Below are 118,008 nucleotides of genomic sequence, written 5' to 3'. Positions count from 1 at the left end.
GTCACCTGCGCGAACATCCATTTCAAACCTTCTTTAATATCAATCTCTAGCCGGCTCAGGTTCTTGACCCGAGCCTATAAATTGATGCTGTGCTGCAAGATAATTGTTTTCTTTGGAAATTCTATGAGCTTTTATTTTATGCATTTAAAGACAGGTTCCAGCGGCTTCGTCGTTGCCAGAGGGGTTCAAGGCAGTTACAAGAACCCCTGCTCTCAATTAGCAAGTCTTAAGCACTGTACTAGGTACAGCTCAATTTGTCTCTTCCGCCTTAAATACCCCAAATCCAAAATTTTCTTTCATACACACACATATATATATATATATATATATATATATATGTTTAACCTTTATAACCCCAAGTTTTCCTTCCCTTTCACAGCCAAAAGGGGGGGAAGGGAAAGAAAAACCCATCCCCGCTGCCAGATCTGATGGTTTTTTCAAATCCTCTTTTCACTTATTTGTATTTGATGATCATCCCCCCCCCTCAGTCCTTCTGAACACTCACCTGTATCAGTTTTCTGCATGTCTCTGGGATTTTTTCCTTTTTTTTAGGTTTTTTTGTAAGGCAAACGGGGTTAAGTGGCTTGCCGAAGGCCACACAGCTAGGTAATCATTAAGTGTCTGAGACCGGATTTGAACCCAGGTACTCCTGACTCCAGGGCTGGTGCTTTATCCACTACGCCACCTAGCCGCCCCCTGGGATTTTTTTTAAAATTTCCCTAACAACTCCCAAGTCTTTGTCATTATATAATGTCCTGTCCTCAGTTCTCAGTAAAGACCCCAAAGACAGGCAAAGGTGCTCCAGGGCCCTCTACCCCTTGTCATGTCCCATTCCTTCAAAAGATTCAAATGAACCATTTTAAGGGGCTTTTGTACTATGCAAAGCCCTTTCTGCTCTCCCAAGGCAACCTTTTTCTTCCCTTTCTTTACCCAGAATGTATTCCTTCACCTTTTGTCTCTGGGCTCCATCAAAGCTTAGTTCAAACACACCTACAGGATCTTTCCTCAACTCCCCAACTGTTACCACCTCCCTCTCTGACCCCAAATTACTCTTTGTCATTCCCCTTACCCAACAAAAACTAAGTTCCTTGAAGAGATTTCCTTTTTGTCTTCGAATCACTAGAGGTATGTGGCATCCAGAGATGGCCTCAAAAATGTTAGTCCCATTTCTCACTGGTTCATGCTTGGTGGTTCTGGGCAAGTCACCTAAATCTCTATGACTACTCTTATAAGAATATATATATTGCCCCAAAGAGTCTCAGGTCCCATACCAATAAGAACACTCCTGGGACAGGGGTGGGGAACCTTTATTCTGCCAATATTATTTGGATATTTATAACATCATTTGCAGCTTATATGTATGTGATCAAACATTTAAATAATTTACCTAAAGTTCTTAGAAGTACTGTTTTGAATATGGGTCCCAAGTTGCCTTGGTAATATGAACCAGTAAGGCCAGAGGTTCCCAGTTCCTAACCTACAGGGATGGCAAAAATAAGTTTAGATTTTGAATATTAACTATAATTAAAATTCCTTAACTTTTAGGGTCAAAAAAGTAAAGTGCCACGAACAGTTGAACTTCTTAAAGATAAGTTTGAGATCCACCCTCTACTTAGAACTGGCTGAAATTCATGGCAGAGTATAGGTTACTTCTTTTTCTAAAAGATATTATCTAATAGCAAGTCATGAATCTGGAGCTTCTCCAAAGTCAAAAGAGCAAAAACCAAACCTTGCAAGACAAAAATTGGCTGCTTTCAAACTCCAGAGAGGTTTAGACAGTCACCTAGGATATTTGCCTCGAGTCAATTAGATGAGATACTCCCTTCTCCCTCCTTGTCCCCTTGCCCTGGCTGTCCCCACCTCACAGGATTGTTGAAGATCAAACAAAAATGTATCTAAGTTACCAGTATGTATTTCTACTTTACAGTGACTTTTGGGGAAGAGAGGATGGTCAGGTTAGTAAATGAGAATCAAGTAGTTCTGAGGGTAGAGGGACTGGTTCTTTATTTCAAAAGACATTTTGTCAATTTTAAGTATCAAAACACTTGCACTATTGGTTCCTCTTTCTCCAGATTGGTTCCCAAATAGACCACACCAAAGGAGAGTACATTTAAGCCAATAAGCGGCACGATGCAAACAGACCTCACAGAAACCTTGCCCAAAAAAAAAAAAAAAAAAATTAAAAAAGATCAGCACACTGCCAGCCCATGGACAGAGAGCACTCACAGCCAGATGGGGGTAGAAGTGGGGTCGGGGTGGTCCTGGTGCTCCTCATCTGAGAGAAATAAAGCCTCAAAAAAATATATATAAAATTAAAAAAAAAAGTTTTGTACACAAGCTATTCAAGATTTCTCCAGCACTGAGTGATACAAAGCACAATGAGATGGCACTTTTAGAGACAGCAGCTTCAGACCCAGGAATGGGTAATGAGATGAATTTCACTTGGCTAATCAGTGGCAAAATAAACGTTATTTTTTCAAAGAAGGTGAAGTGGGGATAGTAGACACCCTAACATCTGGGGCACATGATCCATTCTGTGAGTGAATGAGGAGAGGGAAAATAATTTGGTCTCAAGAGAGGTCTTGTCTGTGTAATTTGCTTGTTTGCTACTGATGCAAATGTTTTTTTCCCCCCCCCCCAAAAAAAGGGAGGGGAAAAGGAAAAAACACCCCAAGAAAACCTTAAAGCTGAAAAACTGAACGGCACTTTTTTTTTTTTTTTTTGGCAAACTCCTCCTGGAATAACCTTTCAGATTTGGCTGGTGCTTGGTACAGAAAATTGAGGTTTTCCATGATGGAGTCTCATCTTGGCCTATGTTCAGCTCTCAGTAGGCAGGCTAACACATCCTTTCCTTCGTCTACGGAAAAGGGACATTGTTTAGGTAGAAAGATTTACTATCCAAAAGGAAGAAAATAGATTAGATACAGCCTAGAAGCTGGGGAATTATCTGGAATGTCTTATAAATGGTTGCTACGACAACAAAAAAGGTAATTACAAAATGTATACATCATACAACATGCTTTTAAAGACACTATTGCATTGTGCTCATGTTCCCTTAAATGTTGTTCCCAAAAGTACTCAGCCCTTAGTCCATCTGGGATCTCTAGGGGAAGAGCTGTGGAGACAGTTTGGTGAAATTGACATGGGAATTGAGGGTGGGGGTGAGATGGGGAAAGGTGAGCAAGGACCCAGAGAAGAAAGCAGCCTTCAGGTGAAAGATCAGCCCTCAGTTTAAAGGTCAGCTTCAGGCAGGCTGGCCTCCAGCGAAGTCAGAGTCAGTGGAAGGAGCAGCAGACAGGGTGGGGCTGGGGGGGAGGGGGAAGGGGTTTCTACATCTCATTCAGGTCAAGCAGAGTCTGGTCCAGCATCCTTTGTGTGCAGAGGTGCTCCTCTTTGGTGCTTTTCAGTTTATCTGATGGGGGCAAAGGGAAAAAGGTTACAATGGCTAGGAACAAAACTCCAAGTCCATCCACATTTAGAATTTGCTCCCTATAGAGGCAGAGTTACAGAATCTTATAGGCCCAGAAAGCAAGCTGTTGTTGCCTCAAGCTTTGCAGCCCTTTGCCTCCTGAAGCTACAGGTGTTGCTGTACTTCCTGTGGGAGGGAGTTTAGAGTGTTGTCATTTCCTAACCTCACAACCCCCACCAGGTTTAGACTACAGTAATAAATTTTACCCTATTCATCTCTGTGGTTAGCAAATTAAAAGCTTAGGAAAAAGCAGTATGTTCCAACAGAGAGAATACCGAGTATGTCTTTAGATCTCCATTTCCTTATCTGAACTGAACTAGATGGTCTCACTGCCGTACTACGAACCAGGATGAGAATGTATCCAGTATCAAGAATATCAAGTACAGTCCTGCTAAAGAGAAGATTATCAAACCAAAGGTGAAGTTAACTCAGGCTAACTTAACTCTCCAAAACAGAGAGAAGAACAGTGGGTGAGAATCATGGGTTTGTTTCCATAAACGAGGCTCAGCAGGCCAAAAGATCTCTGAACAAAAATGATCAAGACAGCCATGCTCCCCACTGACAAACTTTTCTGAAACTGTCATGCAGGCCTGTCCTATGACTGAGTTAGTTATACTGAAGCATGGTACCATGGGGAAGGAAGAGTGATCTAAGGAACAAGATCAAGAGGGACAAGAAAGACCCAAGCCCACCAGGAAAACCACCCTCCTTCAATTTAAAGTACATATGTCCCATATAAGATCACGACAGCTAAGAGTCATACCAATCTACCCCATTCTTTTCCCCCTGTCTCACTATAAACCAGATCTGGCCCATCCCTAGGTCTATAGATGAAGCATAGCTACACCATACAATCAATTCAGTCCATTTATTGTTATAAACCATCCATGCAAAAGGAACATCCCACAATCAGGGTACAGAGAAAAAGAACAGCTAGTCTTTAAGGGGAGAACAGTTATCAAGGAGATGAATTCTCCTGGATTTTCTGGCCTCCCAAACTTTTAGTTTCATTTGTTCAATGACTACCCCAATCCCTTTTAAATTTATGTAAAAAGGATAAAGGAATGTCTGTATTAATTCTTTAGTATTTTATAAGCTGTGGAAAGGCTAACTAAAAGGGATTTTTTTTTCTTCAAGTATTAGGAGGCAGCTAGATGGCAGTGGATAGGGCAGTGGACCCGAAGTCAAGAAGACCTGAATTCAAATTGATCTCAGATATTTTACTAGCTAATTGCCCTGGTCACTTTATCTGCCGCCTCATTTTCCTCATCTCCAAAATGGGTATAAGATCACCTACCTCCCAGGGGTGTGATAAAGATAAAATCAGATGTTTGTAAAGTGCTTTGCAAATCTTAAAGCGCTATATAAATGCTAGATATTATTATTTTTCAACTGCCCCAATAAACAGTAGTTAGTTTGCTCAGCCAGGGGATAAGAAGGGGGTACTGATCAGCATTTGCTGGGGTCCAGGCCAATGAACTGTAAGCTTGGTTTAAGGGGCATTAGTGAGCCCCTTCTCGTCAGTCACACAGATCATGCAGCGTTAACTTCAGCTCGTTAGAGAGCAGGCGGTTTCGCTCAAGTTGGCTGTAGAGACGCTCTGCAACAGCGACAGAGGAGAGGGGAACAAGAGGAAGAGAAAGGGAAAGAGGAGGAAAGGAGAGAAAAAAGGGAAAGTTAGTAGAGTACTGGAAGTGAAGTGAGTTTTACTACTAGTTGGCATAATACATGCATCAGCGAATCACAATGAATATGGAGAAGGATTTGGACAGAGAACAGTCCAGTCAGCTAGCATTCAAATAGTGGAAAGATGGTCAGGTGAAGGGGCCAGATCAGCAGAAGAGGAAAGTTAAGACTATGGGAAGGTAACTAGACACAACACTGAATCAGGAAAATCCTTCGCTGCAGCATGCCTTGTGTCAAAAGACGGGGGAACACAAGAAGTTGGACAAAATGAGGAAAGACATAGTCCCCTTATAAAGGTTGTGTAGCATTTCTCATGTACCCCTCTGGTGCCTATCTGCTTATAGTTAATTAAGAGAACAGATCATCACTGAACTGTTAACCAAAAACCAAACAGAGATGTCCACCTGTGCAATCAGTTTAAAGTATATGATTAGCTGTAGGTAAAGGGAGTTGGGCAATAAGAAAACCAACCTTTCTCTGCCAGTTTTATACTTCTGAAGTTGCTTTCCTTTAGCTTTTTATAGCAATTCCTCCCCAGATTATCTTCAAAGCTTTAGCTAATTTAACTACAAAGTATCAATTATTCTCCAAGTTTAATGTGCTTTTGAAGACTAAAACTGTCAGTTTTTTAAAGCTGGACTTTTCTTTTCCTTCTTTCCCTCTAAGAAGTGAGGGGATTGGGGCAGCTAGGTGGTGCAGTGGATAAAGCACTGGCCCTGGAGTCAGGAGTACCTGGGTTCAAATCCAGTCTCAGACACTTAATAATTACCTAGCTGTGTTTCTCTGCCAGTTTTATACTTCTGAAGTTGCTTTCCTTTAGCTTTTTATAGCAATTCCTCCCCAGATTATCTTCAAAGCTTTAGCTAATTTAACTACAAACTATCAATTATTCTCCAAGTTTAATGTGCTTTTGAAGACTAAAACTGTCAGTTTTTTAAAGCTGGACTTTTCTTTTCCTTCTTTCCCTCTAAGAAGTGAGGGGATTGGGGCAGCTAGGTGGTGCAGTGGATAAAGCACTGGCCCTGGAGTCAGGAGTACCTGGGTTCAAATCCAGTCTCAGACACTTAATAATTACCTAGCTGTGTTTCTCTGCCAGTTTTATACTTCTGAAGTTGCTTTCCTTTAGCTTTTTATAGCAATTCCTCCCCAGATTATCTTCAAAGCTTTAGCTAATTTAACTACAAAGTATCAATTATTCTCCAAGTTTAATGTGCTTTTGAAGACTAAAACTGTCAGTTTTTTAAAGCTGGACTTTTCTTTTCCTTCTTTCCCTCTAAGAAGTGAGGGGATTGGGGCAGCTAGGTGGTGCAGTGGATAAAGCACTGGCCCTGGAGTCAGAAGTACCTGGGTTCAAATCCGGTCTCAGACACTTAATAATTACCTAGCTGTGTGGCCTTGGGCAAGCCACTTAACCCCATTTGCCTTGCAAAAAAAAAAAAAAGAAAAAAGAAAAAAAAGTGAGGGGATCCTAGAAGCATAAAGATGGATTTAAATAATGGCCACCTCATTCTCTGGGTCCAAAGTAATTGATGAACCTATACCTCTTATAATCCCCAAAATAGATTAAATTTTCTCTCTGGTCCATAGTAGGAATCAACAAGACTATAGTCCACATTCTTATATTCAGCCTCTGGTCATACTATCATTCAGCATATATTTACAAAACTAATGTTCTTCCTACAAGGCCTTATACATGCTAAAGTTTGCGCCATTAGTTAGCAGACTAAGGAATATTTTCTTTCACCTATTATCCTTACTTTCTTTAAATCCAAGGGGAATACAGTTTATGACAAAGGGTACAGAGAAAAGGAAAAAAAGGGAACAGAAAATCCTAAAAGTTGTCCCTGAACATTTCTGTCTTTTTAAAAAGGAGTTCTCAGGGCAGCTAGGTGGCGCAGTGGATAAAGCACCAGCCTTGGAGTCAGGAGTACCTGGGTTCAAATCCAGTCTCAGACACTTAATAATTAGCTAGCTGTGTGGCCTTGGGCAAGCCACTTAACCCCATTTGCCTTGCAAAAACGTTAAAAAAAAAAAAAAAAAAGAATGCTCTTTTAGGATGGGATTTAAGGGGGCTGACTGGTATATTCTATGCACTGGAGGCCACATAAAAACTTTAAAAGCCTCCAAATAATGTCAACAATTCTATAGTTTCCTGTCTGGTTGACTTCAGAAAGAAGGCAGTCTATACTTGTAGATCTTTAACCATACTATTCCATTTTATACTATTCCATTCAGTTTTCCCCAAGTTCTTCAGAGATATCATAGAATTATAGGTCTATGTAGTCAGGAAATTCTCAGGCTCCTAGGGCTCAAATTCTAACTGCACCCTACAGAACTTTCATTCCTATGTTAGGGAGGTTTCTGAGGTCCCCATAATACTATCCTCACAAATGAAGAAATAACAGTACGGAATTACACTTATGAAGAATAAGAACTGTAAAAGACTAATGGAGATGAGTAGGGCCAAAGGAAATGTCAGATCAAACCTTAAATTGGTTCTATAGAATGGCTGAGGTCCAAAGTTACACAGGAAGGGGTATTCCGACCTAGGGCTCCAGGCTCAAAAAAGGGTCAGAGATTTTAGAGCTGTAAAAGACCATGATAGTCTTATCTGTTTAACCTCTTAAATGAAACCACAGATCCAGTGAGGTTGATTTATTCACTAATGGAGCCTGTAACTGAACCCAAATTAGTTATTTGACTTTACTTGGATTATTTTTTCCTACTGAGCTACCCTGACAAATATAAATTGCTTCAGTTCTCATCAGAATGATGTCAGCTCTTTTCCTCATGTTTTGAGATCAGATACTAGTTCACTAGTTAAAAGATACAGAGTAGTGAGTAGTATGTGTCTTAGTAACTCTTCTAAGGAAGGCAAGATATAAACAGTACATATCTGGCCCAATGTTCTTTTCCTAGCCCGTCTATTTTGGATCAGTCCATTCACTAGGATATTCTTTAAAAATTTCTTTTATTTAAGGCAATAAGGTTAAATGATTTGCCCAAGGTCACAGAGCAAGGTAATTATTGAGTCCAGATTTTTGAATTCAGGTCCTCCTGACTCCAAGCCAGTGCCTATCCACTGCACTACCTAGCTGCCCTGCCCCTCACTAGGATACTCTTGGACTGCCATGGGCCTAATAGGCTGACTTTCCTTTTACAACACAGAGAAAAGAGACAGGGAGCTACTTCAGTCTTTTATGACCAGTGAGTAAATATTAATTGAACTACTCTCTCTGAGCTCCCCTCTCTAAAAGGAGAGAGTAAAAACTAATTAGTTCCTAAATTTATTATCCTATGATACTAAAAATTCACTTACTGGAGAGAGTGGCTCACAGACTGAAGGTTCACATCCTGGGAATAAGAACCCTTGGGTGGGGCTAAAACCAAGGCTGCCTAGAGGTAGATCTGCCCTACTCCCTACTCTGCTGATGCTGTGGGCTCTGCCATCTGACCTGAAAATCAGGTATGTAAATGACTGAATAATCCACTAAAATAATCTCATCCGTGTTATTCTTTCTCAATTTAAAAAGATTAAAAATATACCTTTTGCCATTAAGAACAAGTAACGGAGGCCTTTCAATTCAGTCAGGTCTCCCTAATTGACTAAGAATGATTTATTCTTGAGACAGTTAAGGACAGGGGGTTTTAAAGGGTAGCTAAAGTTCATCTTCTCAAGTTTTAGATTTACACTGCTAAATTTACCATTCTCTGTGGTTACTTATAACACTGCAAGTGCGGTTGGGGAAGGACTTTTTAGACAACTTATCCTCCATCTATAAATTTCTTATTTCACTAAAGAAATTAAGGCAAAACTCCAGCTTCCTGAACCATTCCCTCTCAAAGAAAATGATTATTTTTTCCCAAAGATTGATTTAACCCTCTCTTACCTCAGTAGCCTATCAATTAGGTTCTATATTATTTATATCTCTCCATTTCTGATGGTTCTGTATTGGGTCTCTTACATCTTAAATACTGACTGTTACCATTTCAAACCCCAAAAGCAATATTTATGATTTTAAAGTTGGAAGGAATATCAGAAGTAATCTAAACAAACCAAGAATCTACTTTAAAACATTTGTACTTAGGGGTAATTCTGTCCTTCAGTTCTATAAAGAGCCCACAATTATTTCTTTCATCCTATTAATCAGCCTATTCCATCCTTGGACAATTTCTAATTATTAGAAAACTTCCTTTTAATGAGAGAAAAAAATGTTGAGACTTTCTACATAATTACATCCTAAGGGGTCAAAAGAACAAATCTTTTTCTTCCATACGGCCCTTGGAATACTTACAAGGCAGTTACCAACCTCTAAACTGTGGTTCCCTTTTCATCATTGCCCACTCAGTTCCTTGTAACTTGCCCTTCCTACCCCAACAACTTACTAAAATTATTCTCTGGACAAATTCAATTGCTTTCCTGAAGTTCTCATTCCACATTTTAACATTAGATTAACAATCTCTCATCTCTTAGATTCTTTTTAGGTTTTTACAAGGCAAATGGGGTTAAGTGGCTTGCCCAAGGCCACACAGCTAATTATTAAATGTTCTGAAGCTAGATTTGAACTCGGGTACTCCTGACTCCAGGACTGGTACTCTATCCACTATGCCACCTAGCCGCCCCATCTCTTAAAATTCTTGATTACTATACTATCCCCACTGTCCTCTGATCCTTTCCACTCTCCTCTCTTACACAAACTACTGTTGTTCCTCCCCCAAATTCTGTTCCCAGGTCTTTAATTCTCTATATTCATGACTTCGTAGTATCAGCTGCACCCTTATGAAGAGGTAGCTCCAGCATCAAATATTCTCTATCTACCACAGCAGTTATTAGTTTTATTACTATTACTACCATTCTTATCACCCAAGCTCAAGTAGCTCATTCTCTATTTCCTTTCCATTCCTACTTCCTATCATCCAAGTTCAGTCCTTTATTACCACTTAACAAAACTTCACTTCATTTCCCTCAGGTTAATCTTAATATACCATCCTCTATATGGAGTCTGGTGGAAAAAAGGGCCAGAGTCAGATCTGGATTGTAGATTCTAGCATGGATACATATAAACTATGTGACTGAGCAAATCAATCTGCATACCTAAATTTATCCATCTATGAAAGTGAAATATTTGTACCATCCTTCTGTTACATGACATTAAGTTGTTTCTTAGCTCAAAAATCTGACTCTCCCCACTTTCTATTAATGTCCAGATGCCTTAACACAGAAAGTAAAACTCCTATCTGTGATACACATGGCCCTGCTATTGTCTTCCTATTATTGACAGTGTCAATCTAGCTTACCATTCCCCAAATGTGCTTTCCTACCTCCATACTTTTTATTTAGCTTTTTACTTATCCCATCCTTCTGTCAAAAACTCCTACCCACCCCACCTTCTTCATGAAATTTGTCTCAACCTTAGTCATTCTTTCCTTCCTCTAAATTCTTATAGCAATTCAGAGCAATCTAGTAGCACTGTTATCTATGACAAGCATGTGAATTTCTTAGCCCTCTTGTCTTGAATTAAAGGGCAGATTAACTTTTGTTTTATTGTTTTCTCCTTACCATGACAGGTGTCCAATAAAACATTTGCTAAATCAGTAAGAGTTCCCTGATTTATTCTTTGAGGGGTGAAGGGCAAAGGAAACATGCCTGAAGATGCCAACTTTATATTAGATCTAGGTTTTCTTTTGGTAAAGAAAAAGCCTGATTGGGGGGGGGGGGGTAGCTAAGTGGTACAGTAATAGAGCACTGGCCTGGAGTCAGGAAAACCTGAGGTTCAAATCTGGCCTCAGACACATAATTACCTAGATGTGTAGCCTTGGGCAAGTCACTTAACCTCACTGCCTTGCCAAAAAACAAACAAACAAACAAACAAAAAAAAACCCAAAGCCTGACTGGATGGTTCTGGGAAAGTGGAGAGGGAAGAGTCATTCCTAAATATAGGATTTTTATTATGGAATTCAAGAGAAACCTAAAGTGTCTAGAGGCTATATCTCCTAAATGAGAAACCACTGAAGACTGAAAAAAGGGGGGGGGGGGGAAGCAAGGTTTTCTATTAGGATAACAGATGCTTGAACTATTATGACTCTTTACTACAAGGGTTGAGAGCTTAGAAAATGCTTGTGTTTTTTTAACTGGAAGTCAAGAATAGGATAGAATGGTCTAGGAGCTTGGAAACAGGAACTGACCTTAAAAAAGGTCTGTTCAACTTATAGGATCCTCTCAGAATCCACTAAAAAACTCTGAACTATTATACCACTCTGGTAGTTAAATGAAACCTCTAAATATCAGGAAAGAATAGACAAGACACAAAAAAGTAGCTTTGATTTTTCACATCATTGAGGAAAGAAAGCCCACCATGCCTGTTCCCCATACCACACCCCTGAAAAGTCAGTTCCTTCCTTTGAACAGCAACATCTTTGTCAAGGACATACATGCTGGGCAGAGTGAAGCATCCAGCAGATTGGAATCATTTTAATTTGGGATGGAAAAAGGGGAAACTGAATACATAATCGCTTTGTGAGCCATCCCAACCAATTCTCTGGACTAGCCAGGCCCACCCAAATGGAATCCAGGAAGAACATAGGACGTTGGGGTTGCTGAGAGAAGAGTGGTTTCCCCAAGCGGAAGGGGCAGATCCGGAACAGAGTAGAAACGATGAGAGCTTATCTGTGAGGAGAAGTAAGAATGAGACCCCAGATGAGAGGGGCTTTCAACAGAAAGAATACACTCAGGAAAGAAAAATAGTAGGGATAAGAAAAGACGAGGCAGAAATTGAAGCCAGACTTTTGGCTTTTTTTTTCAAGTTAGTAGGAAAGAGGGTTAAAGGGGACAAAGAGACTCAAGGATCAGAATCCACAAACAGAAAGAGCCCTAGACAAACTCCCCCTGGTGCTGGTTACTTCCCACTCATTTCAGGTCTCAGTTGAAGTCTTAAAGAGCAACAACTTGGATTCCCCAGATAGCAAAGTACTACAATATGTCCATTGTAGGCTGTAGGGGTAGACTTCTCAAGTCCAAGCAAGTCTTTACAGTTTGGGTTCTAATTTTCTCTATCTGTGAAAACAGAAACATCTCAAGCCTTAGCACTTTGCTCTGTGAGGTCACAAAAAACGAGACAATGTAATGAACACAGCAACAAAAGGTTTGCAGACTATACTAAACCAATTTGTTAGGGATAAGGGAGGGTCCTGAGCTTTCTCATTGTCTTGTTACTGGTCAAAACAGTAACCAGCACCGATTTTATTCTAATACTGAGGACAAGGGTGGAGATATTAGTGTTTCTGAAGACAGACAAAAAAACATCACAGCACACTCTGCACACCCTGTCATCCCAAAGACAAAAGCCCAACCCCACTCTGCTGTCAGATAGTTACATAGAGGTCATGTCATTGAGGGCGTGGTCCAGTTCCTCGCTAATGGCCTTGTACTTCAGTTTCTGGGCATAGAGCTCATCTGGAGGAAATGCACAGACAGGAATTGAAGAAAATCAAGGGACAGAGGTGAGATGTGCCAGGAGTAGAGGGAATGAGAGATCATTGACAAAGAGAAGAAGAAAGGTTGACTATGGAACAGGAAGCACAGTTAGGACCACAGGGGTGGGCCTGAACTGGTGGCCATTCCTCTGATCCCAAGAGGGACAACTTCTACTTAGATTAGGGCTCTTCTTTCCTCTCTCCAACCAAATGTAGAAGTTGGCATTTTAGAATGGTCATTCCTTTGAGGAAATTCTTATATCTGTGATACCCTGGAGATACTATCCCCACCCCATCCACTGAGAAACACTCTCCTGGGAATGAGACAGAACTCAAAATAAAGTACTGTCAGTAATTAAAATGCTGTTCCAAGGTCCACTGTCTTTACTATTCTTCCAGAAGGGAAGCCTGTGCCCATAGGGAAAAAGATTAAGCAATGTTACTTAAAATGCTGCCCAACAGGCACACCCCATTTCACTACCCCAGACATATTTATGCCTCACTCTCCTAATTTTTCAAAAGGGATATTCTACAACCTCACTGTGTCCATGGTGGGAAAGTGCCTCAGAATTCACAAGCACAAGGTCAGAGTAGACTGATCGGTCACTAAGTTATCAAACTAATGACAGAAAGTGCTTAGAAAGCTCTAGTAACTGCTTTCCCTTGGAGTGGAGGACAACCATAGTTTCCCTTTTTGGGGGGTACAGTTGGATAAGGAATTAAAGTCTTGAAAGGTGACCTGGTCATGGAAGCTATTCCACTGCAACACAGGAAGAACCTGGTTTTAAATGCCACCTAAGTGCTAGGGAAATAGAAAAAGGCTGCCTTGGAGAGGAGTTACTGTCAGTTTCCTCAAAAAACTTCAAAGTATAAGATAAAATCTGCTCTTGGGAGAAGATTAAATGGAGAAAGCAAGGTACCTTCTCTGAAATCATAAGACTGTCACTCAGTACCCAAAGAGAATGTACTGAGAAAGGTGGAGAGGCAGACAATTCTCTGTAGTCTTCAGAAATAGAAGGAATCTAGGAAGCAACATCTCTACCTACTTGCCCTTTATTTCCATCCCTTTTGCTTCATACCTTCCAAGTCATCAATTGTCTTTTCCAGCTTGGCTACCGATCTCTCAGCAAACTCAGCACGGGTCTCTGCCTGGGTAAGATATAAAATTGATCAGAACTAGAGATAAGCAAGTATAAAATAAAAAGGGAAATCCCATCTTTTCCCACCTTAGATCCACAACTATGACTACTAGTATTCCTAACTCCTGGGTGACAAGACTCCTACCAATGCAGATGAGGCAACCAAAGTTGACCAGGGTCCTAAGGAATTTCTCCCAGATCACACAACTAAGATGGCTCTTCCTACCTTCTAAGTCAGCATTCTATCCATGATTCTTGAGACCCCAAAGCTAGATTGTCCAGCCTAGTATGGTTACGTATTACTTTACTTCTCTGTTGACAGCTCACCTCCTTCAGCTTATCGGTAAGAATCTTTATCTCCTCCTCATATTTGTCTTCTTTCTGAGAATACTATAAGAGAATTAAAGTAACAATGATTAGATCAAATTATTCTCATTGGCACCAACTCCCCACCTGTCCCAAAGAGCCAATGGAAATTAATGCATTTAATGCCTCTTGAGGGAAGAGGCAGAGGATAGTAGGGACTTTTTAAAATCATCTCATGTCCTAATTATCCACAGGTCTGACGTCCCAGGGTCCTTTCAATTGCAAAACTCAAATTTCTTGATTTTCCTAAACTTAAAAAGCTACCTCATCCCCTACTCAAAAGAAAAGTCAGGGTCAAGACAATTCTTAATACACAATCATTCGAACTGATGTCAAAGAAAAAAAGTTAGTCCTCTGGACCTCTCACTAGACCTCAAATATGATGCTACCTGCAAATCTACTTAGGTCAATGATAACCGCCTGTTTATAAAAATCACAGGTCTGGTCTTTCATACCCCAAAAGCTATTTTAAACTTTAATGCTCAGAAGGCATGAGGATCAATATCAGCCACCATGTCTTGAACAGAGGGGTAGCCAGGATTTAAAAAAAAAAGTTTCTCTTGCTGGATGCACATGGTAGGGCTGGGCTCAGGCCCCAAGCCTGTCCCTTTCATGAACCAGCCCCTACCTTCTCCGCCTGAGCCTCAAGAGATTTGAGGTTGTTGGTGACATTCTTCAGCTCCTCCTCCAGTTCAGAACACTTACTGTGGATGTTTTAAAGAAGGCAGGAGAGGAAAAGGGAAGAAGAAAACAAAGAGGAGAGACACATAGATGTGAATCTATAGGTAGAGTTGAGAAGTCACTGGGGGAGAGAAGTGCCAAGATAACCCTGAACAGCCCCGTTCTTCCCAAGCCTCCCACACTACTAGCAGCATAGGTGGGGAGATTAACCCCTTCTAGGTTGGAAACCCAGTATGCTGAAAGACTGACGTAAGAGAAGAACTCCTAAAACATATGCTTCTGACAGGAATTTTTCCTGAACAGAGCACAGCATTTCCTGGGGTAGAGATGGGAGCTGTTATCCAGCCCAACCATTCCCAGCCCCTCCCACCCCTCCAAGAGAAGATAGGCCCTGTGGAGAGGCAGTAAAGCAGCTAGGAAGAAAGAGGTGAAGGGTGTCAAGTCATTAGGAAAGAGTGGAGCATTCCATGAGAGAGGAGATGAGAAGACTAGTAAAAAAAAACCAGTGGAGGGGAGGCAGCTGCAAAATAAAACAAAACCACATACACGTATGCACGCGCGCACACACATACACACACCCCTTTCTGTGGGTGTAACAGTTAGTACCTTTTCTTCAGCAGCATTCAGACACTTCAGGTTCTGGTCCATCAGTCTGATCTGCTCATCCATCTCCCGGCAACGGCTGTTAGTGTAGTCACAGGGGAAGGAGGGGTGGGAATGGGGGGATGGCACAAGCCAGGTTGTGGGGGAAGGAGAAAGGTCATAAAGAAGCACAGCAAGAATACAAGCAGCAGAGCAAAAGAAAAAAAGGGAAGGAGAAAAAACAAACCACCATGGTCATGACATGCTGTGCCTGGGATGCAGGTGGGGGATGGATGGGAAGCATAAGTATGCCCATGTTAGGGATGATTTTGTTACACAAGGCCCAGAATATACTAAGATGGAGCAATAAACATCTGCCAAATAACAAAGGGAACTTCTGAACCCCATTCCCTCCATATCATCTAGGACATTTTGGGGGAAATAGGGGGGGACACACAAGAATAGAATGGTCACTCTATCTTTACATTAGCCAAAGATACTAGAGCAAAGATTCTAGGTTACATGCTCTCCTTGTCCATTACTCTATAACTTTTAAATAATCAATACAAAAGACATTCCATGACCCAGTCTTCTCTTTGCAGCCCATTCTGTTTCCCAATTAAGTTCCATACTTCTTTTACCCTGAAGGCCTTGTTTAACAAGATTAAGGGAATGCTGAGTTTTTTGCATTAGTGACCATATCAAAGGAAAAGTGACCAATGGTTGTGAGATAAAGGTTTTGGAAGTTAGATACTCACGACTCAGCCAGCTCGGCCCGCTCCTCTGTGCGCTCCAAGTCCCCCTCAATGATGACCAACTTGCGGGCCACCTACATACAAAATATCAGGTCAGGAATCAGTGAAGTAAAACAAGTATTCTTGTCCTTCACCATGTTTCACCTCCCCCTTTCAAAAGAGTTCAGGGGCCAAGCTCTGGACCCACAGCCAGAAGCAGATCTCACCTCCTCATACTTCCTGTCTGCTTCCTCTGCGATGTGCTTAGCCTCTTTTAGCTGAATTTCTTGCAGCTCCATCTTCTCTTCATCCTTCAGGGCCCGATTTTCAATGACCTTCATACCTCTACAAAAAGAACACACAGCAAGTAAGGATATATATGGGGCAAAATGAAGCAAGAACCTTGAAGATGTCACAAGCACATGGCTCAAGGAATTGCTTTTCATTTTATTCCAATTTAATCTACCCTTAGGAAGGTCAAATGTACATTCTTAGAAGTGACAAAGATGAGCTAAGAATTAGCTAGGAGAAAGTAACAACAAAAGCTTATCGTAACCAGGAGGGACTTAACTTGTAGCCGCCATAATAAACATATGTTAACTTTAAGACTTTAGAAATACCAGGGAAGCACTTGTTTGAAGAGTCAAAGTTCAGAAGTCTTTTCTGCATATCTTATAGCTTATCCAAAGAGAAGAAACAGAAAAACTAAAAACTGGCTATTTGGTAAATAATTGTAAACATTTCTTAGATAGGTAAGAATTTAAAGAGATCTATTCAAACCTTTTGGCTACTGTAAGTCACAGAACAGTCCAAACTACCAAACTTACCTCTCACTTTCATCAGCTGCCTTCTCTGCCTCCTCTAGCTTCTGCAGAGCTGTTGCCAGGCGCTCCTGAGCACGGTCCAGCTCCTCCTCAACCAGCTGGATCCGACGGTTCAAGGAAGCCACCTCAGCCTCAGCCTAGGTAGAAAAGAATAGAAAAGGGTAGCAGGGAACACTGAGGAGAAAAGCTAGCAGCTCAAAACTCAACAAATAAGGTAACTACAATAAGGAAACCAGAGTAATTGAGCAAGGCCAAATTCTACCCTGCTGATTAGAGATTTGTATCTGGGACTTGGTACATGCATAAACTCCCTTCACCCCAGTCACACTCTACAGGAACAGGGTTTCAGAAATCAGTTTCTTGCCCAGCAAGTGAGTCCAACCCCTTTTTTGGTCCCAGTTCAAGTTTGTAAACAATAGGTAGAGAAAAATTCAGGCAGAAAACGGGATTCTAGCCTGGTCTGAATCCTGTCTTAGTGTTCCTTAAAGAATTAAGATCTGGTTAAAGCCTAGTAGTTTTATGACATCAGAACACCTATTGGAAACTACCTATTTCCAAGAAGGATAAATCTAGAAAAATTATGATGTGCTTTTCCAAAGTAGCCTAGAATCAGGGCTAAGAGATGTCAGAGGCCCTAAACCACTCCTGAATACTAACTTCACCCCAACCCTTCAATATTTTCCCTCTAAAACCCCTTAAAACAAAGAAATGAAAAAAATCTCTGGCATTCCAGAAATTCTTTAATATCTAAGACAACAGGAAAAACAGAAGAAAAGATCTATATATACATATATGTAGATATATCTATTCACACATTTGCTTCCTTGATGAAAGTATTTTGTTTCTGAGAAACTCCCTCACATTCTCCAACAACTCCCCCACAAAGTCTACCTAGTAATAATTTCACAAGCTTGTCTCAGCCTCAGTGTAATATTATAGAAATATTCAATGTAGAGTTGGTAATAAGTAGGTCCTTCCTATATGCATTTTCTAATATGAATAATAAACCAATCTAATAAGTAGGTCCTTCCTATATGCATTTTCTAATATGAATAATAAACCAATCTACTTCCTAAATTGTCTGCTACTGATGAGTGATGGGCTAAGAAGCCTAAGCCCAGGAAATTTCAAGTCTTCTATCCATATAGTAGAAAAAAAGGACTAGGATAATGGGAAGACCAGAAAGAAATGGAATTCTAAAAATCTTACAAGTCTTGTGACTTTCAAAGCCTCTCTTGGACTGCTCTTTTCCATATCCTTCAACTAGTTATTAAGCAAAACTGGCTGCTACAATAGTATAAGAATTTAATCTATCCAGCACACCACTTAATTCAGATGCTTATCCAAGCACCTTGTAAACATGATCTCCCTACAGCACCCAGCTGGCTATGATTGTGCCTGAATCCAGCTGCCCTGATTTTCCTCCATCTCCACCCCCCCCCCCCCCGTTTTGGGTGGGTGGGGCTGAAAGAATGCTCAGCCAAATACAATCATGCTAAGAATCAGGACCTTTGGCATCCAAAACTCAAACATAGGAGGCCCAGAGGAAATCAGGTGAGGAAGGCTGCAATGCTAATATACTAAGCCAATCAAGCAAGAGGTTTACTTGGGGGGAAGGTGTTAAAGGAATTTTAAATTAATCTAAATATTTAGCATCTGACTACAAACTATATGGTCAGAAATTTGAAGTTTACCCAAATAAATTGGATGAAAATCCATTTTACCTAACCAGATCCTTAAAAAAACAAACCCCAAATTTCCAGCACTGATCCATCCAAGGAAGAAATTACTTCCCAGGAAACATATTTCTTTTGAAGGACCCTGAAAAGCCTAATCTGAATAAAGTACAGGAAGCCAGGTTTATAGTAGAGTTTGTGAAACACTCCCAACATAATTACTGTTTTCTAGATAACAAGAGATTTCAAACCAAGAAGAGAACTAGGTATTGGGGACAGCTGGATAGAGCATCAGACATTTCATTGGATGGAAGGAAGGTTCCTCTTATTCTGCAGGAGAAATCAGACTATGGGGGTGGAGAGAGGTATACAAGTTTCCATGACAACAGGCTAGCTTGGGCGGTTTTTCTCACAAACCAGCATTTACAATAGCATTCTTTGCAAGGCTGAAGAATTGGGGGGGGGGTGGCAAACCAGTGCCCTATACATGGCAAGGGATAGGAAATCTCAATATGTTCTGAAATTGGACTAATGAATCTAGATCTGACCTGTGGTGTAAGATTAGGAGTAACCTGAGGTCAGGACCCAAGAAAGGAGGGAAAGATGAGTGAGTGAGAGAGAGAGAGAGAGAGAGAGAGAGAAAGTGTGTGTGTGTGTGTGTAAGAGAGAGAGAAACACTAACAGAAACAGATGTCTAGACCTATGGTCCAATGCCTCAGGACTTTCCCATTATTTAGCTGAATGTTTCTTCTCTTGGCTTCAATTTCATCAACCATATAAGAGGAAACTGACTAGTCCTAAGGTTCTGGTTTAATGTCCCACCTTTAGGGGCTTCTTTGGCTAATTCTTAGCACAATGCCTGGCATACAGTCGGTGCTTAATAAAAGCCTGTTCCTTTGCCTTCCCCTCCCAAATACAGAGGTGATCTTTTGGACCTGTGACCTCACAGCACCTCCACTAATCCCTTCCCCCAACTAGAAGATTAGCTCAGTTAATTATTCCCCATCCACTAAATATACAACACTTCAAGTGGAGGATCTTGTGGTTTCAATGGCTCTAAGATGCTAACACCAGCCCAAGTCACTGAACTCAACTCTTTTACATCCTTCACTATCACCAACCACCCAAATCAGTTCCATGCACACTAGATTCCACTTAGATCTAAGTCAGCAAACTGCTTTGTCCTAACAACTGATGCCCCCCAAAAAAGGATGATAAGGGAGGAATTAGTTCAAACTTGGAATTGTGCCACTCTGGGTCCTTTTTAGAGAAAAGTCACAAATGTACAAAAGTTAAGAATAATCAAAGAATTATGCAGGAGCCCCAAGGGAGGGGGAGAATTTAGTTCTAGTTCACAGTGTTCACATTTATCTACTAGGGGGAGATATGGTGCCCTTGAGGAATTTAAGTTTCTATTTTAAGGGGGGGGTAGAAGAGAAAGAGAAGGAAAAAGAAGTACTAGGCCCAAGGGTAAACAAAGGTGGAGACAAGGGTAAGGCATTCTGAGCAAAGGGCTTTTTGCCCCTCCCCAAAGCCTATATGTGGGTTTTAAAAGGTCAGACCTATATATGTGCTCACAGGTCCCACAAAGAGTCTTCCATTATAATATAGCCTAGCTCAGTTCCAAGGCTTGGAATTTGAGGTTAAGGTCAGTCTCTGGCATGTGCTGTGGAGCCTTCATTTACTCCAACAGAACTCATCAGAAAGGCACACAATAACAAAACTGAACTTCCCCAAACCCACACAGGGTAGCAGTGGGGTCAAAATGTAAGAGGGGAAAAAAATGTTTTCACATATTATCACCTTGATTCCATTAAGGTGGTGGCACAATGTAAAGTTCAAAATTGAAAGTGATAGTGCCAGGGTTCCTTCATTATGAAAGTTAATCACCAATATATACACCAATGACCCCAGGATTACATCACTAAACTGTTTCCTCATCCCCTCCCTATCTAACTAAAGGCTGTCTCTATGAGTCTAAACAAAATTAGCAACCAAAGTCAAAGGAAAAAAACCTAGAGTCAGCCTACAAAACCATACTCCAGGATGTTCTAGAAAAGGTAATAAAGAAGACCCTGCCCCCATAGGATGGGAAGACAGAGCAAAAAGGTAATTACTGGATTCCCCTGAGCTGCAGAAGGGGAAGACTCTCATTACACAGGGACATTAGCCTACTTCCCCTTTTTGAAGACTTCCTCACTAGTCCTTAGGGCAATAATCGGGTTTGGCAGGCTCCCCTTGATTGAGAAGTATTAATCTACAGCTACTCCCTAAGCACTCAAATCAGCCAGGTTAGTCCTGAAAAGGATGGGGGGAAAGAGCTAATTTAAAGCAGTTCAATTTATTCAGGGACAATAGGAAGAAAATAATATATAGGATGAAAGAACAATGGTACTTACTTTTCACCAGATCAATTCAAGATCTCCTGTAGTGAAAAGGAAGTTCTAAGATAACTCATCAATAGAAGCTCAAACACTGGGTGGGGTTCACCAATTTAAAGCTAGAGTTCTCAAATTAAGGGAGAAAAGGTGGACTATTTCTAATCAAAGGCAATACCATCTTGCCACAGTTCAGGGAATTAAGTTTGTCAAAAACATTACCACTCTTAGTAATATTAGCTATTAAGATATTTGCCAAGTCCTTGGTTTAATTGTTCAGCTCCACCATCACCCCCCTCTCCTCCAATTTAACTCCACCTCCCCAAACCATAAACTCAGAGTGGAGGAATCCATAACCTAGGAATCAGAGAAATAAAAGCTGACCCTGGGGAAGGCACTAATAAAAAAACAGAATTTTGTCTCTAACAATATATCCCATCAAGTACTAAAGCTAATTAAGCCAGTTACTCTCCTCTCAATCCCTCTACCATCTATTATTTATTCTGCATCATTCCAGACTCAAGTATATCTTTTTTCCTCCATCTTCCGGAGCCAGATATCCCTAAATCCATTACATCCCAGCTTATCTGGCTTGCAAATTGTTTTTTGCGTTATCTCTATCACCTGCCTGACTTAACAATAGGCACCATTGAATATTTCAATACATATTTGGTATTCTCGAGGGTTCAAACACTCAAGCAGAAACACCAAAGCAACAAGGATTCCAAAATGAATTAAGCAGACCCACGAGTCATATCTGGTAGTGCCTCAGACCTCAATAACCCGTTTATACCGCCCATGTCAAAAGAATTCCAAAAAAGAAGCTGTAAACCCCTATGAGGCCCCTCTGCACATACATATACATGTATACATGTATACATATATACATATGTATATATTTGCTTATCAGTTCAATGTGAAGGAAATGTTCTTAACAGGTCCGGCTTATAGTCAGAAAAAACAAGCTTCCATCCGGACATCAACAAGAGAAAGGAGGTTGAACCCCTGGTTTCACTCCCGTCTCCCTCTTCTAAGGAGGCAAAGTAGATTTGCCTGGGTAAAGGAAAGCGGTAGGGGGGCGGAGCTGGGGGGAAAGCCGTAGGAGAGAGGATGGGAGGCGCTGCAAGCCCCATCCTCTTGGGGGGCGGCGGGGGTACCGCATTTCCTCTCAACCGAACTGCTGCCTCATTTCCTGAACGGGCGGAGGGAGCGGAAAGGCTGCCAGTGGCCCCGGCTGGGGGCTTTCCTGCCGTCCTTCTCGCAGACACCCCGGGACCCAAGCACGCGGCTTTCAGCCCCGCTCGGCCCTCGCTCTCCAGGGAGACCGCTCCGGGGTTTTGCCTCCCAGCCCCGCACAGGCCCCTCGGGAGGGAGGGAGGGAGGGGGAGGAAAAGCCCCTCCCCCGACCGCGCCCCAGCTCCTCCGGAATGAATGAATGAGCCTGGACCCGGGTGGGGGCGGGGAGAAGCCACACCCCGGCCCCCCAAAGGGCCGTGCAACCCTCGGGGTGCAGCGGGGACCCCGCCCGTCCACTCCCGCCACCCAGCTCGCCGCCTGCCTCGACCCGGTTCTGCCCACTGCCGGTCCCCGCAAGCCGGATGCCAAGCCCGGGCCGGCCAGCCCCTTCGGGTTTTGGCTCTGGGGCTTTTCCAGTCCGGGGCTCCGGATCCCGCCCGCCCCGGCCGGGCCCGTCGGGGTACCTGCTCCCGGGCCCGCTTCTCCCCCTCCACCTCCCGTTGGAGACGCTCGGCCCTCTCCTCGGCGTCATCGGCCTGCTGCTGCAGAACCTGAATCTTGCGCTTCACCGCCTCGATGGTGGTGATTCCAGCCATGGTGCCCGCCCCGTTCCGGCTCCCGCTCCGGCTGCTGCCTCCTCCGCTCGCCGCGGCTGCCGCTTCTCAGCCCCGCTTCCGCCTGCTCCGCCCTGAAATACCGGAACTCGCCCACTCCGTCCGGATGTGACGACAGCCCCGCTCCCCTTCTCCCCTCCCTCCGCCAACCAGGCGGGAAGGCGGCGGGCCGGGAGGGAGACGGGCGGGGGAGCGAGGGGCGGGGCTTGTGCGGGCCCCGAAGACTGACTAGCTGACTGACTGGCCCCTCGGCCCCCCGCCTCCCGCCCTCAGCGGGAGGGGGCCGCTGCCATGGTAACCGGAAGGCGCGGCCGGGTCAGAGCCCCTCGGGCCCGGCGGGCTTCCCACAATGGCCACGCGCACTCCTCGGGAGCCCCCGTGACGCTCCACAAAGCTGCCCGCCTCCCCCGACCCCTCCCTGCCGGGAGCCCCTGGGCCAGAGCTGCCTCCTCCCACCCGCTGAGAGCGCCGCTGGCGTTCCCCGGGCATCCTGCCCCGGGCACCACCTCCGGGCGCACCGATCGGCAAAGGAGGACTTGGCTCCGCCGCCTGTGAGCAGCAGAGACGGCCTCTGCGCCTCCCCCCCAGGAAGATGCGCATCCCCGGGGGACCCTCCCGCTCAGCCGTCCCCCTCAGCAGCACAGCGCCGGAGGGGAGCGGGGAAGGCGGCCGGCCCGCCGCCGCCTCCTCCTGGTCCTGGGAAGCGCAGGGCTGGGAACCCCCCGAGTCCCTTGCCGGCCCGGGACCGTATCCCGCTGCTCTCCCAGGCCAGCCCTGCCCTGCTTCACCTGCTGTGCATTGCCTCCGAGCCGGGAGGTGGCCCGAAGGAATGAAGGACTTGCAGTCTGGACCTAACTAAGCCGGGAAGAGGGTGGTTTCTGTGTTTCAGAAACTCACTGCTTCAAGCATCACATTTTACCAATTTCATTACCGCCTTGGTTTCCGGATGCATCTGTAGACAGATGAAAACAGACCTACGGGTCACCCATGGTAAACTTCTAAAAGACATCATGGCAAAGAAAACTCAGAATTGGGGACGTAAAATGAGCTCCCCCATTTGATGAGAGGTGTGTGATGATTACTTAAGTTTCCTTAGCTATGTCTCTCCTTGCCAGGTTGGTTTAACAAGGACCAACCTTTAGGTCAAAAAAAAAAATCTAGCCTGAACTTCAAAATTAGCCTTTTAGTTTCAAGTCTCTCTTTTGATAGCTACTCCTTCTAAGTTATATCACGTTAAGGTCAAGTATTCTGGGTAAACATCTCAGTTAACTCTTTCCAAGAAAGTCTAGGAAGACCAATTAAATTGCCCTCTCTGTTTTTCCTTTGTCTAACAGTTAGTTTCACTAACAGTCCTAAATTCTTATTCTCTGAAAAGCCCTAAGGTTTTTTATTTGTTTTTTATTTCCTGTTGCTTGTCCTACTAATTTAAAATAGAAACAGAGAAAGCCTAACCCTTGAGGTCGGCAGAAGACATACTGTTTCTTCAAGTACTGAATTCTTAGCATATCATAAGAATGGTTTCTCAGGAAGCTTGTTTTCCCTTCCTTGCAAGTGAAACTATTCCAAAGGACAGTTGGGCAATGCCCAGTCTTCTACGTGGTAACCTGTCTTTTTATATTTCTTCCAAGGCAGAGATGAAGCAACAATGGCCTGAGATTCAGTAGTGATTCGAATTACCGGAAATCCTAATTAGTCCTGGGAATTGTCCATCCTGTATCACCTGCCTCCCTGTCATACAGTATCTTTGGAAGCAAATAATAAGAATTTTATATGAATTATAGTTTAATATCAAATGTTTAAATTTCTTCATGATTTATAGCTAACTTTTTCTTTTTGTTTGTATATTTGATAGTTTTTTGTTGGTTATACTAAATTTGTAATAATTTTAACATCGTTCCAGTCAGCAGGGGGCACTGTTCCTTTTTTTATTTTTTTAACTTTCCCAGGACCAGAAGAAATACCCCCAAAAAAAACGAACCCCTTTCCCTCTTGGAGGAACTAGGGGTGAATTGAGAAGTCCTTGGTACCTCTCTTTAGGATCTCTGCATTCTTCAGACTGGCATTTTTGAACAGAAAATCTCCACTTGATCCTGAGAAACAGGTGAGCTGGCCCTGTAGCTCTTAAAAGTATGATGGATAGAAAGCAAAGGAGTTATGTGCTATTGTTTTCCTGGAGACCAAAAATACATTGGCCTGTTCCAGTATGGGTCCAGAATCTTCCCCAACCTTTCCAAATCTCCCTCCCATTCTTTATTCCCTATAGAACAGTGCTATTAATATTTTGCCCTAAACCATGTTCTCTTCTACTAGTTCTCACTGAAAAACTGTAGCTTCATCTCTGCATACAAAGAACCAGGTCAAGGAAATAGAGGTTTGAAACTGATCTATCCAATCCTTTACTCTTCCTTTGTCAAAGAAGTCCCTGAAAAATCCTGCTTTCTCCAGAAAGTCTTTCTAAGACAACTAAAATCCCTTATTAATTAAACATAAAATTCCTACCACAACTTCTATCTCAGCAGCTCCTTTGTCCTCTAATCAGATGTAATATTTTTATTGATAAATTTTTAAGCAATACTTTGGTCTTTTTCTATTCAATTTTTGTCTGTTCCTTACATAATTGCTCAGAAGACAGTGATTAAGCTTTAAGCTCTTGATTTTTTTTCTTTGTATAGGGTCAAATATACTTCATAAAAAACTAGGTAATGAAGTAGATGGAATGCTGGGCCATCTCCCAGACTTCAAATCTGGCCTCAGATATTATTAATTGTGTGATCCTGGGCTGGTCACTTCACCCTAATTGCCTCAGTTTCCTTATCTCTAAAATGAACTGAAGAAGAAAACAGCAAACTACTCCAATATTTTTGCCAAGAAAACCCCAAATGGGGTTACAAAGAGTCAGACATGACTGAAAATGACTCAATGACAAAAACAAATCATAGGGAGACTTTTCAAGATCCTTTAGTTTAATCCCTTCATTTTACAAATAAGGAAACTCAGGCCTAGAAAAATTAAATGACTTGCCCAAAGTCACATAAGCACCAAAGCTGGGAATGAATTCTCAAGAGCTGTGGTTCTAAGTTCAACAATTGTTCTACCTTACACTCTCTTAATGAAGACTTAATCTCACAACCAACTGTTTCTTCTTAATTTCTCACTTCTCCCCATTACAATAACTCAACATTAGGCCAGTCCCTTCTCTACCTCTTTCTCCTTCCTTGGGTTTCAAGATGCCTGTCCTCTTCCATGCAGCCCAATTTCAGATCTATTTTGCACCCAGCCTATTTCTCTTTCACTTGACCTTTCTGACTTTCATTTTCTTTATCTGAAAAAATGAGTAGGTTGGACTAGATGAGCTGTCAGATCCCTTTTCCAAATCTGTGATCTTTCCTCTCCTGTTTCTCAGTTTTTTATTTCTAAGAATGCTTATTGAAAAGAAGAGGTAGAGGCTAATAAGGTATGTCTGGATTACAATTTAACCATTTTCAATTTGATTACTGAGAGAGGTGTGTGTGTGTGTGTGTGTACATAAAATGGATCAAGTACTAGTCTTAAAACTGGAAGTGCCTGTTCTTCCACTTAATTTCTGTGTCACCTTGAATTAGCAAGGTGACTTTTCTGACTCTTACTTTCTTCCCATGTAAAATAAAGATAATGCTTTCCCTACCTACCACACAGAGTTGTTATAAGTGCCAACAAATAGTATAGAATGGAGTAACATATAACCAGAAGTTATTATTTATATAACCTTTCATGGATTTATATCAGTATAGGGAGGTTTATTTGTGAAGTTATGAGGCTCAGATGAGATTGTATAAAATGCTTTATAAACTTTAAAGAGTTATATAAAATAAGTTCTGATGATGGTAATACCTTATAGGCCAATGGATGGCATTATGTGTGCATATGTAATCTAAAGGGGAAGACAGAAATAATTGATTTCTGGAAATTTTCATAACTTCTCTAAGACTATTAGCTTGAATATCTGTGGTCCACTCAACAAATCTTAGATTACACATATTTTTCTTTTCTCCAAATATACAATTTGTTCCTAATAATCTTGCCACCACACCTGCCATTCCTGACATGAGTCTCAAATCTAGGGTTCTCTGATATATCAGATTTCTTCCAAAAGAGTTATTGCTTTTAATACCTCTTCAGTTATTACCTGAAGAGATTCAGTTTCCTATATTCCCAAGTATGGTAGTAAACCTGCTTTGGTGTTCATTTCTCTCCAGTCCCTAATCCCTTCCTTTCTACACATGATCATCTATAGCAACCAGATAAAAAGTTCCCCAGAATTGTCCAGGGTAGAACAATCTCCAAAGAATCTGTGCCATGGTCAATAGTTTTTAATCTTTCTATAGAGAGGGAAGAAATAGTTGTAGCCTCAGCTCTTAGAGATTGCTCCATGGCCTTGGGTATCTTGGAGTTGGATTTCTCTTGGAGACAAATTTAGTCTTGATTACAGGAAAAAAATTGTCACATTTAGAGCTGATCCATAGTAAAATGAACTTCCTTGAGAGTGGTGACTTCCCTCTTTCAAGTAGAAATATTCTACAGTGTGGATTCTTCCCAGGTATGGGTTAGATTTGATGGTTACTAAGGTCTCTTCCAAATCTTAATTTCTGTAATTATGTGCTGCTTTTTTTTCTGAGTAGGGCTTACATAATGAGTGATTACCATTATTAGCCACCATCTAGACACTTAGCACCACTTAAATGGTAGAATTCTGGGGAACTCTTGATTATACATGAATTGCAATGTCATTACTCCTGGGGCTTTATCTAATTTGTTGCTCAGCTCTAGTGTGCAACTCTCCCATGTTCACAGGATGTTTGTTAATGTAAAAAAAGATGAGAGATTAGAATTAAATATGAAAAGGGGTGGATAATAGGAATTTTTGAGTGAATTATAGTATGTAGGACTGTGTCTTGTATTTTAAAACCAAATAGATGTGATTGAGATTATCCTTTTACAAAGTTATTTCTATCCTTACTCTCATATTATTGCAGAATCACAGAATTTGAAAGTTGGAAGGAACCTCAGTGGCTATCTAGACTAACTCATAAGAAAAAGAATAGGGATAATTCAAAATTGCATATCTCATTAACATTGCAGAACTTGAATAAATTTCTTATCCTGCTTTTCTTACAAAGACCTCAAAAGACTTACCCATCTATTGGTCTCAAAAGACTTACCCATCTGTTTTCTCATTCATTGTTGTGGCAACCTTAGAGAAGGGGATGGAGGAAATCAGGTAGTTTTCATATAATATTAAGAGAGAAAAGATTATAAATTCCATTTTCAAGGGAGAAAACTGAGGTTCAGAGAAATTTAGTATTTTGCTAGATGCCATATAGCAAGATCATTGACATTACACTATATGCAATTTTTGTGTCCTTAATTTCTCCCTTGCTGACCCTAATATATTATTTACCTTGGATATTACCCATGTGTCTTCTGAGGACTGCCCCCTGTGGCATTTCAGTGTCATAAGCACAAATGCTCAAATTGTCCAGAACATAATATGACCTCTTTCTTTGTTCCAGTGTGAAACCCAAGCTGAGTTTGCTTGGTAAGAAGATGACAAATGTCCTATTAATACACTTCTGCATGCCAGACCCTCATCACAAAAGCCAGGAGCTTAGGATATGGAGACAGAAGGAGATGAAATGAATCATGTCAGATGGGCTTGAAGTTCCCTCCCTCCATCCAACTCTACATTTATGGGGTTGGGGGTGGGGGTGGGGAATGACCTCCTGGAAGGCAATAGGATGAACTAATTGAACTGAATGTCCCTGGAGATCAGCATCCTACTTTAGAAGAAAAATAAGATCAAGCAGAGTACAAAGGCAGCCCTAAGGTAGAGATCCAAATAAAGACTCAGAGGTTGGATTTGGGATAAGACACAATCTGTTACCTGCTCTAGAGAAGGGCTAAGAAGATAGGTAAATAGATTAATAGAGGAAATGGAAGTGTCTTGGCCAGGATAACACTGTTAAAAAGAAAATATCTTATGTTTTACCCATATATGAGTTCACATGAATGAAAGGAATTTGTGAGTATCATTGAGATTACAAAGTACTATTTGTAATCAGCTGCCTCACAAGTGTCTTTGTAAGGTACGTTCAGCATATATAGTAGTACATAATGTATGCGTCCTTATCCCATCTACCTAATACTTACGTCTGCTGCCTTCTTTTCTGCTAGTTCCAGCTTCTCTTGGGCATCCTTCAGTGCTTCTGAATATTTGTCCAGTTCATCCTCTGTTCCCTTCAACTTCTTCTGCATAGCTGCCAATTCATCTTCCAACTGTGAGAAACCCCAAGAAAATAATATATACACATTTAAGTCTATTCTTTCCTAGGTTCCTAGAACCTGATTATATTTCTTGTTGAATCTCTGGACGACTAGTGTCAGAGAAACTCCATCAACCACCTCCCAGTTCTCTGTCCTTTTCATATGACCCTGGGAAGCCCAATACTTACCAGTTGGATAACTGAGATTTTTGACTTCAGAGACTTGAGAGCCAAGGATCCCTGAGTATCTAGACAGGTTTTGTGTTAAAGTACTGTTGAGGTCATTGTGCTGAAGGTTAGTCTGCCCCTGCTTCCAGGGTCATATGGACTCTTCAGGAATACAGCTACTATTACTATCATAATTATTAATGGATAAACAGAGACTCAGAAAGTTTCAGTAGTTTGTTCAAAGTCATAGGCAACTAGGACAAACAACTCGGGTATCTTCTTCCCAACCTAAAACTCTTTAACTGGTCAATATTGCTCCTACTAGTACCATGGAAGGAGGCTATTCCCAGAAAGAGGCATTTCTTTTTATGTCACCTTCCTTTCTTATTCATCCTCTTCCTTTAACTCCATGTAGTGGTTAAAAACAAATTCCAGCACATACCTGCTTGCTTCGGTCTTCTGCCTGCTTCTGTTCAGCCTCAGCCTGCTCTGCTCGGTCCAAGGCATTCTCCTTATCCAGCTTCAACATTTGCATCTTTTTCTTTATGGCTTCCATCATTGGGGTTAGTTTGAGCAGATAGGGACTAGAACAAGCACTGAGGGTCTTCTGTCTAGGTGACTAGCTATCCCTAGAACTGAGGTTTTATCTTGAGGGTTCTAGCTCCACCCCTTTATCCCAATATAGCCATGTTCAATCCCCCACCTCCCTAAAATTGACCTCCTATGGGGAGGAACACGCTGATGGACTGACATCACTTAGAGAAATTTGGGAACAGCTGAAGGCTGGTTTTAGACAATAGGAAGTGGGGGAGGGACAGGCTCTTATCAACATGAATTTTTTTTCTCTTTCATTTGGATGACCTTATAAGTATAATAAGATAAAAATGGAATATTCTTGAAGAGGGAGAAAGATGGATTTCAGACACCTAGAAGGTTGCAGTTTTTGAAACTTTATTAGGGTTCTGACTACCTCTCCTCCTATTAACCCTCAATTGATCTAAACTTGGTTTTAGTTACCTCCCACTAACCAAGTTTTACCCTTTTATTTTTGATATCTAGTGAGTTTGAGGAGTAACAAAACAGTCAATGATGATTCCTTCCCATCATTAAGTTATGCTATTTTAGGGGTCCTTAGCTATTAAAGAAATCCAAACTGCATTTTTTTTCCTTCCCCAAACTATATGGATTAAGTAAAAAAGGTACAGGTAAGTAGAAGAATCAGAGTTGGACCTAGGAGGTCATTCTAAAGGAGACAAAATTGGGAGACTGGGGAGGGGAGGTGTAGAGAAACTGAGAGATGTAAGTCCCTATTTTCCACTTGTGGTTTTGAATCTTTAAATAGAATTCCTGTCAGCTTCCAAAGTGCAATGTCCAAGTTTGTAGTCCCCCTGTCTGTCACTTTTTTCCCCCCTTCTCCAACCCATGATCATCATTCTCCCCTCCCTTCCTGGATCAACTCAAGGCCATCCATAGTCATTCTTTCCCTGGAACCTGCTTGTTGACAGGTGGCTGATGACCCCAGAATTCTGGCAACAATGTATACACCAGAAAGGAAGGTGGACAATTTGCAGGGATATCAGAGCTAGTGGTGAAGAAGAGGATGGGTAGCATGTAGCCTGATAATATGATAGGTGAAATTTGGTACAATAATCAGATGTTTCTAGCTTGTCAACACGGAGGGTAAGGGATTTGGGGTTATGTTAGCCATCCCTGGAGCGTCTAGTCATCCAAAGAACAGGCAGATAAAAAAGGTGGGAAGGCAAAAAGCATTTCTATAGCCTATTATGTGCTAGATGCTTTACAAATATAATCTCATTTGAGCCTTACAACACCACCAATTTGTTATTATCCCCATTTTACAGTTGAGGAAATTGAGGTAGAAGTTAAATGATGTGCCTAGAATCATATAGTAAATGCCTAAGGCTGAATTTGAACTCCCTTCCTGTCCAGCACACCACATTGCACCTCTATGATGCCAGCAGATCCAAAAAGAATTCAGGAATAGGGTGTGGAAGTAGAAATGATAGCAATAATAAGTCTGAAAATGAAGAAAATAGGAAAATTCAGGACCAGGAAATAATAGGTTTTGAGGGGGATCTGAATAAGGATTGGAGAAAAGAATGAAAATAGGAGATAAGAAAAATAGGGAAATCAGATCTGAGAGGATGAGGAAAAAGTTTTTTCTAGAATATGGACCAGTTTATAGCAGTACTAAATCTTGAAATTTCAACTTTTACAGCTCTGCCACTATTCCACCCCATCCCAGATCCTATCAGAACTCTTTAGATTATAGCTGTTACTTTTCTAAAGAAGGAGTTGGAGTCACGGAGAAGAAATGGGAGAAAGGGAGAGGTCATAGTGATGCTGAATCACCTAACCGCTGTAAGAATATGTTTGACATTTAGTTGATTCCCAATCAAACAACCTAATATCAAACATATCACACAGAAGTAGGGAGCCTGGGAATAGAGAAAAATGAAAAATTAAGGGCCCTAGCATGGTCAGAGGATGGGTTGTAGATCAGTACCAACTCCTGCCCCTTTTTTCATTTTCCATACCACCCTCCTATTTATTTCCCCTCAGTACTTTCCCCAATCTGTGTTCCAGTCCTCCCAATGCCCTTGACTTTGACAAGATTGGTTAGGAAAAAATGCCTGGACAGGCTCCATGTACTACTACTCCTAGCAAATTAGGCAAGAGATTCTATTACTCTTATATCCAAGAAACGTGATGAATCAAGCAATGTCAACAACTTATCATCCTGGATCTGCTCTTTGGGGATCCCCAGCCCTATGTCCTTAGTAAACTTTGCTTTGCCTCCATAACAGAACACAAGTTCTAATAGATATTTCCTAGTGGAACCTTTCCATTTATAACCTATAAGACAGTTGAGGTCAGCCCCACAAGTACCTGATCAGTTCTATGCTACTGATTTCCACTTGCTTGTCCTCATGCTCTGGGTCTGTAGTATAAACAAATCTTCTAGGCAATGCTTAACTCCTTTCCCCATCTTGCCCTTTTTTTCCATCCCTTTACCTCTCTGTGCCACTCAGACAAGTCACTTTTATCCTATTTATTTTCTAGGTGCCTATAAGAAAAGTGACCCAATCTTTTAAAACTGTCTAGCCTCTAATTCCCCCCTTATCCCACCCCCAAATTGCTGGTGGAGAGCCCCAGGTTGCAGATGACTTACAGCCTCCTTTTCCTGACTCAACCTGGAGGCGATATGAGCAGAACTGAAAAAGCCAGTTGCAGTTGTTGAAAAGGGCTAGGAGCCATGCTTCCCTTCTCCTTTAGGACTTTATTCCTATAGGAAATCCATGAGTCTGGACAGGGTCCCTTTTTTCTCTCAGGATTCATTTCTTGCAAAGATCCATGCTTTTCTTTGGCAGCTCTTCTGTGGAGTCCCTAGTTTACCATTGATCCAGTTGGTTTCAAACAGGAGTTGACTGGGTAGTAGAGGAATAGAATATCATTGAGGCAGAAGGCCGATGCTTTTGGCAGCTGTGACCAAAGCTCAGGATTATAACTAATGGAAATTCTAGGGGTGGGGTGGGGACCTAGGGTTATGGCTTCAGCTTCCAGGCAGACTTGCCCCATATGTCCCTGTTCCCACTAGTATAGACCCCCCCCCCCGCGCCAATAACTCTCCTTGGGTTAGATCGATAGTTTGTCCCTTGTTGGCCTGTCAATTCCTGTCAACCTTGTGATTCATGTCCTCTAGGGAAAAGAATGGATTATGGGCATGCAGATTTCAGTGGAATTCTTATGATTATACCTTTATAACTATTGGTACCATCTTTTTTTGCTCTCTTTACTTACTGAAATTGCCTTTCCCCATATCCCCAAGTGCAGTCTTGTTTATTTATCCACTTTGCCCATACCTTGATACCAAATTGTTGTTTTTGGTGAAACAAGACCATCCTAATTCCATACTCTTGATGTTAACTTAACCTGATTGTGTAGGGGAGATGATCAGAAGCTGGAAGAAAAGGTTGTTTATAGATAGGAGAAAAAAGCTTTAAGAGAACATTTGAGGGAGCCAAGGACTGAACAGCACTGCAGGAAAAGAAGCAGGCCTAGGGATTATTGAGGTAGAAGGGAGCAGGTCTCTGAGGGTAAAGGAATATATAAAAGGTGCTAAGCAGGAGTGGGATGTGACCATGACATGAAATCTCAGCCCAGTTTTCATGTCTACCCCACAAATGATGTAGACCGTCTTTTTGACCCCAGGGATCTCAGCTTCCATGACAATAATATCAGAAGAATTAAAGTGAATGATTCTGCTGATGTAATGGGAGCAGACAGTGAGACTGGGGAGGCAGCTCAGTGGGGAACAGGCCTGTCAATAGCAGAGCCAACCTAGCAATGATAAGCCCCTAGGCAGAGGGAGGCCAAGGTCAGAGATTACAATAAGCAAAGGGTAAAATGTGACTAGGGAAATGAAGTCAAAGAAATAAGGGAAGGATGCCATAACAGGGAGCAGGGGTAGACAGACTACAGATAATAGAAGCAATAGGGGGAGGCAGAAATAGGAGGAGGGGATCTATTATTGGGAGTAGGGATTGACCTTGAATTCTAGTGCATGAAAGGAAGAATGAGTGGGAAGGGAAAGAGCAGACCTAGGGGAGATAGAGAGGTTGGGAGAGGAATAGTAGGCTAGGAAAGTACAGAGAATACAATTAACTGAATTAATAACCAGTTTACTGGCCAGACCCAATGGTTTGATAAGAGTTTGGAGAGTCCTCCAAAAGCATCTCCCTGATATCTCTAACTTGACCTTGTCCTTGTCCTTACTAACATTTTTTTAAATCAATGACTTGGATAAAAGCAGAGATTATATACTTACTAAATTGGCTGATGACATTTATGTCCTCCCACTAAAGCTGGGAGAAGGGATAGCTATCATACTGGATGAGTACAAGAATTTCCCAGGCTAGAGAACTGAGCCACATCTAATAAGATGAAATTGTACTGTGATATCTTGATCTTTGGTTCAGAAAATTGACTTCACAAGTATAAGGTTAGGGTGGGTGGTGTTAGTAGTGAGGAGGAATGGGGGAAGGTATGATTAGACAGCAGTTTGAAAAAGATCAGGGGTTTTAAATGGATTGAAAGCTCAATATGAATCAACAGAGTGATATGCAGCCAAAAAAGCTAATGCTATTTTGGGCTACATCAAGAAGGGCAAAGCTTCCAAGAAAAGAGATGATAATCTTGCTTTAGTCTGCCCTAGTCAAACCACCTCAGGAGTATTGTGTTCAGTCAATAAACATTAAGTACCTTCTGCTGTGTTAGGTACTTTACTAAACTCTGGGGTTACCAAAAAAAATAAAAGCGCAAAGGATAGAACTTGTCCTCAAGGAGTTCACAATCTAACAAATAGGCCTAATTCTCCATATCTGAAAGGACAATGATAAAATGGAGAGCAATCAAGATGGTGAAGAGTCTCTGGTTTGAGCCAAATGAGCATTTGTTGAAACAACTGTAGATGATTAGTTTAGAAAAGATAAGATTCAGGAGAGACTTGAGATAGTTGTCTTTTTTTTTAGATTTTTCAAGGCAATGGGGTTAAGTGACTTGCCCAAAGCCACATGGCTAGGTAATTATTAAGTGTCTGAGGTCGGATTTGAACCCAGGTAATCCTGACTCCAAGGCTCATGCTCTACTGTGCCACCTAGCCACCCCAAGATAGTTGTCTTTAAGTATTTCAAAGGTTGTCTTGGGAAAGAGGGATCAATCTTATTCTTCTTGGTAGAAGATTCTTCTCTACTGTAACCTTCAAAAATTACTTCTCTATCTTTTCCTTCATCTAAAAAAGGAGAGCCCTATAATCTGGAAGACCCCTTCTAGCAATTCACACTAGAAAAAATCTGGGTGGAAAGTTACAGTAGAGCAGAATGGAGGGGGGTACTGGGCAAAGCAAGAAGCAAGGAATACATGAATTTGAGTCAGAGAAAGATATTGAATCAAGAGAACTGGGAACCCATATAATTTGGGGGTATATATATATATATATATATATATGCATGCATTTGTGGTGTATATATGCATATATATGGACATTCCCCCCCTTGTGGTTACACCTTTGTTCCTAGGATATACTGGCTTCAAAAAAATAGCCCCTTCCTCTTATTTATTTTGTGGTATCATGAGTACACCATCAACCAACATTAACCATTAACTACCAGTCATATGGAAGGCACCATGATAGAAAGGGGATACCAAACCAAAAGTGAAACATTCCCTGTCAAAAACAGAATGAATTCTTAGTCTAGAAAACATGTTCCTGTCATCCTGCCACTCAGGCAGGAATTTCACCCAATTGGGGAGTGGGGAGAAAAGGAAGCTCTTGAGAAAATATGGAAAACAAATAAACAGCATATAATAGCTTAGAGGCATTTTAGGGTTCATAGAAAGGCCTATAGACATCTCTTTTTTAATGAATTGTTTCAAACACTATTTTATTTCTGTCAGTTTGGAGCTCATTTCTCTTTTGAAACAATGTGTCCAATGTTAGGTTTCTACACCAGTCTGCAAAAACCTGTTCAATTTGTAACTTACCTTTACTATGTGACCAATTAAATGGAAAGCTAGACGTAGACTCAGAATCACAGAGACTGTGGTTCAGTTATTGTCCCTGACACATAGTGTTTTTTTTAAAAAGTCAGTTCAAAAGGAGTTGTCTACAGTAGATTTCATCATACCTACCTTCAACTGGAATCTAGTTTGATAGAAATGAAACAATATAACAATGTTTCTAAGGAAATATATCTAGAATTTTAAGTTACAAGATATAAAAATAAATTATTTCAATTTGCAGTATTCTCCTCTACGGAGCTCACCCTCAAACACTTATTGAACATCTGTTATGGGGAGGAAGCCATAAGAATTGGTAGAAATTACATCAAAGCACCTATCCATGGCTTACTAAAAGCAGCAGTTCTCAAACTTTGTTCTTAGGACCCCTTTATACTCTTCAAAATATTGAGACTCCCTCCCTAAATAACTTTTATGTGGATTATTTCTATAAATGTTAGAAATTAAAACATATTATGAAAATTATGACCTCCTGGACTCCATGAAAGGGTCTGGGAGACCCAGTGATGTTCCTTGATAATACTATGAGAATCATTGACTTAGACTTAAGAATGTATTTGCCCTGCAATAGGGTGGGCTTCCCTATCTCAAAGTTCAGACTGTTAGTAGCAGATAGCTATTAGCTGGAAGGAGTGGTGGTGACTGGTAGAGCCTGAGGTAGTGGACTCCTACTGTAGGGTACACAAGTGCTTGGTAGAAGCAGGAAATCCTGGGGCAAATGGACAAGATTGTGGTAGTATTAGTAATTCATACTTTCTATAGAGTTTTTAACATTTTAAAAACTTCAACAGTCCTATGAGGAGTTGGTACAAACATCCCCATTTGAAAAGGGAAGACTAAGACTCATATGGTCTGTTAGTCACTCAGTGAGTATTAGATTCAGTCTAAATCCAGCGATCTTTTCACTCTATCTCACGTTCTATCAATAATGGGACTTCAGGAAAAAGTTGGGGACATTGATGAGATATGTCCCAAAGGCAGGGGTAGTAGAGAGTATTCTCATGGTTGACACCCATAGATAAGTGAAGTCTTGACTAGGGTAATCATTGATATATAAGGGAATAGGGGAAAGCATAGGGAGAACAGCTAGAAAAACCTTGAAAATGAGTAGTAGCAATTGAAGAAATGTGTTTAAACAGAAAGGGCTCTGGAAAATAAATTTGATAGTTTGGAGAGGGGGAGAAAAGTCACTGAGTCTGGATGACTAGAAACAGAAATTTTGACACAGATCTGAAGAGTGGGCCCCAAGGGCTGTGTTTAAAGTAGTGGTAGAACCACATTTAAACTATTTACAACCAGAATCATAGTTTGTATCAAATAATTCCTGTCTCCCACCCAGCTTGTAAATCATCAGAATTAGTCCCTGAATTGATCACAAGAGGTCACTCTTGCCTTATCAGCCTTTTAATGCATCATTTTTTTTTTTTTTACCAAAAAATAAAGTTACAGATAAGAAATGGACAATCTGGCCCTAGGCAAATAGCCTGACCCAGACTTTTCCTAAGGAAAAAAATTCTAGGCCTTGGGAAGACCTGGGAGTATTAACTATTAGAGAAAAAGGGGACAGTGTATCTGATGCCTTCAGAGTCTTTCCACATAGAAGGATTTGCCCATCTGATTTAGCTCCTGCTGGTATTGTCGATACTCCTTCTCATACAGCTGACTTAAGGCAGCCTGCCGAACCTGGGAGAGGGAGGGACAGAGGAAAGTGTGGATGTTTGGTTTCTGGCACCCAACTATGACTTCTACTCTTGGCTAGTTTGTTTTTTTTTAATCTACACATAGGGGATAGGAGGCAGCTAAGACAGGGAAGGTAGCATATACTTCACACATACGGACAAGAAGCATAACACATCACTTTCTCATCCTGGGTGAGTCCAATATGACACAGCAGGGGTTAAGGGAAACTAGGGAGAGAGAAATAAAGGCAACCGGAATTACATTGAGTCTAGAAAAGGAAAATGTTCAGAGAATCAACCAATCAACAAACATTTATTAAGAATCTACTATGTGCCAGTCATTGTGCTAGACACAGGAGTCTTTGACTGTTAACACATTTGAATATCGAAACACATAATACAGGTAGGATGCAATTGTTGAATACAAAGCTCTGTTTAGACTGAAAAAGGTTCTGGTGAAATGAGGACATATTAAATGCACCCAGCTGCTAGCAAGCAAAGTGGTTCAGAGTAGAGCCCATGGATAACTGGGAATCCTGGAGGGCAAAGGGAATAACAGTGGGTTTGACCCCCTCACAGTCAGCAGCTGCTTGTTGGCCAGCACCATCTCCTGTTCCATGATGCCTTGCATTCTCAGGATGGCATAGGGGTGCCTCCTCTGGCTCATTGTTGCCTGCCATATGCACCGCACTGCTGTATTTTTCCAACTGTCCCAGGAAAATTCATTTGAATTTGAGTCAGTAAGACTAGGCATCACTGTGACCTAGTATTTGTCTTGTTTCCTAAATACTTAAGCAAGTTCAAGTCTAGATACAATCTACTAATATATCTCTGGAACATGTCTTAAGTTTTTATTTTACTGCTGGGTATAGACTTAGATCTCAATAGAGGTTCCCACTTATTGACCACCCCACTTACATTCAGGCTTTTGTGGGAGACAGAAATAGGACAAAAGGGACAATGTTATTATTGTCTAATGTGGGGGGCTTAAGAGCACAGGTTATTTTTACATTTATGTTATATGAAGCAAAACTAATTCTTGCCTTTCTTTGCACCTTTGGGTTAACTACCTTAAGAGTACTGAGAATGACAACACAAGGAGTCAGTACTGGTGGTTGGAAGTGTTGGGGTGGAGGGCACAGGAAATTACCTCTCAACAGCCTTCTCAAATGCTACTATCCTCTTGTAACTCTGCAAGGAAAATGAGTGGACCTGGTCAGTCCAGTTACCAAAACCCTCACCCTAACACCCTATTTGTTATTTTGGCTTAAGAGGAACTTAGGGGATCTTTTCCCACCATCACCCCAATTAAAACAGGACAAGTTATGACTGGCAATACATCATTCAAAATATTTCAATACAGGTGGAAAACATCACATTTCAGGGGTGGGAAGTGTTTCTTAAAAAAGACCTTTTGGTACTTCCCCATGCTTATACTGGGCAAATCAAATTGGGTAACCCTGGCAAAAGCTCTTTCAATCAAGTGAAATCTCTGCCATACCTCTTCTATCTTTATAACCTTGTCCAGGGATACCGGAGGGTTTGCCGAAGATTTAATAGGTTGTGTAGACATTCTTGACTGTTGTTCTTCCTGTTTTGTCCACTCACTAATCTCAATTACCTTGGTTACTAGGCATGCCTCCAATTATGCCCTAGGCCTAGGTCCTGATTGGTTACCTGACTTGTTGCCTGGGAGACCTGAAAGAGAATCCTAGTTCTTTAGCCTTCCAATAGTGACCCCCCCCCCACTTAACAAGAGCCATAGGCTCAAATCCAGGACTTGTTAGGCTCCAAATGCAGCTCCAGTTATAATTTCAGAGGGAATCAGTCCTATCATGACCTCATAGATATATACACCCCCCCCCCAACCCTCTTCTACTCCAAATAGAGAGGAGCAGAAATCAGTAAAAAAAAATAATATGCTTATTTTTTCGGCTGTTTTATTAAATAACCATTTTATAAAGAAAGACTAGTACAGTGACTTCTTGGGGAGGCAGGGAAAGGGGAATATGGAATTAGTGGCTATATCACATCAGTTCCTCCAAGTCTCATCTTGATTGCAAGGCAGTACACTAAACACAACACAAATTTGAATAGGGTTTGTTTTAAGTATAACACCCTAGCTCCTGTCCACCCTTTTCACACCACGACTTTAATATGTCCATGGGCTAGAGTCCCCATCCAAGTAGGTAAGATATGGTTTCCACTTCCAACATAAGTGCCCCTTCTCCTACCCCCACTAACCTATTTAGAATACATCTGCTTTTGGGACAGGTCAAAAAATAATCATGATCAATAATAAAATGGAAGGAGGAAGTGACACAGACAGAAGAAAAATATGTGGAATCAACTCCATAAAAATGCTTTTGGAGAGGGAGATTCCCGAGGGCCTCATGGAACTTCAAGTTCTACAACAGATAGAGGGATAAGCTAAGGAAGGATTTCCAGGAACACATTTCAAAAAATTCTGAGCATAATAACGATAATACTGCTGTCTCCTGCCCTGGAGAAATCCCTGGGTACTAAGACTGGAATCTCATAGTAGAACCATATTGACTATGGCTATCCCCAAATTCAGTCAGAGAGTGCTCTCTAGGGTGTTGTAGTTATCCTTAAAACTCTTCAGCTCTAGGAAGTGCTTAGCTCTTTTACTCTTCTGGCTGGAGGGCAGATAAGTGACTTGGATAGTTGTTGGGGAGGAAACTTCAGGAGACTGTGTTAGATCCTTAGCTGCTGACTGGTGCTGTCGCTGGGAACTTCCACCTCGAGCTTTGACACTGAAGCATACAAGGAAAGAATAAGTTATGACCAATATAGAAGAGAAAGATCACAGGTAGGGTCTTAATGACTCCCAAAATCAACCAATGATGTATACACACACACACACACACACACACACACACACACACACACCAGTTGCTAAAACTCAACCTGATTTTGAGAAAAAATATTGCTTTTTCTAATATGGCTCTGCCAGATTTTTGTTTCTTATCATATAAAGCTTAGAACCAACCATTCCCTTCCCTTAGATCAGAAGATCTAAGTATTCTGACTTTCTAGGCTTCACACCACATTCTTCTGCCCTCTATTTACTTTATGGTTCACCAGACTCCAGTTGTAGTTCCTCAGTGAAACATCATTTTCCAAGTCTGTGCTGTATTACTGTTTTCACGGTTGGAATGTTCTCCCTTCCTCCCTTCTTCTCTAAGAATCTCAGAATTCTTCAAAACTCAGCTCAAGTACCATCTTCTTTCCATATGAAGCTTTTCTAGATGTCTCCAAACTGCTAGCTCCCTCCTTCCCCAAACTATCTTACTGCTTTGTCTTTTTATTTTTAGGTTTTTGCAAAGCAAATGGGGTTAAGTGGCTTGCCCAAGGCCACACAGCTAGGTAATTATTAAGTGTCTGAGACTGGATTTGTACCCAGGTACTCCTGACTCCAAAGCCAGTGCTTTATCCACTATACCACCTAGCTGTCCCTTGATCTCTCTTTTGTAAAGTAATGTCCTTGAAGGCATTATTCCATTTTTGTCTTTGTATTGTCTTTCTACTGCTTAGCAAAGCCTACATAGTAGGCAATTAAGCTTTATGGACTGAGGGATATCTTTAGGTCATATTCTTAATGATCCCTTCATTTTACAAATAAGATCCAGGAAAAAGTGATTTGTTCAAGATAAGATATAATAATCCCACACACTACTGAATCCAAATCCAGTTCTCTTTCCACTTAATGTGTCTGCAGTAAATATTTACAAAAGTCCCTTCATTAGATAGTTTACAGAAATAGGAGAGAAAACTAGAAACAGTATGCTTAAGAGAATGACTTTTTATAGATTTTGCTGATTTCTACTAGATTTGCTGCTTGATTTCCACCAGATCTTGCTGTTTTATTTTGTGACAGCTCTAAGGGTTCTTTTATATACTTTTTAAAGAACAACTCTTTTCAAAAGATAAAAAAGGGAGAAGGTAGGAGACATACAATGCTTTTCTGTACTTTAAGAAAGAGCCAAAATAAATCTTAAATCAGAAAGGAAACAGAATGTAATCCTCTAGTTAACTCAACATTATGCATACCAATTAAAAATCTGAGAGTTATTTACCATTACCACATTTCTCATTTGAATGTTTGCAAAAGCTTAACATAATGAAATTAAATCTAAGGTGTAGGAGGGAATGAAGATATTCCAAACCCATCAAGAGGGTTAACCAAACTTTGGGCCCTTAATAAATCAAAGCTTAGCAACAATATTTTTGCCTGTTGGGTCTAGTGAGATTGCTACTGCCAGATTAGACATTAAGGCTAGTTGCTACTTATGTTGTTACTACTATACAACTGAAAAGGACACAGCAGTAACAATAAAGGTCCTGGAAGATAGGGAGTTCTGCTGGCCTGGATTTAAACAAAAGTGTGCCAGACTTGGGCAAATTTTTCTTTAGCTTGTAAAATAACTGTTACTCTGAATTAGGAGGAAGGAAGAAAAGAGCAGTTTGGAGCAACAGAAAAACACTGACTGTGGAAATGGAAAAGACCTGAGTCTGAGTTTTAGCTCTATTGCTAAGTACATTTGGTTAAGTTACTTCTCTTCTCTGCCTTCGATTTTCTTATTTGTCAAATGAAGGGGTTAGATCAGATGATTGATAAGGTGCTTTATAGTTCTAAGTTGTATATAAAATGTATTATATAAAAATTTAAGTTGTATATAACAATACAACTCTGGGTTGCCTACCATCCAGGTAATTTGCCTACTTTATTTTCTGGTGAAAAGTCTTACCCTAGTCCAGTACTGTTGAGTCCTCTAATATATATATTAGAAGAAAAAAAAAAAGAGGAACCCACAACAGCCCCACTTTGACTTGTGTTACCCACACTCACGCAGCAGCTAGTTCACTCAGTGCTTCCTGATAGCGTAGATATTCAGTCTGGCCAAAGACCTGAAGAGAAAAAAGATAGTAAGGATCTTTTTAATCTCCAATCTTGACCTTTCCCACTTGAAATAAAAAAATCCTCAAGCAGCAAAAAAGATCAACTGACTTACACCAGTTCCATATCGAGCTGTTTCATAGCCATCTAGCAAGGTATCAATGAGAGCTTTGCGGACACCCTTGAAGGGGGTACTTGTGTTTCGAAGCTCCAGCAGATAGGAGCGGAAATTCTTGCCCATCAGAGAATGAGGATGCCGGCCTTCTGAATGGAATGGTATCTCTGAAGAGGCAAAAACATAATGAAAAATTTTTTTCATAGGCTTCCTGTCAAGGAATGCCCTTCCAATTAATTCTAAGGCATCTTGATCAATCTTTCAAATGAGAGAATTTTGGAGAGGCAACAACTGTTTTGTAAAGGTAGTAAATCATATTATATGAATGGGACAACCTATTCATCAATTACATGGGCCCTTTCTAAATCTATTTCCTGCCATTTAAGATTCTTTAAATGCATGAGTTAGTGTCAGGAAATAAAGAATTCAACTTGGGGCTGGAAATTACTGCTTTGAGATATCTGTTTTTTACTTAGTACCATTCCCCCACCTACTTCTGTGTTATCTACTTCTGAACTCTAATACAACTCTTTCCCCATAAACATTTCTCTTCTCTTTTAGCTTTCCTTCTCTCATTTCTCTTGCATAGGTCCTAGTCTGGGATTGCTCATCCTTAGGTATGCTTGTCCTAGGAACCATGTCCTTCCACTTCTAAAGAAGGCAGTAAGATGATGGGTGAATAGTAGATTAAGAGTCAAGAGACCCAGTTTTACCACTCATGAACTAGCCTATGACCTTTATAATGTCACTTCATATTTCTAAACCCAAGTTTCCTTATCTATAAAATAAGTACTAATTAGATGTTTATTTTTTCTAGCAATAGCATTGTATGAATCCTTAAAGCCATAGAACATACAAGTTAAAAAAGAACTATTAAAGTTAGTATTTATATAGCTCTTTAAGTTTTATTTTTATTTATTTATTTTGCAAGGCAAAGGGGTTAAGTGGCTTGCCCAAGGCCACACAGCTAGGTAATTATTAAGTGTCTGAGGCCAGATTTGAACTCAGGTACTCCTGACTCCAGGGCGGATGCTCTATCCACTGTGCCACCTAGCTGCCCCTAGCTCTTTAAGTTTTGCAGAGTTTTACAAATGTTTCATTTGATCTTCACTACCACTCAAAGAGGTAGATTCTATTATTATTCCTATTTTACAGAAGAAACTAGGGCTGAAAGAAGTTAAGTGATTTGCTCAGGATTACAATTAGTAAGTGTTTGAGGGTGAATTTTAACAGGTTTTCTAACTCTAGCTCCAGTGCTCTATCCACTGGGTCATTGCCTCTGTCCAAATCTGAGCTGAAACAGAAGCAGATCTTTCCTGCCTTTTAAGAATTCCCATCCTCTCTATTAAAAATAAGGGAACCACTAGCAAAATATCTTGAAGGAAAACTCATTTATCAACTCGGTACCCCCAAGAGAAGAAACAGATTCTCTAAATTCAAGGAAGTTCCTAACAGGTATACTGAGTATTTACTTTTATGCATTTTTTTATCCTCATGATCTAAGACCTAAGTTTCTTTTCTACATGAAGAATCAGAATTCCTGACCTTCCCATACCTGAGTAACCCTTACCAGAGGCACGAATGGCATCCAATGCTTTCATTCTGTACAAGTAGTTGTAGCAATCTGTAAGGATAATGTCTTGAGTCAGTAATACCACTTCCACCACCGACACTGCAACAGTTTTAATATTAAGCCTGTTCTCAGATTAGCTTTATAGAAAAATAACAAAAATGATGGTTTCTTAGCATTTTTCACTCTCTCTCTCTCTCAGCTCCCAGAAATAAACTCTGAGCCCTTGGCTTTCCAAATCTGCCCATCCCCAAGGTTCAAAACTCGCCCCATACGTTGATTTCCTGGTGTCTCCAGCTGCAAAAGTCTGGCATCATTCTCTTCAAGAAGCTGGGGTTCATACTTTACATCCTGGACCTTGGATAGTCGGATGTCAATCTCTTCCTTTAGATCCTGCTCTCATGGAGAAGAGAAGAGTTTATCATCTAAGAATAGGTATCCCCTTATGGTTTAGCTTAGTCTCAACCACCCACCAACTAGGAAATTCAGTCACCTTTGGGACATGAATAACTGGGTCAACACCAGGAAGAAAATAAAAATCTTTTGACTACTGGTACCTCGAAGGAAATAGCCAGGAAAAAGTGGGACTAAGATTCTCCAATACAAAGAGATCCAAACTCAACACTGGTATTCAGGCAATGAATCACAAAGGGAAGAATCAGAAGAAACCAACGGGCACAGCAATCAATAAGGGATCGGGATTCCCTACAGTCCCAAGTTCTCTCAACAACATCAAATTGGAGAATGTAGATTAAATAAGATTTAACTCCCGGAGATGGAGGGAGAAAAATCATACCCTTCACCTTAAAGCTACTGATTATAAATTTCGAGAATTTCCAGAATCCCACCTTGGGAGCATTGTGTCCCACAGGGACATGAGGACCTCTTCGAGACTTCATAGCAAAGCGCATGATCTGCCTCTTCACAAAAATGAACAGCAGCACAAATACCTGGTGGAAAAGGGCGAGAGGCGGCTGGAGAGCGCCCCGGGCATCGCCGCCTGCAGCCCCCCACCCCCCCTCGGGCCCTCCCCCTGGAGGGGGCGCCGGCGCGAGGGGAGCAGGGGGTGGGCGCGGATGGGCCCCCCGGGGACGGGGCGGGGGGCGGCTCCTCACCAAGCTCCCATAGGCCATCACCAGCACCACGTTCACCCCGGACAGCCAGTTACTGCTGGACGCCATGGTCTCCCTCCAGCTTCGTTAGCTCGGGCTCCTTAGCAGCAACGGCCCTAGGGCTCCAGGACCGGCCCTGGCCATTTCCCTATGGGGGAAGCCAAAGCCGGGTCCTGTCGGAAAACATGGCGGCCGGGGAGAGCGAGGGACACTGGGACTCGGGGGGGAGGAACCCAGGAAGGGAAGGCAGGGAGGGCGGAAAGAAGCGGGACGAGTTCCTGCGGTCCCCCGGCACGTGACACTGGCGAAGTGGAGGAAGAAGGCGCGTGCGAGGAAGGCGGGCCTCCGGGGCCGGGAGGAAAAGGAGGGCGTGGGAAGGTCACGTGACCGGAGGAGCCCGACCCGCGGATCCGGAGAAGGTGGCTCGTGGCACGACTGCGGGCGCGCGCCTCTCTGCGTGTCACGTGCTGAGGGAGGGAGGAAGGAAGGAGAGTGGGAGGGGAAAGGCGCGAGAGCGAGCGCGAGAGGAAAAAGAGGAGGGGTGGGGAGAGAAGAGGGAGTCTATATCACGTGACAGGGGCGGCGCGGCCCGGGGTGTCAGTGTGGAGGAGACTGAGGTAAAGTTGGGAGCGCGGCGGCAGCGGCGGCGGCGGCGGCGGTAGCGGCAGCGCGGCGGGGCCGGGTATTGTCCGCGGCCCCTTTAAATCCGCGATTCCCCCTTCACCCTTTCTCTGCTCCCGGCGTGGTCCCTTCTCCCGGCAGCGGCCCCCCCCCCTCGCGCGTTGCGGCTTCCCCTCCCCCCTCCGCGCGCCGTTCCCCCCCTCCAGCCGCGCGGGCCCCAGGCTCCCCCACCTCCCCCACCCCCGCCACTCTGGGCCAGCCGCCGGGGTTTTGTTTATGGTCGGGCCTGCGGCCTACTGGGCCGCGCCGGAGCCGGGGCCTAGATTTGGGAGCGTGGCCGGGCGGGGCGCGGGGTGGCCGGGGGGGGCCATGCGGCTCGGGCCTGGGGGGTGGAGAGAGCGCGAGGGAGCGAGCGCGGTCTGGGCCGGGCCTGAGGTAGGGCTCCCCCTTCCTCCCTCTTCATAACCCCGCGCCTGAGGAGAAGGCCGCGGGGGGTGGGGGCAGGCCGCGGCGTTCTCCCCTTCCAGCCCTAGGACCTCCTCGGGGCCTCCCCTCACCCGAGCTAGGATTCGGCCTGGATCTGAGCAAGGAGAGCGGGGGAGCGGTGGGACGAAGTTGCTGGAGCCCCTCGCTTATTTCCCTATGGGCTTTTTAATTTAAGTGCAAAGAATTACCTTTGGGGAGAGGAAGGCGATTGGTCCTGCCGGCTCCCGGTGTATCTCTGGGACTAAACCTTCACTCGTTGGTTCTCCACCCTGTTTTTTTCACCACTCCTTAGCCCCTTTGTCAACTGCTCTAGCTGCTCTCCTCACTTTTATCTGCTCTTCGGGATTTTTGAAGGCATTTTAATTAATACCTTTCATCTCTTTGCTCAATGGAGCTTTGGGTACTTTCAACAATCAAAAGCATGTGGGGGAACTTGACCTCTCTGCTCCAAGCCCCTTGGGTGTGTGTGTATGTATGTATATATATATATATATATATATATATATATATATATTGCACTGGAGCATCGACTGTCTTTATCGCTGTGTTCTCAATTGAGTTCAAGAACTGTTCATTGGTCCATACTATGTGCAAAGCATTACCCCTAATGGGGCACAAATTACAAATTTATCGAGTTCTTTCTCCTTGTGGAGAGTACCCAGTTTGCTGTGTAAGCTGATGCCAGAACCAATTTTCATGAAACAGACTCCTCTTTGGTGGGATGTTGGAAAAAGAAAAAGACCACAGTAACAGGCAATTTTTGTGCCTTAAGATATCCTTGACTATTAACCTCATGATACTAGTGGGGCCATTTCTTCTGCTTGTATCCTGACTTGGGAAATCTGATGTGCTTGTACTGAGACATATTCAGCCCAGAGATTGACTCTCTTTATCATTACAGAATAAAATGTTTGGCATCCTCTAGTTACCCTGTTATTTAGTTTAAGGTGCCTGATTTTAAATGACCCAAGCCTTTTAGTGTGTCTGGGGAGGGGTTCCAAAATTGACAGGAGTTCTATTTTTAATAAGCTGGGTTTTGTGAACTAGTAAAAAGGTTTTAAAAACAAGTTCATGTTTTTAAAGGTATACTAAAAGTATATCTTTTTAAGGAGATAATTTTGTCTTGTCAGAGTGGAATTGGATAGGAGAACACATAGCCAGGTGGTCAACTTACTGAAGCTACTTAAGACTTACAAGTTGACATTAGAAGCAAAAAGATGTATCTGCCAGGCTCTTGTGTGGTCTCTCAATTATTGCACTTAATTTTAGTGCACTCATAGCACTTTTTTTCCTAATTGCATTTTGTATCTCCAATTAGATTGTAAGCTTGAGGGCAGGGACCATAACTCTTTATTTTTGTATATACCCCATGGTACTGGGCACATAGGTTTGCAAATAAATGCTTGTTGATCCTTTGATTTCGGCAAAATATTTTTTTAACCTCTCAATGGTTTTTTAAGTTGTTGGTTTTCCAAAGAAAGTTTGATAGCTCCTTTGAAAACTGTACCTACTATCATTGCTATTCCTTCAAGCTTTAGTAATTAATTTGAGATTTCTCCTATTCACTCCCCATCAGCACATCCTTATATTATACTTTAAGGAAGGTAGTATGTAAGATGGTTCTCTTGTTCCCTGACAACTGTGGATGTGTTTGCCTGCCCACTACTAGAAGGTACCTAGTCTTGTGTTCCAAGTAATTCTTTAGATCAGTTGCTTTGTGCTGACCTAGCTCCCTGTTTTGCAAGTTGTCTAAATCATATTTTACCAAGTATTTGTAAGAGAGATAAGGAAATTCAGTCTGGAGTGATCAAAAGAATGTTTTAAATGATATCTAGATCGGTAGTGTTTTTCCATTAAGTGTTCCAAACAGAATTAAGTCCAGACAATTGTTCAAATAACTGTAGCTATGCAATATAATTGTGTAGCTAGCATATGGTCTCCTAAATCATCCTTTCAAATTGAAATCAAATGTGTGGTGGAAGGAAGTCAACATTTAGAAATTGTAGGTTGAGATGGGAAGTGCCAACTCATTAAATTAGAAACCCCAGACTAGGCAATTTTAAAATATTACCAATATGAACACTTTTATTCCTGACTTGACATTGCTTTATCTCCACTGCTGATTTGGATGCAGTGATGGTTAGTTAAATGATATTTGTATTTTTGTAGATGAAATGTTAAAACTTGACTATGATGCCAGCCTAGAGAGATAGACAACTATGTAGCATATAGCTTGTACTCCCTTCACATATTTGTATGTTTTTTTGTTGTTGTTAAAATTGGTATCTGACTCTCCCTTAAAATGTTCCCTTAAAGACTTCTTTTTTTTGGAAATGGAAGAAAAAATGAAACTTTTAATGACGTTGTAATAAACAAAGATGTATGTAACCATAGTGTCACAAATTTGTAAAGAACTTGTCCCAAATAAATTGTTTTATTAGCAATTCAAAGAGAAGTATCTTTCTGTGGATTATCCAAGAGGTGAAATATCAGAACCTCCTTAACAAATTCAGCATTCCATTTGTGGCCATAATTGTATCAATTATAGGAGTCCAGAATTGACTAATGTAAATTTCCATTAGCCAAAAATTAAATGGGTCAGACTTTTCCAAACTTATTAGAAAAGTGAGCACCTTTGTAAGTTAGTAGTCAAAATACCCTGCTCTCCTTTTGCCTACCACTGACAAAAGAAAGGTTCTGTTTTTGTTTTTTAAACTAAAAACAGCAGCTGAGGTTGCATTATAAATTGAATACATGAGTAGTACTCCAGTTGTATTTCTTGTTAAGAGTAGTTAGAATTAAAGCTATGTTCAGGTTAGGGTGAATTTTTCATATGCTATTCTTTAATTCCTATCAATGCAGTTATGATTTTACAGTGCTTCCCTTTAAAAGTAAGTCATTGTGTTGGGTACTTTGGGATTGACTAATTCTGCAATTCTGGGATATTCTACTTCAGAAGAGATGTGGAAGATAACAATGGCAGTAGTGACCCTTAAGAGTTTGGGGTTTGTTGACCAGTTTAGGTGGAGAAGCAGCTGCAAAGACAAGGAACAAGGATTGTTGCAGGGGGAGTTGGGATTTCAGGCAAAGTCATTGGAGTTAATGTGTTCTTTTTGGAAGGTTCTAGTTTTAAAAAAACAAAACAAAACACAAAAACCTCCATGTCATATGTGCAGATAAAAAATTAAATGGGGTGGGAGTATTAGAGAGAAAGCCTGGATTTCAGAGATTGAGGTTATGTATTTCTTTAGGTAGGAGTACTTTGAACTGATTTTCTTACTGAGTGTGGGTTAGTGATCCCCTTCACAGAAGACCTGTAGTATAAAGACACTGTTTGAAGGGGTTTTGAGCCCTAGGGAGATTTTTTTTTTGGTGCCTTTAAGTTGTTTTTTTTTTTAAATTAGCAGGTTGCATAGGCTACAGAAAGCCCCACTTGCCAAGGACTATTAAAACAGGAATGAGCTGGTAATTTCTTGTACTTTTTACATGGCTGCCCATCATCAAACAAATAATAAATAAAATGCATTTTGTTATACAAAATGGGTTAAAAGCCATGATCTCTTAAGAAGCTTATCAATCTAAATCTAATGTTTCCCTAAAGGCAGATACCTTCTTTTGTTTGCTGTGTCTAGAGAAGAATGATAAAAAGTTTTGTTTCTTTTAAAGGTAATGAAGAGAGTGGTGAATATATTTTGACCACATTTGATTTCTAATAAAAAACATTTTTAAATCTTTCAGCATTCTACCTTGTAAATACTGTTATTTGTATATACTGTAAATGATGACATCAGTGGGCACTAACCGAGCCCGGGGAAACTGGGAGCAGACACAGACACAGAACCAGACACAGCACAAGCAGAGGCCACAGGTAAAGAAATCTGAGGGAAAATAGAGTATGGGCAACCCAAATAGCTGGTAAAGCTTTATATCCAACACAGCTTCCTTCTGTTTTCTTTCTGTATTCTGTTTTTCAAGATTAGAACTTAGTTTTCTTAATCTCCTGAGCTTAGCTTTTTTTTAAATATCATGTACTGTTACAAAGAGCTGCCTTTTTTTTTTTGATGTTAAATGTTGCTGTGTAAGACCTTGAGAAAAAGAATTATATGACTTTTTTCTTTGAGACCCTCTATGGCTCCAGTTGGGTGATAGCACTTTTCCTTTTCTGGGTTTCTGATATAGTATCTTTCTAATTTTTTAAATTTTACACTGTGTTCCCACTTTTAGTCCATATGGGTCTGGCTATTTCCTTACTTTTGGATCTGATCTCTTCTTTTCCCTTTTCCCTTTTGTCTTCTTTCTTTGGGGCCTTTGGAAGGTTTATTTGGTTTTCCCTTCACTTAGGAAATTGACCTTCCCTGATCCCCCCATTCCCCAAATCATCTAGTATGATAGATACCCTTGAACATTGTTCCCTTATAAGTTTAAAAAGGACAATTAACTATCTGGGAACCAAATTTTATAGGTTCTTTTGAATGTTGGTTTAGAGAACATATGTTTTCAACAGCCAATTTGGAATTATTCCTATAAGTAAATAATTTATATTTGATTATTAAGTTTTATTTGATTATTTGGTTGAGGGGAGACTTTGCCCAGGGTTTACTTTTTCTTTTTCACCCCTATCTTCAATGTTCTTTCTAGCAAATGAAATCTGGTGCCCATTGAATTTGTTATCAGGCAAGTTATAATTATCCCACACCTTATATTCCTGTCCTGCTCGTTCAGTAGGAGGAGCTTTCTATCCTCAGGTCAAAACTGATGTTTTAAAGATATTTCCAGCCTTAGAAGCTAAAAGGCAACCTTGGAAATTTGATGGACATTTTTCTACTAGAATTGTGACCAAGCTACTTTATGGGCTAGTATTTTAGAAACTTTTGCTTGTAAGGAGAAAACTCTGCTAAACATGAACATCTTCCTTTTTGGGGGGGGGTAATGAAATGACTGATTATTATAAAAACTATTAATGGCAACTTTAAGTCTTTTATTCAGTGTTCATTGTACTTCTTCAGTGTCAGAACAGAAGGATCATTAGAACTCAGGAAACTTGGTCTTGAATGCTAAATTTTAATTCTGCTGTTTTTAATGTCTTTGAGCAAGCCAGTTAACATTTCTGAACCACAGTTTGTGTATATATATACACACACACACACACACACACACACACACATAAAATGGGGATAATAATACCTGCCCTTATCTACCTCAGAGGCTTGTTATGAGAATCAAATGAAATAACATGAAATGTGTATTTTAAAGTGTCTTGAAAACTGTAAAGCATTGTTAGATGTGACGTAGTGTTAGAGCCCTTGGTTCCTTATCATTTGTAAGGTGAAAAGAAATCTAGGGAAAAGATTTGAAATTATTTTGCACAAGCTTTCCTCACTGCTTCTCACTGCACTCTCCTGACCATACTTTTCTGATTTCCATTTTAATTCATAGGCTACTGCAGAACAGATTAGACTTGCACAGATGATTTCGGACCACAATGATGCTGACTTTGAGGAGAAGGTGAAGCAAGTGAGTATGCCAATTTATTGTGCTTTTCTATTGGGGGGGGCGATGATTTGGGAATATCAGTATCAAGTAACATATATGCCCCCTGTATTACTTGAGATGCTGACTCTTCCAGGGACATTGGAAGGATTATGTCATTTACACCTGTTTATAACCTGAAATGTGACTGGTCTAGGCCAAAAGAAAATTTTTCTTTTTTTCTCTGGGCAGGTATATTGTTTGAAAGGTCTGACCTTTAACTTCCAATTAATTGTTGAATAAATGCTGATGAATTTTCCATATCAACTTCAAACTATTGTGGCATCTCTTAAATATTTGCATGTACAGAGATATATGATACATTTAAAAGGAGCAGTAGGTGGCACATTGGCTAGCACACCAGATCTGAAATCTGGAAGATCTCAGTTCACACATGTGATCTCATTCTTAATTAGTTGGTCCTGGACAGATCACTTAACCTATTTCTGCCTTAATTTACCCATCCCTGAATGTATATCTTTGAGCAAACCAATTAACGTTTCTGAGCCAGTTTACTTATTGATAAAATGGGGATGATAATAATAATACCTGCTCTATTTGCCTCAGAGGGTTGTTATGAGGATCAAAGAGATTACATGAAATGTGTATGTTAAAGTGTTAGTACTAAAATACTTCCAGAATTGTTGTGATATATTTGTGAAGTGTTTTGCAACCTTAAAGTGCCATATAAATGCTAGCTATGATGATGAAGATTTAGAGGGCTCTTTCATATGCTGAATCTTTTGGTAATGAATTTTCATTGAGGATTTGTTTTCCATTTGTCACTGAGTTGGCTTTGAGTTATAGATAAATTTCTATCTAAACCCTAAACAGATAGCCAACCTTGGATTGTTGATGTATGCTTTTGGATACAGAACCTCAAAATGTCAGTTTGCCTTTCAAGGTGCTTACTTTCTCTTTGTTCCATCTCTTCTACCTTGATTCCTTCCTTTCTCCTGCCCTGCAATTTTCTTTCTGTGAGAGATGCAAACTGGCTCTTGGTGATTATAGGCTTTCTCTTTGCAGCTGATTGATATCACAGGCAAGAACCAGGATGAATGTGTGATTGCTTTGCATGACTGCAATGGAGATGTCAATAGAGCCATCAATGTGCTGCTGGAGGGGAACCCAGATACGGTAGGGTTGCTTTGCTTATAATATTGTAGTATGGGGCACCATTGGGAGATTATGATCCTTATGATCCCCATAACATTAAACAGGGTTTTATATTTTCAATAAAGCATTACCCTTTTGGATAGTAGGGAAGTTTCTTGGAAGTTTGTTTGCAGCAGATTACAGCCTTATTAAAAGGTGCCAAAAAGATTAATAGTTTGGGTTGGGGGAGGGGGAGAGGCATGCCTTTTATTTTAACCAGTTAGCCCTCCTATAAGGAGATAACATTGGTTGATAAATAGATAAAATGTGTCTCTTCTACTTAGCTTAATATAAATTGTAATTCATTCTAGGTAAGTGACTATTTTCAAGGCTGTATTTGAAATGTAAGAGATGGCATTTGATACTCTTAGTTATTAATTATGAGATTGGATTGGTCATTTTCATTGTTGAAGAGTCAAAGTCACAATCTGTATCCCATTCTTAACTCAGTACATTCCCATCAATGTAGACTGAGGATCATACAGTACTATTTCATCTTTTGTACCTATTTCCAATGAAGAAAGATGGACAGTAAGTGACATTATCTTGGTGCTGAGGAAAGGAGGGCTATTTAGCATGGGATGGGAAGCTCTCTTAAATTTTTCTTGAGCAAAAGACTTATGAGAACAGCAATTTCCAGTGCAGATACTCCCTCTCCCCACTCAGACTTCCCCCCCCCATTCAAAGTATTTGTGAAAGATGATTAATTTTGAAGAAATCTGAATTTCAAGGCTGTGAACTTAAGAGATTCTTCTGAAGATAAGGTTCTTTGACTTGAGAATACCAGACATGGATTAATTTTAACCCAAACCATCTTTTTCACATATCTGTCTTAGCACTTCTAACCTTCCATAATCCTGCAAGGGAAGACTGAAGCTAGGGAATTATGCTATAGATTCATCAGTCCTTGATGAAATCAGTGAGGAAACAAGATAACTTTACAGTGATTTTTGAATTTTGGATGGTTTGTTAAGATTCAAACTGCTCAAAAGTGATATTGAGAAAGTTGTAGCAACCCTCTATTTTGGTAGGCATCAGCACCCATAACACTGCCATCAAGTAAAGAGGGTGGTCTTCTCCCCCCCCCCCCCCCCCAGGTTTTAGGATTAGCAGAAAATTCAATGGTCGTTGGCTGTTTTGTTTTATTTGAATCTGATTTCCAGTGTTCTAAAGATTGTTGTAATAATGAGGCTATTTAACCATGAACAATTACTGATGCATTGAAGTTACCCTGAATTACTTTCTTGTTGTAATATACTGTCCTGAGAGGTAACTTTGACTGGAAGATGAAATGACACTTAAAAACTATGGATGAACATTTGTTCTTAAAAGGCCACTTTTTTTTTTAAGTCTTGCTGGGGATCAGGGCCATTGTTGTCTGGCTCAATGGCATTAACAGGGGTGCTATCCTTCTGATTATCTTGATTTATAAATGAACTTTTGTCTTCCCAGCTTTTTTAACATGATTGTCTCTAATTGAATTTAAATATGTAGTACTGCTTTGTGAGCCAGTGTGTTGCATTTGAGGCTTTTTATTATCTTTAAGAAGTTTGCTTTCTCTGAGTTGTATGTTTACAAAGACATTTAACTGATTTTCTTAGCTACAAGATTTTTCAAATATAAATTTTATTCTTTAAGAATATTCCTTTGACTTAGAGACTGAATTAAGGACTCTCAGCTGCAGAAAAAGGAAAGTGAAGAAACTGTTTGTACCATTGGCCCTAGCAGTTCCATGGTTGGGCATTTATTTGAAAGAAATCATGAAAGATAGAACAAAGAAGAGGCAGCCAGTTGGCACAGATAGAGCTCCTGCCTTGGAGAAAGACATTTGATACTTAATAGCTGTGTGGCCTTGGGCAAGTCACTTATTGCCTCACACAAACAAAAAATAAACCATTGTATCCCCAAATATTCAGATGGTTTTTAAAAATTTTTTTTAAGCAGACTGGAAATAGGTTTTAATTGGAGAAATTGGAGAAATTACCAAATTAATTGTAATAAATGCATATAACAGAATTATTGTGCTGAAGGGAATGACAGTTATAAGGAATCAAATGAAACTTGGGAAGATTTGTGTGAAATAAGCAGAATCAGAAAATATAAAATTCCAACAACTATGTAAATTTCAAAATTCATTTTAACTAAAAATCAAATGATCTGCATTTTGAACAAATAATGAAACTATTTTCCTCCTCTTGAGAAGTTGGTTCCACAAAGGTGTAGAATGTTTTATAGATAGATAGATAGATGTTGTCAGGCACAGTCTCTGTATCAGAAATTTTTGCTTCAGTGTTTTTTTTTTTTTTGTCTTAAGGAAAGATTCAATTCTATCTTAGGACAGGAAAGTATTTCCATGGATGATTGATATGAGAACAAAAGGCATTAATGAAACTTATTTTAAAAATTAAAATAAGTGGAGGCAGCTAGGTGGGGGCAGTACCCTGGAGTCAGGAGGACCTGAATTCAAATGTAACCTCAGACTCTTAATAATTAGCTGTATGACCTTGGACAAGTCACTTAACCCCATTGCCTTGCAAAAAAAACCAACCCCAAAATAAGTAGTATTGAAAAGCAAAAGTAAATAAAAAAAATTTTCAGATTCAGCTTTTAGAGTCTACTTGTGGTCTTGGGGGGTGGGAAAGACATTGATGTTTAGTTCAAAATAACCAAACAAGAGATAAGGACAAGGAAGGAAGGTCTTTTGGCTGACCACCCAAACATCTTAGATAGACACAAAATGATCTTGGAAATGATTTTAGCTGATTTAGTAACTATAGATGGTTTTCCTCTAGAAAGGAATATATATATATACATACACACACACACACACACGTATTATTGGACTGTAATTTGACATTTTTCTGACTTTGTTTATGGTTTTCATCTGTACAGAGGATGATACATGGGGGAATACCTAGCGATTGCAACTGAGAAAAGAAGGTGGGAAAATGCTTAGCTACCTCAGGCATGATCTAAAATGTCTTATGAACAGTATATGCTTTGCAGATGAGTAACTTCTTTTCTCCTCCCTTTTTTTTTAAAAAAAAGCATTCCTGGGAAATGGTTGGGAAAAAGAAGGGAGTCTCAGGTCAGAAGGATGGCGGACAGATGGAATCCAATGAGGAGGGCAAAGAGAATCGAGACCGAGACAGGGATTATAGCAGGCGACGTGGTGGACCACCAAGACGGGGAAGAGGAGCCAGTCGTGGACGAGAGTGTATGCATGTGGATTTCTCAAAACCTGAGTTAATCAAGGCAGCACAGCATATAAAGTGCTGTGCTTGAAGTCAGAGAAACCTGAGTTCAGCATTTAGTAGCCACAGATCAATAAGCAAATCATGTAATCTTTTTAAACCTTGATTTTCTCCATCTGTAAAATGGAGAGAATACCTACCTATAGAATCTAACTCATTAGGTTCAGAATCATTTAAGTTAATATTTGTAAATTAATTTGCAAACCTTAATAATTAATGTCAATTACTATTTAGGTGTTTGATCTTTAAGAACGTAGCATTGTTCTTCCAGGGAGGATTTGAGTTTTGAACCATTCCTCCTTTCTCCTGCTCACCTTCTATTTCATGAAGATTTTAGTCTTCCTTGTATAACTTATTTTTTATCTGTAGCTACCAAATTCTTCACCATTCCCTAAGTACTTGGAGCAAAGATTTAACCCAAAACTTTTCTGTTAGTAGGATTGGGAACTTTTTTGTTTATAGACAATGTAAAATATTTCACCTACTCACCTTTTGCCAAATAATCTAGCAATTAAGATTGTTTTCATAGTCTAGTAAATCCTCTCTTATGCTGACCATGTCCTGTTGATCCTGTTGTAATTACTTGTTTTTGCCTTTTATGTTTTAGTTCGAGGACAGGAAAATGGACTGGATGGTGCTAAGACTGGAGGCCCATCTGGAAGAGGCACGGAAAGAGGCCGAAGGGGCCGTGGACGAGGCAGAGGTGAGCATCTTGCTAGGTTGGGAGACAACAAATTTATTTTTCAGAGTTTCTCACTTGTCTTCTTCTCCCCCCTCCCCTTCCCCAGGGAGTTTGTCTTGTTTAATTCTTTTTTTAAAAATACAAGATGAAATTTCCTAGGGTTTTTTTTTTTTTGCAAGGCAGATGGGGTTAAGTGGCTTGCCTAAGGCCACACAGCTAGGTAATTATTAAGTGTCTGAGACTAGATGAAATTTTCTTACTGTCATTTTTTTTGTTTGTTTTTGCAAGACAGTGGGGTTAAGTGATTTGCCCATGGTCACACACCTAGGTAATTTTTTTTTAAGTGTCTGAAATCATACTTGAACTCAGGTCCTCCTGACTTCAGGGCCAGTGCTCTATCCACTGTGCCACCTAGCTGCTCCCTCACCATCATTTTTTAAGTTCTTTTCAAGAACTGAAGTTTGTTGGTTTGTGTGAGGGATACAATTAAAAGTTTTTTGTAGCGCATATCGATGCACTTAAATGAGTATTTGGTAGATTAGACAGCAGAATAAGTCTTTGTCATTAGTAATGACTGACTTGTATTAACTGATCCTTTTCATGAAACTATAGAGAGAACATTTTATTTAACTATCCCATTTAGCTTCTGTTATTCAAAGGCTGCCTTGGTAGGTTGTATGGTATGAGTATATGTTTTGAAACTTTTTTTCCTCATTTTATTTCTAGGTGGCTCTGGTAGGAGGGGAGGACGGTTTTCTGCCCAAGGCATGGGGTAGGTTTCACTGAATAAGAGTTTGGAAAATATATCATCCCAGTTTCTTTTAGATGCCACCATAATGATTAAGAGTCTATAATGTCTTAAAGCAATTAAATATATATTGCCCTATTCTAGATTAGACTAATAATTGAAGAATAAGACCAAAAGATAGTCATTCCTAGTTACACATCAATTCCCACAAAGGGCATTCCTGAGATGAATAAAAGGAAGGCCATCTGACCTGCTACTTTGCTTTAAAAAGTGGTTGTCGCTTAGGTTGTCTCTGTTGTTTTTGGCAGCTTTAGATGTTTGCCATTTCCCTGAAATCTCATAGAAGTTTTGTAATGGATAGTACCATATTAATTTAAATAGGCAGTAAACATGAAGTTCAGATTTTACTATGAAACATTGTGTACATCAAGAAAACAACAGACAGCAAGTGGGTTTTTTAAAGTGGGGACATTTATACTGGAATTGGGGACAATAGGGTTCAGGAGTCTTACTGCCTTCACTGTAATCCTATTTGGTGGAAGTTCTTGGAGACTGGTGAATCTTTTAAGTCTTTATCCCTTCTGTTTTAGAACCTTTAACCCAGCTGATTATGCAGAACCAACCAACACCGATGAAAACTATGGAAATAGTAGTGGCAACACGTGGAACAATACTGGCAGTTTTGAGCCAGACGATGGGACGAGTGAGTTAACCTTCTTTATATGTTCTGTTATTCCCCCTGGGAATCTGGGGTGCTAATCTTTTTGAGATACAGACAGATATAGAAAAATATTTTAGGATAAGTGATAGGATTCATTTTATAATTCACCATTTAGCTTTCTAAAATGCATTGAAGTATTCACTGGGACATCTCTGTTCTTTGAGAAGAGTGAACAGTATACTTAAACTACTGTCTCCTGAAGGGGAAGAGTACTTTAATCCAGACCTCTACTGCCAGTATACTTTCTAGCCCCAAGGCAGAGAAACCCTTTACTCTCTTCTCTATCAGGGATCAAAAATCAGGCAAGAAAGAGGACCTCCCAGTTTTCCTTTTCAGATAGTCCTGAGGGGGATATAGCATTATTGGGTATTACCCAAGATGCATGTGTGTTCTCCTGAGGCAGCTTGGTACCAACAGAGTGGATGTGTGTATAAAAGCAGAGGTTAAGTTTGTGTGGCATTAACAATAACAAGGTATATATTTGTGTGTGTGTGTGTGTGTATGTGTGTGTGTGTGTGTATGTGTGTGTTTTAAGTATTACCTGGACTCCTTGTTCTCCCCTAATTCCTTCCACTTTCGAAGATCTTATCCTTTGCCTGGTTGAGCAATTGACCAACATGAGGAAACCCTTCTATAACCATTTTTCTAGTTATGGAGGATGTTTGGATTCTAGCACCTTGTTAAAAGATCCCAAATTCATTACTATCCCCTTCAGAACCAGATGGGGGTTAATCTCTGGGGTTTTGGGGGGGGGGCTCTTGGCATGAATTGAAATATTTATCCAAATGTTTTTCCTTAATTTTCCCCTACTTTTTCTCTGCATTTGGCTATTATCTCCTGAATCCACTTTGCCCCATTGAATGGAGGTTCAAGATATTATTGGCCAGATACCTAGAATTCCTACTATACCTGACCATTCTGCTTTCTTCCTAAATTATTTTAACTCTCCATTCTTCTGGGTTCTTTTTTGGGGGGGGTAGAGGTGACTGGTTTCATTTTTCTTTTATATGAATGTTGCAATTAATGTTTTTGATTACTAATTTAATATTTAGCCCTTTGTTTTTAGCTGTCTTCATTGACAGAACAAACAAATGGTTGACAAAGGACTATTTTTCTATCTGCTAAAGTGGGAGAATGGCAGGTTGACTTGGGAGACTAGAGTTTGAAATGCTGTGATTTGTGGCTGAATGAAATTGAGTGTGATATTACCATCCATTATCCTGTTAGTGTTAAAGCTCCAGGTTCATGCATTTCCATCATTGTTAATTCATGATATGAACATACCCTCATGCATGATCCATTTTTGTGTTTCCATAAAAGCAACTTCTAGCATCTTTTCTTAATTTAAAATTAGGGGAAAAAATTTTACACCCCCACCTCCCCCAAAAATATCCACAGGTACAATGGGAGTTGTGTACTGGGGGCAAACGTTCTCATTCATAAGCAAAATTTCACTGGTTGTTTTTTCTTTTCTTTTCTTTTTGTTTCAGGACTTGATTTCATGGGGGTTGAGGGGTCAAATTATCCCCGAAAATTTGAGACTGCTCCTGGTATGATACATCCAGGCGCCTAACTGCCCCGGATATTATTTTTTATAGCTTTTTATGAACTGAAATATCTGTGGATATGTGACTTATTTCTTGCTATTTCTGTCTCTATCTTTCAATTTTTTCTCATTTATTGAATATTTGATGTTTGCTTTCTATGTTTTCTGTTGATGGGAAGGAAACCCTAATATTTGGTCATCAAAAGCATTTCAACTCCCACTGTTCCTTAGCCTCTTCAAAGAGTTCTATTTTAAACCCACCCTCAATTCTACACCATATGATTTTGCAGCTCATAGGAAGCAGTGTCATTCAGGTTTCTGTATTCTTCCCTTCCCACCAAAGTCACCAGAAAATTTTCTGCCAGCTAGTCTCCTTTTGACTTGACTCTACCCAAGTTGAAATGCAAATTTGCAGGAAAAAGAAGAGGAGGAAGGAAGAAGTTGTTTCCAGAGAGTAGGATATAGTTTACCACTTGGATAGATTAGAGTTGGACCTCTGCTTGGACTGAAGAAATATCTGTTCCCCTGTTGGAGAGTTTTAAGATGTTGCTGAAAAAGTCACTGTGCTAAACGTGCCTTTCTGTTAGAAAAAATAAATTTTTAGTATTGTTGAATGTTCAGGAGATTTGAGTTGGAAGTTACAAGTGTCACATGAATGTTTTCCTTCAGAGACTAAAGTCTATAGGTTTTCTTACTTGGTTCCATCAAAAATCTTTCTCTTGTGAGAAATCTATTGTGTTTGGGAGGTATTCTGAAAATTGGTCTTGGAAAGAGGGAGTCCTTTCTCTTATCAGGCAGAGAGCAAAAGATTCTTCCCCCCCCCCCCCCCCCAAGGTTATGGGGTTAAGAGATTTGCCCAAGGTCACACAGCTAGGTAATTAGTAAGTTTCTGAGGCTGGATTCGAACTCAGGTCCTCCTGACTCCAAGGCTGGTACTCTTTCCACTGTGCCACCTAGCTGCCCCAGCATATGATTCTTTAGTTTCCAAAAAAAAGTCTTAGAGTAGAAAAGAATTCATCTAATTTTTTTAACATCCCCCAGTCTTCCCCTCCCCCCAACATTCGAACTTACTGAGAATAACTATGAAGTATAAGATGATAAAGACAGAATTGGAGATGAGGAAAATAGGATGAACCTTTTTGTACTTCAAGTTTTTTCTCCTATAGACCCCAAAAGTAGACCAGTTTGTTTTTTTAAATTAGACAAGGATAGGGATGGATCTTAAGGGAGGAGTCAGTATATGAAATGGAGCCAGAGATACCCAGGTTGAACTGAGAAAAACAGTCAGATCCAAGGAATAAAGTTGTTTTGCCATTTGTCTGTTCTCTTCCATCCAAGTCTCTTCCCCATTCAATATTAAACCTGTTCTGATTGAATAGGACTTGAGGTTGTGTCCTTTAGTTCTGACTTTGTTATTACATACCTTTCCACAGTGTGACTTTTGAGCCAATCTTGGACATGTCCTTACTTTGAAATTAAGTAAATGGCAGGTAATAATTGACAAAGCTTTTTTCCCTAGTGAGAGAGATAGTGTAAAGTAATATCCCCATTTTGCAGAAGAGGAAATTGAAAACTCAGCAAAGTCATATGACCATGGTGTCATAGTAAGTTTTAGAATTAGGCTATAAATGCAGGTCTCTTCTGATTCCCAAGTCTAGCACTTTTTATGCAAAACCCTATCTTCTGCTTCACTGCTCTAGATTTAGATTCTCATCCTTCACTATTTTCTCATCAACTATCATCAAAACCATTTTTTACTGAGTCCATCTGTGCTATTAAATCATATTGCCATCTCTCTTCAGATCACCTGGGATTTTTTTTTTATCTCAATTAAGTAAGCTTTAGTTGCATGCTCTTGTTTATGTTGCCTTTTGCCATCCTACTATCTAACCTGGTCATTCTCACTAGGCCAGAGGGTTGAGTGTTGTAAAGGGCATTGTCCTGTGGGAAGTGGGGTGGATAATTGTTTGGGGTTTTTTTTTTTTTCTGTGGCTGCAGCTGCAGTGATTGTGAAAGGCATTGATGATGAATGTGAAGCCATATATATCTAGAGATGCCACTTTGGGAGGGTCTGGTCCATGATTTTATTCTTGGGAATCTTTTCTGACCCCTAGATTCCCATCATTTTTTTTTTGCCTGAAAAACATTTTAGAATTATGCCTTACTTTTTTTTGAGTTGTTTTTTTTAAAAGTCACTTATAAGTCATTTCTTCTTCTCAATTCTTCACTTTATACCTAGGTGCATGGAGAACTGCAACAGAAGAATGGGGTACAGAAGATTGGAATGAAGATGTAAGCATTCCCAGAAGTCTTCATAAACTGAATGCTCAGGAGTAGAAGTTGACTGGCCCCCACTTGTTATTTCTTAATAGTCTAAACCAGGTCTTAGCAAACTGAGGACAACTAGCTATGGGATATTGACCCATGACCATTTCAGATGACATGTGAAGATCCTCCCTGATATAAGATTCAAAGAAGGGTGGGGCTACACAGAGGTTTTAATTTTACCTTGGAACTTCATGCATATATATATAGCAGCTTTCTGTAACTTATCATCAGGAGAGCGACAAGTCCTTAGAGTTATGTTGAAAATGGAACTCTGATGATATTATGTTATATAACAATTGCTGAGACCCAATATAACCAACACACTCATACCATGACATCATGAAGTTCATTCCACAGTCACTCTAAGCAATTATTCCTTATATAAACTCATACTAAGCTATATATGAGATACAAAGGAAGTAGAAGGATGGATGATAATCCTCAGCTAAGTATACAATTTAAGTGATCTTGCAGCCCTTTTCATTTTGTGTTTAATATTGCTGGACTCCAGTAGAATATGCAATTAAATAAAGTTGCATATAAAAGAAGGTCCCTAGGATGACCTAGGTAACCTGAATTGTAATAACTACATCTCTGCTCTGAATTGAAATTTTCATGCTTTGAACCTCTGCGTTGACTTCCAAGATTGAGTCCCCATTTTGTTGGTAGTTATGTTCATATTCCTGTTCTTTGTAAAGTCTTCACTGTGGGTGACTTAATGGCCAAACAAATGGCAATGTCTAATACTGTCCTTAATCCTAGGTGTCAGGCCTTAAGTATTTTCTCCAAGGTATATTGAACATCAGACAGTGATTTTTCACCTGAGCAGACTGACTTGAACCTTTAATAAATTCTCCTTTGTCCTCCAGAAACTTGGAACATTTGGTTCAATCCTTTTGAAGAAGTGATTTTATCTCTGATTAAATTTGATTAAATCTATTATTTCTAACAGAAAATTTCATTTAAAAATTTTTTTAGACAATACTTTTTTTTCACTTCGACTTTATAGAGGAGAGGTCATCATAATACAGTGAAGAGTGTTGGATTTGGAGTCAAAAGGACCCCAGTTTGAATCCCAGTTCTGTTGCTTAAGCTTTGTGTGTGACTTCACTCACTTTACCTCTTAGTCCCAGTTTCATCATTATTAGATACAGCTATAGCCTCACTTGAAGCTCTTAAATCTATGATCCTGTGACTCTTTGATCATTTATTCTGCTGGGTTTTCTTAATTAACATTTATTATGAGTAAAATCTTTCTGTATGTGTGTTTGTGTGTGTGTCATTCTCCCTAATTCCAGACCAGAATACCTCAGATCTGTTGAAGAAATAAGTTGTTTGGTGTATCAGGGGTCTGGGCAGCACAGGTTTCTTTCTTTGAGGCTAAATTACCTTTTCCCTGTATCTCTTTGAATACAGCCTACTTGGAGCTAGGAGTGACTCATTCTTTTATCTCTGTTTCAGCTTTCTGAGACCAAGATCTTCACCGCCTCTAATGTGTCTTCAGTGCCTCTGCCTGCAGAAAATGTGACAATCACCGCTGGTCAGAGGTAAGAAAATTGTATAATAAATTTTGTTTTTCATGTGTCTGCAATGACTAGGGGGATGAATTTCGAATAAGCCTCTTATTTTGTCCTATACTTTTAGGAACCTCTAATCAGATTTACGTGATTGTTATATTAGACCTATAAGCCAAAATCACTAGCTTTTGTTAAGATGTAAATCTTGGCCTTAGATCCACCTCAATTCTCTGAAAAATGTTTCTGCTATCTTCATTACATAACCATCTATCTCCTTTGTGGAGACTGACTGCAAGGAATGTTTTCCTTCCTCATTTACTACTTTTGGAGTGTATAACTCTTTAAAGCTTAGCTCATTTACACATGGCCTTTCCTAATATTCTTATTTTCTTTGGAAGTTGTTAAGAACTGCTTTTAATCCAGTTTAACTTTCAGTATTCCTGGCATTAAATAAAGCCTACCATAAAGCTAGTTTTTTGCCAAGTAAATAAAACTATTATTGGGATCCATTTGAAGATTCTCTCATCCACTTCTGAATTCTGAAAATTCAGTAGGCTATCCATTTACTTTATAGTGCTGATTTTGTAACCTCCATTATAGCCAAGGTCAAGAGATCAGATCCTGAGGTTAGTTTGATCCTGAATTACAACTCTGTTCAACAATTCTCATTATTCCTTTAACCAGTCCTATCAGCCATTGGATTTGATGTTCAAGTCTTCCATTTTGTAATGATTGTCCAGGAGTGATGACAAATGTAGGATGTTAGTGATATTCTTAGGAATGCCTTTAATTTTTGAAAGAATCTCTCTTAAAAGGTTTTATATTAAACATGTGTTTTAGATTTTTAAATAAGTTTGAGATGTATTCAAATTTTTGAGTGAAATTCCCAAATTTTAGTGAATTCAGCCATATTTATTAAGTTACATATCAAATCAAAATTTAATGTGCTAAATTATCAAATTTATGCTAAAACAATTTAAGGATTCTAAAATTTGCCACTGTACCTGGCAAATTAGCAGTATTCTCTCAAGCTGCCTCTTGTATACAGTTTACTACACCATATATTCACTTAACCTGTTATTTTTTTCAGGACTACCTATATACTGTAGGTTTCCCCAAAGAAGATAAACTTTGTCATCTGATTTGCCTTTCAGACTTGTGATGCTGTAATTGAGCCAAGGTTATTAGGGGATACTTGGAAGTTTCTGCTTTTGTTTTTCAAATACTATTTCTCTCTTTGTTAGGATCGATCTTGCTGTGTTACTAGGGAAGACACCTTCTTCATTGGAGAATGAATCAACCAATCTGGATCCATCTCAGGCTCCTTCCCTGGCCCAGCCTCTGGTGTTCAGTAACTCAAAGCAGAACACCATATCACAACCTGCATCAGGAAGCACCTTCTCCCATCACAGCATGGTAAGTAGGGTAAACTTTTCACCTATTCCTGTTTCATCCCTTTCAAGAATTAGTCAGAAGCTAAGAAGTTTCTAGTGTCTGTTTTTCTACCACTCAGGTATAGAAACTAGATATAGGTAAAAAGTTGTCTTGTATTAAGTTTGAAAGAGTTAACACAGTATTTAGATGCTTCGAGAAAGAAGAGGTTGCTTCAAATTAAATTGAATAAGCTTTAAGAGGTTGACAAGATTTGATAGTCAACAATCTTCCTTCTTGATTTAATTTATTTATTTTGAATTTTACAATTTTTCCCCTATTCTTGCTTCCCTGCCCTCACCCCCCACAGAGGGCAGTCTGTTAGTCTTTACATTGTTTCCGTGTTATACATTAATCTAAGTTGAGTGTGATGAGAGAGAAATCATATCCTTAAGGAAGAAAAATAAAGTATAAGGGATAGCAAAATTACATAATAAGATAATGGGTTTTTTCCCCTAAGTTGAAGGTAAATAAATAGTCTTTGTTCAAACTCCACAATTCTTTCTCTGGATACAGATAGTATTCTCCATCACAGATGGAGATAGCATTGCAGATAGCCCAAAATTATGCCTGATTGGTGCACTTATGGAATGAGCAAGTCCATTAAGGTTGATCATCACCCCCATGTTGCTGTTAGGATGTACAGTGTTCTTCTGGTTTTGCTCATCTTACTCAGCATCAGTTCATGAAAATCCTTCCAGGTGTCCCTGAATTCCCATCCTTCCTGGTTTCTAATAGAACAATAGTGCTCGATCACATACATATACCACAATTTGTTCAGCAATTCCCCAATTGATGGACATTCATTCAGTTTCCAATTCTTTGCCACCATAAACAGGGCTGCTATGAATATTTTTGTACAAGTGATGTTTTTACCCTTTTTCATGATCTCTTCAGAGTATAGATCCAGTAAGTATACTGCTGGATCAAAGGTATGCACATTTTAATTGCCCTTTGGGCGTAATTTCAAATTGCTCTCCAGAAAGGTTTACAGCTCTACCAACAATGTATTAGTTTTCCAGATTTCCTACATCCCTTCCAACATTGATCGTTGTCCTTTCTGGTCATATTGTCCAGTGTGAGAGGTTGAAGTGGTACCTCAGAGATGCTTTAATTTGCATTTCTCTAATAAATAGTGATTTAGAGAAATTTTACATATGACTATGGATTTCTTTGATTTCATCATCTGTAAATTGCCTTTGCATATGCTTTTTGACCATTTGTCATTTGGGGAATGACTTGATTTTTTAAAAATTTGACTCAGTTCTCTGTATATTTTAGAAATGAGTCCTTTGTTAGAAATACTAGTTGTAAAATTTGTTTCCCACAACCTTTTTTTTTCATCATGGAGATGGAAATTGCATTGTTTCCATAAACCACAGAAGTTGAAAAACAGAGCACTGTACCAACTAGGTTCAAAAATCCAAGGAAGTGAAGATGAGCCAAAGTATGGTACCTTGTGCCTAGATAGAGACTGAAGCAGTTTCTGTTCTTGTTCATCAAATGTTGAGGAAATTATTCTGAAAGTCTTGGTGAAAAAAATTAAGATTTAGAAAATCTTCATACTGAGATAAAGGTTTAATGAAGATCGTTTTACTAGTGACCAAATAGAAGTAAAGTTTAATGACTTGCCCAAGGTCACAAAGCTAGTTAAGTGTCAGACCTAGGGTTAGAGTTCAATTCTTATGACTCTTAGTACTCTTTCCAGAATGTAGATAGAGTGGTTTAAGAGGATAATTAGGAGAAAATATCCTGAGCTATGGTTGAGTGTCTTATTCTAAAGAAAATTAGCTTGTCCCTTAACCTTGTTTCCACACATTAAATCCTTGTATAATGAAGCCTTGGACTTACTAGAGCTGTGAAAGGTAGTTGCTGCCTTTGGAATCTGCTTCTGGAATCAAGACTGTTTTATGTATTGATCCTAAAAGGCTTAGGTTTCTTGTTGTCAAAGACATGGTGCTAGAGAAATATCTAATATTATTAACCTATGATGTTTCCCATTTCCTTTCCATTTACCTGAGTAAATATATTTATATTTATATTTCCCATTACTCCAACCTCAACTTCATACCCTGTGTGTTACTTGTTTTGTGTTTGGTTAAGAATATTTTGCTTGATTTCTTCCCTTGTTTAGGTTATGAAATGTTTCTATATATTAGTTTTTGCTTCATAGTCTCCAAGAGAGAAAAAGCATAAGTTTAATTCATAATTGGATTATCAACTTCCTGAGGTCAACATATGGTATAATATAGGTGTTGATCTACATTGAAATTCTGACATTACTTTTTGTTTTACCTGGGATAACTTGTTTCAGTTCACCAGACCTAATTTTCCTCAACTGTAAAATGAGGGGGTTGACCATTCTAGCTCTATCTGATTTTTAACTGTTTTATATTTGCACCAGAATTTCATATGATAAGGATCTTAAATGGTGGTTGAATTAAATTGATTTCCTATAAATTATATTTCAGTATTGGCTTGTTTTTAAAATTACTTTAGAATTCTAGTATTTTCACTTAATTATGATAGGGTATGTAGGCTAATGAAATATTTTGAAGTATTTATCTAGTACCTTGTATTAAATGACTTCCTTATAATTCACTAGAGATATGAAATTGTCTCCTGTAATCTCAGAACTTTGACTAGAACTCCTATAATTTATTTTCTTGCTGTTCCTGGTAGAGATTGAGGTAGAATCAGAGAAATTGTACCTGGACTGCAGTCTAATAAATTCAAGGTGTGAGGAAGACTGCTGGCAATATTATTATGTGGTAATAAGTGCTAAAGGAAGTTTGTATTAAATTTCCTTCCTTGGAGATGCTCTTGAACAAATTACACAACTTGATTGATGTGAAATAGGTTGGAAGCAACTTTTTCTGGGGATAATCAGTGGACTAGTTTTTTCATCCACAGATTGGTGATATAGCAACAATAAACTCTGAAGTATAAGCTTGGACAGCAGATAGGACTTAAACTCGGACATCTATTCTGCTTTTAAAACTGATAAGGCATAAACCTGATAATCTGCTCTTGAAGCCATAATATTTTACTTATCCAGTGTAGGGTTTATAAAAGTCTTTTTTTGTCTTCATCTCTTAATCTCGTCTACTTATGGGGCAGAGAGGAGAAACTCCCAAGATGTCCTTTTGGCGTCTTGTGGAAAAACTACAAGTGGAAATGAGTCTTGCATTATTGGTTAAAATAATATTTTGGGTTATCTTTATTTCAGTTATTTGGTTTTCTTGTCCCTCATTATCATGGATAATCAAGTTGGTTTGTTTTATAAAAACAGCCATTGATATTTTCCGAACAGGAGGTTTGAAGTATAGGATTGACTCATCTGGCCTATGTCATTCTTTTTTTTTTTTCTTTTTTTTTTTAAAGGTTTTTGTAAGGCAAATGGGGTTAAGTGGCTTGCCCAAGGCCACACAGCTAGTTAATTATTAAGTGTCTGAGACTGGATTTGAACCCAGGTACTCCTGACTCCAAGGCCGGTGCTTTATCCACTATGCCACCTAGCTGCCCCCGGCCTATGTCGTTCTAAGCTAGTAATTTCATGTGAATTCCTTAGTGAAATTCTGTGATTCTGTCTTGATCTGCAGGTGAGCATGCTAGGAAAGGGATTTGGTGATGTCGGCGAAGCTAAAGGTGGTAGCACCACAGGCTCGCAATTCTTGGAGCAGTTCAAGACAGCCCAGGCTTTGGCCCAGTTGGCAGCTCAGCACTCTCAGTCGGGTGGGAGCACCACCACTTCCTCTTGGGACATGGGCTCTACAACACAATCCCCATCGCTGGTGCAGTATGGTAAGGGAAGCCAGGAGGTTATAGTCCTTATTGTTGTAATGTTGCTACCAGTGGGTAGGTAGAGATGTATGATGGGGTGATGAAAGGGGCAGCCAGAGTGTACCCTGGCCAAATAGATTGAACCCAGGCAGTTGGGGAATCATAGGAATTTATAAAGCTATACATCTTAATTCTTATCTGATTGAATGGGTTCCTATATCTTTGTCTGGAGGTTCTGCATTGACCAAAAGATTTCGGTGTGTTTCTTCTGGTTCACCTGGGTTGGTTGTAAAAAGCAGATATTTCCAACTTTAGGGAGTTCAGTACTAGAGGTAGTGCTATTTATGACTTGTCAAAAGAGTCAGCCCCAAGGATCTCTGTTTTCTATCTCTGCCCTAGAGTGTTGATGATGCCAATCAGAATGAAGCCAGTCTCTTAGCCTGCATCGAGAGAGCATTAATACCTCATAGGCACAATCTTGGACTTTAGACTAGAGTTTTCTGAATTTGTTCTGTATCCTTTTCTTGGTGTCACACATAGACATCTATTTTTCTCCAACAGATTTGAAGAACCCAACAGATTCAGCAGTCCACAGCCCATTTGCAAAGCGCCAGGCCTTCACCCCATCTTCAGCCATGATGGAGGTGTTCCTGCAGGAAAAGCCACCTGCAGTGACCACCTCTACAGCTGCACCTCCAGCTCCTTCCTCTCCATTGCCGAGCAAGTCCACCTCAGCTCCACAGATGTCCCCGGGGTCTTCAGACAACCAGTCCTCCAGCCCCCAGCCAGCTCAGCAGAAACTGAAGCAACAGAAGAAAAAGGCCTCCTTGACTTCGAAGGTACCTGATCTCTTTGAGCTATGGGGACCTGGTGTCGTTTTATGAGGGCCTCTCAAGATAGATATAGGCACTAACTTAAAGGAAATCATGTTCAAGTAATGGGGGCTTCACTCCTAATTTCTTGCTTTCATTTGATATTTTTATTTAAATTTTTATCAGTTTATATTTGTGTGTGTGTGTGTGTGTGTGTGTGTGTGTGTGTGTGTGTGTGTGTTCCAGTGCATCTCCCCCCTCCTTTCCCAGAGAACTATCCTTTATTTTTATTTGTTTGCTTGCTTATTTAGTTATTGTTTTTACTGGCAGTGGGATTAAGTGACTTCTCCAAGGTCACATAGTCAGTATCAAGTGTCTGAGGCTAAATTTGCACTCTGGTCCCCCTAACTCCAAGGCTGGTGCTGTATCCATTGTACTACTTAGCTTCCCTAGAGAACCATCCTTTATAACTAAGAAGAAGAGAAAAACAATTCAGCAAAATTCTCAACACATCATCAAATTCTGAAATTTAGATGCAGCATTCCACAGTCATTGTCTCCAACTCTGCAAAGAAGAGAGGGAAGGGCCTTCTTTTCTTTCTTCTTTGGAGCCAAGCTTGGTTATTATTTTTTTCCAGCATTCACATTTTGGTGTTCATCCATTTAAAATATTATAATCCTTGTGTACATTATTTTCTTGATTCTGCTTGCTTGCATCATTTTATATTAATTCATATAAAGCTTCCCAAAATTATCATTATTCTTCATTCTTATTGCTTATTAATAGCACAGTAACACTTCATTATGTTCCCTAATTTTTTAGCTTTTCCCCATTTGATAAGCATCTACTTTGATTCCAGTTTTTTGATAATACAAAAAGTGCTAATATAAATATTTTGATTTCTAGTGAGCAGTGAGAACTGTCTGGGGGCGTGGTGAAGAGAGCACTGGAATAAAGAATCCGGAAGATTTGAGTTTGAATCTGGGCTTAGACAATACTTGGGCAGATTCCTTAATCTCTAGAAGCTTTGGTTTCCTCATCTGAAAATGGGGATAATAGCATCAAATTTATAAGATTATGGTTAGGATCAAACAATAACATGTATAATGGTCTTTTTAAACCTTTAAGAGCTTTATATACATGTTAACTATTATTATTTTCATCCCTTTTCCTTGGGTGAAAGAGTATGGGGTATTTTAATCATTTGGTTATCAGTTTCAAAGTATTTTCCAGAATCATTGAACCAATTTACATTTAAATATTTATTTTAATTTAGTAACAATGGAACAATGAACTCTTTAATTGTAGAGCAGAATAACTTTGTGAGCCTGTTAAAAGGTTTCATTAAAACTCAGCTTCCTTCCTGTATTTCCTTTCCACAGATTCCTGCTCTGGCAGTGGAGATGCCTGGCTCAGCGGATATCTCAGGGCTAAACCTGCAGTTTGGGGCATTACAGTTTGGGTCAGAGCCTGTCCTCTCAGAGTATGAGTCCACTCCTACCACGAGCGCCTCCTCAAGTCAGACTCCAAGCAGTCTCTATACTAGCACTGCAAGGTACAAGTCAAAGCTGCCTGCTATCTTGTGGTTTAGGTTAATGTCACTTTAAGACCATTGATCCAAAAGTAGCCTAAATCTGTTTCGGGTAGGGAAGGAGAAATAGAAAGTAAATTTTCTTTCATATTTTAGAGAGAATTGTATTTTGTTATTAATGTTCTTGTGTTTTGTGGTGCTTTAAATCAACACTGTCAGGGTCATCTGTCATTTTCTTTAAGGGAATAGTAATGTGTTATATGACTTTTTTGGCTCTTCTGGTAACTCTTCAAACTTAATGCAAATGATGTGTGAAGTGTAGACTTCAAAACACTTGAAAAGCTTGCTGTCATTGGCTTTTTTGTAGGCAGCTGATGATGCAAGGGATAAAATCTTGCATCTGGAGTCATAAAGACCTGAGTTTAAGTCCTAAGTGGGGCAGGGTTTAATGCAAGGGATGGTAAGTATAGGTAGATAATGAGTGTAGATGCAAAGTATAAGTGACATAAAAGATAAATTGTTTCATATTGTTAGAGTGAGGGTTGATTAATGAATAGTTTCTGTAATACAGTGGCTATCCATGGTGCTGGAAGGTTGAAGCTACTAGGCTCAAATTTGAGAAAAGAGTAGCTGAGACCAACTTACCTAACTTTGAAAAATGTTATTAATATAATCCTTGTCAATTTGGTATAAAGCTTGTACCACTAAGATCTGTAGCTTTGAACTCCAGAAAAGTGGGACTAATGTGTGCCAAAGGATACCCTTTCTTTCTGGCCCTTTTCAGAGCCCCCAAGGTTAGCAGATGTACAGAAAACTTTGTCATTATATGATCTTGTCCTCCCATAGGTGTGGAAAGACTCTCTCCCCAAGTAATTACTGATAACTTGCCTATTAAACTTTGAAGACTTAAAGCAAGAATGGAAGTTAAGCAATTTGAGGCTCCCAGGGAATAAAACTGGATCATCTCAAGGACACACTTTCATTGACCTTTATAATTATATTAATGAATGTTTGTTGAATTAAAGGAATCCCCAGGAAGTGGTACTGAAGTTAAACTTGCTTAAGTAAAGTAATAGAGGATGAATCCATTGCTTAGGACTCAAAATGTAATTGTTCAATGGGATATCTATATTGATAGCACTAGTCCTATTATGATTATTCCTCATGACTTTTTCTTTTTTTCATAAAATGGGAGAAAACTAAAGATCTGAAATAACTTGTCTCCTTAAGGAGCAGAGGAAGAAGCAATATCGTATCTCTTAGTTTACTTAGCTATTGAGAGAATAGGAAGTGGTTTGATATATTGAAAGTATTGTTGCTTGGCAACAATAAATAAGAGGGAGGTAAATTTCAACTGGATAATTACTTGTCAAGGAATTTGTGGACCTGATACACACTTAGTACTTTGTAGGTTGGTTTTGTAATTGATAGAATCAAATTAAACTCACATCTTCCCAAGTTTAAATTAGAGCTAAATGATTTAGCTCCTGGACAAATCATCTAAACCTCTATCAGTCTCAGTTTCCTTTTTTGTAAAATAAGGATGACAATAGAACTTACCTCATGTAGTTCTAAAGATCGAATGAGATAAAATATATATATATCAAACTTTGCAAACCATAAGTGTTTACCTAATACAAATAGTTATTATTGAATGTTGTGTAGCCTAGATGTATCTGAAGTTTGAAATATACACATATAAGGTCCCTCCTACTTAGTGAATCCCTTGTGCCTTCTAATCAAAGTTGGCAGACAGGTTTTCTGAACTATATTGTTGCCTGTGGCACTGGTATTAAGGGCATATGTTGTGTCTGGGAAATTGGTGGAAATAGATTTGGTAACTTTGGAGTGCAGTGCTGTGGCTTAGTAGGACCTTTTTGACAACTTTGATCCATTAGTAAGTTTGATCTATTCCTCACATGATGGTGTGTTTCTCTGTTCATCTCACATAGTGAGTCTTCATCTACAATTTCGTCCAACCAGAGTCAGGAGTCTGGCTACCAGAGCGGCCCAATTCAGTCGACAACTTATACCTCCCAAAACAGTGCTCAGGGCCCGCTCTATGAACAGAGATCCACACAGACTCGGCGGTACCCCAACTCCATCTCCTCGTCTCCCCAGAAGGACCTGACTCAGGCAAAGGTAGGTTGTTTAGCAGCCCCTGGGAGATGACTGGGAGAACAAGGAGACAAAATCCCTTATGGTTCAACATTTCACTTTGCTACAAATGCTGCAGAGGGTCCTTGGGGAGCACCTGGGCAGAAGCAGGAAAGGAGAGCACATTACTGCGATTGGGCCAAGCCCAGCTGACTGTTCTCTTGGCACCAAAGAATCATTCTCCCTGGAGGAATAAATGTAAAGATCCCAGCTGATGTAGCAGGGTTTGTGTCTAGTCCAGTGCCTGCCCCATCTTGTTGGATTATCTGATTGCTAGAGTGCTAGGTGCATACCAGTAGACCCCATCTGGCTTTGCTTTATGGCCAGTTTTGGGGGGGACAGTGTATGCAAGAGGAAATGTGGAGTGATTGCCAGATCTACAGGCTGCCAAATTAATGGCTTGGCTGAACTGTGTTACTTCCATACATTCCCCCCCCTAAGAATCACTGCTCTGGGTCTGTAAGTCTTTTTAGCATCTTTTTAGGGCTTTGGGTTTCTTGGTAGTTTGTGGGTTATCACCAGCTATTCCCCCAATGCATATACATCTTTCCCTCTAAGACTCCCACAAATTTCTTTATCTGGGTGTGGGAAGTATGTTAATCCTTTGATTAACCTATAAATTTTCTCTGAATTCTGGATGAGAAAGGCTTACTTTTAGAAGCTGAGTCTGGGCTAAGCCACCCCCCCCACTCAGGTTTGTCTCTTTCTTGCTCCAGAATGGCTTCAGCTCTGTGCAGGCCACACAGTTACAGACCACACAATCTGTTGAAGGTGAGTGTCCCCTGCTTTTCTTTCTAACTAAAAGTGTTTTGTTTTATGACCTTTGTTCTAGTATCTGTATAACCAGTATTTCTCAAACTGGATTTCACAAAGCGTATTAGAAGGATGTTCGTGAAGTTTTATCATCAGACAAACTGCTTTGCTTTCTGTCAGTTGTGTACAATATGTATGTTCCATAATTACAGAAAACCATTAGAGTGATGAAGAACATTGGGATCAAAAGGATAAACTTTTTTGTTCTGAGAATCATTCTCTAAGTATATCCAGTAATACTGTATAATACATAATCAGTTGATAGTTGATTTTTAACAGAAGGAATTGATGAACCAGAATTTATTTCCATTAGTGATTTTGTTTAAAACTATGCTTAGTGCAAAAAATGTGAATTATTAGACAAGATCAAGGAATTTTAAGGGATAAGAAAGCAAATATAGACAATAAGATGGACATTAAAAACAAATATCCACAAACCCAGTTCAAATGACAATAACTAGTCAGTCTGTAAATTTTAGATGTATAAGGTCCCTCCTACTTAGTGAATCCCTTGTGCCTTGTAAAGGAATTTATTTTATTGATCAAAAAACTGAATTAAAATTTATAAAACTTTTTCAAAGTGGAAATGTGATGAATCAAAACTATCTCCATTTTTGCTTTTATAAAATAAATGGGGAAATAAAAGGGCTTAAAGGAAACAAATTATCTTTATAGCATGAGCTAGTTTTACAAAACACCAGTAGGTAAAGGGCCTATATCCTTTGCAGTAAGTGTGTTTGTAATGATGATAGATTTAGAATAACATGTGAATCAAAGCTTTTTAAAAATCAGCAACATTTGGTAATAGTAGTAATAGACACTTGCATATATTTTAAAATATTTACTGGAAGGGTTTCTGTATAAGTGTTTTTTAAAGTAAAAGGTTCTTCCATTGTAAAACAATTTGCAAACAATCACATTAGATAATAACATTATAGTGTTGTGGTTTTTTTAGGGTTTTTTTTTTTTTTGCAAGGCAAATGGGGTTAAGTGGCTTGCCCAAGGCCACACAGCTAGGTAATTATTATGTGTCTGAGACCGGATTTGGACCCAGGTACTCCTGACTCCAGGGCCAGTGCTTTATCCACCATGCCACCTAGCTGCCCCAACATTATAATTTACTGAAAAGAATTTGGAGCTAACAATCAGGAAAGAGTTATAGTCTTACCTCAGTTGTGACTTAGTAATTTTGAAAAGTCCTAAATATCCCTTTGTCTTAGTTACTTTGTAATGGAGCTGGTGATTTACCCTTCCCTTTATGAAAATGAAATGAAAAGAAATTATTTTCAAATGAATAAAATAATAACTTTTCAAATATTTACATTTTTTTGAATAGGTTCTATAGAAATCAAGGTGTTCTATTATTAGTAATTTTATTTGCTTATAATTGAGGCAGCATAGAATGGTGGCCACATCTTTACTCTTTCTTTTCCTTTTTCCTGTAAGGCTTTTAAAATTGTTATTTCCTTTCCTTTCCCGCCCTTTTTTTATAGGTGCTACTGGCCCTGCGGTGAAATCTGACTCACCCTCTGCTCCCAGCATCCCCCCTCTCAATGACACAGTATCTGCAGCCTCCTTGCTGACCACAGCCAATCAACATTCATCTGCATTGGGTGGCTTGAGCCACAGTGAGGAGCTTCCAAATACTACCACCACTCAACACAGCAGGTGAGTGAATGGGGATGCTGCTGTTCACTATATCCCTCTAAGGTTCTTACTGACATTCAACAAACAGTCTATCTTGAGTAGTGTATGGATTTGAAATCAGGAACAATTTCAAATTCTACCTCAAACATCTACTGCCTGAATGATCTTCTTAAGCTCAAGTAAAAGTCTATGGAAAACATTGTCTAAGTCTTAAAATTCTGTAAACCATAGCAGAGGTTGCTACAATCAGAATACTTAAGAACTTTGGGGTTGGGGGGAGTGAAGTTTCCTTCATTTTCCAACAATCACTTTTTTTTTGTCAAGGCAATGGTGTTAAGTGACTTCCACAAGGTCACACAGCTAGGTAATTATTAAATGTCTGAGGCAGATTTGAACTCGGGTCCTCCTGACTCCAGGGCTGGTGCTGTATCCACTATGCCACCTAGTTGTCCCACAACTACTTGTTTTACTGATCACTTCCAGTAGAGTGATTGATGGTTCTCTGGTTCACCTCTGCCCCCTCGTTTTTTAAATGACTTGTCTGATTTGCCCAAGCAGAAATAGATGGCTGAGGTCCTTTGGCTGAAAACACTTTCTCTTTTATCTTTCTAGCACATTATCTACCCAACAGAATACACTTTCGTCATCGTCGACTTCTGGGCGCACTTCAACATCAACTCTTTTGGTAAGCATAAGTTGATGTAGCTGGAGAGCAAGACTTTTTATATTTGTTAACTGGAAACTCTTCATTTGTCACTTCTACTCTCTTATTTTTGGGACTGTGAGTCAAGTTGCTTAATTCTGTAAAATAAAAAATAGCAAAAAAAAATCAAAAAGCACAACAAGATATGAGCTGCATTTGGTATGTTGTGTATAAAAATATTTATCCATGGTAGGCATTCAGTGATAAATGACCAGTTGCCCCTCACCTGTTTTCCAAATTTCTTGATTTAAAAAGGTTTTTTTCAGGGTAACAAATATCCAAATTTTCTTAATGGTTCAGGACATTGCAGTGAGAATTAGATTACAAGATGATAGAGATGACAGTGTGGTGTCTAATGAGGGTCACACCTATTGTTTGAGCTTCAGTAGTGAAAATTCACAAATCAGTATTGTTGAGTCGTTTCAGTGGTGTCCAACTCTTAGTGACGTAATTGGAGTTTTCTTCTCTAACTTATTTTACTGGTGAGGATACTGAGGCACGTAGGGTTAAGTGGCTTGCCCAGGGTCACTTTTAGTAAATGTCTGGAGCCAGATTTGAAGTCTGGGAGATGAATCTTCCTGACTTCAGGCCCAGGTCTCTATCCATTGTGCCACGTAGCTTTTGTGTAGTGGTGTTGTTCTAACAACTTTGGGTGGCTCCTGAAAGTTCCAAAAGCAGTGTTATCTTTTTTTTTGGTCTCAACCTATGATTTTAATAGTATAGGAACTGTTCAACTTAGAGAGTTGCCTGAGACTGTGAGAGGTTAATTCATAGATTTCAGAGGTAAAAGGAACCACAGAGAGCATCTATGAACTTATGACTCATTACAGCCTTGAGTTGTTCCTAGTCATTATATAATGCCTTCCTTTTCTCTTGGTCTGGCACATCCATCTGTGTTTGAATTATTAAAATGGAGATCAAACTTGGAGATTTTGACAACAGAATCTCACTAATTGTGTACAGCATTTCACCAAAGGTGGATTTCCCCAGGAATATTAATAAAAGTAAAAAAGGTAGTGATTTTAATTAATATGACCTCATTTTGAACTATTTTTTTTTTGTTTTTTTTGTGAGGCAAACGGGGTTAAGTGGCTTGCCCAAGGCCACACAGCTAGGTAATTATTAAAAGTCTGAGGCTGGATTTGAACCCAGGTACTCCTGACTCCAGGGCCGGTGCTTTATCCACTGCGCCACCTAGCTGCCCCTCATTTTGAACAATTAAATAGAAGTTTAAGGATCTAAAAATGAGGATGAGTAGGTATTTCAAGTCTGCTTTTCAAACATTCTTTTCCAATCTATTTGGGAGCTCAGATTAGTTTATCTGTACTAGATTGAGGTCTGGAGAGGTTAATTGAGTTGCCTTGAGGCGGAATACTATTCCAGTGCTTGCTACTGTATAACATAAACCTTCAATAGGACTAAATTTGCTAGGCATTATAGTTGATTTATTGGGAATCAGTAAAACTTATCTCTTACTATGTTTGGGATATTTAAGTAATTGTCAGCATCTTGGGGGTAGGAACTATCTTTTCCTTCTTTTTGCATTCTCAGTTCTTAGCGTAGGTTAATTGACTAAATTTAAAACAGTGGGCTTAAAGATCCTTTTACCATTCTTATGATTATGAAGGTATTTCTCTTTTTTTTATACCTTGAGATCATAGGTTCATAGTATTTAGAATTGAAAGGGATTTCTGATATTTTCTCCTTTTGATATCAACCTCCTTATTTTATAGATATGAGAAACTTAGCTCTAGTGATTAAGGAAATTGCTCAAGGTAATGCTGATTGGAGATTTAGGATTTGAAAGAATATGAATTTTAAAATTAGAGGAGACCTTAGCAGGCATCTTGTTGAAACCCTATTCTAAAGTAATTCCCACTAGAACACTGCTGACTAGGGGTTGTTTGACTTCAGCTGGAAGACATTAAAGGATAACATGTCCTAGCATAACTTGAGTAGCCTTTTCCACTGACAGGTAGCTCTATTTGTTAGGAAGATTTCCTGAATCATTTCTAAATTAGGTGTTTGTCATTTCTGCCTGGTTTTGTCATCTGAAACTAAAACAAATAAATCTGATTCCCCTCCACATGACACAGCCCTTTGGATACTTTAATTTGGATTCGGATTTTCTGATTTGAAATCTGTGCTCTTTCTATTATAGCCTGCCAATTTTTTATGGAGTTCACAGTTTTCCTTGTATTGGAATGGGTTCTGCATTTCTGACCTAATGACAACTTTTGCCCAGTTCATGGAATAACTCCTGGATTATCTCAGTATTGTCTTGAATATGAGAGGTATTTTGTGGGTATCACACTCTCATTTCCTGGACTTTGGTGAAGGTTGATTACTTTGCAACTTTGCATATACCTGGTTTAGATTGTGATTTGATAAAAGCATGAACAATTTGGAGGCTAGTAGATCAGAAGTAAAAAGAATGTCTTATTGTGTGTGGCCTTAAACTAAGTTCTTTTATTTCTCTTTATCACTTTAACATAATAATTGATATTTAGAAACTTAAAGGAATTTATACATAGGAATTACTATTAAGTTCTTTTTACCTTTCCCCCATGGTCTCCATTGGAGAAAGTAGGAAGGAACAAAAAGGAAGTCATGATGCTATGACTGTATCTCATCATAACATCCTCCATCATCAGGAATGGTGTTTTCAGGTCTCAACTTTACTTATTTCCACATAAATTAGTATAGTTCCTCAGATACCTTGGATGAAGTTTCTATATTGGTTGTGTTAGTTTCCTCCCCTGTTTTTTGGAACAACAGGTCTTGACTAGAATGGTTCTGTGTTTGAGAAACTTATCCTCAGACCTCTGCTAACTGGAAGACTGTGTTCTCCTCACTGGCACTCTTGTAATCTCCCAGCTCATCTGACTATATGAGTTCATTCTTTGGCTTAGTAGGAAGGCTTTGAACTTTTACCTAATGTGCCAGTTCTCTTCCCTTCTGCTTTCCCATCTCTTGGTTTCTTTTTTTTTTTCTTTCTTTCTTTCTTTTTTTTTGTAGCACACAAGCGTTGAAAGTGAGGCGAGTCTCCATTCTTCCTCCAGCACTTTCTCTACTGCATCCAGCACAGTCTCGGCGCCTCCTCCTGTGGTCAGTGTCTCATCCAGCCTAAACAGTGGCAGTAGCCTAGGCCTTAGCCTGGGCAGTAACTCCACCGTCACCGCCTCAACCAGAAGCTCAGTCGCCACAACTTCAGGTAGCCTTCTTTGGGAGGTGGGTGGTATCTTTTTCGGGTAAAGAGGAGGAGGAATGGTTATTTATCATATTAGAAGTGTTCTTTCTTTTTTAGGAAAAGCTCCCCCAAATCTTCCTCCTGGGGTCCCACCGTTGTTGCCTAATCCATATATCATGGCTCCAGGGCTGTTACATGCCTACCCGGTAAGTGGGATTTGAAAGATACCTCTCTGAACACTAAGATTGTTTCTCTTTCCTTTTGTTTCAGAATTCCACCTAGAGTGGGTTCTAGATAGAATAAGAATATTCCAGAATAAACTTGTTGGAATCATAAATAAATAAAGGGGATAATTTTTTTTTCCTTCTTGTTTTTACAGTAAAAAAATAGTTATCCAATTATCCATGGCTGAAGTGGTTCTTTAGTGGTTTGAATATGAGTTTGGGATCTTCTCATTTTCTCTGGAGAAAATTTTGGGATTGAATTTTTCAGCATTCTTTGTAGGGTTATTTACTTCAAATTTAGCAGAAGATTTCTTCACCTATCCAACTTCATGAGTTTGGGAATGTTAATCTGCTTTTAAACCTCCAATTAGTGTAAAAAAACCTAGTTCCAACTCAGATGTCACTGAGTGACAGTATATAGTTATTTGTCAAGGCTTTTTGGGAGAGAGATTTTTAAACTGGATTTTGAAAAAGGTGGATTAAAAACTGATGAATTTCTTTGCACATCTTCCACTAACAATGTTGTAATCTTTCATAAATTACCATCTTGGACTTTTGGGTTTTTTTTTTCCACTTTTAAAATTGATGAAATGATTTATGTTCTTTTCTGGCCTCCTAAAGTTATTCTTGTTTTAGGGAATAGAATTGAATTTCTTTTAAGAAGACAACTAGGTGGTGCAGTGGATAGAGAAGCAGCCCTGGAGACAGGAGGACCTGAGTTGAAATCCGGCCTCAGACACTTAATACTTACTTAGCTTTGGGGCAAATCCCTTAACCCCATTACCTTGCAAAAACCAAAAAAAAAAAAAAAAGTTTATTGTTGACTTGTCTTGAATCTTTTTTTTTTCTTGGCCTGTCTTTACCATTTGAGCATACTGTGGGAAGGACCTGGTGACTAACTTTTCCTCATCATAGATAAATCTGTATCTTTCAGCCACAAGTGTATGGTTATGACGACTTGCAGATGCTTCAGACAAGATTCCCCTTGGTGAGTATGTGAGGTACAGCCATGGCTAAAAGTGCTCAGAAAGACTGGAATCAAATAAGAATCAAAATTATATGACACGTTGGGACTCTTACTGGCATTTCTGTGTCCTGGGACTTGATATATCTTACTTTCTTCTTGGCAAATCCAGAAATTCATGAGAATAATCTTGGCCATGACTCTTGAGGAGCTGGGCTGGAAGATAGGACAAAGGATCCTTGGCAACTTAGATGGGCATACCCGTAGACCTTGCCTGACTTTGCCTGTAGTCAAGCAGGGGGGACAGTGTGTGCTAGAGAAACTTCACAGAGCTTCTTTGAGCTATGGCGAGCACTCTCAGTGGCTGGCTATATTGAATTACTCTGACAAGTTGTTTCTGTCCTGTGGAGGGTCACTGGAATGAGTCCTAAGGCATGAAGTTTCAACCCCCTTGTTATATTTTCTAGGATTACTACAGCATCCCGTTCCCTACACCTACCACTCCGTTGACCGGGAGGGATGGTAGCCTGGCCAGCAACCCTTACTCTGGTAGGACTGGGATGGGGCTGGACATGATGTTGGTGCCTATGGGACTTGTCTTTGAATTGTTATATCAGGAGCAAAAAGGGGTTGGAATAAATATACGATACTAACATTTGGCTCCTAATTGAAGAGGCTTGTTGTGACTTTTTCCCAACTTTTCCTGTTGTGTCCATGGTTGTACTCTTCACTAGCTTTTCTGAGAAAGTGCCCCAGCCTGTACATACCTTGTGATCTCACTATTAATCTTAAGTTTCTTGAGTTCATCTTTCCCTCCTTTTCTTGTCCTTTTGATGGCAATCTTGTTGCCTGTTAAGACATTGTTTCCCTGTTCTGTATTTTTCTGATCTGTCATTATCTTGTTATGCTAGCCTAGTAGTCTGAATGATCATTAGCTATTTGATCTAGAAAAATTTGCTTAGTTTCTTTGAGCTTTGCTTGTCTTTATCCAGAAGTCTTTCCCCACTACTGACAGGGCTGAGACTCCAAAGAGTACATATGTAAAGTACTGTTGAGTTGTGAAAGACTATGTGAAACTAGCTTTCACGATTCTGTCCTTCTTTCCCTTCATTGGCTTCATCTCTCTCAGCTCTTTCACCTGTGTATATGCACTAGAGGTGAAAGGGGAGTTGAGCTTCAGTGAGATGGGTGGTATCCTGAGAGTCCCTTACTGGCATGGCACAGTCACTGTCAGTACATGCTGCAGGATCCTCCATAGACTAAACATTTAGGAAATTTTTCTTAATATGATTGTGTTTTTGTGAGTGCCTGGTGAAGAGTTTGGTGTGTCAAGAGAGGTACAGAATTTGCTAGAAATAGTATGGCACATAATTATTACAGATGGAGGTAAAGACATCTGTCTAACTCACTGGAATTCAGAAAGTAGCAGTTTTTTTAGCATGCATGAATCTGGTCAAGGGACCTGGTTTTTCATCATAGCTCCATCACCAACTAAAAATACGACACTGCATAAGCTACTCAATCTATTGAGTTTTTACAGCTTATAAAAGGCATTCCCCCAGAAACATGATTCTATATTGACATAAGAAGTAAAAGGAACTCACTTTCTTGGCATAGGTGACCTCTCCAAGTTCGGCCGTGGAGATGCCTCATCCCCAGCCCCAGCCACAACCCTGGCACAGCCCCAACAAAATCAGACGCAGACTCATCACACCACACAGCAGACATTCCTGAACCCGGCGCTGCCTCCTGGCTACAGTTACACCAGCCTGCCATACTACACAGGGGTCCCGGGCCTCCCCAGCACCTTCCAGTATGGGCCTGCTGTATTCCCTGTGAGTACCTGTCCTTGATCATTTCCTGCAGGCAGATTTCTGGCTCTGCATTCACTCACCCTGACTCTGGCTTTCTTAGTGGGGGAAGGCATTCTTGACCCCAAAGGATGGGGGTGTATTGAGGGGTGAGAGTGGGGGGACAAGATAATGACTGTTTATCTCTAAAATAAATGAGGAATGTATTCTCATCTAGAAATTATTTTCCACAGACCTGTTACTAGCCTGATCTTCCCTCTCCCCATTTACCTTCACTTGACTATTTTTGACAGCGTTGGTAGGTTCTTAAGACTTTCATCCATGTAGTAAAGTGAGCATCCCATATTTCTTAACTAAGTTCAGTTCCCCTATTGAACTGATATATTGCTATGAGTTAGTCTCATGGGACAGGGTCAGAGCCGTTGTCACAGATCACTGAAACTACCCTCCCCTCCCCCTCCCCTTTCCTTTCCAGGTCGCTCCTACCTCTTCCAAGCAGCATGGTGTGAATGTCAGTGTGAATGCATCAGCTACCCCTTTCCAACAGCCAAGTGGGTATGGATCTCACGGATACAACACTGGTAAGCCTAGCTTGAGCCCAGATGTCTTGATTGATGTTCAGGGGAAATTGGCTGTGAGGGCAAACTTGGAGGGGTCACAATTAGGGTTGGAAAATCTTATGAAGGAGAAGTGCAACATTAGTGACCTTTATTTAGCCTCCATTAAGCAGCAGCACGAAAGCATGGCATTGTTCTCTAGTGCCCAATTGCCCAAAGCTGAGTGATGCTCAGGGCATGTGTTGGCTGCCTGATAGCCTGGCTGACAGTAGTGTGGGGGGTGACAATGGGATAGTGCTGCTGGGCAGAAAGACCTGAGATTTGTTTGAGATGATAGCAGTGGAGGCAAGTGGCAATTTGTGTGGCACCAGTAGACTCAAAAGAGATAGGCTCATTGTACCTAGGATTGAGTATATCCTCAGGAATCTGTGGCTGGCTTGGTGCTATTCTCCTTTTGTGCCTGGGTTTTTCCTGTGGTTTACATTCCTCAGATAAAGGAACATCAAGCAAAGTTTAGGGATGGAGGGCGAGATAGTAAGATATTGAGAACCAGAGGGAGAGTGGGTTACGAGAATTGTATCTTCAGTGGTTCTTTCAGTTGTATGATCGGTCTCTTTGCACAAGCCTGGATGCATGTCTCTGTGCTGGAAAGACAGCTCTTTAACAATTCATATTTTTGAGCTCAACCATAAAAAAAAGTAGATTATAGGGTGGTGATGGTCTCTGAAGTAGATATTGAGGTGAAAGACATTCTGCCTAGCACCTGACTGATTTTCTAACTCCCTCAGATTCTGATTCAAGGGAGAGAACTATTCAGCCTTAGTCTTCCTTTTCAGTGATTTTGCAGGTTCAGTTGTATATTAGGAAGGAGAATGTTGCATTGGTGGGAGGTGGGGTTTGCCTCCTTATGAATCCCTTAGAGCCTTCAGCTCAATCTCAGCTCCAGAATAATCTGGAGGCAGCTGCTTTTGTGCTCTCTCCTTCTCTATGAGTACCAGGTGGGTAAACTATTCCAGAATTTTTAAGAAAAGGGATGGGCACATGGGTATCTCAAGAGCTGTTAGTGGGGTGGAGGCATGAAGTTGTTATGTGTGACTTGGATTAGTGTTGTGGATTTGGGCTGAATGTTTCTGGGAAGCCCCGTCGTGCCCCTCGTTAATCCAGGTTCTATGCCCATTCATCCCTTTTCATTGAACAGAGAGTCTCCATTCCAAGTATCTCAGAGGTGTGACAGAGGTGAGGAGGATTAAAAACCCCCTCCTTGGAGTGACCTCATCCTTATCACCAAAACTTTAGCTTTAGCTACTGACTGGGCCACAATAAGCAATATGAGAGAACAAGATAGTTGGGGTTTTTTGGTCTTGTCTGAGCACAGAAAAAGGAAATGAGTGGGGGCAGCATTGCTACCTCTAACCTCCTCCCCCTCTTCCCTTACCCAAGATTTTGGAGACCTGATGAGATTCATTTCAGAAGCCCCATTCCCCCAAGCCCATAGGGGATTCTGGTCATTCCTCCTCCCTCATCAACCTCTTCAATTCATTTATTTTTATGTATCTGATTCCTTTTAGGAAGAAAATATCCACCCCCTTACAAGCATTTCTGGACGGCTGAGAGCTAATTTGGCCCATGGCTGGGGGCTGTGTTTTGTGTGTGTGTGTGAATTTGCACTGAAGTCTTGTTTCAGAAACCAGACCACTGAGGAGAGCCTGCTGAGCTGAGGCCAAGGCCTTCGTGGCTTGGGGGAATGAGTTGGTGGATACCTTCTGGGCTTTTGAACCTGCCCCTCTCCCTTCCCCTTCCCCGGTGTGTCTGACCCTGTCTTAACCATTTCGAGTACAAGCGGTGCAGTGCCTCCGAAGCCGCAATGCACACACCCGCTGTCGCTTTTGATTTCTGGAAGGCATGTAGTTTCAACTTGTAACAAATATTTGTAGTCTTCAATAAACTGTGGTATTTCTTTAGCTAACTCTGGCGTTCTTTCCGTGCATGTCTCTCTGGACAACAGGAGCTAATATTGTGCTGTGGATATGGGGTGGAAGGGTGGAAGGATGATCTTATCAAACCCCAGCACAGCCAGAGAAGCCACTGGTTAACTTTTTGGTACATTGTGGCCTTCTCAGGAAGAGGGTAGCAGTCTCAAGTTCCCAGTCTATTAGTTATGGAGGAAAGCTAAATTTGTAAGGAACCCCTGATTTCCCAAGTTTAATCTCTATTCACCTTTCCATTCATCCCTCTCTTTGTTTCTACTCTAAGACAAGGCATTTTGGGTAGCATTGCTACCATGCTAAGAGAGGTAGAAGAATGGGCATTGTGGATCCAGATCTTGGGAAAAGTTTTCAGTGGCTTAACAGCTCTTAAGACCAAGGGGCTAACTCATATGACTAATCTATATTTTGGTCCCTTTACAAATCCTCTCTAATCAGAGGTAGAGTACTCTCCCTCCTTTTCTTTAAGGACATGTGACTCTTTAGAGGTTCATTTGGATTTCTGGATATAACCAAGGGTTTATGGGTAATGTTGCATATGCTCCTGGACTCCCTTCCCAATCTAGCTTGCACCTGATTAGCTGCATTTTTTATGGAGTCACTTTGGTTTGGAGCTAGATCCTTCTCTGGGAGAAAGGGTGTTAAATTCATTGAATAGTCTCCCCAATTTTCTGTTTTTGACTAGCTAAGAAACCTAGCTGTTCACCTCTCCTTGGAATTCTCATCAGCTTTCCCAATCATAGATGCTTGAGATTCACCATACCAGGGAGATGTGTTCTTACTATTTTACAGCCTTTCATACTATATTGATGTAATTATAACTGTTCCTTTGGGGACAAAGACATCGAATTTTGAGAGGATCTTGCATACTTCCTTGGCTTGGATTAAGAACCCTCTAGTTGTTAACCTTAATTTTTTTCCCATACTTAGTAACTGTGAGACTGAAGGTTTTCCTCTTTCTCCTGCCTTGCCCTCTTCCCACAGACATTTATCATGGGAATTGGGAACCTATTCCCAGTGGCCCCTGATCAGAGCTAGACAAGGACCTACATTTCTCCACACCCACAAGTGGAAAGCCTAGTCGTTTATTCTGTTATGTCAGTGATTTCCCAAGGGGCCCCAGCTATATCAGCTAGTTATCTCTAGCAGTAAAGACAAAGCCGTGTTGCCTTTGGATTTGTATTCTAAAATTACTCTTATCCCATCTAGCATGAATCCTACCCCACCTACATACCTTCCTCTTCGGCTTGAATCCTTGTAACTGGGCCTCTACCCTAGAATACTTAGGAATCAGAAATTTTCCATTACAAATTTAACCAAGAGAAACACCTAGCATTCAAAGGAAACAAATTATTTACAATGTTCCTTGTCCTTTTCCCTCTTACTTATCTGTGGTACCTTAAGCAATAGAGTGGAGGCTGCCCTGGGAATAGGGAAATATTTGTTGTTAGTTGGGAGCTTCCTGCACCTGGTTTGGTCAAGACTTGTATGGGGGAGGAATTTTTTTGGCTAAGATGTCCCCTTTCTATTGAAAAGGTCTCAGTTGGATATAAAGCCTCCATTTTGAGATGACTGGAAACTGATAGGTGGGCTTGAATGTAAAGGAGGACTTGGATTCTAAGTCTGGAATGAGCACCTCCAATGTTAAAGGATAGGATATGAACTATGCATAAAGATAACGTGGAGGGATCTTCATTTGTGGTTTGATTACTGTAGAAAACAGTTTGGATCCCTCTCTGGTTACCCTGAAACTAGAAGTAGGGACTTCTTGCCAGGAAGATGTGAGATGATATCTGACTGGCAACTAAGATGATGAGAATCTGTAAATGACATTTGAATTCTCTATTCCACATGGACAGTGGCTTTTTTGCCCATTGCCTTCATGGTGATCTCTGTGCCAGCCCATTTATATGTCTAGCAGATGCAAGGCTTCTGAGAAAATTGGTGTGAGTAAATTGAAACTGTGACCACTTCTGAGTGAGCATGGAGGTCAGGTAAGGGAGACTAGTTATAGACTTTAGTTGACCTCTTCTGTTTTTGGCATTCACCATGACATATGGCTCTGAATCCCAGGAATTCCCTTGTTACTTGGATAGAGGTGTGGTACCTTATTGAGGGTAGACATAATTGGGATGGGAAGGTAGAGGGGTGAAATGATTTTAAATTAACTTTAAAAACCATTGGATTCCTGTTGATAGAGGATCCTAGAGATTGTTGGTGTTAATTCTGGTTTGGATGTGGGTTTCACTGGAAGCTGGACTATCATGTTTTATCCCATACTCGGGAACAAGCCAAGATTCTTAGGGAGCCTTTGGATCATGGGCTCTTGTTACTTAGGACTGGACTGAAGCTTCCCATGCAGTGATCTAGTTGCAAGAACCTCAGATACCAATACCTTTGTCTCCCCTACCAATCTGCCTCCCATCTCCACTGACCAGGGGAAGAGGACAGTCAGCTATGTTAATCCTCCTATTTCTTCCTTTCTCAGGTGTATCAGTCACCTCCAGTAATACAGGCGTGCCAGATATTTCGGGTTCTGTGTACTCCAAAACTCAGGTAGGTCCTTAGCTCATTCACAGAGGTAGAGAAAGAGGCTACTGGTGAAGATGGTGTGTGGTGGAAACAGTGCAGAGTAAGGTGTCAAGAGACTCAAATTCTTAGATCAGGACATTTAATCTTCAAAAAAAACCCTCTCCATTTCCTCTCTAAAGGTTTATCATTCTGTTCCTGTTTCTTCAGAAGGTACAGAAGGATAGAAGCAGAATAGAAATGACATTTAAAGATAAGGAAAGGGCAGTTCTCAAAAATTCTAAAGCTGACCGGGATTATCTTGAACTTCACCTACCTTGATTTTTGACCCATCATTCGTGAACTGTGATGGTAGGAAAGGAAGAAGTAGGAACTGAGTAGCTGAAGCAAGGCTTTTAGATCCTCCATGGATTTGGTTTCTCATTGTTCCCCCCCCCCCCCCATGGCAGCTGATCAAAAGTTTACTATAATTAACCAAGGATTTCAGGGAGATATTCATTTCCAAGGCCTTCAGTATCCAAGAATTTTCAAACGACTCCACCATTTCTTCGAAGAACTCAAAAAATAGTTCTGATTGCTACCTATCTTTAGGCACAACAGTCCTAAATTCATTGAGTGTCATTGACACTTTTACCATATAGTTAAACTGTACAAGACATGCAAGAATAAAGGACAATAGAAGTTATGGATCTTGCTTTCTTGAGTTTTCACTGTAGTTTAAGAAATTACCAAGAATGAAGGATGAAGTTACAAGATAGGGAATTGGGGAGTAGTCAGGAGTGGCCTTGCTGATGCCATTATGCTTTCCCCCATCCCTGAACAGCAGTCCTTTGAGAAACAAGGTTTTCATTCTGGGACTCCTGCTGCCTCCTTCAACTTGCCTTCAGCCCTGGGGAGTGGAGGGCCTATCAATCCGGCCACAGCCGCTGCCTATCCGCCAGCCCCCTTTATGCACATCTTGACCCCCCATCAGCAGCCACACTCCCAGATCCTCCACCACCACCTGCAGCAGGATGGCCAGGTAACACACCATTCCCCTCTCGTCTTTCTTCCCCCACTGATCCTTTTCCCTACCACTCCTTAAAGCTGCCTCCCCCTTCCCTCTTCCCCTCCCTTTCCCCATCTATCCCCAGCGCCGGCCATGGGCACACAACACACACAGACACAAGCGTACATGACACAAGCGGCCGGCAAGGGAGTTGACAGAGAGGGGGCCAGGTTGGGGAGCTCTCTGCTCAGCCCAATAGGTACTTGGAGGTGGTTCGAGTTCCCTCCCCCGCTATGGCACATATTGTCCCCTATATTTTCCCAATAGCCCTGGATCATGCCCTCCCCCTCCCCAATCCTGCCACTTAGTTTTCCCTTCTAACCATGGATTTCTATTGTCAAAGTTTGTCCCTTTATTTTCCATATATCCTGGTTCTGCCTCAGCTACCATATTTGCAGATGATTCTCTGTTGCCAGCGCCAGCAGGAGGAGCAGGTAATGAAACTCTCTGAATGATATAATTGTACCTACCCCCTGCCAGTCCCAAACCCCACTGTCACAGCCCCCGGGAAATCAAGGAGAAGAGAGATTTGCGCGGCCACAAATCGGGATACACAGACACACATAGACACACTCACACACCTTGCTGGGCTCTCCGGCCTCCCCTTCCCTTCTCCTCCTCTCCTTTTTCTCTCTTCCCAACTGTAGAAGGCACTTGGCTACTAGAGTGGTTAGGGTTCTTGGAAAAGCATCTGAATCATGGAGGCCTTAGACAAGCCTCCCCTCTCTACTCTGCTCAGTATATAGGGGTCCAGCAATATGCCAGGGACATTGGGGGGTGTGAAAGGGGTGTGTGGAGTCCATTCTGTTAATGCCCTGTCAATTCTCCACAGCAGAAAATGGTGTTTCCTTGTTTGTTTCTAAAGCAGCCTTGCAAATAAGGAGTCACATGGGATCAAAATCAAATGAAACCAATTCTTTTGACCACTCATCTGAGAATTTCTTTCCAGATGAGTGGCCTTTTTGGTAAGGTGGAGGGGTAAGATGAAGAAGAGCAAAACCTTAGTCCCTTAGATAAAGCTCTGATGCCCTCTGCATTTTCTTCTTGTCTTGAAATCAGAATTGTGCTTTTGCTGACTGGAGAGGGACTAGAACTTCCAAGGGTTCCATCAATTATGCAGACAATTTTGGATTAAGGGCTTAAGGGAAAGTGTAGCCTTTGAATGGTCTTTTGGCAGGAGGAGAAATGGAGGAACATGACAGTTCCCAGGCCTTCCCACCCAAAGGTCCCTGCTAACTGGCCTCCTTTCTCCTCCTTGTCCTCCCCTTCCCTCCCCTCCCCCTTCCCTCCCCAACATCCCTTCCCCTGCAGACGGGCAGCGGGCAACGTAGCCAGACCAGCTCCATCCCGCAGAAGCCCCAGAGCAGCAAGTCTGCCTACAACAGCTACAGCTGGGGGGCCAATTGAGGCCCTGGCCCTCTTCACCTCCTTGGCCCCCCCATGCCGAGAGGGCCTCTCAGCCTGGCACCTAAGGAAACAGCTACAACACAAAAGCACGTGGAGCGGAGGGTCCTGCTGCCCCCCCCCCTTGCAGCCTGCCCCAGGCCTCAGCTTCACTTCTGAAGGCCCTTTTCTTTCCTCTCCTACCTATCCTCTTGTATGTAATATAGGATTTGTATTTTTTTCCTTTCTTTTTTCTTCTCTCCCCACACTACCCCTGCATTCAAGATTATGAAACTCTCTGCTGTGGGTTCTGGTCTTCTTCCTCTTCCTGCTCACCCTGGTGGTGGGAAGTGGCTGGGGAAGAGGACTCCAAATAGATATCATTGGCCCAACAGCCCTAAGTCTCCCTTTTTATTATTAGGAAAACAAAACAAAAAAGTCATGAATATGAACAGAATTGTCAGATGAATTAGTTGAAGTGGTTTTTTTTTTGTACTGTGTCCTCAAATTTAATGGATTAATGTGTCTTGTATATATAAAAAGAAAACCTCTACCTTCAGCCTCTGCCCATTCTTGCTTCGTCTAGGATGTCCTCAGTCTCCCTGATGACCAGCTGGGTGAATAAGTATTACTGTACCAACTGGGCCTCCACTAGCAGGCTCCGAAGGCAGTGGAATAAAATGAAATCTTCGCCCTTTAACAACTCCTAACCATGATGTGCCGGTGTCCCCTTCTTCCTGACCCTGAGAGTCTTTCAGCTCAGTTCTCAGAAGCACCTCACCTTTAGGATTAAACTAGGGAGTGAGAAGGGAAGTGGGGAGAAACTGGGTTGGAAACAATGTTTTCAGAAGGAAAAGCAATGGAAAAACGGGCTACTCTAAAAAAGATTACTTGGGAAGCATCCAAGGAGTAGGGTGCACAACACTGGCAGAACCATTTGGTGGTTTTCATTTTTCTTGGGGTTGAAGACCATATTTCTTCTGGTTCTGCTGAAGAGGTTCCTGAACTTTTCTTCCTGGGGATCATGTTTAGGTAAAAATGGATGGGAATGGCATACTTGGGGAGTTGGGGGGGAGGTCAGCAATCACCCCATCTGACCCCATTCCCCTGGCTACCACACACCCCCAGTTCCTTTTCCATCTCATCATTGCTCCCTCCACTTCCGATCTCTGCTACCATAGGCGCCAGAGGAGTAGAGAGCCCTTGCTCCTACAAAGTTTAATAAGGGTGAGGATGGAGGAAATCTCTGTATTTTCGTGTCTCCATCTGCCATTGTGAACACAGCACCTTGAAAAGAAGAAGTGTCCATCTCGATTTTAGACACAGCAGCAGCCTGGCAAGAATCAATCAGAATTTTAGAACTTCAGAGCCGACAGACATCTTGGAGATGGTCACCCGGACTTCATCCAACGAGGGGCCCAGTTCTACGGAGGGTTTTGTTTTCAAGTCGCATCACAGTTTACCCTGTTCTCTTCCACTGAAGAGACTCCCCAGTTCCTCAGCTCCCCTCACGACTCGGACAGTTCTTGCTAACCCCAAGGGGCTGGCCGGCTTCCGCCATTCCCGACCCCGGGGATGAGGCTCCCCCCGCCCGTTCCAGCGGGAGTTGTTGCCCTGTTTCCCCAGGGGAGGTTGGGGTACAACCCATAGCTCCTGCAGGGTTTTGGGGGGCAGGCGCCTTCAGGCTGTCCAGAACAAGCCCCAGCCCCGTCCCTTGCCGCCCGAGCCCCGCGCAGCGCCTCGGGCCCATGGGCTCCGCAGTTTCCCGCGGCTGCGGCTGCGGCTGCGGCTGCTATGGGCCCCGCCCCTCGCGCGGCGGCAGCAGCGCTTCCGGGCCCTCCGGCGCCTCCGCCGATCGCTCCTGGAGCCGGGCCGCCGGGCCCTCGGGGAGCGCCCGCGGGCAGGGGCGCGGGCGTCCTCGTCTCTCCAAGCCTTTCTCTGCGGGAAGGCAAGGAGACCTTCGCACTCCGGAGGGCACCGCACGGCACTCAGATCCCGTCCGCCCAAACTTCCGCCTCTCGTCCCCCTTGGTCCCGCCTCCCGCCGGCTTCACCTCTCCCCCTTCCCAGAAGCCCGTGCTCACGCTCGCTTTACGACAGTGAGACTACTTTTCCGACAGTGTCGAACTACTCCAGGGTCCGATTCAACGGTCCTGGGCCGAGCCCGCCCGCCCCCCCTTTCGCTTTCCGGCAGTGTGGCCGGATCGGTCCGCCAGTTCTCCTGAGATCACTTTCCGGCAGCGTGGCGGGTCCCGGCCTTTTGGGGCCCCGAGGCCTTGGGCTGCGGGGAGGCGGAAGGCTCGAGGCCCGCATGAGGGATGAGCCTGTTTGACCTTTTCCGGGGCTTCTTCGGGTTCCCGGGGCCTCAGAGGTGAGCACGGGAGGGGGCGGGAGCCCGGGCCCCGCTGCGCCCGCCCAGGCTGCCTAAATGCTCTGAGCACCTGGGCTGTGGGGGTGTCTGTGCGCGCCTGTGCGCACGCGCAGCCCGGCACGCGCGCAGCCCCGCACACTCGCGCCCCGCGCCTCGCCCCGTCGCCGCCCCGCCCCGCCTCCACAGCTTTGCTTCTTTCCTCACCCCCAGACCCAGAGACCCCCTCTTCGGAGGCATGACGAGAGAGGAAGAGGAGGAGGAGGAGGAGGAGGAGGAGGAGGAAGGAGCAGGGGGCGCCTGGGGCCGCAGGTTCGGAGGCCGCGGGGCCCCCGAGGACTTCACTTTCGGCTTTAGTTTTGGCCGCGGAGATGAGATGCGCTTCCACGATCACTTCGGCTTTGACGAACTGATTCGGGATTTCAATCGGATGTTCGGAGACATGGGGGCCTGGACCCTGCCCTCCCGCCCCCCTGGTGGGTGACGCCCCGGGCACCTGCACCCCGGCCCCTGCCAGGACAGGTGGGGGGAGGGGCTGCGCCGCCGGGGCGACCCGGGCCCGGGCCTGATTTTCCACTCCCTCCGCAGAGCTCCCGGGCCTGGAGCCGGAGGCCCCAAACGAGGGCCGCAGGGAGGGGGAGACCATCCGGGACTCCATGCTCAAGTATCCGGACAGCCCCCAGGCCAGGATTTTCAGCCGGGGCTCGGGGAGCGGTCCGGGACCCTCGGCTCCCAAAGGCGTTCCAGACTGGGACTCCAAGAGGCCTCTGCGCGGGGTGAGCCCCAGCCCCCCGAAGACTCGGTGACCCCCGGGATGGTAGTCCTCAGGCCCCGGGAGCCCAGCCTAAGGAGGTGGCGGGGCACACACGTCCCCCGGGGCTGAGGGTGCAAACAGAACTCCCAGCCTCCTGCACCCCAGTGCAGAGGTGTGTGGGGACGGGGACTGAGCAGAGCTTATCTAGGAGCCCAGCCCCCCTTCTGTGCTGGAAGGAGCCGGGGAGTGGACGGGCCTGGGGCCAAGCATGCACCTAGGTAGGCTGAAGGAGGGGAAGAAGAGATACCTGGAAGGCCCTGGGACAAGGGCCGTGAAGGACCTCTAGAGATCAGAGAGAGACCGCAGAGATTTATCTAGTCCACATTTAACAGAAGTGAATCTTGTGAATCATCCAAGCTCCGGAAGTGTTAAAGAGCGGAGCCTCAAACTGTTGTCCCCAGATTTCAAATCCAGGGTCTCTGTCGCTGTACCCCAGTGAACCCCTAAGTAGAGAAGGCAGTTCAGGAAGGTGGGGCAGGGCAGATGATGGAGTTGAGGAGGGGATGGGTTGCTTCTCTTAAGAAGGGTCTCCTTTAATCAGTTGTGTCTCCTTTTACAGTTTGATGATGTGTGGCCAGACCCTGATGTTAGAACCAGAGAAGACAAGGGTAAGTTTGAGGGAGGTGGGAGGACCATAGGGTCTCTGATTATCTTCTCTGAGTTCTTAGACACACCCTTGCAACTCAAGTTCATTTCTCGTCCCTGTGCATCTCCAGATTGCTTTCTGCGTATTTGCTACCCCCTTCCTTTCCCATACTTTTTTTTTTAATACTTTGTCTCTTTTCTCCTTCCAGATCTTGATTCCCAGGTCTCACAGGAGGGCCTGGGTCAAGTTCTGCAGCCCCAGCCTAAATCATACTTCAGAAGCGTCTCCATTACCAAAATAACTGGACCAGATGGGGTGAGCTAGATGGGCTGGGGGGGGAATCAGGAAGGACTGGGGTGTATGAAAAATGTCATCTCTTCTGAAACCAAGTGGGGTGCTGTTCCCACAGACGGTGGAGGAGCATCGTACTGTCATAGATAGTGAGGGCCATAAAGAAACCACTGTAACCCGAAGAGAAGCAGATGGCAGTTCTAGAGATGGTGAGTAGGGGAGAAGAGGCAATTGTGAGACCATCCCTGAGGAGCTTCTGGAGCAGAAGAAAGACCTTTTGAAGGAGAAGCTGAGTTGATTGGTCTCTGTCTTTCTCTCTAATTCTCTTCCTTTTGCTCTCCTGTTCCCCTTTTCCCCAACTCAACTTCTCAATTCAACAATCTTTTATTAAGCACCTGTCACTGCTACTGGAACCACTCTGTCCTTAAGGGATTTACATTCTTTCTTTTTAAAATTTTCTAAAATTATATAAATATTTGGTTTTCCAATTACATACAGTGGTAGTTTCTACCAGTCACTTAAAAAATTTTTTTTTGCAAGGCAATGGGTTAAGTGACTTGCCCAAGGTCACCCAGCTAGGTAATTATTAAGTGTCTGAGACCACATTTGAACTCAGGTCCTCCAAACTCCAGGACTGATGTTGTATTCACTGTGCTACCTAGCTGCCCCAAATCATTTTTTTTCAAGGTTTTGACTTTTACTATTTTTCTCCCTCCCTGCCCCCAACAGAAGAATAGGATCTAAAAGGAAGAAAGAAAAATTAGAGATAGCAAAATTTCATATTATATAAGAAAACTTTTTTTTAAATTTTTTTTCCAGATTTGAACTCAGGTACTCCTGACTTCAAGGTGCCACCTAGCCACCTCTACATAAGACAACTTTTTTTTTTAAAGTTTTTGCAAGGCAAATGGGGTTAAGTGGCTTGCCTAAGGCCACACAGCTAGGTAATTATTAAGTGTCTGAGACCGGATTTGAACCCAGGTAATCCTGACTCCAAGGCTGGTGCTTTATGCACTACGCCACCTAGCTGCCCCAAGACAACTTTTAAGAATTGAAAATAAGCTTTCCTCTTCATTTAAACTCCACAGTTCCCTTTCTGGATACAGATGATGTTCTCCATCACAGGGGTCTACATTATAGAAAAAACACATGTACACAGATAAGTAAATAAAAGCACCCAGAGTTATTTTGTCAGAGGATCCCACCTAAGCAAGGGGATCAGCCTATGTAAAGGCCTGAAGCTAGGAGATGAAAGGTATTTTACAGGGAACAGCAAATAGGTCATCCTGGAATTCAGGATCATCCTTTTCTACCTGGATGTGTCATTCTCCTCTAGATTCAGGCAACTCACAGCCTCCAGACTTGGGGGACAGCTCTTCCATCCTGGATTCGTTCCTAGGACGATGGTTCCGGTCTTGGTGACCCAACTTGACTCCATGGATCACTCCCTCGCATCCTTGCCATCTGGGGCTCCTGACATCACTAGCTGGCTCAGCTGTTCTTCTTGCCACAGTGAGGGTACCTACATGTGGTATTGTGACAAGTAAAGAAAAAGCTAACTTCCAGTCTTCCCCTCTACCCCATGTTGTCCCCCAATAAAATCTTTATTTATGCTATTGCCTCAGTCTTTTGATGTGTCTAGTTCCATCTAGGGCCCATCCTTCACCTTTTGGTTTTCTTTAATCTGCCCTTATCTGGTAATGAATAAGAATCAAATTTTAATATTCTTATGCTCCCTAGTTCCATCCTGATTCTATCAGAATTAATCCTGTTCCCCTGAATTTTCCAAATGAGAAAATTCTTCACTAGGAAATAAAATTATTAGGATCAAAATTTTTTAAAATCAACATACCTAAGCCAGTACGTTTAGTAAGAAGTAATTGTCAGGACAGCTAGGTGGCACAGTGGATAGAGCATGGGCCTTGGAGTCAGGAGTATCGGAGTTCAAATCCAGCCTCAGACCTTTAATAATTGCCTGTGACCTTGGGCAAGTCACCTAACCCCATTGCCTTAAATAAAATTTAAAAAAAAGTAATTGTCTTGTTATCAGATGATGGCTATTTGGTAGCACCTACAGAAAAGGAGACCAGTGACTTTAAGAGAAGTTAAAGGATGTGATCTATTCAGTCTTTGCTGTTTTAAATTTTCACATAGGACCATGGGTTTAGGGAGACCAGACATCTTAGTTTTATTTATCTTATACTCTAAACAAATGGAACATATACATAATAGAAATCCTAAATCTGTTTCATACTGCTTGCATTAAAAGTATAGAACAAATTTTAATTGTTAACTTCAAATCTGTCCTTGTCTGTTTTGTGCATTAATTAAAAGTTTTAATGGCTCCCTTTTTTATTTTTTTTGTGTTACTAATGCTAACTTATCTCCTCTTCCTTCCTAAAACCTTCCCTACCTTATTAACAGGAGGAAAAAACAAATGAAACAAGTAAGCATGGTCAAGCAAAATGAGTAAAAATTGTCAGCTAGGTCCAAAAATATCTATTTCTGCACCTTGTATCCAACACCTCTCCATCAGGAGGTGGATAGCATACTTCATCTGTAAGTCCTCTGGGCTCATTGCATTGTTCAGGGTTCTTAAATGATTTTTTTGGCGAACTCAATTATTCTTTTTTTCCTAAAAATTATTTTTACAAGCATCAATTTCCCACCTACTGCCCCTCCACTTGAACAATTAAAACCTAAAAAACACCTTATAACAAATGCAAATAATCCAACAAAACAAATTCCCAGAGTCCATGTCCAAAAATGTATGTTACTCTGCTCTTTAATTCTGTTACCTCTTTGGTAGGAGGGGAGTGAATTGTATCATCTTCAGTCCTCTTAAGTTCAACAATTCTTAAATTCCCTCTCCTTGATCTTGTTTTTCTGGTCAGTTTTTCATGTAAGATAATACTTTTATATTTTTAATATTTTGATTTTCTAATATTTCTTGTTGTCTCATGGATTGACTGATTCCTGTTTGGTCTATTCTAGTTTTCAGGGAATCTATTTCTTGGGTAAGGTTTACCATTCTCTTTTCTAAACTATTCTCTTTCCATTTTTTCCTCTAGATCTTTGATTTCATTTCTCTTATTCATTGTTTCATTTCTTCTGTGTATCATGTAGTCTGTGGGAAATCTAGTTTTTTCTTTTGAGTCTCTGCAGTTGCATACAGAGTTGTCATTCTCTTTTGGGGAACTCGATGTGTAATAATTTTTTTATACTAATCAGTATTTTTTATTACATAAATATTTTGTTTTTCCAACTACATACAATGATAGTTTTTAAACCAATCATTTTTTGCAAGTTTTTAACAACTTTTCTCCCTCCCTTGCTTCCTTCCCTCCCCCACCCCCCCAAGAGAAAGCAGTCTGATATAGGTTTTATATTTGCAACATGCTAAGCATGAGATTGAATATGTTGTAAGAGAAGAATCAGATTCTAAAGGAAGAAAGAAAACACTGGAGATGACAAATTTACATAATATATATATATATATAAGCTAACTTTGAAAAATTGAAGGTAAAAACCTTTGGTTTTCATTTAAACTCCACAGTTCCTTCTATGGATATGGATGATATTTCCCCATCACAAATCCCTTAAAATTGTCTTTGCTTATTGTACTGCTGAAATGAACAAGTCCATTCGTGGTTGATCATCACCCCATCTTGTTAGTGTGTATAGGTTCTTCTGGTTCTGCTCATCTCACTCAGCATCAATTCATGCAAGTCTTTTTAGGCTTTTCTGAAATCCCATCACTCATGATTCTTTATAGAACAATAGTGTTCCATCATATACATATACCACAATTTGTTTAGCCATTCCCCAATTGATAAGCATCCCCTCAATTTCCAATTCTTTGCCACTACAGAAAATTCTGCTGTAAATAATTTTTGTACATGTAGGATTTTTTACTCTTTTTTCGTCATCCCTTCAGGATACAGCCCCAGTAGTAGTATTGATTAGTCAGTGTTTTTAAAAATTGACTCATTTCTTCAGCTTTTAGTTTCTGAAATTTTGGGACCTTATTCCAGGGTCAGGCAGAATCCCTTGATGCACCTTGGGTTGTCATAATTAACCATATTGGTTTCCTGGGTTTCTGTGTTGACTTTCCCAAGGGTAAATATGACTTTATGTATCCCAGGCATAAATATAACCTTGATTTTTGAAATTCAGAGCACTGTATCTTCAAGGCCTCTTCTGGCATTTCAGTACAGAGTCTTCAGATCTGCAGTCTGACTGCTCCCCTGCCTTGCTAGTTAACTGCCACAGGGCTCTTGCTCCATGGGCTCCTAAGGCCTTCATTCTGGGGTTTTCTGACCACTTGCAGTTTCCTCAGGAGACCCTTCTACTTTTCCCACTTCTGTACACAGACTAAAGTTCCACATGTCCCTTGCCCTCTCTGGTCCATTTGGTGTTGACTTTTGTTGACATCAAAACCAGTTTTGATGATTATTTCCTTTGGCTTCTGGCAGATTTTTTTTGTGCAGTTCTGGCAGAAGTCATAGTAGTTTCTCACTGAATTTCTTGATAATTATTCAGAATGGTATAAAACTCAGGGCTTTACTAAAACAGACATTTGGGAGAAGGGCAATCTGCCTCCCTTTCAGACAGCCATCTTTCTTCTATGTAAAAGGAAATAGAGGGGCAAAGATGAAATGAAGTGACATAACCTTAACTCTTTGAATGGAATATTCCAAATAAAACCATTTCAGGATTAATATTCCTAGTGAAGTCCTCTCAGGGTTAAGAAATATTAAAGAAAGAAGAAACTATTATTCTTAAACTATTTCTAGAAGAAAGTCCCTTGTATTCCAACCAGCTGGCTCACTCTCCTAAATTTTGACAAGATTACTTTTACTGACTACTATGATAAAAACTTTGCATTCCAAAGAAGCTCCTAAGCCTCCTCTTGTTTGATGATAAGTAGACTGTTCCTAAACCTTGCATTCCAAGCAAGTTATATTACTTCAATAAGACCGTTATAATCTTGAAGGTTATTCTCACCAGCTGGAAGGTAAGGTAATATTTTATGAAAACCTTTCATTCTTTTCTTTGTTGCTGGGGTAAATTTTCACAAGTAGAATGTAACTGAAGACTAACCAATGAGTTGACAGAGAGGGACTATAGGAAGGAGGTGGGGATCTTGTTAGGCTATAAAATCTTGCTTGACTATCAATTCAGGGCAGCTCCTTGATCTTCATTACCTTTGTGAGACATGGAGTGTGCTCTTTTTTGGAGAAAGGCCAAAATAAACTTTTCTTTTTGCTCAGAGGAGTCTCTGTATTTTTTGGGATTTTTATCCCACACAGTTTGGTTCATTGGCCGGGAAATTAACCCCCTCTTTAAGACTCTTGGACACACATACAAATGAGCTCCATGCTGGAAATTCTCAGCAGCTTGTGATTTAGTGCCCAGGCAGATCCCTTGAAGAGCAAGGGAAGAATCCCAAAGAGAGAGACTTTGAGCAAAATTGAAAGCCAGAGGTCCTCCAGAGGCAGCACTACAAGGGAGATGCCTCACCATAGGAGATGACCCAGAGATGGCACCATGGGTCCGTAAGTTTGTGTACACAAGCCCAGGTGTACCCTGGATGACCTGACCCTTGTCGCTTCCATGCACATGAAATCTGCAGATTGAGTCTGATGGGAGCAGAAAAATGGCAGGGGTGGAAATACTCCCAAGCAACTAATACAATTTGCAAGGAGAGTTTCCAAAGAAGTCCAAGTGGTTAGAGGTTGTAGGGACAAGACAAAAGGGTGCAGAAGTGCTGGCTGAGAGCTCTGGGGTCTACACTTAATGATGGGGAAGAAATTTAGAGAAAAAAGGGAAAAATGTGGAAATTGATAAAATGCTGTTGACTTTTTCTCTTTCGCACTTTTTCACTGTGATTCTGTGTTCCCAGAATGCTTTTTCCTTCTCCCTCCCTGTTTCTTTTCTCTGGGGCACTTGCCAGGTTTTATTTTATTTTTTTTGTGGTGGTTTGTTCTTTCTTGACCTTGGGAGGGAAACAGGAGCAAAAAGGGAATTTATTGAGAAAAAGGACTAATTAATAATAGAGAAAATTGTTTCATGAAGACTTAGTAGAATAAAGTGTTAAAAGGGACCTTATTTTGAAGTTAAAGAAACAGGAAAGAGATAATGAATATTACCAAATATGTTAAATAAATCTTAGAAAGAAATGCTATTTTAATTTGAGAAAGTTTTGGGGAAATAAATTCCTGAAAGTCAAGAGAGTCAGGTTAATTCTAAAGTATATAATTTTATCCAAATTATATACAGAAATGCTAGAAAAGGGAAACGAAATAGTCTTTTATCAGAATTATATGGTAACATTATAGTTTCAGGAGTTTATTAGTATAGAGAATAAAGGAACAAGTAGGGATCTGAGAACAGAAGTGCCGCTAGGAAAGATTTTGGACCTGCCTCCTTGTGAGAAAAGTTATGTGGTTTATTCTATCTGAAGAAGGAAGCAGGTGATATTCCAATTAGGCTGTGAGATTTTTTTGAGTAGCTGTTAGAATTCTCAAAATTTTACCAGTTAAAATCAAGAAGTGTTAAATATTAAATCCTTTGAATGGAGAATGTATTTTGGAAAGTGGAATCATGTCTGTGGTTTATGTAGCTGTATAAGCTTATGGAGATCTAGTTCAAAACAGTATTAACTACAGTCAAAAAGAGTTAATGAAAAAGAATAGTGGAACAGAATATTAAGGGAAAATGTAAATTGTGTAGTCTGAGTAGGAGGTTATGAAAGTACTGGGAAGAGAATCAAGCAATAGAGACAATGGGGGTTTTTGAACCATTTGTTAAGTATAGAAATTGATTAAAGCATGTAGACAGAAAGTTTGAGCAGGTTTGACATTGCATAAGTAAAAGGATTGATTTGGGGATTTGGGGAGCCTTGGGAGGTGATTTAAAAATGAATGAAAAAAATAGTATAGAAAGCTAAAAGTTCAAATGGAGAGATATATTATGTTATTGATTCTATAATGTGCTAAGCTTTTGTACAAAGTAATCTGAAGATATATGTAAACTGAATTAAGGGATTTGTAAAAAAAAAAAAGTTTGGATTTTTTTTTCAATTCTAATGCTTTATGGCTCCTCCAGAGTTATAGGAGGAAAAAGAATTAATGGAAATGTTATAATAGGTAGGGACAGAATGGCCCTGGTGGAGGCTGGGAGTCTGATGAAACTATTGTCAGGATGGACTGTGAGTTATGTGCTCTTAATCAAGCTTTAGAATTACTAAACAAGGGGAAGGTAATATTTTACACCGATTCAAAATATACTTGGGGTATAGTTCATGTATCAGGAAAAAAAATTCTGGGTTGAGTGAATAATGGTAAACAGTAAAGATTAAGAATTAGTACATGTTACTTTAATATCTCAAATTGAGGGGAATCTCCAATTCCCAGAACATAAAATGTTCTAATATTAAGAAATGTTGGTCAGTGAGAATAGAATACTCTTATAAGTTAGATCATTGAGAGGTTAGAATTGCACTGATAAAGATAAAAGGAATTGGCGGACTTTTTTAGGCTTTGAAAAGAAAATGATTTAAGGTTATTTTGAATATGACTTTTGGAATTTAAGAGAAGTATAAAGAGAATCTTGTAATTATAAAAAGGAATTTTTAGGAACTACTGGTCTTAAGAATTTTCCTGTGTTGCAAAATTCTAGGGAGCAAAGGGAATATACATGAAATTGAAATATTATGAATAATTACTAAACTTCGTTTAAGAACAGATTCAAACACTTTTTTTTAGAATTTAAAAATTGTGTTACAATAATGAACAATGAATGAATTGAGGTTTAACTTATCCCATTTAAAAATATTTGCTATGAGAAAACTAGAAAATATCTTGTTATATCTCTCAAGGTCTTTTTGGCAAATGGCTTTGTTTTTACACCTCATGTTTATAAGAGGGAATGTTTATATGTAAGATCAATGTTGCTTAAATTATATATGTAAATGTAACACTGGCATGGGTAAAAAGTGTACATTGAGCTTTTGGAATTATATGTATAAGACTAAAATTCATGGAAAATCTTATTTTTTTTGTTTTGAAAATAGAAATGTATTTGGAAAAAATAAGCTTATAAAGCACAAATTTAGAAGAGGTTTGTGTGTAAAAGATAATTATAGGGTTAACTTTAAGAGAACATGAGTATTTTGTTTTGCTTTAAGAGAATGAGATATCAGCATGAAAACTTTGTTTCATGTAGGTTAAGAATTTAATGTTTAAATTTTAAAGAAGTAAAATTGCAGATTCCTTCCCCCAAGTTAAATGCAGATTCAGAAGGTTAGTGTATAAGAGATTGGGAGGTATATTTTAACTGCAAGATACCCTTTTCAACAATGTTGAATAAATGTGAGGGGCTTTGGAAAATGATTAGGAAATTAAAAATTATGTAACCCTAATTGGGTGATTTATCAATTAGGTGAGTAAAATGTTGAAGAGTGTTATCAAACATGTGATCTACTTTTTGGAAATATAAACTATTTTACTGTAATGATGTCAGACCTGGAATTAATGATTGATTGCTTTGTAGGGATAATGAAAGAAGTTATCAAAGGTCATATCCCTCTAGATTCCCTGAAAATTTTTTTTTTTTAGGTTTTTGCAAGGCAAATGGTGTTAAGTGGCTTGCCCAAAGCCACACAGCTAGGTAATTATTAAGTGTCTGAGACCAGATTTGAACCCAGGTACTCCTGACTCCAGGGCTGGTGCTTTATCCACTGCGCCACCTAGCTGCCCCTGAAATTTTTAAATAATGTGTTGGACCTTGCTCTAGATCTGTAGGTCCAGGTATAAATGTAATAATGGAAAGATTGTGTTGTGAAATCTAGTTCTTAATATGTTATACTTATTACTGTTTTGTTAAATTTAGAGACTTTTAAGATATTCTAATGGATTGAATTCTGAAAAGTAATAATTTGTATTTCAAACATGGCTAATAATTAACAGGTTTATTATAGAGAATTGTTTGCATAAGAACTTGCCAATTACATATATATATATATATATATATATATGTATAGTAATTTTTTTTTTGGTTTTTGCAAGGCAAATGGGGTTAAGTGGCTTGCCCAAGGCCACACAGCTAGGTAATTATTAAGTGTCTGAGACTGGATTTGAACCCAGGTACTCCTGACTTCAGAGCCAGTGCTCTATCCACTGTGCCACTTAGCCACCCCTTATATATTGTAATTTTTGTGGTTATATGTATGTGTGTATTACATATATATATATGTATATATATATATATATACATATATATATATATATATATGTATATATATATATATATATATATATTTGTAATCTCAAAGCTGTGGTTATTTGCTTTGAAGTAAAAGCACCTGAGCAACATGGAAAAGACAATAATGATAATAATTTGATTTCTTTTCTTTGACAGTCTCTGGCTAATTGTTATGTGAGAATTCTTAGAATAATCTCCTAGCCAAAGGAAGTGTTTATTTATTGTAATACAGCCAGGAGGCCTCTAATATACCATCTTTATCCAGAAATAAAATAGATATGCTTTCACACAAAGGGATGTGGGTCTTCAGACATATTTGTGAAGAAGGTTTTTTTGGTATGTCAAGGAATATTCCAGACGCTGGGGGAACTTCACTGCTTTTTGAATATTTAGAAAGTAACCTTATTTAAAGTATTCTGATGACAGGGACAGTCAGAGTAGATATAGGTAATATAAGGGGCGGCTAGGTGGCATAGTGGATAGAGCACTGGCCCTGGAGTCAGGAGTACCTGGGTTCAAATCCGGCCTCAGACACTTAATAATTACCTAGCTGTGTGGCCTTGGGCAAGCCACTTAACCCCATTGCCTAGCAAAAAAAAAAAAAAAAACAAACCCTAAAAAAAAAAGAAAGATATAGGTAATATATATGTATAGAAGGAGGTTGATTGATTGTGACCTCCCCAAGCCAGATTAGAATTAGCATTTAGTACTTGTGAAGTGGATTCACCTGGAGATCTAATTAGATGGAATTACTATTTTAGATCATTGGCTGGAAGCCAGAAGGAGGTTTGGAGACCATAGGTGAAAGGTGTATTGGGATAAAAAGCTGAAGGGGCAGCTTTTCAGTGCAACCTGTGGTTGGACCCTTTTGACTTGACTTCCCCAAATATGACATTTGAATAATGTCTTACCAGATGAATCTAAAATTTGACTTAATGCATTTGACTATCCACATGACCTCTGCCTGGAAACTGACACTCAAAATTATATCTCTAAAGGAATTTACCTTTGATGTGCTATAGTAAATCAATAAAGGTCAATCTGATATAGAAATTTTAGGTCAATTGGAGTTTAATAGCTAGATAGGCCAGCATGTGGTTTTAACCTCTGCTATTAACTATATGTTTTGAGAAGAATGAAGATTTGATTTTTATTTTACTTTATGCTAAGAAAAAGGATATTTAGGTAAGAAGAATAAAGAAGGTTTATATAATCTCAAGATAAACTCCTGTGCAGTAGCAGTTTCAAGTTCTACTTTGAGAAGGGAATGTAAGTCAGTTGAGTATATCAGGAGAAGAATCACCTATAGTTTAGTTAGAAACATTTTTGGGAAGAAATAAGAATTTATTTTAGTTAAGGATGCTTGTTATTATTTTAATAAAGAGCAAGAGATTAAGGCTATTTGTTACTTGCTAGACACTCTTTGTACTAAGATGGTTGGTCATCTAATGATAATGATAGTAAGTTCAAATTAACTTTATAATTTTCAACACATACACTATGAACATTATGGAAGCTGTATTCCTGTTAAAGTATGTATATCAATGTGATAGTAAGGCAAAATGTGAATGTTAATAGCTCTAGAATTTCATGGTCTAATGATGAAAATATGAGTTATCTAATAAGATATTGTGTTAAGTTCCTTTACCAGAAGAGGAGATCTCAACAAAGTCATCCAAATTGGAGATTGGAATGAACTCTGCAGATACAGAAAGGTATTCTATGTTTCTGGGGGAAAAGAGAGAGAGACCTAATGAGTTCATCTTCCTCCATTGTGTGTGGGTTGTTTGGTCAGGGGGTTCCAGGGAGAAAATGGGTCCTAATTAGACAGGAAGAGAGAATAGAACCTGAGGGATATCAAGGATAATATTCCTAGTGAAGTCCTTTCAGGGTTAAGAAATATTAAAGAAAGAACAAACATTCTTAAACTATTTCTAGAAGAAAGTTCCTTGTATTCCAAACAGGTGGCTCACTCTCCTGACTTTTGATAAGACTACTTTTATTGACTACTAGAAGGATAGTAGACTTTTTCCCATGAGGAAAACCTTGCATTCCGAAGAAGCTCCTAAGCTTCCTCTTGTTTGATAAGTAGACTGTTCCTATCACATTCCAAGAGGAGTTACATTGCTTCAATAAGATAGTTATAATCCTGAAGATTGTTCTCACCATCTGGATGGTAAGGTAATATTTTATGAAAACCTTTCATTCTTTTCTTTGTTTCTGGGGTAGATTTTCACAAGTAGAATGTAACTCTGAAGACTAACCAATGAGTTGACAGAGAAAGGACTATAAGGAAGAGGAGGGGATCACATTAAGCCATATAATCTTGCTTGACTGTCAATTCAGGGCAACTCCTTTGTGAGACTTGGAGTGTGCCCTTTTTTGGAGAAAAGCCAAAATAAACTTTTCTTTTTGCTCAGAGGAGTCTCTGTATTTTTTAAGTGGATTTTTTATCCCACACATCTTCAAATTCAATCTAATTTAGTCACTGTACCATAGTATTTAGAAAAGACAATAAGTTCTTCTATTAGAAACCAGGAGGGTTGGGAATTCAGGGAAGAATGGAAGGGTTTGCATGAACTGATGCTGAGCAAAATGAGCAGAACCAGAAGAATATTGTACATCCTAACAGCAACATAGGGGTGATGATCAACCTTGATGGACTTGCTCATTTCATCAGTGCAGCGATCAGGGACATCTGCGATGGAGAATACTATCTGTATCCAGAGAAAGAATTGTGGAGTTTGAACAAAGACCAAAGACTGTTACCTTCAATTTAGGGGAAAAAAAATTATCTTATTATGTAATTTTGATATCTCTTATACTTTATTTTTCTTCCTTAAGGATATGATTTTTCTCTCATCACATTCAGCTTAGATCAATATATACCATGGAAACAATGTAAAGACTAACAGACTGCTTTCTGTGGGGGGTGGGGGGAGGGAAACAAGAATAGGGAAAATTGTAAAACTCAAAATAAGTAAAATCTTAAAAAAAAAAGAAAAGAATGTTAAAATGGAGGGAAATACTGGGTAAAGGATTAGGGGAGAGACATGCTTTAAATCAGGGGAAAATCCAATATAAGAGAATAGAAGACCAGAAAGCATAAGAATATCCCAATAAAAATACTGCCCAATTTCAAAGTTGCCTATCTGTATCAGAACTCCTTTAAACTCAATCAAAGCTAAAATCAATTTTTTTTATCACTTGTTTTTGCATCTGAATCATTTTGACTAGCTTGTGACTTCTTAAAAAATTAAGTCTACTATAAAATAATTACTAAACCAGCTAAGTATATACAATTAAACCATCTGCGTGAATGTATATTATCATTCAGTGATCATACAGAAATGGAAATTGGCTTGTTTTCTCATCTATTAAGTGAAAATAATGTCTACCCCATCTCCTGCACAGACATAGTCAGGATGTAATTGGCTAATTAATATGTACAGAAAGTGCTTTGTCACTGCAAAGTACCAGATGACTTAAAATCTTGTTACTTTTTACCTAGGTGAAATGAGGTTGGAAGGAATGTGAGGGCAAGCTTTATTTCCTGTCTATTTGGTGATGAATTCCTTGGCCCTGGCCACCCGTAAAATAAAAACAAAATGGTCCTCAGTCTTATGCAGACACTCCTCAAACTTCCATGGAGACAGGGTCAGATTGAATGTATGAATGAAGGAATGTATTTGTTAAAGAGTATGTGTGTGTATGCATTGGCAGAGAAGAGTGGTGGAAAAGGGCTAAGAATTAGGCAATTTTTAGACTGGCTATAAACTTTAACTTGCAAATTGGCACTGTAAATCTGAGATCTTTGTCCTATGAGTAGCTTCAATGAGTGATTATTCTGCTGAAGAAGCTGAATTATATCCATCCTAACATTCTTGTTGTAATTGAAGTCAGATGGGAAAAAAAAAGTTGCAATTAATTGGAAGACTAGCTTACAGGGTCTCCTTGAAAAGCGAAAAAACAAGGAGTTGGGCTTCTACCGAGAGGCAACAAAAACTATTTCATTTTATATTACGGTACTTATGAAAAATGTTTACAAAAAGACAACTATGAAAATAATTTCAATTTATGTGCCATTGGTTGCAGAGAATGAAGAAGTAAAGACATTTTACAAAGAACTCATCCCAACACATTAAATCCATATATATCTATCTTGATACTTGATGATGTTAATATAAAATTGGGAATAGTTAAGAAATAAATGGAAAGTTGGTATTGGGAAAAAGGAATATAAGAATGCACAGAATATTCATGAATTTATATCATGTATATTTTTTTGAGAAAAGAATTGGTAAGCACTAGATAGGGTAAGCATAAAATGCCATCACAAAAAAATGAAAAGGATTATATTTTAGCAGATACTGAAAGATTAGTTGTTGATATAGGAAATTTAGGATCTTAGACTTCGAGCTAGGAGAGACTTTAGAGATTGTCTAACTCAGTATTCTCATTTTACAGATGAAGACCAGAGAGATATAAATTGCTTGGTCCTAGAGGGAGAAAGTAGTAAAAGCAAGATTTGAAACTTTCTTCTATTTTTGTTATTTTAATATTTTTTCAATTACATTCAAAGATAGTTTTCAGCATTCATCCTTTTGTCATCTTCTGAGTTCTGTATTTTTTTACTGCCTTCCCTTCCTTTCCCCCTTCCCATGACTTTGAGTAATGTGATATAGATTGTATATTTACAATCATGTTTAACATATTTCCATATTATCGTGTTGTGAAAGAAAAATTAGAACTTAAGGGAAAACAAATCATGAGAAAGAAAAAACAAAAGTTTTAAAAAGTGAACATAGTATGCTTTTTTCTACATACCAACTCCAAGTTTTTGTTTTTTTTTCTGAATGTGGTTGGCATTTTCAATTACAGTCTTATAGAATTGTCCTTGATTACTGAAATGCTGACAGCAGTGGAGTCCATCATGTTACAATATTGCTGTCATGTCAACATGTATAATGTTCTGGTTCTGCTCACTTCACTCAGTATCAGTTCATGAAAGTCTTAACAGGCTTTTCTGAAGTGCACCTGTTCATGATTTCTTACCAAAAAATAGTACTCTATCATAGTAATATACCATAATTTTGACCCAAGACTTCTGGTTCAACATTCCACATTTTTCCAATTCTACTATGAAATCATTACTAAATCAGGTAAGTATATACAATTAAACCATCGATTTGTTAAAGCAAAGATCATAATTAGTTAAAAACTAGATGAAATTTTAAAAAATGAGAAAAAGATGACACAGTGGGACTATCTTGATCATGAATTATTTAAACTATAGATAATGAAAAATGGATAATTGAAGACATTGACACCTTTCATCATAATTTTATACAGAAGTTTAACTGATGTAAATTGGTTGTCATAATAAGATTAAAAAAAGTCTTAAAAGCAAACATCTTAACTCATTTACCAAGAAGAGAGATGGTGGCCACAAAAACTTGGAAATTTAGAATATAATCTCATTTGTCAAATATTATGTCTAAGCTGATAAATGATGATGAGCAGTATTACCTAATAAAGCAGAAAAGCAATATAGGATAAGCTTGAATAAAACTTAGCAAGATAGTTAACTAAGCAAAGTTAAGTTATGCTCTGTACATTTAAGGATGAAAATGAAAGGAGGGCAGCAAACAAAAAAATGGAGAAGATCTGTAAAGAGGTTTTTTTTCCCTTTTTGCAAGGCAATAGAGTTAAGTTACTTGCTCAAGGTCACACAGCTAGGCATTTATTTTTTTATTTTTTAGGTTTTTGCAAGGCAAATAGGGTTAAGTGGCTTGCCCAAGGCCACACAGCTAGGTAATTATTAAGTGTCTGAGACTGGATTTGAACCCAGGTACTCCTGACTCCAGGGCAGGTGCTTTATCCACTGCACCACCTAGCCACCCCCAGCTAGGCATTTATTAAGTGTTTGAGGTTGGATTTGAATTCAGGACCTCCTGACTCCACTCCTGACTCCAGCGTCAGTGTTCTATCCACTGCACCACTTAAGCTGTCCCAAGAGAATTTTTTAATAAAATTTTCTCAAGCACAGAGACACCATACTTGAACTTAAAAAAAAAAAGATAGGATTCTCCCACAGCCCCTTTGTTGACCAAACTTAAGTAGATGGGCAAACATTCTGATTTTCATCTTTCTCAACCTAATACTCAAATATCTCCAAATATATAGAAAAGGAATAAGAACCCAGTTTGGGGGAGCATGTGAAGTGGAGCAAAGCAACAAGATAAATAGAGCACTTGGGCTGAAATCAGGAATACCTGAGTTTAAATCCAGCCTCAGACATTTACTAGCTCTGTGTCCCTGGACAAGTTACTTAACCTCTATCTGCCTCAATTTCCTCAATTTTTCCAAAATTGTTGTAAGGGTTAAATGAGAAAATATTTGTAAAGATAAATAAATATTTATAATAGTTAACACAATGCCTGGCAGATAGTAAGCACTTAAAATGCTTTGAAAAAATAACAACATGGTTCTTGATGTTCTTCTAGAGAAAATAGAAATTACACTAAAAAAGAACAAAGACAGGAAAAGTCATTAAGAATACTCTGTTGGATGGGGGTGATGATCAACCCTGATGGACTTGCTCATCCCTTCAGTGCAACAACCAGGGACAATTTTGAGCAATCTGCAATGGAGAATACCATCTGCACCAGAGAAAGAAGTAAGGACTTTGAACAAAGACCAAAGATTATTACCATCAAATTAGAAAAAAAAAAAAGTTATATATTATTATGTAATTTTACTATCTCATACTTTATTTTTCTTCCTTAAGGATATGATTTCTATGTCATCACATTCAACTGAGATCAATGTATAACATGGAAGCAATGTAAAAACTAACAGAATGCCTTCTGTGGGGGGGTGGGGGGAGGGAAGTAAAAATGGGGCAAAAATTGTAAAACTCAAAATAAATTAAATCTTTCTTTAAAAAAATACTCTGTTGGAAGTGACATAAATGAGAAGGTGAGCTCCTTCAGAACAAAGACTTTGTATTTTCAGTGCTGAGTGTAACTTGTTGACTGAGGGATTGATTCACAAAGTATCTGGAGAGGAAGACACTAAATATCTGTTAAAAAAAAAAGATCTAGGGACAGCTAGGTGGTGCAGTGGATTGAGCACTGGCCCTGGAGTCAGGAGGACCTGAGTTCAAATGTGACCCCAGGCAAATAATTGCTTAACTCTGTGACCTTGGGCAGGTCATTTAACCCATTGCCTTAAATAAATGGTTTTTTAAAAATCTCATGTTGAAAAAAGGTAACTGAGACGATATCTATATATTTATGCTCCTATCTATAAAATCTTTCTAAGTCTCTTAGATGCATGCATCAAGGGCTTTTAAAAAAAGACTGTATTTAGGTTCAGAGTTGGCTCAGTTAACTTTAAGATGACATCTTAATAAGCAAAACATGTAAGAAACTAGTAAAAGGGTAGATTTTTAAAGACAGTTTTTCAAAAGATAGAAATCCCACAGTTTATGCTAATAATCCACTAGAAGAACTATATGCAAACTCATCCTTACATTTAGTTAGTTTTTTTTAAATTTTATTTAAGGCAATGGGGTTAAGTGACTTGCCCAAGGTCACACAGCTAGGTAATTATTAAGTGTCTGAGACCAGATTTAAACTCAGATCCTCCTGACTCCAGGGTTGGTGCTCTATTCATTGTGCCACCTAGCTGCCCCTTCTTTACATTTAAATGTTTGACTTGGGGCAGCTAGGTGGTGCAGTGGATAGAGCACCAACCCTGGAGTCAGGAGGATCTGAGTTTAAATCTGGTCTCAGACACTTAATAATTACCTAGCTGTGTGACCTTGGGCAAGTCAGTTAACCCCATTACCTAAAATAAAAATAAACTGATTAAAAAAATTAAATGTTTGGCTTGCTGAAGTTCTATTTCATTACAGGTTGACTCCTTACCTTAAAAAAAAAATAACTCAATAACAAAGCTCTCTACTCATTATCTTTGGGAAGAGATATTAAATCAGTCTTTAAACTCTTCTTCATACTAATTATCCCTGTCCTCTTTTATAATCCTTTTCCTTCCCTTTTAAACAATTCTGTTCCTGTCTTTATCAATTGCCTTGTATTCCTCTATTAATGAGTGAACAACAAATTGGATATACTACTCTACTAATGAATGACCTTATCACTGCATGTCATATCCCTGATAACATACTCCAGTATCCTAGCTACTTTTTAATAATGGTAACTAGATTCCTTTATTTTCAAGTTTTCACATTGCTATTCTTCTTAGATCTCTTTCTACCATTCATTCATGTACTTGTTAAGTCTACTCTTGCAATCTTCTTTTTTGAGTATACTGTTATTTTATTTTGGATTTTTTTACAATTTTTCCCCTAATCTTGCTTCCCTCCCCCCACCCCCCACAGAAGGCAGTCTGTTAGTCTTTACGTTGCTTCCATGGTATACATTGATCTAAGTTGAATGTGATGAGAGAGAAAAATCATATCCTTAAGGAAGAAAAATATTGTGCCTGTTTGCTGTACTAATGGAATGAGCAAGTCCATCAAGGTTGGTCTTCACCCGCATGTTGCTGCTAGGGTGCACAATGTTCCTCTGGTTCTGCTCATCTTGCTCAGCATCAGTCCCTGCAAATCTTTCAGGGCTTCCCTGAATTCCCATCCCTCCTGGCTTCTAATAGAACAATAGTGTTCCATCACATACATATACCATATTATGTTAAGCTATTCCCCAATTGAAGGACATTTACTTAATTTCCAATTCTTTGCCACCGTGAACAGAGCTGCTATGAATATTAAGTGATTTTTATACATTATTAAAATATTCTTGTTTAAGAGTAAACATAATACGCCCCCCAAAAAATATAGACCCTCATGAGAAATAAAGTAAGGAGGAAAAAAATGTGTTTTAGTCTGTGTTCTGGTACCATCAGCTCTGTCTCAGGTGAATTACATTCTTTATGATAAGTCCATCATAAGAGTTACTTCCATATTTTTCCAGTGTTGCTGTTGCTGATTGTAACTCCCTCCATCCATTCCTCTCTACTACCATAAGTTATATTTTCTCTCTCCTTTCACACTGTCCCTCTTCTAAAATATGCTGTGGGTAGCTGAGTGGTGCAGCAGACTGATCACCAGCTGTGGGGCCAAAAGGCTTCGAGCCCACATACCACCCCTGAGACCCAGCAACCACCCAGCCCTGAGGTCCTGGACAGGCTGCCCAATCCCAGCCCCTTGCAAGAAGTAAAAAAGAAAATGTGTCATATCTGACTATTCTCTCCTATGATCTACCCTCTCTTCTATCACCTACACCCCCCCCTTTCCCCCTTCTCTCCTTTTTACTCTATATGTCTATACCCTATTGAGTGTGTATGCTATTTCCTTTCTGAGTCATTTCTGATGAGAGTGAAGGTTCCCTCATTCCCCCTCACCTTCCCCCTTCCACATCATTGCAAAAGTTCATTGTAAAAAATAAAAAGAAAACATTTATATGAAATATCTTAGCCTAGTCCACCTATCCTTTCTCTTATTCCCAGTGCATTTTCCTTTTAGTCATTGACTCCATTTTTACAATATATTATATCTTCAAATTCAGCTCTCTCCTGTGATTCATCTATAAAAACTCCTACCTGCTCTTTTAAATGAGAAGGTTCATATGAGTATTATCAATATCATCTTTCCATGCAGGAATGCATGCAGTTCATCATCATTAAGTCCCTCATAATTTACCCTTCTCCACTCTCTATGCTTCACCTGAGTCCTGTATTTGAAGGTTAAACTTTCTGTTCAGCTCTGGTCATTTAACAGGAACATTTGAAATTCCCCTGATTCACTGAAAGTCTATCTTTTCCCCTGGAAGAGGATATTCAGTTTTGCTGGATAGTTGATTCTCAGTTGCATTCTGAGCTCTTTTGTCTTCCAGAATATTATACTCCAAGCCCTAAGAGCCCTTAATGTATTTGCTCCTAAGTCCTATGTGATCCTGACTGCAGCTCCGTGATATTTGATTGTGTCCTGGATGCATGCATTGTTTTTCTTTTTGACTTGGGAGTTCTTGAACTTGGCTATAATATTCCTGGGGGTTGGGTTTTTTTTATCTCTTTCTGAGGGAGAGAGGTGGATTTTCTCAATTTCTATTTTTCCCTCTGCTTCTAGGATATCAGGGCAATTTTCCTGTAGGACTTCTTTAAAAATGCAGTCAAGGGTCTTCCTGATCATGACTTTCAGGTATCCCAATAATTTAAAAATTATCTTTCCTGAATCTGTTTCCCAGATCAGTTGCTTTTTCAATGAGATATTTCTCATTTTCTAATTTTTCTTTCTTTTGGTTTTGAAGTATTGTATCTTGACTTCTCATAAAGTCATCAGCTGCCTTTAGTTCCATTCTACATCTGAAGGATTTGTTTTCCTCAGAGAGCTTTCTTATGTCCTTTTCCATCTGGCCAATTCTGCTTTTTAAAGCATTTTCCTCAATAACTTTTTGAACTATTTTATCCATTTGACCTATGCTGGTTTTTAACATGTTATTTTCTTCAGCATTTTTTGGATCTCCTTGACTAAGCTGCTGATTTCTTTTTCATGTTTTTCCTGCATCTCTCTCATTTCTTTTCCCAATTTTTCTTCTATCTCCCTTACTTGATTTTCAAAATCTTTTTTGAACTCTGTCATAGTCTGAGCCCAACTTCTATTTTTCTTGGAGTCTTTAGATGCAGGAGCTTGTACTTTCTCATCTTCAGATTGAATATTTTGATCCTTCTTGAGATCATAGACAAAGAATTTCTCAATGATGTTCCTCTTTTTTGTCTGTTTACTCATTTCTCCAGCCTGTGCCTGGTTTGGGGGTGCTTCCTGAGTCTTCGAGTATTATTGGGACACTTTGGGGGGCTTTTGGGACACCCCACTGGAATCTTTATTCCTCCAAGGTCTTATGTTCTCTTGCCTGTGCTTTGAAATGTCGATGACCACAGGCACTCCCCTCTGCCCTGGAGCTGTGAGGAGAGTCCCTGCTATCTTAGTATGGAAGGCCACACTGCAACCTGGATCTGAGTGTGAGCAAATAGCAGAGTCCTGCCCCAGGGAGAGCAGAGAAATTTCTGCAGTCTCCCCTTACCCCTTTACCATCTGTGGGCTGTGCTCTGGAGATGCAGGCTGGTTTCCCCAGATTCATGCAGCAGGTTCTCACTGCAGGGCTACTCTGAGGCCTGTACTACTCACTCCACACTCATTCTGGTGTAGCAGAGTTCTCTCACCTCCCCTTCAAGCTGTTCCCAGTGATCCAGGGATCCCTGGGCTGTGCTGTGCTGTGCTGAGCTGTGGCTTGGGCTTTTTTCACACACACACGCACCACCACCACCCCCTGCCCCCGTGAAACACACCTTTCCCAGAGAACTTCTTAGGTATCTTGGACTGTGAAAATGTATCACTCTATTTTTCTGTGGGTTCTGCCCCTCTAAATTTTGGCTAGAGTAATAGTTTGATGACTTTTGAAGTTTTTTGGGGGGAAGGAGTTTCTGGGAAATACTGCCTTCACCCTGCCATCTTAGTTCCACTACTCTTGCAAACTTTATACTTAATAACTTCTCTGATTTCTTAAAATTCATTTAACTTCCTTTCTCTTTAAAGGTTTTAGCAATATCTTATATCATTACATTTACATTTTTTTCAATTTTCTTGTAATCTAGATTACTAATCAATATAAACATAAACATTTAGTCTCGGTTTCCTACCTACTTTCTGTATCTCTAGGTTGATACCAAACCTCTGGTCTTCCTTACCTAAGTGTATGTATTCTTGGTTAGTATGACAGACTTTAACAACCTCTTTAGCCTGAACCAATGGTAGGCAATGAGAAAGTAGACGCAAATTACCTACTTTTTTGCTGAACCATATTTTTTTTTTAGGTTTTTTTTTTTTTTTGCAAGGCAATGGGGTTAAGTGGCTTTGCCCAAGGCCACATGGCTAGGTAATTGTTAAGTGTCTGAGACTGGATTTGAACCCAGGTACTCTTGACTCCAGGGCCGTTGCTTTATGCACTGCACCACCTAGCTGCCCCTCTGAACCATATTTTTCTTAGAGTACCTGGATAGTACCAAGGTGCATAGAGCAACAACAGACTTGGAGTCAGGAAGATTCATCTTCTTGAGTTCAAATTTGATCTCAGCTTTATGACCCTGGACATTTCACTTTAGTCTGCCTCAGTTTTTTCATGAGCTGGGTAAGGAAATGATGAAGCACCCTGTATATCTTTAGCAATGAAACCTCAAATAGAATCATGAATTGTCACATTACTGAACAACAACAGTATATTTTTCTTACAAGTTAGTTTAAGGACTGTATCATTGAGGTGAAGTTTTAAAACCTCAGAGCAGGATTTGATAAAAGTAATTAGCTAGGAGCATTGTGGTTTTTTTTTTAAACATGTTTCTTTCTCTTTGTTTCACAGGGTACCTTCCAACAGATGTGGAATTCCAAACAATAGTATGAAGGAAAAAAACAATGGGTAGAAAGGAAATGGCCTTGAAGCCTGAAAATAAAGCAAAACAAAAAAAAAGGTGGCCTTCACTTTGATCACTTTAATTTCATAGCTTTAGTTTACTCAAGAACAAAAATGAATACATCTTTTATAATATTTATACATTTTTGATACTTCAATTTCCACTAACAAATTTTAAAGCTTTTAACTAATATAGCTCAGAATAAGTTTTTGCCTTCCTTATAAAGGACTAATTCTAAAAGCATTTTATAATTTTGCTTAAATATCTGCTATTTCTAAATATTTTTCTTTCATTTAAACTGATTTCAATTCTGATTGCTGTACTTATTTTCAAATGACTGGGAAATAGCTAGTAATTATCTGAGGCCAGAATTGAACTCAGAAAGAATTTTTTGGTTGTTAGGTGTAGTCAATGAAAATTGCAGTGATTTGCTGCTTCTGACTATCAAAGCTTCTTAAATTAATCCTATAATTCTGATTTTCTGGGTAGATTAGGTCAACTTCACATAGCTAGCAGAATGAAATTAAGAGGTATTTAGAAAAAAATTTAAGATCTTGTTATGATCATTGAAAAGCACAATCATTTGGTAGAATTTGAAAGGAATATTCAAACCTCATAACTCTGAACTAATTTTTTAATAAAGCACATATTATGAGTTTACATTTTACATATTATAATTACAATTTATGTTAAAAAGTTTGATTTTACTGGGGTGAAGTGGAATTAGAAAGAATTCACTGTATCTTGGTTAGAGTTCAATATTGGGCTTTAGCAGACATGTATAAACTTTGAAATGTTTTCTCTTTTTAAATTTTTTTCTTGGCTTTGCCACTTCTTTAAGTCTCATTCTGATAAATTGTTCCATAGGAGGCATTTACAAAGTACTTTTTTCTTGCTTTATCTTTTGTTCCATATCAAATTATCAGTTCCTTCTTGTACTTGTGCCAACTGATACATTAAAAAATGTGTTTTTTCAGGGTACTGGGTCGTGGCCTTTATTGGTCTATCTAAAGAAGTCTCAAAAACCTCTTTTCAGCTCTAATGTGTGAAGTATATTTCTTTCTTTCAGGAGGACATATCAAAGTTTATGTAATCTTCCTTACTCTTGTACTTTCATTATTTACAGTTTACATTTGGTGCCTGATTTGATTTATTTCTCTATTCAGTTGGGGTTTTTTTTGCAAGGCAATGGGGTTAAGTGGCTTGCCCAAGGTCATACAGTAGGGCATCTGAGGCCGGATTTGAACTTAGGTGTACTCCTGACTCCAGGGCCGGTGCTCTATCCACTGCGCCACCTCGCTGTCCCTTGATTTATTTCTCCCTAGTTTTTTGGGGGTCATCAAAAAATTCTTCTAACTCCTTTTGTTGACAAAGACGTATAAATTAATCTGTACCAATGAAAGGTGTGATGTTGGCTATAATCTTTAATAAATTGAAAGTAAACCTCTATGGCTAGGAGAGGAAACAGCATATATACTCAATGGGGTATAGACATCTGGAGTAAGAAGGAGAGAAGGGAGACAGGGGAAGGGGGGAATGTGAGTGATGGAGGAGAGGACGGACCATGGAGGGAGAGTGTTCAGATATAACACATTTTCTTTTTTACTTCTTGCAAGGGGCTGGGATTGGATGGCCTCTTAGCCCCAGGGCCGGGGATCTGTCTGCTGCACCACTCAGCTACCCTACAGCAGAGACAGAGTGAAAGGAGAGAGAA

General features: G+C 40.1%; 5 protein-coding genes and 1 non-coding gene across 39 annotated transcripts; 3 read left to right on the top strand and 3 right to left on the bottom strand.

Moving 5' to 3' along the window:
* Window positions 1-1,978: 1,978 nt before the first annotated feature.
* On the bottom strand, window positions 1,979-29,957 carry TPM3 (tropomyosin 3). Of its 12 annotated transcripts, XM_074223411.1 has the most exons (10): window positions 29,768-29,956; window positions 29,045-29,170; window positions 16,958-17,091; window positions 16,358-16,475; window positions 16,155-16,225; window positions 15,421-15,496; window positions 14,095-14,157; window positions 13,708-13,777; window positions 12,530-12,608; window positions 11,471-11,822 (listed from the first exon to the last, which is right to left on the bottom strand). In XM_074223411.1, exons 1-10 carry the CDS (start codon window positions 29,882-29,884, stop codon window positions 11,819-11,821), a joined length of 858 nt encoding a protein of 285 aa, XP_074079512.1. In that variant the 5' UTR covers window positions 29,885-29,956; the 3' UTR covers window positions 11,471-11,818. The 12 variants fall into 12 exon arrangements, with proteins under 12 accessions (XP_074079513.1, XP_074079511.1, XP_074079520.1 ...); XM_074223412.1 differs by lacking the exons at window positions 11,471-11,822; window positions 12,530-12,608; window positions 15,421-15,496 and adding exons at window positions 1,979-3,412; window positions 14,762-14,837; XM_074223410.1 differs by lacking the exons at window positions 11,471-11,822; window positions 12,530-12,608 and adding an exon at window positions 1,979-3,412 and having other exon boundaries at window positions 29,768-29,955.
* A 7,356-nt stretch (window positions 29,958-37,313) lies between these two features.
* CFAP141 (cilia and flagella associated protein 141) lies at window positions 37,314-39,325 on the bottom strand. The gene is made up of 4 exons (XM_074223429.1): window positions 39,106-39,325; window positions 38,755-38,795; window positions 38,182-38,311; window positions 37,314-37,608 (listed from the first exon to the last, which is right to left on the bottom strand). Exons 1-4 carry the CDS (start codon window positions 39,175-39,177, stop codon window positions 37,507-37,509), a joined length of 345 nt encoding a protein of 114 aa, XP_074079530.1. The 5' UTR covers window positions 39,178-39,325; the 3' UTR covers window positions 37,314-37,506.
* A 199-nt stretch (window positions 39,326-39,524) lies between these two features.
* LTAP1 (lipid transport auxiliary protein 1) lies at window positions 39,525-45,646 on the bottom strand. Of its 4 annotated transcripts, none has more exons than XM_074223425.1 (7): window positions 45,326-45,634; window positions 45,059-45,160; window positions 44,486-44,603; window positions 44,196-44,264; window positions 42,641-42,807; window positions 42,478-42,536; window positions 39,525-40,381 (listed from the first exon to the last, which is right to left on the bottom strand). In XM_074223425.1, the coding sequence occupies exons 1-7, from the start codon at window positions 45,389-45,391 to the stop codon at window positions 40,183-40,185; spliced, it is 780 nt and encodes a 259-aa protein (XP_074079526.1). In that variant the 5' UTR covers window positions 45,392-45,634; the 3' UTR covers window positions 39,525-40,182. The 4 variants fall into 4 exon arrangements, with proteins under 4 accessions (XP_074079526.1, XP_074079527.1, XP_074079528.1 ...); XM_074223426.1 differs by having other exon boundaries at window positions 44,211-44,264; window positions 45,326-45,630; XM_074223427.1 differs by having other exon boundaries at window positions 40,289-40,381; window positions 42,472-42,536; window positions 45,326-45,646.
* A 198-nt stretch (window positions 45,647-45,844) lies between these two features.
* UBAP2L (ubiquitin associated protein 2 like) lies at window positions 45,845-91,187 on the top strand. Of its 19 annotated transcripts, none has more exons than XM_074223395.1 (29): window positions 45,845-45,939; window positions 50,168-50,297; window positions 51,866-51,943; window positions 52,985-53,095; window positions 56,162-56,330; window positions 56,975-57,070; window positions 57,776-57,821; window positions 58,388-58,500; window positions 60,009-60,068; window positions 62,304-62,356; window positions 63,854-63,939; window positions 65,154-65,325; window positions 68,943-69,144; window positions 69,685-69,962; window positions 71,318-71,490; window positions 73,419-73,608; window positions 74,340-74,394; window positions 75,930-76,104; window positions 76,696-76,768; window positions 79,805-80,000; window positions 80,094-80,182; window positions 81,135-81,188; window positions 81,632-81,713; window positions 82,782-82,999; window positions 83,451-83,556; window positions 88,006-88,073; window positions 88,873-89,067; window positions 89,478-89,528; window positions 90,406-91,187. In XM_074223395.1, exons 2-29 carry the CDS (start codon window positions 50,208-50,210, stop codon window positions 90,499-90,501), a joined length of 3,375 nt encoding a protein of 1,124 aa, XP_074079496.1. In that variant the 5' UTR covers window positions 45,845-45,939; window positions 50,168-50,207; the 3' UTR covers window positions 90,502-91,187. The 19 variants fall into 19 exon arrangements, with proteins under 19 accessions (XP_074079496.1, XP_074079499.1, XP_074079492.1 ...); XM_074223398.1 differs by having other exon boundaries at window positions 88,870-89,067; window positions 91,064-91,187; XM_074223391.1 differs by having other exon boundaries at window positions 88,870-89,067.
* On the top strand, window positions 81,418-81,556 carry LOC141515764 (small nucleolar RNA SNORA58). Its single transcript, XR_012476509.1, has one exon. It is a non-coding gene; the product is annotated as a small nucleolar RNA SNORA58 (small nucleolar RNA).
* A 1,458-nt stretch (window positions 91,188-92,645) lies between the features above and the next one.
* Window positions 92,646-117,292, top strand: HAX1 (HCLS1 associated protein X-1). Of its 2 annotated transcripts, none has more exons than XM_074223424.1 (7): window positions 92,646-92,847; window positions 93,058-93,320; window positions 93,433-93,620; window positions 94,218-94,266; window positions 94,453-94,559; window positions 94,654-94,744; window positions 116,243-117,292. In XM_074223424.1, exons 1-7 carry the CDS (start codon window positions 92,795-92,797, stop codon window positions 116,281-116,283), a joined length of 792 nt encoding a protein of 263 aa, XP_074079525.1. In that variant the 5' UTR covers window positions 92,646-92,794; the 3' UTR covers window positions 116,284-117,292. The 2 variants fall into 2 exon arrangements, with proteins under 2 accessions (XP_074079525.1, XP_074079524.1); XM_074223423.1 differs by lacking the exon at window positions 116,243-117,292 and adding an exon at window positions 95,872-96,153 and having other exon boundaries at window positions 92,655-92,847.
* Window positions 117,293-118,008: the final 716 nt, after the last annotated feature.

This window comes from Macrotis lagotis, chromosome 2, assembly GCF_037893015.1.
Source record: "Macrotis lagotis isolate mMagLag1 chromosome 2, bilby.v1.9.chrom.fasta, whole genome shotgun sequence".
Lineage (NCBI taxonomy): Eukaryota > Metazoa > Chordata > Mammalia > Peramelemorphia > Peramelidae > Macrotis > Macrotis lagotis.
Note: the sequence above shows the minus strand (reverse complement) of the source record. Positions and strands in the feature narration are given on the sequence as shown.

Coding starts and splice junctions, on each gene's coding strand:
- TPM3 (XM_074223413.1), bottom strand. CDS start 29,884: ATGATGGAAGCCATAAAGAAAAAGATGCAAATGTTGAAGCTGGATAAG. Junction 17,092..29,044: donor CAGAAAAGAAGGCAGCAGAC/GTAAGTATTAGG, acceptor TTTTCTACCTAG/GCTGAGGCTGAGGTGGCTTC. Junction 13,778..14,094: donor TTACCGATAAGCTGAAGGAG/GTGAGCTGTCAA, acceptor TATCTTACCCAG/GCAGAGACCCGTGCTGAGTT.
- CFAP141 (XM_074223429.1), bottom strand. CDS start 39,177: ATGTCTACACAACCTATTAAATCTTCGGCAAACCCTCCGGTATCCCTG. Junction 38,796..39,105: donor AGGTTATAAAGATAGAAGAG/GTATGGCAGAGA, acceptor TTTTCCTTGCAG/AGTTACAAGAGGATAGTAGC. Junction 38,312..38,754: donor TTTGAGAAGGCTGTTGAGAG/GTAATTTCCTGT, acceptor TTCCTGGGACAG/TTGGAAAAATACAGCAGTGC.
- LTAP1 (XM_074223425.1), bottom strand. CDS start 45,391: ATGGCGTCCAGCAGTAACTGGCTGTCCGGGGTGAACGTGGTGCTGGTG. Junction 44,265..44,485: donor GGAGACACCAGGAAATCAAC/GTATGGGGCGAG, acceptor TTATCCTTACAG/ATTGCTACAACTACTTGTAC. Junction 42,808..44,195: donor CTCTGGTAAGGGTTACTCAG/GTATGGGAAGGT, acceptor TTGCCTCTTCAG/AGATACCATTCCATTCAGAA.
- UBAP2L (XM_074223391.1), top strand. CDS start 50,208: ATGATGACATCAGTGGGCACTAACCGAGCCCGGGGAAACTGGGAGCAG. Junction 80,183..81,134: donor GGCTGTTACATGCCTACCCG/GTAAGTGGGATT, acceptor TGTATCTTTCAG/CCACAAGTGTATGGTTATGA. Junction 83,000..83,450: donor ATGGGCCTGCTGTATTCCCT/GTGAGTACCTGT, acceptor TTTCCTTTCCAG/GTCGCTCCTACCTCTTCCAA.
- HAX1 (XM_074223423.1), top strand. CDS start 92,795: ATGAGCCTGTTTGACCTTTTCCGGGGCTTCTTCGGGTTCCCGGGGCCT. Junction 93,321..93,432: donor CCTGCCCTCCCGCCCCCCTG/GTGGGTGACGCC, acceptor CTCCCTCCGCAG/AGCTCCCGGGCCTGGAGCCG. Junction 94,745..95,871: donor AGATGGCAGTTCTAGAGATG/GTGAGTAGGGGA, acceptor ATTCTCCTCTAG/ATTCAGGCAACTCACAGCCT.